General features: G+C 40.8%; 1 protein-coding gene across 1 annotated transcript; it reads right to left on the bottom strand.

The window, feature by feature from the left end:
* Positions 1-40130: 40130 nt before the first annotated feature.
* On the bottom strand, positions 40131-133673 carry ppp2r5eb (protein phosphatase 2, regulatory subunit B', epsilon isoform b). The gene is made up of 13 exons (XM_048537752.2): positions 133292-133673; positions 81044-81240; positions 76940-77041; positions 68821-68913; positions 65802-65932; positions 63171-63230; positions 59792-59900; positions 53532-53585; positions 53390-53440; positions 48879-48998; positions 45982-46109; positions 43007-43108; positions 40131-42297 (listed from the first exon to the last, which is right to left on the bottom strand). The coding sequence occupies exons 1-13, from the start codon at positions 133443-133445 to the stop codon at positions 42201-42203; spliced, it is 1398 nt and encodes a 465-aa protein (XP_048393709.1). The 5' UTR covers positions 133446-133673; the 3' UTR covers positions 40131-42200.
* Between the last annotated feature and the right edge of the window lie 10506 nt (positions 133674-144179).

Genomic DNA, 144179 nt, shown 5'->3' with positions numbered 1-144179 from the left:
CCTGGAGATCGGAAGATGAATGTCCTTGACCACTGAAGCATTCATCGACTGGGAGGGTACATCCCTGTCTGGCAATTATTTCGCGGTGTTCATTCATCCGTTGTCATAGCATTTGCATGGTCTTGCCAATATACTGTACCTTGGGGCATCCTTGCCTGCAGCGTATGAGATAGACAACATGAATATCTGCCGTGCACGTGGTGGGTGGTGTTCCCATGTGTGATGGTAGTATCCCTGTTAATGAACCGGAATGTCTTGCAGTGGTTGCTGTGATAGGGTTGTGTGGTGTAGTGGTTGATGTTATCCTGAAGGCTGAGGTGTTTGCTGCAGTTTAAGGTTTAGCAGTTGTTTGAAGCTGAGAAATGGAGGCATAGTGATGATCTTGGCAAGATATTCATCGTCATTGATGACATGTTGAAGGCTGAATGGAGTAGTTTCTCTGCTCCGGGGAGGTACGGGACGATGAAGGGTAATCTATCAGTCATACCCTGTGTCTATCTTCTGAAGTGGTTGTTGTGGTTTTTTGCTGTGGCATGTCAGAACTGCCAACTAATGAGTTGAGCATCATATCCCGCTCTCATGAGGGCACTTTCCAGTGTCTATAGGTGTCTGACATGTTCCTCCTCGGCCAAGCTGATCCTGTGCGTGTGCAGGGTCGGCCCATAGGGGATGGCTTCTTTAATACGTTTCGGGTGGAAGCTAGAGAAGTGCGGCATTGCGAGGTTATCCATGAGCTTGTGGTAGAGTGAAGTATTGAGGTGCCCATCCCTGATGGAGATGTGTGTATCCAAGGATGAAATTGATTCTGAAGAGTAGTCCATGGTAAGTCTGATGGTGGGATGAAACGTGTTGATATCAAACTTTGAGGATCAAAATTTAGGTGTAAATTATACTGTAAATGGCAGAACATTTAGGAACATTAACATAGAGGTGGATCCGGACGTGCAGGTCCACAGTTCCCTAAAGGTGGCAACACAAGTGGTCAAAGTGATTAAGAAGGCATTCGGCATGCTTGCCTTCATCAGGCATGGCATGGAGTGCAAGAGTTGGCAAGCATGCTGCAGCCATATAAAACCCTTGTTAGGCTGCATTTGGAGTATTATGTGTAGTCTGGTCACCACATTACATGAAAGATGTGGAAGTTTTGGAGAGAATGCAGAGAAGGTTCAGCAAGATGTTTCCTGGTCCCGAGGACACTGGCTATGAGGAAAGGTTAAAAAGACTCGATTGTTTTCACTGGAAAGATGGCAGCTGAGACGAGACCTGATTGAGGTCTGCAAAATTATTAGAGGCATAGATAGGCTGGATAGTCAGAGGCTTTTTTTTCCTCAGGGTTGAAGTTTCAATTACAAGGGGGCACAGGTTCAAGATGTGAGGGGAAAATTTAAGGGAGACTTGCAAGAGACCTTTTTCATACATTCAGTGGTAGGAGCCTGGAATACATTGCCAGAGGAGATGGTGGACGCAGGCACATTGATGACACTTAAGAGGCATCTGAATGGTTACATGCCTAGGTAGTGAATAGAGGGATACTGACCTAATAAGGGCAGAAGGCTTTTATTTTAGTTTAGTCAGGGCATGATGTTTGGCACAGGCTTGGAGGGCTGAAGGGCCTGCTCCTGTACCATACTTCTCTTTTGTTCTTTTTGTTCTTTGTTGTGTAGTCATTTCAGTGATTCCTTGCCATGATTCCAGAAGAAGAAACTGTCATTGATGTATCTGGTGTATAGCATTGGTTGGAGGAGCTGTGCAGCCAAGAAGTCTTGCTCAAATGCTGGCATATTAGAGTGTAAATTTGGTCCCCATGGCTGTTTCATATGTCTGGATGAAGAGATATTGTGGTTGAGGATGAAGTGGATGAGTTATAGAATGACACCCGGAAATTGACGGTTGTTGGTGTTGAGCACTAAGGCTGTTGCAGAAATGCCATGGTCATGGGGTATGCTGGTGTAGAGTGCTGAAACATCCAATATAACTCCAAGTCACGATGGTGAATGGCTTTGAGGGGAATTTGCAGGCAGTGGTGTTCCCATGTTTTTGCTGCCCTTGGCCTTCTAGGTGGAAGTGGTCTTTGAGGTTGGAAGGTGCTGTTTAAGGATCTTTAGTAAATTTCTGCAGTGCATTGTGTAGGTAGTATGCACTGCTGCTACTGAGCTTCAGTGAGGGAGGGAATGGATGCTTCAGGATGTGGTGCCAATCAAGTAGGCTGATTTGTCCTGGGCTGTGTCTACTTTCTTGAATTTGTTTGGAGCTGCTCCGACTCAGGCAAGTCAGAATATTCCATCAAACTTCCAGCCTTGTGCCTTGTAGATGGTAGAAAGGTTTTAGAGAATCAAAAGGTGAATTACTCACTGAGGTACTCCTAGCCTCTGAACTGCTCTTGTAGCCACAATATTTATGTGGCTGATCCAGTTCAGTTTCTGGCCAATGATAACCCCTAGGATGTTGATAGCAGGGGATTTAGTGATGATAATACCATTGAATGTCAAGAGGCAGTGGTTAGATTGTCTCTTGTTGATGATGGTCATTGCTAGGTATTCGTGGAGCATGAATGTTACTTGCCATATTTTAAAGATCTTCCATTGATGCTCTAGTTACTTTGCTTAAGATTTTCACTGCTACTAGGCACAATTTGTGTTAAGATAGCTAAGTAGTGGTTTGCAGAAGTAATTGTACCCAGGTAGAAAATAAAGGAGCTACAAAGGAAGGAAAAGATGTTGAATATAAAATTGAAGATACGAAAGAGTAAGGGATAACAAGGTGTGGAGCTAGATGAACACAGCAGGCCAAGCAGCATCAGAGGAGCAGGAAAGCCGACGTTTTGGGCCCAGACCCTTCCGGGCCCAAAACGTCAGCTTTTGTGCTCCTAAGATGCTGCCTGGCCTGCTGTGTTCATCCAGCTCCACACTTTGTCATCTTGGATTGTCCAGCATCTGCAGTTCCTATTATCTCTGATACAAAAGAGTAAAATTGTTTTGTAAAAGATTTCAAAGATTAGGATTTAAATATCTAAAGGAGCAGTGCAAATCATTTCTTGTGCTCCACCCACATACTGACAGTGTCTGAGATGAAGTGGTAGTGACATTTCAATCAGAATTCTAGCCAAATTACACACCACTTAAAGTGATCCTTCGGTAAAGTAGGAAAACAGTTTCCTTTCAAACTTTAACAAGTATTCAGGAATAATCTGTAAGAAGCAAAATTAAGAGTCACTTAAAATGTTCCATTTCTACAAAGGATAACAATGCCTTTGGGAAACTAAATACAATTTGTCTTACAGATAAAATGTCAAGTGTTCATGTGGTACCTTGTATTGCTACTTAATATTTCAGTTTAACTGTATACACTTATTTGGCATTCAAAATGTATGTATCCACTGAGTTATTCTGCAGCAACCAACAAAATGATTTAAGTAGCATATGTGAACTGAACAGATAGAATTACACAGTGTAGTATGAAGTCATACACTGTACTGGGTGACTTGGGACTGGCTAACTGCATAATGGGAAAAACCATAGATTAAGTCGTTCAACTGACAGGCTTCCCAACACAGTACACACCCCGACAGGTCATTTGCCATTTGATCATACCTTCAAAATATTAAATAAGATGAGCCATATTCTTAACAAAACCTAATGCTTTTTTTTGTTTTATAAGTCTGGATGGGAACAATACACAAACAGCTTTAGATATTCCCTATCTCTTCAGAGGACCCTCCATTTTATCAGGGCATCCATAATTCAATATTAATAAAAAACAATTTGAAATCTGTTAAAATGAGGCATCTTCAATGGGTACAACTGAATGTTTCATGAATGTCTTTGAAAAAGTAGAGAAACATGACCACATATGTGTTAGTACAATGCATTTCTCTGAAAAGTACTTAGGAATTATCACATTTCACTAAAAACACACTAAAAGACTAAAATATAATAATAACACACATAAACCTAATGTATACAGAAATAATCTCTGCAATCAATTAGTAGTAGTTCGAGTCCATCCAACCGATATTCATGTAAATTACACATTCAATATAACATCTCCTGTGTTATTTGGCAAGCGGTTTGCAATTTTCTTTTTGTCCGATTTTCCAGTTTTCTGTAAGTTGCTATACAAAACAGAGAAGAGATTTTTGCACTGTACTTAAGATCCTTAAAATAAACAAGTGATGTAAAACATGTTGTTTTGCTTCTCCCTGGAGACCACATGGCTGCAGATATGGGGGAGGAGGAGCGTGTATGCGTGTGAATATGCACATATAAACCATAAATATTAACAATATTGCAAATGTGAATAATGATTTGAATAGAAAAGGTTTTGCCATTTGCTTATTTGTATTTCTCCAACTGTGTTTAGATAAACTAATGCCCCATGACCCACAAGCAAAGGATTCCATTGAGTGGGTTTTGACAGATTGGCATTTTGGCATAAGTAGCACGGATTTGCTCTTGCAAGGGAATCCAGAACAAGGAAACATGATCTTAAAATTAGAGCCAAGCTATCTTGGTGGGGAAGGAATTAGAATGCACTGTTTCACAAAGAAATTAATGGAAATCTTGAAGTTTCTCTCCTAAAATACATGGATGCTAGGTCAATTGAATGGTTTAAGACAGAGATGGATGAATTTTTTTTGAATAGGGATGTCAAGGGATGTACAGCAAAGGCAAACAAATGGAGTTTATATACAAATTTGTAGTGACCCAGCTGAAAGTTTGAATTGTCTTGAGGAGCCAAATGGACTATGTGGAGCTGGAGGACCACAGCAGGTCAGGCAACATCAGAGAAGCAGAAAAGCTGATGTTTCCCTTCTAAAGAAGTTCCCGACTCAAAACGTCAGCTTTCCACACTGTGTTATCTCTGACTCCATCATCGACAGTTCTTACTATCCCTATTCCTGTGCCTTTGTTTCTATTGTTCCTACCAGCAGAAATAATGAATTTTGGCTGCATTGCTAATCTTGTTGGAAACTTATAGAAAGAGCATCAGAACATGACTACATGTAACAAATTCTAGATGCTGTAGTACAACAGATATATATTCAACATTGGCTTCAGAATAACAAGATAACTATATTTGACAATATTTGACAACAATGGTGACTATTCATTCATCAATAAATATTGCTTGCTTTTCTAAATTTTATATTTCCACCCTCTTCCCAAATTGTATTGTGGTTGCTTCAATACAGACTAATTTGTTTTGACATGGGCTTTACAATTTCATAGCCAACCTCTTTTGCCAAAATTGCTAAAGACAATATTGTACCATTGAAGGATGTTCAAGAAAAGCTTATAAAGGAATCAATAGGTATGAAGCTTAAATGATCTCTTTATCCTAGTGATATTATTGATGATGTTCAACTATTAGAATTGAATGATTTTAATAATAAAACTAACCGTATTGAACCATCTGTATCAAACAAAGCATATGATATTCATTTGACTATTTTCATGTAGGTGAGGGATATGCTGTGTGAGCCTTAGCTCACATTTTTCAGAGTTCACCACACTATGTGATGGTCCCCATTGATCAGAACAAGGCTCGTCCAGGGTCTCAATCTTCATGAAAGTTGGCAAGACAGATTGAAATAGCCAAAGACCCAGGAGGTCAACATCAGTAGCAGAAATGATACATCACAGCACCATTAGGGTTGCAGCACAGAAAGTCATAGAGTCATCGAGCATGGAAACAGACCATTCGGCCCAACGAGTCCATGCTGACCTTGTTCCCAAACTGAACAGGTTCCACCTGCCTGCGCTCGGCCCATATCCCTCCAAACCTTTCTTATTGACGTGCTTATCCAAATATCTTTTAAATGTTGTAACTATACTTGCATCCACCACTTTGCAAGCAGTTATTTCCAAATTTGAACCACTCTCTGCATAAAAACGTTGCCCCATGTCCTTTTTAAATCATTCTCGTCTCACCTTAAAAATATGCTCCTTAGTTTGAGCTCCCCCACCCTAGGGGAAAACACCCTTGTCCATGCCCTTATGATTTTATAAACCTCAACCTCCTACACTCCAGTGGAAAAAGTCTCAGACTTTCCAGTCTATTTTTATGTCCCAAATCTTCCATTCTTGACAACATCCTTGTAAATCTGAATCCTCTCCAAGTTTAATAACATCGTTCAAACAGCAGGGCAACCAGAACTGCACAAAGTACCCCACACAAGAGGCCTCACTAACATGATTGCTTGGATAGAAAGGGATGTGAAGGAAAATCAACTGTGGCTTTGTCACAACATTATTCCTATTGTATGAATCCAATTGTACTTTTTGATGTATTCTGATGAAGAGTCTAGGCCCGAAACGTCAGCTTTTGTGCTCCTGAGATGCTGCTTGGCCTGCTGTGTTCATGCAGCTCCACACTTTGTTACCTTGGATTCTCCAGCATCTGCAGTTCCCATTATCACTGTACTTTTTGATTATTAAGTTACAAAGTTGTGCACAGGAAATCATGTCTCACTAATTTAATTGAGTTTTTTGAAGAAGTAATGAAGAGGATTGATGAAGGCAGAGCAGTAGACATGATCCATACTGGCATCAGTCAGGCATTCGATAAGGTTCTGCACAGTAGGCTGATTAGCAAGGTTAGATCACATGGAATACACAGAGAACTAGCGATTTGGATACAGAACTGGCTTGAAGGTAGGAGACAGAAGGTGGTGGTGGAGGGTTGCTTTTCAGACTGGAGGCCTACGACCAGCAGTGTGCCACTAGGATCAGTACTGGGTCCAATGCTTTTTGTCATTTATATAAATGATTTGGATGTGAACATAGGAGGTGTGGTTAGTAAGTTTGCAGATGACACCAAAGTTGGTGGTGTAGTGAACAGCGAAGAAGTTTACCTCAACAGGATCTTAATCAGATTGGCCGATGAGCCAAAGAGTGGCAGATGGAGTTTAATTTAGATAAATGTGAGGTACTGCATTTTGGAAAGACAAATCAGGGCAGGACTTATCCACTTATTGGTAAAGTTCTGGGGAAAGTTGCTGAACACAGGAACCTTGGAGTGCAGGTTCATATTTCCTTGACAGTAGAGTCGCAGGCAGACAGGATAGTGAAGAAGGCATTTGGTATGCTTGCCTTCATTGGTCAGTGCATTGAGTATAGGAGTTGGGAGGTCATGTTGTGGCTGTACAGGACATTGGTTAGGCCACTATTAGAATACTGCGTGCAATTCTGGTCTCCCTGCTCTAGGAAGAATGTTGTGAAACTTGAGAGGGTTCAGAAAAGATTTACCAGAATTTTGTCAGAGTTAGAGGGTTTGAAATATAGGGAGAGGCTGAGTAGACTGGAGTTTTTTTTCTCTGGAGCATTCATGGCTGAGGGGTGACCTTATGGAGATTTACAAAATGATAACAAGCAAGAATAGGGTGAATAGACAAGGTCTTTTCCCAAGGGTGGGGGAATCCAAAACTAGAGGTCATAGGTTTAAGCGAGAGGGCAAAGATTTTAAAAAGTTCAAACAGGCAACATTTTCATGCAGAGACTGGTGCATGAATGGAATGAGCTGCCAGAGGAAGTGGTGAGGCTGGTAAAATTACAACATGTAAAAGGCATCTGGATAGGTATATCATATTGAGGGTTTGGAAAAGGTGAAGAGTCATTGATTAATCCCAGAATAACACATTATTGGTTGAAAGACAGGTTGAACTGTTGAGATTTTTTACTTGAGATAAGTTCAGAGTAGTTGATAGGGTTGTCATCCAAATTATAAGATAATGAGTGGAATGTTAGGGCCATTCCACTTAGGGACGTTCACAATTTTAATTACGCAAGGCGAGACTTAAGCTGGATGTCATCAAATGATTCTTCACTGAATAAATTCTGGACCTGAGGAACAGGATAGCATCTGGTGTATTGAACGTAAATTCATTAAAATCCTTCAATCAAGAGCTAGATTTGCTTTTAGTTGGTGTGGCTGTATTGTCTTAGAAAGGGTAGGTACTTCAGGGATTTCAGGAGTAAAGAGTAATATCCTGGATTAATTTTGAATAACTAGATGGATCAAAACACAATCTGTTAGATGATTTCCTCTGAAATAGACGCTTCATTTTTTTCAGGAGGTCACATGATTTTATGTGATGCAAAGAGTCATTTTGAGTGGGCTAGACTGATTGGGGCATAGGTTTTTTACCCAGCCAATGTTGTATGTTGTATGGTCTATGTACTGTGAATAAAATCTTCAGCTTGGCTATTGCAGAATTCAAGATTCCTGAGGGTAACTGAGCACACATTTGAAACTTCACTGAGTTAGGATACTGAATCAGAAGCTTGGTGAGTTGAAGACGAAATCCAGAGACCTGAATAGGTTATTTATGAATGGCTAAGGATGCGTTGATTGTTGTGCTGCAATGACAATGGTTTACATTTGTACAGCACCTTAGACATTGTTAAATCTCTCAGGTTGCATGACAGAAGTATCAACAAGTAAAACTCAACTGAAAGGCAGATAATAGGGAAAATAAAAGCTTGATGAAAGATGGGTTTCAACGAGCTCTTTCAAAGAAGAGAAAACGATAACAATGTGGGGAGGTTTCAGGAAGGTATTCCATAACTGACACTGTCAGAGCTACTGTCTTTCAAATAAGGTGTTAAAAGCAATTTGATGAAGGGTCTAGGCCCGAAGCGTCAGCTTTTGCGCTCCTGAGATGCTGCTGGGCCTGCTGTGTTCATCCAGCCTCACATTTTATTATCTTGGATTCTCCAGCATCTGCAGTTCCCATTATCACTGAAAACCTTTGTCACTCAGCTTGATGTGGGATATCCCATGGAACCACTTGATAAGAACAAAGGAGCGCTGGAGTCCTGCTCATTATCTATTTTACAAGAACAAGCAAAAACTGATCATACTTGTGAAACACTGCTGTGTGCAAATTATTGTTAATCTGAAGTAAAAAATGCTTCTTTAGCTTTGACTCCTGAGATTATGAAAGATGTAATAAATACAAGTTCACATTTTTCTTGCAAATCTTTTGAATTCTTTTCCATATTGTTCATTGGCTCTTTCATTACTTTCCATACTGCTCACTGGCTCTTTCACTATTTAAAGTTACATAAATATCTGCTACAAGCTAGTGAAAAAAATACAAGCACTGCTACTAGTACTGTCCAACATTTCTTTAATTAAAGGAAAATGTAATGTTATTTTGATCTGATTTCACCAATTTGTGTACCCCAAATGTCGAAATATGCCCCAGGTACTTCAATTCTACATGTCATGACTGAAGTTTTGGAGGTTGTAAGTTAATCCTGATACTTTAAACTTTTCTGCGGCTTCATTTATACCTGAAAGCTGTTGTAACTAGTTGTGTGACAAGATAATGACATAATCCATTAATCATTAATAACATAATCCATTAATCACATGGTTCAAGTGCCTTTGAAACATTTCCATTAGTCTTTCAAAGGTCACCAAGACAAATTTTGATTACCCAGAAGGAACCATTTTAATTTATGCCATTTATATTTGGTCCCTTTAGTTTCTCTCTTAACCTGTTGAAAACTGGCATTGAAATTATTCTATGAAGAATAGCCAGGTAACCTCTAATATCACAAAAGCAAAATGCTGCAGTTGCTCAAAATCTCAAATAAAACTAGAAAACATTGGAAATACTCTTCAAGTTGAACTGCATCAGAGGAGAGTGAAACAGAATCGACATTTCTGGTCAAGAGGAGTGAAGTCAGGAAGAAGCAAAAACAGAATGGCTTTTGTTGCAAAATAAAACAGACACAGGTAAAGAAACAAAAGATGGCTCTAGAGGCATTTTAAATAAGAATCGCACAATTGTTTGCCACTGTCTGAAATATTGAAGGCAGTGGCTATGACCTGAACTTGTTGAATCCAGAGGAGGAGGTATTTAGTTTCATTGGAAAAAGATACAAGTTTAAAGATGGAATAGTCAAATTTGGAGAGGAAAAGGAAGTTAAAATGACAGGTGGCCAAAATCTCAAGGTCATGTTTGTCAACTGATTTGATTTGATTTATTGTTGTCGCATGCACTTGGGTACAGTGAAAAGTTTTGTTTTATTTGTAGTACAGGCAGATCATACTATACAAAGTACATTAGAGTAATAGAACAGAGTGAAGAATACAATGTTAGAGCTGCTTGTCTCCTTACTATAGGAAAGATGTTGTGAAGCTTGAAAAGGTTCAGAAAAGATTTACAAGGATGTTGCCAGGGCTGGAGGGGTTGAGCTTTAGGGAGAGGCTGAACAGGCTGGGGCTATTTTCCCTGGACCGTCAGAGACTGAGGGGTTACCTTTATAGAGATTTATAAAATCATGAAGAGCTTGGATAGGATGAATAGACAAGGTCTTTTCCCCAGGTTATGCGAGTCCAAAACTAGAGGGCATAGGGTTAAGTTGAGAGGGGAAAGATTTAAAAGGGACCTAAGGAACTACTTTTTCACACAGAGAGTGGTGTGTATGTGGAATGAGCTGCCAGAGGAAGTAGTGGAGGCTGGTACAATTACAGTATTTAAAAGGCATCTGATTGTGTGTATGAATAGGAAAGGTTTAGAGGAATATGGGCCAAATGCTGGAAAATGGGATTAAATTTATGTAGGATATCTAGTCAGCATGGGTGAGTTGGATAGACACATCTGTTTTCATGCTATATATCTCTAAGGCTCTATGCAAAAAAGGAACACAAAGAATGAGGTCAACAGTAAATTTAAGATTTGAGATGTCCATTCAGAAGTCTAATAACAGTGGGGAAGAAGCTGTTCTTGAATCTGTGTATGTACAGTTAAGCTTTTGTATCTTCTGCCTGCTGGAAGAGGTTGGAAGAGATTATAACTGCATTGGAGGGTTCTTTGATTATGTTGGCTGCCTTCCTGAGGCAGTGAGAAATATAGTTGGAGTCAGTGGGAGCAAGTCTGGCTTGTGTGATGGACTGGGCTGTGTTCATAACTCCCTTTAGTTTCTTACAGTCCTGGACAAAGCAGCTGCCATACAGCTGCTGTGATGCATCTGGATAGATTGCTGTATAAAATGTTGTATAAAAGCACTCATTAAACCTTTATTTAATCTCCCCAGTTATAGGCAGCATCACGATAGAAAATCTTCAGTTTAATGAAGTAGAAGTAAATTGTTTTTTTCCCTTGAAAGATGCATTTGGGGTTTTAGAACATAGAACATAGAACAATACAACGCAGAACAGGCCCTTCGGCCCTGGATGTTGCGCCGACCTGTGAACTAATCTAAGCCGCTCCCCCTACACTATCCCATCATCATCCATATGCTTATCCAAGGACTGTTGAAATGCCCCTAATGTGGCTGAGTTAACTACATTGGCAGGCAGGGTGTTCCACGCCCTTACCACTCTCTGAGTAAAGAACCTGCCTCTGACATCTGTCTTAAATCTATCACCCCTCAATTTGCAGCTATGCCCCTCGTACAAGCTGATGTCATCATCCAAGGAAAAAGACTCTCACTGTCCACCCTATCTAATCCTCTGATCATCTTGTATGTCTCTATTAAATCCCCTCTTAGCCTTCTTCTCTCCAATGAGAACAGACCCAAGTCCCTCAGCCTTTCCTCATAAGACCTTCGCTCCAGACCAGACAACATCCTCTCCGCTACACCTTTTCCAATGCTTCCACATCCTTCCTGTAATGGGGTGACCAGAACTGTACGCAATATTGCAAATGAGGCCACACTAGCGTTTTGTACAGTTGCAGCATGACATCATGGCTCCGGAACTCAATCCCTCTACCAATAAAACCCAAAACACCATAAGCCTTCTTAACAGCATTACCAACCTGGGTGGCAACTTTCAGGGATCTATGTACATGGTCACCAAGATCCCTCGGCACATCCACGCTACCAAGAATCTTTCCATTGACCCAGTATTCTGCCTTCCTATTATTCTTCCCAAAGGGAATCACCTCACATTTATCCGCATTGAACTCCATTTGCCACCTTTCAGACTAATTCTGCAGTTTATCCAAGTCTCCCTGCAACCTGCAACATTCTACCATATTGTCCACCAATCCACCAACTTTAATGTCATCTGCAAACTTACTTACCCATCCATCTATGCCTGCATCCAAGTCATTTATAAAAATGACCAACACCAGTAATCCTAAAACACATCTTTGTGGCACACCACTAGTAACTGGACTCCAAGCTGAATATTTTCCATCAACCACCACTCGTTGCCTCCTTATAGAAAGCCAGTTTCTAATCCAAACTCCTAAATCTCCCTCAATCCCGTGTCTCTGTATTTTCTCCAATAGCCTACCATGTGGAACCTTATCAAAGGCTTTACTGAAGTCCATGTACACCACATCAACTGCCCTACCCTCATCCAAATACTTGGTCACCTTCTCAAAAACCTCAATGAGGTTTGTGAGACACGACCTGCTCTTGACGAATCCATGTTGACTATCTCCAATCAAATTGTTGCTTGCTAGATGATTATAAATCCTATCTCTTATAATCCTTTCCAAAACTTTTCCTACTATAGACATAAGGCTCACTAGTCTATAATTACCCGGGTCTTCTCTACTGCCCTTCTTGAACAAGGGCACAACATTTGCAACCCTCCAGTCCTCTGGTACTAAACCTGTAGACATTGATGACTTGAAGATCAAGGCCAAAGGCTCCGCCATCTCCTCCCAAGCTTCCCAGAGAATCCTCAGAAAAATCCCATCTGGCCCAGGGGATTTATCTACCTTCACACCTTCTAGAATTGACAACACCTCCTCCTTACTAACCTCAATCTTTTCAATTCTAATAGCCCGTGACTCAGTCTTCTCCTCTACAATATTCTCCTTTTCCTGAGTGAAAACAGACAAGAAATATTCATTTAGCACCTCTCTGATCTCCACAGGGTCCGCACACAACTTCCCACTTCTGTCTTTGACTGGCCCTATTCCTACTCTAGTTATCCTCTTATTCATCACATACCTATAGAAAGCTTTAGGGTTCTCCTTTATTCTACCTGCTAATGTCTGCTCATGTCCCCTCCTTGCTCTTCTTAACTCTCTCTTTAAATCCTTCCTAGCTAATCTGTAACTCTCCATCACCTCATCTGAACCATCTCGTCTCAACGTCACATAAGCCTCCTCTTCCGCTTAACAAGAGATACAATTTCTTTAGTAAACCACGGTTCCCTTACCTTATCACTTCCTCCCTGCCTGACAGGGGCATAGCTATCAAGGACACGCAATATCTGAGATAATGGGAACTGCAGATGCTGGAGATTCCAAGATAATAAAATGTGAGGCTGGATGAACACAGCAGGCCAAGCAGCATCCCAGGAGCACAAAAGCTGACGTTTCGGGCCTAGACCCTTCATCAGAGAGGGGGATGGGGGGAGGGAACTGGAATAAATAGGGAGAGAGGGGGAGGCAGACCGAAGATGGAGAGTAAAGAAGATAGGTGGAGAGGGTGTAGGTGGGGAGGTAGGGAGGGGATAGGTCAGTCCAGGGAAGACGGACAGGTCAAGGAGGTGGGATGAGGTTAGTAGGTAGCTGGGGGTGCGGCTTGGGGTGGGAGGAAGGGATGGGTGAGAGGAAGAACCGGTTAGGGAGGCAGAGACAGGTTGGACTGGTTTTGGGATGCAGTGGGTGGGGAGGAAGAGCTGGGCTGGTTGTGTGGTGCAGTGGGGGGAGGGGATGAACTGGGCTGGTTTAGGGATGCAGTAGGGGAAGGGGAGATTTTGAAACTGGTGAAGTCCACATTGATACCATATGGCTGCAGGGTTCCCAGGCGGAATATGAGTTGCTGTTCCTGCAACCTTCGGGTGGCATCATTGTGGCAGTGCAGGAGGCCCATAATGGACATGTCATCAAGAGAATGGGAGGGTGAGTGGAAATGGTTTGCGACTGGGAGGTGCAGTTGTTTGTTGCGAACTGAGCGGAGGTGTTCTGCAAAGCAGTCCCCAAGCCTCCACTTGGTTTCCCCAATGTAGAGGAAGCCGCACCGGGTACAGTGGACGCAGTATACCACATTGGCAGATGTGCAGGTGAACCTCTGCTTGATGTGGAATGTCATCTTGGGGCCTGGGATGGGGGTGAGGGAGGAGGTGTGGGGACAAGTGTAGCATTTCCTGCGGTTGCAGGGGAAGGTGCCGGGTGTGGTGGGGTTGGAGGGCAGTGTGGAGCGAACAAGGGAGTCACGGAGAGAGTGGTCTCTCCGGAAAGCAGACAGGGGAGGGGATGGAAAAATGTCTTGGGTGGTGGGGTCGGATTGTAAATGGCGGAAGTGTCGGAGGATAATGCGTTGTATCCGGAGGTTGGTAGGGTGGTGTGTGAGAACGAGGGGGATCCGCTTGGGGCGGTTGTGGCGGGGGCGGGGTGTGAGGGATGTGTCGCGGGAAATGCGGGAGACGCGGTCAAGGGCGTTCTCGATCACCGTGGGGGGACAGTTGCGGTCCTTAAAGAACTTGGACATCTGGGATGTGCGGGAGTGGAATGTCTTATCGTGGGAGCAGATGCGGCGGAGGCGGAGGAATTGGGAATAGGGGATGGAATTTTTGCAGGAGGGTGGGTGGGAGGAGGTGAATTCTAGGTAGCTGTGGGAGTCGGTGGGCTTGAAATGGACATCAGTTACAAGCTGGTTGCCTGAGATGGAGACTGAGAGGTCCAGGAAGGTGAGGGATGTGCTGGAGGTGGCCCAGGTGAACTGAAGGTTGGGGTGGAAGGTGTTGGTGAAGTGGATGAACTGTTCGAGCTCCTCTGGGGAGCAAGAGGCGGCGCCGATACAGTCATCAATGTACCGGAGGAAGAGGTGGGGTTTGGGGCCTGTGTAGGTGCGGAAGAGGGACTGTTCCACATAACCTACAAAGAGGCAGGCATAGCTGGGGCCCATGCGGGTGCCCATGGCCACCCCCTTAGTCTGTAGGAAGTGGGACACGCAATATCTGTTCCTTAAACCAGCTCCACATTTTGATTGTCCCCATCCCCTACATGTTGCTACACCATTCTATGCCTCCTAAGTCTTGCTTAATCGTATTACAATTGCCCTTCCCCGATCGATAACTCTTGCCCTATGGCATGTTTCTATCCCTTTCCATCGCTAAACTAAACGTAACCGAATTATGGTCACTCTCTCCAAAGTGCTCACCTCCCACTAAATCAAGCACCTGGCTTGGTTCATCCCTTCTTGATGGCCCTTTGACATACTGTGTCAGGAAACCCTCCTGCACACATTGGACAAAAACTGATCCATCCGACGTACTAGAGTTATAGCATTTCCAGTCAATGTTGGGGAACTTAAAGTCTCCCATAATGACCACCCTGTTCCTTTCATTCCTGCCCAGAATCATTTTGCCAATCCTCTCCTCCACATCCCTCAAACTTTGTGGGGGCCTATAAAAAACTCCCAGCAGTGTGACCTCTCCTCTCCTGTTTCTGACCTCAACCCATACCACCTCAGTAGACGAGTCCTCGTCAAAAATTCTTTCAGCCACCGTTATACTGTCCTTGACTAACAAAGCCACACCTTCCCCTCTTTTACCACCCTCTCTGACCTTCATGAAAGATCAAAACCCTGGAACCTGCAACATCCATTCCTGACCCTGCTCTACCCATGTCTCCGAAATGGCCACAACATCGAAGTCCCAGGCACCTATCCATGCTGCAAGCTCACCTACCTTATTCCGGATACTCCTGGCGTTGAAGTAGATACACTTCAATCCAGCTTGCTGTCTGCCAGCACACTCCTGTGACAGTAAAATCCTGTCCATGTCCTCCCTACTCTCATCCTCCTGTGTACTGGAACTACACCACAGTTTCCCATCTCCCTGCTGAGCTAGTTTAAATCCACCCGAATAGCACTCGCAAATTTCCCACCCAGGATATTTGTGCCCCTCTGGTTCAAGTGGAGATCGTCCTGTTTGTAGAGGTCCCACCTTCCCCAGAATGAGCCCCAATTATCCATATACCTGAAACCCTCCCTTCTACACCATCCCTGCAGCCATGTGTTCAGCCTATACCTCTCACTGTTCTCCACCTCGCTATCACATGGCAAGGGTAACAAACCAGAGATAACCCTTCTGTTTGTTCTAGCTCTCAGCTTCCACCCTAGCTCCCTGAAATCCTGCCTTACACCCTCTTTCTACCTATATCATTGGTACCTGTGTGGACCACTTAGTCAGTAGAAAGGGAAGATCTAAAATGGTATCTCTTGCCCATATGTGGAAATAGAAAGGAGTGTTAAGGGTGGTTGAGGATTGGACCAAGGCATTGTGGGAGAAATGTCATTTTCAGACCATTGAAATAGGAGGAAAGGGTAACATGTGTTTGGTGTTGACATCACGTTGGACCTGGCTGAAACAGCTGAGGATAATCCATTGAACTTGGCATGGAGGACCAAATGTAAAGAGCAAGGAAAAACCTGTCATGGTTCTGGGATTAAGAGTAAATGATGAGATTTGAAGTGCAGGAAATGGGACGGAGACATTAAAGTGCCTACCCTCCATGGTGAAGGGAAATCCTCATTTGTATTCAGAGACAATAGTCCACACGAAGCAATCAAGTACTGATAATTTTCGTTTAACTATTTGAATTAGCGAAATGTAAATAGTGTGCCACCCTTACCAATTTAAAGAGGCTGGTGTCAAGATCTAATTAAAAATCAGCCCAAGTAGGCAGTAAAATAAACATTGTGACAGCAAAGATAAGAAGAATTTCCTTGATAGTTCAAATGTCAAAATATGCCCCAGGTACTTTAATTCAATACTGAAGTATCGGAGGTTACAAGTTAATCTTAGTAATCTTAGTATTTTATTCAATTATATATTTCATTTATATACTATCAGCTTTCCTATATGAAGTATATGTGGTTCTAATTTACTGAGTGACTATAAATATTTCTTATTTCATTGGTGAATATCAATGAGGTTTTTACATAATTTTAACAGAAACTGATCAATCCGAGGATAGTCTTTCACCTCAACCCTCCTCTCTTCAGATTATTGTTTTGCTCCAGACATGGAGATCCTGTACCAAATTTCAGAAATGCACATTGTGTGCTAACCTAAACCAAAGGATGGTAGCAGTTCAAGAGAGGCAGCTCACCATTACCACTTGAAAGACAATTAGTGATGGACAATAAATTCCCACATTCCTTGAATGGTTACTTTTTTAAAAACTGCACTATATATCATGGTTAGGAGTTGCAAAATACTTTAGCATTGGACATCCTTGATTTGGGAGTTGGGGGAGTCCGGGAAAAGATTGTTCAAACTCCAATGCACAAAAGAATCCTGAATAGATTTACCACTAGTTTGGGTGAAAGTGCAGCAGAGGGGCCTGGAATAGACTGGAACCCAAATAAAACAACTCCTGATCTCTGTCAGACAGAACCTCCACCCATCACATATGCCTGGATTATACTAGAGAGCAGATGCCCAGACTGGGGTAGAAGCAGGTTAGTGGGGGGAGAGACCTCAGGCTTGGGATGAGCCTGATATACTGGGCATAAATAAAAACTCCAGGCCTTGGTTGTGGTGTGGGATCTGAATGGATTGCAGCCAAAAATGTATTTTTTAAATTTTCTTCCATAAGACAAGGTGTCACAGGAAAGGCCAATATTTATTGCCCGTCCCTAACTGTCCTTGAGTAGATTCTTTCTGGCTAATTTTCAAGACAGCCATTGGAGTTTGAGCAATCTTTTCCCTGACTCCCTCATCTCCCAAATCAAGGATATCCAATGCTAAAGTATTTTGCAACTCCTAACCATGACATGTAGTGCAGTTTTTTAAAAAAAAACATTCAAGGAATGTGGGAATTTATTGCCCATCGCTAATTGTCTTTCAAGTGGTAATGGTGAACTGCCTCTCTTGAACTGCTACCATCCTTTGGTTTAGGTTAGCACACAATGCTGTGAGGGAGGGAGTTCCAGGGCATGTACAAGGTAATGAGAGGCATGGATAGAGTCGATAGCCAGAGACTTTTTCCCAGGGCAGGATTGACTGCCATGAGGGGTCATAGTTTTAAGGTGTTAGGAGGAAGGTATAGAGGAGACGTCAGAGGGAGGTTCTTCACCCAGAGAGTTGTGAGCGCATGGAATAGTTTACCAGTGGTAGTCGTGGAAGCGGAGTCATTAGTGACATTTAAGTGACTGCTGGGCATGCACATGGGCAGCAGTGAATTGAGGGGAATGTAGGTTAGGTTATTTTAATTTTGGATTAGGATTAATCCACGGCACAACATCATGGGCTGAAGGGCCTGTACTGTGCTGCACTTTTCTATGTTCTATGTTCTATGACGTTGACCTAGTGATACTGAGGGAACAGTGATATATTCCAAGCCAGGATGGTGACGGGGATAATGTTTCCATGCATCTTCTGTCCTTGAATTTCTAGATCACAGATTTAGAAGGTGCTGGCTAAATAGCCATGGTTACATTGATAATTAAGGGATAATTAAGAGCTGATTCTGAGGGAGTTGGACCAGTGTCAAGGGCTTTCCATGTATAAGTAAAGGGTGACTGGTGATGGGATATTCATCTCTGTGAAGTTATTTCAGGCATCTGTTTCAGTATTCAGTAGTCTCCACACATTTCTTTTATCATTAAGACTTGTGCATCTCTCAATAATATTGCGTTCAGTAAATATTACAGATACTGTGTGGCCCCATAAGGAAGTATGTGCAGATTCTTTCCACATTAGAAGTGCAAGGCTGACCATACTGGCTACAGTTCCTTCAGAGTCATTCATGCTTTGGAAGTGCATTAGGGGTACGCAATCACCTTAACACCTATTTGAGCCTTTTATTTAAAATTGAACAGTAAATTGTTACAATCTATTCAATGTGTATTGACCCATTTCTTTAGGGGAGCAGCTGCTGAATGAAGATTCCTCAAATAGTTTGAAGGAGCCTGACCACCAAAAGATTAAGTTTCTACATTTATTTTTACTTACCATTTTGCATGGTTGTTAGAAACATGATTATTTCTCCCAGCTCAACATTAGAATCATACACCTCAACATCAGCAATGCACTTTGGTTCTAATTCGAGGGCCTTAGGATGTTTAAATATTGAAACAAGTGACACTCGTATTTTGTCAAAAATGTAAAAAATGGAAGTTATTCATGCGATCATTGGCTACCAAATTTAAACTGCTTTTCTAAGTGTTCTATTAGTATTCATTGATAGGATAAATGTAGTTGTTGTTCTTTCATTTAAATCTCTGAATGAGTGATTACCTCTAGACCCTTCCATTTTCAGAGCAGTGTATCCATAACATGGAACAGAAGTACTAAAATCTATGTACCTATGTAAAATAACTAATATACTATCATGAGCACCCTCATTCTGGTTGACTTTTTTGGAATTCAGAACACCTTTGCTATGCAATAGAGTACCAGCCAGCTTTGGATTTCAGTCACAAGACATTTGTCACAAATCAACATGTAACATATTATTGGAAAACATACTTTAAGTATAAGCTCAAGTAAATTGCTGCATAACAGCAGAACTGTACCAATTTCAAAATCATGACATTCCCAGTTTAAGTGGCCTCACTTTGAAGACATGAAAGACATACCAGACTTCAGTACTTTGTTCATTTATTTTATTCTGCTCCTTAATTTATTTTTGTTTAATTGAGAAAAATTGCTTTTTAGCTCTTCATGAATTAGCAACAAAGTTCAGATACACTTTTCCTTTAGCCATAATTTCAGCTTGACTGATTCTTAAGTTGCTCAAAAAATTAAATGTACTATTTTATCTCAGAAACAAATGGAGCAAAAGTATAACATGATATAAATCTTCAAAATGGTCAATGAAGTCTCCAGCATTTGGTAAATACATTACAAAATCGGGTAATGGTATAAGTTAAGATTTTTTTCTAAGATCTCTACTGCCCTCAGATGGTTTCAATGTGAAGACCATCAAGTACTTTTGCATGACATCAATTTAAGCAAGAAAATACGATCAGCTTCATGTGCCTCTGTTAAATTTTGTGAATCTTAACTGTTATGAGGACCTTTATACCCATCCCCAAAAATTTAAAACAATAAAGCAATGGAAAATGTCAAAGAATTTCAATCCAGTCTGAGATAAGGCTTTTGCTGAGGACAAACATTGAAACAAACAAAACACATAATAGATGGTCAGTGATAGAACTATGTAGAGGACCAAACGCCTGAAAAGTGTCAATCTTCTTAGATAGAACACAGAACATAGAACAGTACAGCACAGTACAGGCCCTTCGGCCCACAATGTTCTGCCGAACTTTTACCCTAAGCCTAAATTCTATCTAACCTCCACCCCTACCTTATACTATCATCCATATGCCTATCTAATAGCCGCTTAAATGCCCCTAGTGAGGCCGACTCCACTACCCTCTTCAGCAATGCATTCCATGCCCCTACCACTCTCTGAGTAAAGAACATACCTCTGTCATCTCCCCTATATCTACCCCCACTCACTTTAAGACAATATCCGCTCGGAATAGCTACCTCCAGCCTAGGAAAAAGTCTCTGGTGGTCCATTCTATCTATACCTCTGATCATTTTGTACACCTCTATCAAGTCACCTCTCATCCATCATCGTTCTAAAGAGAAAAGCCCTCCCTCGCTCAACCTTTCCTTGTAAGACCTTCCCTTCAATCCAGGCAACGTCCTGGTAAATCTCCTCTGGAGATCTTAGAAGGGAGCAGAATAGATAGAAAAGGTGATTAGACAGGCATGTGGCATGCACTCCATTACTAGTTGAGGAAGAGAGTATATGCCAGAACTGTACAAAACATCATTTGATCTCCAGCTACAATCTTACATGTAATATGGCCATTGCATTAAGGAAGGATGTGATCTAACTCGGAGATTTAGAAGGATGCCACTTTGTAATTTTACGTTAAGAGGATGGATTGCATACAGTAAGGTTGTTTGTTTTGGAACAGATACAAACAAGGAGAGACTGAATTTGGTGCTAAGTTACCACAGACCTACTTCGAGTGAATAGGAAAACTTCTGTGCTAGATGTCTTCCATGTGAAGATTTATCATCTAAAGGAGTATTTATGTAGGGAGTACCCTAGCCAAATTGTATTGACAAAAGTCTCCCTGTTCTTTGGGTTAAAAGAAATCAATTAGTTGACTGTGGAATTCACAAATAAAATTTCCATGTCCTAAGTAGCAGAGGAATTTTAAGTGATAGAGTTACATTGTAGTATGTTTGTTTTAAATTATCTTTCAGACAGGTCAGAAGTAAGCATGTACTCTGATAACTGCACAATGGTCCAGTACCATTTACATCTTCTCAGATACTGAAGCAGTTCCTGTTCAAACGTAGCAAGATCTGCACAACAAATAGGAGTGGGATAGCAGGTAACAACACTGCAAGCACAAGGCAAAGGCCAGTCATAACAAGAGAGAACCTAACCACCTCCCACTGACCTTCAATGATTGCTAAATGTCCCACTATCAACACCTTAGGCTTGCATTTGACCATATTCTTAACTGGGCCAGCCTGACAAAAACTGTGGCTACAAGAGCTGGTCAGAGGCTGAGAATTTTGCAGTGAGTTTACTCACCTCCTGACTCCCTGAAATTGTCTACAAGGTACGAAACAGGAATGTGAAAATACCTATGTGCTTCCTTGGATGAGGGGAGTTCCAAAATGCTGGTCATCCAGAGCAAACAGCATACTATCTATTGCTTTAAGAGCACAGAATCCCTACAGTATAGGAACAGGCCATTTGGCCCAACTGGTCCACACTAACCCTCCAAAGAGCATCCCACCCAGACCCATTCCTCTACGCTTCCCATGTCTAACACACCTAGGCACTCTAGCATAGCCAATCCACCTGCCCTGCAAATCTTTGGACTGTGGGAGGAAACTGGAGCACCCAGAGGAAACCCATGCTTGCACGGGGAGAATGTGCAAACTCCACACACACAGTCACTTGAGGGTGGAATTGAACCCAGGTCCCTGGCATTGCAAAGCAGCAGTGCTAACCACTGAGCCACCATGTCACCTCATGAAATACTCATTTGCTCCACCAGCAAAGCATAATGGCAGTACCGTTTACAATATGCACTTGATCAGTTTGTGATGAAAATCCATAATTTGTTACTACTGTTTGAGAGCTTGTGCCCTAAAATGGAGGAATGATGTATAGCTTCAAGTGTGTGTGTGTCTGTGTGTGTTAAAAAGCCAGACAATAAGATCATAAGGCGTAAGATCAAAAGGAGTTTATTCAGTTGTTTTGTCTGTTCTGCCATTCAAAGAGATTGTAGCTGATCTGATAACCCTCCTACCTCTATTATCTATCTCAGATTTGAATATACAATGATGCAGCCTTGACAGCCCCCTGTAATCAAGAATTCTGCAGATTCATTGTCCTCTGAAAGAAGGAATTCTACTTATCTCTGTTCTAACTGGGCAACCCTTTACTCTAAGTTTATGCCCTCTGGTCCTAAACTCTCCCAACAAGGGGAAATATCCTCACTGCATGACACTGTCAACCTTGCTAAGAATCTTACATGTTTCAATAAGATCGCCTCTCATCTGCCGATGAATACAGTCCCAACCTATCCAGCCTCTCCTCATAACGAAATCCTTCCGTACCTGGGATCAACTTAGTGAACTATCTCTGGAATGTTTCCAATGTCAATATGTCTTTCAGTAGATATGGGACCCAAAAACTGTTCACAGTACTCTGGTGTGATTTAACTAGTGCCTTCTATAGTTTTAGCAAGTCTTCCCTCTATTTATACCCTAATACCTTTGAAATAGAGGCCAAAATTTTTCTTTTCTATTATCTGCAGAGCATTTTGCATCTTGAGCATGAGGGCTCCCATATCCTTCTATGTTACAGTTTTGGGTAACTCTTCTCCATTTAAATTATGTTCACCTCCTCTATTCTTCTTACCAAGGTGCATAATGTCACATCTTCTCACGTTTTATTCAATCAGCCAAGTTTTGGCCCACTTATTTACATCTACATTTGTATCATTTGCAAGCTTGGCAATAATACATTCACTTTCATCATCCAAGTCATTTGCATATAATAGAATAGGTGTGGCCCTAACACTGATACCTGTGGCACTCCACTAGTGTTTTTTTGTTCACTTATGAGTGCAAGCATCGCTGGCTGGGCCGGCATTTATTGCCCATACTTGGTTACCCTTTAGAAGGCAGTGGTAAGCTGCCACCTTGAACTGCTTCAGGCCACATGCTGTAGCTTGAACCTCAATGCCCTTATGGAAGGAATTCCAGGATTTTGACCTAGGGACAGTGATGCATTTCTAAAAACTGAAAACAGTGAGGATGCTGTAAATCAGAGACAAAAAACAGAAATTGCTGGGATAGCTCAGCAGGTCTGGCAGCATCTTTGGAGAGAAATCAGAGTTAACGTTCCTCAGAACTGATGGCAGCCAGGAAAATAGGATGGGAGAAAAGGGTAAGGAGTAAACCATAGGTGGGGACAGAGACCAAAGAGAGAGTAGAGTTGCTGGACAGTCAAAGCATAATAATCTGGCTAGGAAGTGTATAAGTAATAATGGGGACTATTAGTGGCCAACACTGAGTGGCGTATAATAGCAGACGATGTGATAGGTTCTGAGGGAGAGTCACTGGACCCGAAACGTTAACTCTGTTTTTTCTTCACAGATGCTGCCAGACCTGCTGAGCTTTTCCAGCAACTTTGTTTTTGTTCCTGATTTACTGCATCCGCAGTTCTTTCAGTTTTTGTGTGATACCAAGGCCTCGTGTATGGGGGTTGGAGTAAGGGCATAGGAGAGCACAAGCCCTAAAGTTAATGAACTCGATATTGATTCCAGAAGGCTGCAGGGTCCCCAAGTGAAAAATGAGTTGCTGTTCTTCAGCTAGTGCTGAGCTTCACTAGAACATTGCAGCAAGCCTGAGATTGGGATGTTGGCCAGGAAACAGGGTGGTATGTTAAAGTGGCAGGCAATAGGTAATTCAGGGTCATTTTTGCAAATAGAACACAAGTGTTCTGTGAAGTGATCATCCAGTGTCCACTTTATTTCCTCAATGCAGAGGAGACCACATTGAAAAAAGAACAAAGAACTAAAGAAAAAATACAGCACAGGAAAAAGGCCCTTCAGCCCTCCAAGCCTGTGCTGATCCAGATTCTCTATCTAAACCTGTCGCCTATTTTCCAAGGATCTGTATCCCTCAGCTCCCTGCCCATTCATGTACCTGTCTAGATACACCTTAAATGACATTATCGTGCCCACCTCTACCACCTCCACTGGCAAAGCATTTCAGGTACCCACCACCCTCTGTGTAAAGAACTTTCCATGCATATCTCCCTTAAATTTTTCTGTTGTTGGGAGTGAAGGAATAGTGGACCGGGGTTTCCTGGAAGGAACGATCCCTGCAGAAGGCTGACAAGGGGAATATATGGAGGTGGCAGAAACGGTGGCTAATAAAATTGGAATAAAAATTGGAAGCAATTCTGAGAAACAAAATAAATCTGCAATTGGAGAGGCAGGGATTGATCAAGAACAGTCAGCTTAGTTTTGTTAAGGTAAGTTCATGTCTGACTAGAACTTAATTGAACATTTTTGTACAGGTGATCACGTCTGTAGGTAAGGACTTTTGACGTCGTCTACTTGGACTTCAGCAAAGTTTTGACAAGGTCCCACATAAGAGACTGATAGTAAAGATAATAGCCCATAGGTCTGAAGGAAATTTGACAAATTCGATTTGAAATTAGCTGAGTGGCAGGAAACGGAAGGTGACGATTGAGGGGTGTTTCTCTAGCTGGAAGTCTGTGTCCGGTGGGGTTCCTTATGGATCACTGCTGGCGCCTTTGCTGATTCTACTTTATAGAAATGATTTCAACTTGAATGTAGGAGGACTGATCAGTAAGTTCACAGACAACACAAAAACTGGTGGAGTGGTTAATAGCGATGGGGTTAGCCTTAGATCATAGATGGGTGGTCAGCTGGGCTAATCAGTGGCAAAGGGAATTCAATCTGGATAAACGTGAGGCACTGTACTTTGGCAAAACAAACAAGCAATACATCATGAATGGTGGGGCCCTGGGAAGGACCATTGATTAGCGAGACCTTGGCATATAAGCCACCAGTCCCTTAACGTATCAGAACAGGAGGATGATTAAGGAGATTTGAAAAAAGAACAAAGAACTAAAGAAAAAATACAGCACAGGAAAAAGGCCCTTCAGCCCTCCAAGCCTGTGCTGATCCAGATTCTCTATCTAAACCTGTCGCCTATTTTCCAAGGATCTGTATCCCTCAGCTCCCTGCCCATTCATGTACCTGTCTAGATACACCTTAAATGACATTATCGTGCCCACCTCTACCACCTCCACTGGCAAAGCATTTCAGGTACCCACCACCCTCTGTGTAAAGAACTTTCCATGCATATCTCCCTTAAATTTTTCTGTTGTTGGGAGTGAAGGAATAGTGGACCGGGGTTTCCTGGAAGGAACGATCCCTGCAGAAGGCTGACAAGGGGAATATATGGAGGTGGCAGAAACGGTGGCTAATAATCTTCTGGATGTAGATGCTGGTGGGATAGTAGCTAAGTACAAAGGGACCCTGTCACCGATGCAGGAGGGAAGAGAGGGGTGAGGCACAATGTGCAGGAGGTGTAGCATACCAACTGAAGGCCCAGTCAACAACAGTGTTCGGGAATCCTCGGTTGAGGAAGAATTTGGATATTTCGGATTCTCCCTTGTTGAAGTTGGCATCATTGTAATGAATACGAAGGAGACGTTGGAACTGGGAGAATGGAATAGAGTCTTTACAGGAAGCGGGGTGCGAGGTTGTTTAGTCCAGGCAATTGTGGGAGTCAGTGGGTTTATAGTAGATATTGGTGGCCAGTCTATCTCCAGAAATGGAAGCAGGGATGTCAAGGAAGGGAAGGGAAGAGTAGGAGATGGGCGAGATGAAAGTCAGAGCAGATTGGAAATTGAAAGTGAAATCAACAAACATTTCCAATTCAGGATGAGAGAAGAAGGCAGCACTAACGATATCATTGATGTAGTGGAGAAAGAGTTGTGGGTGGGAGCCAGAAAGGGTCTGGACAAGGAATGTTCCATGTATCCCATGAAGAGACAGGCATAACTGGGGCCTATGCGTATACGTGTGACCACTTCTCTGACCTGAACAAAATGAGAGGAGTTAAAAGTAAAGTTGTTTAAGGTAAGGATGAGCTCAGCTAGGCAGTGGAGGTTGGTGGCAGTTTGTCTGGATGATGTTTGGCTTGAGGGAGCTTGCAGGTGATGGTATTCTCATGTATCTCATGTCTCTGTCCTTGTGTACGGACGTATTTGAGGTTCAGAAGGGGTTATCTGAGAATCATTGATAAATTTTTGCAGTGTATCTCGTAAAAAGTACACACTACTGCTATTGAGCATTGGCAGCAGAGGGAATTGTAGATGTGGAACAAATGAAGGGGACTGCTTTGTCCTGGATGGCAAGCTTCTTGAGTGTTGATGAATCTGCAGTCATCCAGGCAAGTGGGGAGTACTCCATCAGACTCCTGACTTGTGTCTTGTCAATGGTGGACATGGTTTGGAGAGTCAGGAGGTGAGTTACTCACAATATTCCTGGCCTCTGTCCTGCTCTTATAGCCATTGCATTTATATGGTTGTGTATCTGCTTGATGGTAACCCCCATCATTTTGATAGTGGGGTTTCAATTATTATAATAGCTTTGAATGTGTTTAAATTGTATAGAAAGAAGAGACACTCTCAGGAATCTACAGGCCAGTTGTACTCAGTGGTGGTTAAAAAATTGGAAGCAATTCTGAGAAACAAAATAAATCTGCAATTGGAGAGGCAGGGATTGATCAAGAACAGTCAGCTTAGTTTTGTTAAGGTAAGTTCATGTCTGACTAGAACTTAATTGAACATTTTTGTACAGGTGATCACGTCTGTAGGTAAGGACTTTTGACGTCGTCTACTTGGACTTCAGCAAAGTTTTGACAAGGTCCCACATAAGAGACTGATAGTAAAGATAATAGCCCATAGGTCTGAAGGAAATTTGACAAATTCGATTTGAAATTAGCTGAGTGGCAGGAAACGGAAGGTGACGATTGAGGGGTGTTTCTCTAGCTGGAAGTCTGTGTCCGGTGGGGTTCCTTATGGATCACTGCTGGCGCCTTTGCTGATTCTACTTTATAGAAATGATTTCAACTTGAATGTAGGAGGACTGATCAGTAAGTTCACAGACAACACAAAAACTGGTGGAGTGGTTAATAGCGATGGGGTTAGCCTTAGATCATAGATGGGTAGTCAGCTGGGCTAATCAGTGGCAAAGGGAATTCAATCTGGATAAACGTGAGGCACTGTACTTTGGCAAAACAAACAAGCAATACATCATGAATGGTGGGGCCCTGGGAAGGACCATTGATTAGCGAGACCTTGGCATATAAGCCACCAGTCCCTTAACGTATCAGAACAGGAGGATGATTAAGGAGGAATATGGCATTTTGTTAAGAGAGATGTACAGTTTAAGAGCATGAAGCGATGCTTCGAATGCAGAAAGTAGTTGGACCACAGCTACAGTATTGTGAGATAACAAGGTCTAGAGCTGGATGAACACAGCAGGTCAAGCAGCATCAGAGGAGCAGGAAAGCTGACGTTTCGGGTCTACTATCTCAGCTACAGTATTGTGTGCAGTTTGGGAATCCACATTATAAGAGAGATGTAATAGCACTGGAGAGGATGCAGAGATTTACTTGAATTGGAGAGTTTCAGTTACAAAGAGAGACTGGACAGACTTGGACTGTTTTCCTTAGAGGAGATTGACATGTATAAAATTCTTAGGGGCCTACAGAGGGTGGAGAGGAAGAAACATTTCCTTAGTTGTTGGAAGGAATTAATGACCAGAGGCACAGATTTAAAATAAGTGGCAAAAAGTTTAGAAGTGATGTGGGCAAAAATGTTTTCACCCAGAGGGTGGTGGGAACTCACTGCCTCTAAGGGGGTAGAGGGAGAAGCCCTCATAATACTTAAATATTTAGATGTACATAGAGTCATACAGCCCACAGAAACAGACCCTGGTCCAACTCATCCATGCCAACCAGGTTTCCCAAACCAAGCTAATCCTTTTGCCTGCATTTCGCCCATTTCCTTCTAAATCTTTTCGATTCATCTACCCGTCCAAATGTCTTTCAAATGTTGTGACTCTACCTGCATCTGCCACCTCCTCTGGCAGTTCATTCCACATGTTACCCATCTTCTGTGTGAGGTGGCCCCCAAGTGCTGGAAAATAGAAAGATCTTCTCCTCTCACCTTAAAATTATGCCCTCTAGTTTTGAACTTCCATCCCCTGCAGAAAAGATCTTTGCTATTCACCTTAGCAATGCCTCTCATGATATTGAAAAACCTCTGTAAGGTCACCTCTCAACCTCCTGTGCACCTGTGAAAGTCCCAGTCTATCCAGCCTCTCCTTACAACTCAAACCCTCCAGTCCCAGCAACATCCTAGCAAGTCTTTGCTGCACCGTCTCCAATTTAATAATATCCTTCTTAGAACAAGGTGGCCAGAACTGTATACAGTATGCCAAGAGCCAAGGCATACAAGGCTATAGGCCAAATGCTGGAATAGGAATAGAATAGTTGTGGTTGTTTTTAAATGGCACAGACATTTTGAGCTGAAGGGCCTTTTTCTATGGTTTAGATCTCGGTTACTCTATTGAACCTGAGTTGAACCCCTGGTTTGACGATAATGGTTGAGTGGGAGATATGCCAGGCCAAAAAGAATGATTCTTCTACTGTTGGTGTCCCACAGCATCACACAAATGGCTGGGTGGGAGTTGCTAGATCTGTTAGAAGTCTATCCCATTTAGGAGTGATGGTGCCACATAACATGATGGAGGGTATTCTCAAAGTGAAGGTGCGATTTCATCGCCCCTAGGACGGCGCAGTGGTGTCTCTCACTGATACTGTCATGGACAGATACACCTGAAGCATGCAGATTGGTCAGGATTATGTCAAGTTTATTTTCATCTTGGTTCCCTCACCAACTACTGCAGACCCAGTCAAGCAGCTCAGTTGTGAAGTTCCTGACCAGCTCAATCAGTAGTACTACTGCCGAGCCGCTCTTGGTAATAGACATTGAAGTTTCCCATCCAGAGTTTAGCCTGCACCTTTGGCAGCCTCAATGCTTCCTCCAAATGTTGTTCAACATGGAGAAGTACTGATTCATCAGCCAAGAGGGGGCAGTAAGTGGCAATTATGATCCAAGATAACAAAGTGTGGAACTGGATGAACACAGCAGGCCAAGCAGCATTTTAGGAGCTGCTTGGCCTGCTGTGTTCATCCAGCTCCACACTTTGTTATCTCTGGTAAGTGGCAATTAGCAGGTTTCCTTGCCCATGCTTGAACTGATACCATGAGACTTCATGCAGTCCAGAGTCAATATTGAAAACTCTCAAGGCAACAACCTCCTGAGTGTATACCAGATACCATCACCTCTGCTGGGATAGGACATATCCAGGAATGGTGATGGTGTGTCTGGGATATTATAAAGGTTTGATTCCACAAGTATGACTATGTCTGACTGCTGTTTGACTAGTCTGTGAGACAGCTCTTCCTTTTCATGGATCCATACTGACTCAGCTTGACCATATGTATTTCTAACGCTCTGCTATTACATCCTATGGAATAGAGTACAACATCTGTTTTGTAACATTTCTATTTGAACAAAGGTCCAATCCTCTGGGACCTTTCCAGAGTCTAGTGATTTCTAGAAAACTACTGCTCTCACTGCAGCTACTTTCTTTAATAGCCTAAGATGCATCCTATCAGGTCCAAGGGATTCATCACACTTTAGCCTGATTAGCTCCATTCATCTGCCACAATGCTATTCTGATTTTCCTCACATCCAGACATATGGGTAGCCAGCCAGGGGTGTTTTCCTAAGGTGGTGGTAGCTATTACGAAGGGGCATAGTGAATAGAGGTGGATAATCAGGGAGATATCAGAGGTAGGTTCTTTACTCAGAGTGGTAGGGGCGTGGAATGCATTGCTGGGGAGGGTAGTGGAGTCAGCCTCATTAGGGGCATTTAAGTGGCTATTAGAGACATAAGGATGATAGTAAAAGGTAGGGGTAGAGTTAGATAGACCTTAGATTTAGGGTAAAAGTTTGGCACAACATTGTGGGCCGAAGGGCCTGTACTTTGCTGTACTGTTCCATGTTCTATCCACTTTACTGCACCTGCCCCATAACTCGACTCCCTGACTGATCAAAAATCTATCTCAGCCTTAAAATACACACAATTCTCTGCCTCCAGAGAGTTCTGTGGTAAGAAACTCCAAAGGACTCAACCCTCAAGAAATTCCTCCTCTCCTCAGTCTTAAACTAACAGTTCTTTATTCTGAGATTATAGCTATTCCTCCTAGCCCATCCCCAGGAGGGGAAACATCCTATCAGTCTTTACCCTGTCAATCCCCTTAAGAATCCTATACAGCTCAATGAAATCATCTCTCATGCTCCTGAACTCCAGAGAGCAGAGTCCCAAACTGTTTAAGCTTCACTCATAAGACAATCCCTCCACATCAGGGATCATCCTCATGAGCCTTCACTGAACGGTCTCCAATAAAACATCTTTTCTTAAATAAGGAGGCCAAAACTGTTCACAGATGTGTTCTCACTAGCACCTGCGCAGTTGTAAAGCCACACGACACCAGGTTACAGCACAACAGGTTTATTTGAAATCACAAGCTTTCAAAGCACTGCTCCTTCATCCAACACTGGCGCTGCCACATCACTTGTACAGTTGCAATAAGACTTCCCTACTCTTACTTCAAGGGCCAAAATCCCATTAGCCTTCATGATTACTTTCTGAATTTGTGCTAACTTTGTATTTCATGCACTAATACCCCAAGTCCCTTTGTATTGCAACTTCCTGCAGTTTTTCTCCATATAAAACAATATTCTGTTCCTTCCTTCTCCCTTCCAAATGAGCTTCACATTTTCCCCCACATTAGATTATTTTCTAATTTGTTGCCCACTTACTAACCTATCAATATCTCTCTATAAAAGCGGTTTGCATTCAAAAGAAAGAACAAAGAAAATTACAGCACAGGAACAGGCCCTGTGGCTCTCCATGCCTGCACCAACATGCTATTCATCACAACTAAAACCCCCTATCCTTCCAGGAACCATATCCCTCTATTCCCATGCTGTTCATGTACTTGTCAAGGCCCGCTTTAACAGTCACCATTGTATATGCTTCTACTATGTTCCCCAACAGAGAGTTCCAGGCACCCACCACCCTTTGTGTAAAGGCTTGCCTTGTACATCACCTTTAAGCTTTACCGCTCGCACTTTAAACCTATGGTCTTCGGTAACTGACTCTTCCACCCTTGGAAGAAGTTTCTGACTGTCCAGACCCTTCATAATCTTGCAGACCTCTATCAGTTCACCCTCAACCTCCATCATTTCAGTGAGAACAACCCAAGTTTCCCCAACCTCTCCTCATAGCTAATGGCCGCCATACCAGGCAACGTCCTGGTAAATCTTTTCTGTACCCTCTCCAAAGCCACCACATCCTTCTTTAAGTGTGGCGACCAGAATCGAGCACAGTATTCCAAATGTGACATAAGATTCTATAAAGCTGCAACATTACCTGCCAATTTTTAAACACAATGCCCTGGGTCGATGAAGGCAAGCATGCCATATGCCTTGTTGATGACCTTCTCCACCTGCGTTGCCACTTTCAATTACCTGTGTACCTGTACACACCAATCCCTCTGCCTATCAGTACTCTTAAGGGTTCTGCCATTTACTGCATATTTTCCATCTGGATTTGACCTGCTGAAATGTATTACCTCACATTTTTCCAGATTAAACTCCATCTGCTATCTCTCTGCCCAAGTCACCAAACAATCTATATCCAGCTGTATCTTTTGATGGCCCTCATTGCTACGTCCAATTCCACCAACCTTTTTGTCATCAGCAAACTTACTGATCAGACCAATTACATTTTCCTCCAAATCAGTTATATCTATTACAAATAGCAAAAGGTCCAAATGGTGATTTGGAGGAACAACACTAGTCACAGCCCTCAATTCAGAAACTCACGCTTCCACTGCTACCCTCTATATTCTCTGACCGAGCCAGTTTTATAATCCATCTTGCAAGCTCAGCTCTGACTCCACGTGGCTTTACCTTCTGCATCAGCCCGCCACGAGGGATCTTAACAAAGGCCTTGTTATCCATGTAGACAACATCCACTGCCCTACCCTCAAATCGATCATCATCCCTTCTTCAACCTAGTGAGTCACAACCTCCCTTTCACAAAACCATGCTGCCTCTTTCTAATATGCCCACTTATTTCCAAGTGAGAGTAATCCTGTCTCAAAAAAATCCTTTCAAATAATTTCTCTACCCCTGATGTAAGGCTCACTGGCAATTATTAGCTGCATTATCTTAAACAAAGGAACAATATTGTCTATGCTCCAAACCTCTGGGATCTCCCTTGCAGGTAGTAAACCTCCCATGTAGCCTCTCACAACCTGGCTTTCCACATATTTTTGTGCTGTCTGCAAATTTGGCCACAGTCCCTTCACTTTCTTGCTCAAAGTTGTTATCCTCTCATGATAGCAATTGCATTCATTTTCTCTCCTTCTTTGCCCCTTAAATATTTAATAATTTCAATCGCTTTAGTGTCTTCTACTGTGTAGTCTGATGCAAAATAATTATTCAAATTCCCTACTGTTCCTAGCTCCCTATCATTACTTGCTCATCCTCATTCTCTAAGGCTCCTACGGTCAATTCGGTCTCTATCTTCCTCATACTTAAAAGAAGTTCTTGCTGTCTGTTTTGATATTACTTGCAAGTTTACCCTCAAAAGTTTATTTTCTCCCTTTTTCTACTTTAAACATATTACAGAAACACAAATTATTACTGGCAAGTCAATAATGGGAATGTTGAACTGTTTTGTTTTCTATCCCAGTTCCTCTGTCCACTCACTGAAATTCACAAAAACATTTGTGCCTGAAATTGAAACAGTTTAAGACAATGGCTTTAACATGCAGTTACATCCCAATTCAGTGAATGGGCATCACCCATTTACAGCATTATCCGCTAATACGCTTTTAAGCTGTTTTAACACTAACTTTCTTGAATAAGGCTATCAACCATGACCTGAATGTTTGGTTGAGCTCATTCAATTGAATTTTAATATCCATTGGTTTCAATGGTAATCCAATGGCATCAACACAAAGTGTGGAGGTAGAGGAACACTGCAAACCAAGCAGCAGAGGAACAGGAAAGTTGATGTTTTGGGTCAGGATCTCGCATCAACGTATGGGACTTTTTGGTTTTATTTTACCCTTGTTAACAAGCTCTGATGTTTATCTTGGGTGAAGGTAGGGTATTCAAGAGCCCATATACACCATGCATTTTGCAGGTTCAACCAATTCTCTATTTTAAAAACCCATTTACAATTTGGTACTTATCGGAAGTCCCTCCAATGAATGGGGGGGCGGGGATGGAGAAATCAGGTAACACAACTAACTGGCCAACTAGTTTGTGATGTGGAGTGGCACTAAGAGGTTGGGTTTAATTCCAGCACAAATTCAGGTTACCATGGAGGACTTTCCTTCTCAACCTCTCCCCTCACCCGAGGTGTGGTGATCTCAGGTTAAATCACCACCAGCCACCCGTCTCCAATGACAGAGTAGCCCTAAGGTCTGATAATGTCTATGGCGACTTTATTCTTAATGAACAGGGGGGAAACCACTGCTCTGTCTGGCTCAAAAGCAGAATCCAACCTTATTATATGGCTAAACAAATTTTGTTCAATGCAATATTTTTCAGGAACTCAGTAAAGGATGTTAGGATTTAGCATGTCTACCAAAGGTAGACAGAATAGGGGATGAGCCACGATTTGACCTATATAATTCAGGAGGGATATGTAATACACAAAGTAGTAGCTTGGTACTTTATCACACTGCATCCCAGAAAACAACACAAACGTGAACCAAAAAGTTTCATTCAAGCAGTATCATTTGATATTTATTCACATTTTAGATTTTTTTTTCCTTGCAGCATCACTATATTAGGATACAGCACCTATGGAATAACAGAAAGGTTTGAAACATTTATTTGAAGTTAATACTTACGACAAGTCTATCTTTATCATTTTTACTTTGAACCTTTATTTCAAAACCAATTGGGAGCAATACCCAGGAGAACAAGGAGAAAACATTATGGCATTATTTCAGCTACACCGGAGTTTAGGGGGTGGTGGTAATGATGGTGGGGGCGTGGGAGAGGGAAAGAGAACCAAAAGTTGTGTGTCTGAAAGCGACAGGTCAAGAAAGATCAAATCCTCTCAACACACATGAAAGAAACAAGTAGAAGTCTCAAGTCTACAAGTTTGACACGTGGACTATCCTTTCTCTCCAGTGATGATGCTGTATTTTTCCAATAATTTTAACATTTGCTATTTGCTTCTCAGAACCTGGATTGCCAATGACTCAGGCTTGTTTTGAAAAATACAGATATTGTGCTTTATTAAAAGTTACATGAAATATAGTCATTTGACCAACTGTCGCATTTTGCTACAGATCACAGATCAAAAGCCATTAAGTGAAAAGTGAAATGCATATCCCCTACAGAAATCTCAATGTATCTAATCTCTACGTTAAAAGCACATATCAAAAGGAGTCTAGAATGCTCTTAGATATGCAATGTTTCTCAAACTTCACTTAAAACTTATCTTAGGCCCGTGAACTACATCTCACTTAGTGGTATACAAAATTTGTCACAAGATCATACAGGAGTATCAAAACTTCACAAATATCCTCTTGTAATCTCAGTGGTAAGTAGGCCCTGCAGCTATTATCAGTTTAAATTCACTGCACATTATATGGCATGCATTATGACTGTTAAACTTTTTATGTAGAATGATCATTCTCAAGCCACCCCATCCCACTTGCTTCCACTGGTTTCACTTGGTCAGTATAAAGGTTTCAAAGCCTCGTCTACTTTGGCGTTTGGTCTCCTTTTTTTAATTACAAAAAATAAAATATATTCAGTTCTGCTTACAAATTATGACTTACAATTTATTTCTCCTCAAAGCTACCCTATTATCATTTGTGTATAATGCCTCCAAGTTAAGTGTGCTTCTAATTAAAGAAGCAACTAACAAGCACTGTGCACTGGCTACAAAAGGGACAGGTAAAGACAAAAGCAAGGGCTGAAATTTAAAAAAAGGAATAGGGGAGAAGATAATGCACAAGTCCTGCAGTGCCCAACTCTCTAAAGGATGAAAAACCCATTATCATTTACCTCTAGAAAAGCAGCACTCCTATTCAAAAAAAACTGAACTACATGGGACAACACTTAAGTATAATAGTTTTCTCTCTAATACCTACATAATAGGCAATGGGAAAGGAAAGTCACGGAATCAAATTCAAAGCATAACATCCCTCAAGTTAAATTCAAAACCAATAATAAATGGGTAAAGCACCACACTTTGAGAGAGATAATGGGAACTACAGATGCTGGAGAATCCAAGATAACAAAGTGTGAAGCTGGATGAACACAGCAGGCCAAGCAACATCTCAGGAGCACAAAAGCTGACGTTTCAGGCCTAGACCCTTCATCAGAGAGGGGGATGGGGAGAGGGTTCTGGAATAAATAAGGAGGGGGAGGCGGATTGAAGATGGAGGCGGATCGAAGATGGATAGAGGAGAAGACAAAAGAGAGTTGCAGTGGGAGAGAGATTCCCTGAGGTTGGTCCAGAGGGAGGAGGTAATTTCTTCAGGTTAGGTATCCCTGGAAGAGGCTATTGGGTCATTTCTAAGTTTCATACCTCCAAGTTCTAACCTTTTTTTTTAAATCTTTGTTCATGGGATGAAGGCATCACTGGCTAGGCAGCATTTGTTGCCCATCCCCAGTTGCCCAGAAGGCAGTAAAGAGTCAACCACATTGCTGTAGGGGTGGAGTCACATGTAGACCAGACCAGGTAAGGTCCCTAAAAAGGACATTAGTGAACCAGATGGATTTTTCCAACAATTAGATTAGATTCCCTACAGCGTGGAAACAAGCCCTTCGGCCCAACAAGTCCACACTGCCCTTTTGAAGCATCCCATCCAGGCCCATCCCCCCCATAACCCTGAACACTACGGGCAATTTAGCATGTCCAATCCACCTAGCCTGCACATCTTTGGACTGTGGGAGGAAACCGGAGCACCCGGAGGAAACCCATGCAGACACGGGGAGAATGTGCAAACTCCACACAGACAGTCGCCTGAGGCGGGAATCGAACCCGGATCCTTGGCACTGTGAGGCTGCAGTGCTAACCACTGCGCCACCCCGCCGCCCCAACAATGGATTCATGGTCATCAGACTCTTAATTCCATATATTTATTGAATTCAAATTCAACCATCTGCCATGGAAGGATTCAAACCCAGGTCCCTAGAAGTCATCTGGGTCTCCAACAGTCCAGCAATAATACCATGAGGCTATTTGCGGGGTAAGGATCTGTTGAAAGGAGACAGATATTGCCTAAAGAGCCAAATATTTCTAGCATTACCTATTTTGAAATACTATATTTGCTTGGGGTTCTAGTCAGCAGGTTGAAGAGAAACTCCACCCTACGAGATAGGCACTTTAAAAAAAGTATTTGCTTACAAATGGGAAAACTAGCAATAAATTACTTAAGATACAACAGCATGGAACTGAAGGAACACAGCAGGCCAGACAGTATCAGAGAAGCAGGAAAGCTGAGGTTTTGGGTAAGGACCCTTCTTCAGCAATGGAGGTGAGCGAAGGGAACTCAAATAAAGAGAGAGAGGAGGGTGGGGCTGGGGAAGGTAGTTGAGATGGTGATAGGTTGAGTGCAGGTAGGCAGTGGTGGGGATTGGTCATTGAGGTGGGAGGAGCAGATAGGTGGGAGAGAAGACAGACAGGTTGTGTCAGTTCAAGGAGGCGGTGATGAGAGGGAGGGTTGGACATGGGATGAGGTGGGGGTGGAAGATTTTAAAACTGGTAAAGTCCACATCTAAACCATGGGGTTGTGGGCTCCCAAGGCAAATTCTTTTAAAATTACTTCAGATAATTTTTTGGGGAGGGTGTTAATATTATACAGATCTGATTGAGTCCTTCAAAAGTTATCCTGATTGTCAAAATGTGAACACGCTCGTAAGAACAATTTCAAGCAAGGCCAGCATAACGTTCACTGCCACAAACCAACATTTTAAAAATTCCATATATTATTTAAACAGGAAGTTAATAGCTTCGAAGGATCGATAATTAAAGAGATTTCAGAGCATACAGGAAAGTAAGTTTAAGTATGTAGGACACAGAATACCAGCAGAGATGTGATGGGTTAAACAAACGGCTGTTATTGTGCAGTCTGGTTTAATTCAAGTGCAGTTTTGCATTTACCAGAATTTGTACCACTGCTGTTAGGTTTTATTATAGGATGGGTGAAATTCTTTCGAATATTTCGACTTGCATAAAAATAATCTTTACTTTTATAGGCGATCATTTTGAAGAGTGAAATTACCTGAACTTCTTAAAATAGAGTCAGAGTTTAACTGTTAACCATTATCTTTACATTTTTGAATAATTGAGTGTTATACAGCAAGTCCCTATTTAAAGTTGCCTCATTTGGCAGCATTTCTCTTTAGCATTGTGGATATAATAAGGCCAGTATGCTCACTGTGTTAAGACTTAATGTTTATGTTGTTTCAAGCTAGAGTCAATGAGGTGCACATGATTTAGTTGGTACTCTCTCAGAGACCTTTCCTGATCCTCAAGACACACACTGTCTTTGCTTCCCTTTCTGAAGCTGGAACTCTTCCCATCCATCCGTTCACTTCCTCTTCCTTACTTTCCCTCTCCTGAGCCCTCCCTTGCAACAAGTTATTTGAGGGGGAGTCAGGAGTGACACATTAGCATCAGAGATAATAGGAACTGCAAATGCTGGAGAATCCAAGATAACAAAGTGTGGAGCTGAATGAACACAGCAGGCCAAGCAGCATCTTAGGAGCACAAAAGCTGATGTTTTGGGACTAGACCCTTCATCAGAAAAGGGGGATGGGGACAGGGTTCTGAAATAAATAGGGAGAGAGGGGGAGGTGGATTGAAGGTGAATAGAGGAAAAGATAGGTGGAGAGGAGACAGACAAATTAAAGGGGTGGGGATGGAGCCTATAGAGGTGAGTGTAGGTGGAGGTGTAGGGAGGGGGGATAGGTCAGTCCGGGGATGACGGACAGGTCAAGGGGGCGGGATGAGGTTAGGAGGTAGGGAATGGGGGTGCAGCTTGAGGTGGGAGGGGGGGTTAGGAGAGAGGAAGAACAATTCGGGGAGGAGCTGGGTAGGTTTTGGGATGCAGTGGGGGGGGGGGGGGGATTTTGAAGCTTGTGAAATCCACGATCCTATTGGGGTGCAGGGTTCCTTAGCAGAATGAGTTGCTGTTCCTGCAACCTTCGGGTGGCATCATTGTGGCACTGCAGGAGGCCCAGGATGGACACGTCATCTAAGGAATGTGAGGGGGAGTTGAAGTCGTTCGCGACTGGGAGGTGCAGTTGTTTGTTGTGAACCGAGCGTAGGTGCTTTGCAAAGCGGTCCCCAAGCCTCCGCTTGGTTTCCCCAATGTAGAGGAAGGCACACCATGTACAGCGGATGCAATATATCACATTGGCAGGATGTGCAGGTGAACATCTGCTTGATGTGGAAAGTCACTTTAGGAAAGCCTGCTGTGTTCATCCAGCTCCACACTTTGCAGCACATTCGCATAACTCTTTCATATTATAAAACTATTTTGGAATTTTTTTCATTTACAATCATACTAAATATGTAGTACAGAAATATACAGTAATTCAGAGTATATAAAATATAACTTTAATGTTTTTTTCTCAATAATAAAAGATCCTACATAATCTATCTGATCCTTTTACAATGATTGCTTAATTCTGTTTAAAGTTGTACTTTTCTGGAAAATAACTACAACTTTATCATATTAAAGTTTAATTAAAATTAGTTTTACTTTTAAAAATATTAAAAATGATAAATTAGTATTTACAGTTTAATAGTACCATTACAAAATGGTCTTCCTACTACAGCTTTGCAGCTACACATTAAAACATTTTGATTTTAATACCATACCTGAAAATTGAATTTATAGAATACCCATCCTCACATCTCTAAACTGCCTTATTAACAGCCTCTACCACAACTTGTTGGATCATATCGAATAGCAATTTAAGGCAGTCTTTAAAAAGGGTACTTTTTAACAATTTGTTTCTCATCACAAATATTTAGTGGAAGAAAGACTGCTTTAAAACTATATCCATTTTGCCAACAGATTTAAGTTTGATAGTAAATGTTGGTCTAAAGCTCAATACTCATTTTCTAGTGAACTTACTGCTCTTTCAAAAATACAACATCAGATTCAAGTAATATCAAGCCTCAATTGCAAAATATTTTGCAGTCATGAACAAAGTTGACCCATTTAGAAAATGTCATTAAAAAGGAAAAACTGCCATTTAGCTTATGATTTTATCCATGTAAGTTACATAAAATATTACCAGCTCAGAGTACCAAAGATTCCTCAGCATCCTGTATTTCTTGACATTTAGTTTCTTACACACTTGTCAACTATTTAACACAGTTATAACCAGAGAGTAAAGTCACAACCAACCACACTTTGTTCAGTTATCTCCATATATAAATATTTCTTGTGCACCGAAGCAATTCATTGTTAACTAATCCTTTAAAGGAGCAAAAGGAATGTAGGTGTACATAAGTACTTGCAAATGATTACAGACAAAAAAAAAGTCACTGATAATTGATTTTATAAAGACTCAAGTCTGTCATTGATGAGTGGCACACTAAAATTAATTCTAGTGTTTGTGTAGAGTGCCTTAGAGGTAATCTTGGATGAGAACAGCAGTTTAACATAAAATGATACAGGTGTTAATATTTTATGTTTAATTCAATGCCACTTTGTTGAAAATATTTTTGAATCAATGGTTTTGACAAAGTAATCTCAGTTTTAAGACCATAATTTACAGAATGTATTTGATTCATTACTGTACAATTATGCAATATACATAACTTACACACTGCCAGGATTTTAGTAATACTGCTGACAGATAAAGAGACATGAAAAATTTCAAGTGCACTTTCCATACAAAGAATACTAAGTGGGTAGCATTGTCTTTCCATGTATGATAAAGAAGGTAACACAAGAAATTCATTTGATATTTTATATTTAAGATTTATATTTTAAAACTCCTCAGTCAATACATGAGCATCTGATTACAGCCTATTTACAGTATGTGGTCAAAAATGAACTGAAGGTGTTCACAGTAATCTGTCATGAAATACAGCAACTGCTTTGCATTGGTGCAAAACCCACCATATATACTATCAATGTGCTCAGTCAGCAACACTTAGGTTGTTTAAACAAAGGAGGTTACTGACTGGAATGCATCATTGCATTCAACACTTGGTACTTATGAAAAGTACAGTGGAGTCTTTAAGACAGTCTTAACTTGTTTTACTGGTCAACCTTTATAAAAAGGTTGTAATACATTTCTTTCAAGCCCTGCTCATCTGAAATATCTCATTTCTGCTTATCATATTTTATTTTAGCTTATTCCCCCCCACAAAAAAAAACAAACATTTCCATGGAGCATACACACATCAATTTTTGTGTTATTTAACACCTTCACTGGTGCATATCTAAGGTACAGCATCCATTGTATAGTAACCAATTCTAGTTAAGTGCAAATATCTTGTATCTGTACTTGAACCAAGTGGTGATTATTCAATATCACATGTTTCTTAATGAGGCAGTATTTTGTTTGGCCCACTTAGCCCTTTCTTCAAACTGAAAGAAATCAAATTTTGCTGTGTTTACTATCTAATTTGAAAGAAACAGCATTTGGTTAGATTCCATTCTGATATCCCAACACTTTTGCAGTAATGAACAAAAGGATCAAGGACAACCTGTGAAACTTAATGATCATTTAATGGCTATATGAAGTCTGGCGCGAGTTTTCTTTTTTAAAAAAGGTTAAGAACAGTGCAGGATGATGAGCATGTCTGAGCTGCAGTAAAATTAAAAACTACAAAAAAAGTTTTTTTGAAAAGAAGTTACATCCTCCCACACCTGGTGGGATAAAGACTGCTTTATCAATAGAGTGATGTAACATGGGGCAATATAACACTGGTAGTGAACAATCCAACTGGATCAATACAGTGCATTTTATGCCACAAAATATTATGGCTTATTTCCCTACTGGTTTATTAAGAATGCTGCAGTATGCATGGCATGGATGACCCCACGTATTAAATATACAGAATCCTAGCAATATTAGCCTTAAGTCGTGCCACACGACATGCACGAATTTCGTGCTCTCAATGTCTGATGCACTTTTAATTAAATTCTGTGCATGGTGTTAAGAAGGGTCCTCATTTCTATAGGAACCTTCAAGTTAAGTTTTCTATATGAAATATTTGCATGGTGTAAATGTGAAAACAATAAAAAGGTTATGTAGCTTATATTGCAAACAAACATCTTGTACAACCAACTTAGACATGGTTAGTTATTGGAGATTTCCTGCTTACTCAGGTTTGTATCCCATTAAAACAATTTATGTATCTTGAACAGATACTTTCTCTAATATACACTACTGCTGGTGCATATGCCAGGCATGCACTTTAATACAGTTCCATCAGTATAAAAAGGTATCAATTGCATCTTGATGCATATGGACACTAACCCTTACACAACCAGTGTGCTGTGTATAAGAGGTATTGTAACACCAAATAGGTTTCAAACCAAAGTAAAAATAAAACTTCCGCAGCTTGTAAGAAATAACTTCACCTTAAGTATAAATTAAAATGCAAAAGTCGTCTCAGGTTCAAGCAGGAGCACAGCCTTCGGTCTAAAATATATTTGCTTGTAGTCTGCCACCAATAAGTAGGGAACACTCGAATCAGGTATCCTGATATAGCTATCTTCTTTGGAGTTTCTGTACCACGCACATGGATGCTAGACTTTTTTTCTCTTTTTGAAGAGAGTTAGAACAATGAGCTCTCAAAACATCCAATAATTGTACATGTTTCGTGCGGACGCCCTTCTTTTTGACAAACCATTTCAACGTGAAGAGAAAAGTTATATACAATACTGTTACAGAACTGACTGTCGTTGATATGAAACAGATGCAAAATCTAGTAAGTAGCACAATACAGAAAACTGTTGCTCCACCTCTTACTACATAAATTATATCATGGGAACACTAGCACCAAACTTCTTCATTGAGGTGATGTCTCAGTTATCGCACCTTTCTTTATTTCAAGTGCCCTCAACTTTTTCCAAAGTTCTTCCCGCTCCTTTTCCTTTTTCTTTTCTCTGAAAAATATTTTAAAGAAAGTAGGACTATGTCATGAATCACAGTCTCCTCCTATAAGTTCTTACTTTTGACTGAAGCAAGTATTAGGAAAAAAAACATCATTGGAACACAACCTCTTAAAAGCACAGATTGCTTTTTGATCGTTCCTAGGTGTAATCCCTATTCGAATGCGGCAGTCATCATGGATGAAAATTGAGAGTTTTGATTTGTACAGCAGTGACGCTGCCACCATTCAGGAGATGCAATCAACAGACTGCCTCATCCCTTTAAACTGATCGTGATATCAGCAGCCAAAATTTATGAGCGAGAAATTAAAGGGTACCAAACCTCTTCATTTTCTCACTAATCTTTATAGTTCATGAGGTGGGTGGGGCGATATTGGGAGGAGAAAAAGGAAGTCATTTACATTAACTTACAATTGAAGAAAATTGCATTTTAATTCTTATTTTCAAGTTATTTTCTTAAGCAAGCATCCAATCATAAAAGTAAGAATATATTATAAATCCTATTATTCTGTGCATGTGCTTGCATGCGTCAATGGAAAACCGATATTTTCGAGCAAATCATTTTTGGTACATCTCAAGGTAAGCATTAAGGCGCAAAATCTATATAGGGACAGACTTTTGAAATATAGCAGTTGTAAGGAAAATCCCATGTTTGATATTTTTTAATTGATTAATGCCATATTAGAGACTGTTAAGATCTTACTTTTGGCGATCCGACTTGTAGGTTGCTGTGAGCTCATCAAATAATGGGCCGTTCATTTCCATAAAAGCCTTCAGTACATTGTAGACCAAAGCTACAATTGCCCTGCGAAAACAGACCAATGCTTAGAATGTGTGTTTTGACCAAGTTATCATGTACCAGAAACAAACATGCTGCAACTAAAAAGAGTCAGAAAAAAAACAATTTATGGTTACTTGAGCATTGAGAAAAAAAGGTGATAAACAAGTGATTTCTAAGAAAATAATATAACTAGCATGGAACCACAGAATCCCTACAGTGTGGGAGTGGGCCATTTGGCCCATCAAGTCCACACTGAGCCAAAGAGCATCCCCTCCCCCTAACCTACCCCTGAAACCCTCCATTTCCAATGATTAGTCCATCTAACCTGCACATCCCTGGAAATTTAGCATGGCCAATCAAACCTGCACATCTTTGGACCATGGGAGGAAACTCATGCAGACGCAGGGACAATGTGCAAACTTTCACACAAATAGTCGCCAAAGCCTGATCCCTGGCACTACAGTAGTATTCAGATTCTCTTCAGTGCAATTTGATCCACTATAAACAAAACCAAAAATACAATATCTAAGAAAACAACCTTAGGGTATGCATCAGCTCATTAGAGTAAATGTATTGTTGAAGATTATTAATACCAAATTTATTTATTACTAGATAAAAATGCTTGAAATGAAATGAAGGCAGGGAGGAAGTCAGCAAACTGATTTCTGAAATTACAAATGTCTACATATCATTCAACCAGAAGAGTCTTGAACACAGAAGGTTTACATTAAATGAAACATGTGCCATGATTATTCAAATGAGAACAGAAGTCAAAAATACTGGGCTTAATATTCCCAAATGGTGGGTGCCAATTTAGGAGACTTTTACGGAAGGCTTCTTTCCAGGAGCTCCAGTGCATTCTCACGCAATGTTAAGCTGTTCACCTAAACAAACACATACCATGTCCCTAAGGTGTTGCTCTTGCTTTATGCTGCATTCAGCAGTAACCAGGGCACTAACCACTGTTGGGACTTGCATATTTCCTGCTGCTGGTGTCAAAATTATGACCATAAAATACAGGAACAGAATTAGGCCATTCAGCCCACTGAGTCTGTCCTACCATTCAATTACGGCTGATAAGTTTCTCAACCTCACTGCCCTGCCTTTTCCCCATAAAACCTTACTATCTCAGTCTTAACTGCACTCAATGACTTGGCCTCCGCAGCACAATGAGATCCACAGATTCAACACCCTCTGGTTGAAGAAATTCCTCCTTATCTCAGCTCTAAAGAATTGTCCCTTCACTCCGAGGCTCTGCTCTCAGGTCCTTCTCCCTCCCCCTCCCACGCAAACAACTTTTCCAAGTCAACTCTATCCATGTCCCTCAGCATTCTGTAATTTTCAGTGAGACCCCCCTCATCTTTCAAAACTCCACTGAGTAAAGACCCAGAGTCTTCACCCACTCCTCAAAAGCAAGCTCTTCATCCCCAGGATCAGTCTTGTAAACCTTCTCCAGGCCTCTTCCATCCTTAGCTACAGGGCCCAAATCCCAGCTTTGCAGCAGTTCAAATACTGTAAGTCAGGAATAGCCCTTTACAGTTGTAGTACAAGGAAGGACTTTTGCAGAGATGGTTGACACAGGTACATGGACATCCTGATTTGCTGACAAAGATCGAGAGATTCTCACGGACAGGAAAGGCAAACTCCATCTTCGGGGTCTCCAAAGTTCATGGTACCAGACCCTGCAAGCATGTGTGAAATTGCTACTCTGTTCAGTGCTGTGTTCATGCTTCAAAGGCCATGCGCAGCAGTGCAAGAAAAATACTAATGGTCGGCTGCACTCTGCACAGGTAACCAATTTTTTTCTGCTACTCTCTCACTCAAACGCTGCTTCTGCACACATGCCCGCCAAGATTCATGGCCCATCACTTCTACCATTGTATGCATCTTCTTTCATCCATCCCATTCTCCTGGACTGCTAACTTCTCCTGTCATATACACTTTCTACTCACTGACCTGGACAGCTTTCATCCAACCATACCAATACTCAAAATCTGAGTTGGCCATTTTTATTTCACTTGATTCCCCCTGTGTCATCCCAAGAGAAAACAACCTATCATAGGGCTGAAAGCCAAAGGGCGTCCATCATTCATTGTTTCACGCCATAGGATGGCAGGATCCTTGAGCTCATAAGAGGGGATAGAAACTGCTCATGTCCTAGCAAGATTCACTGTAACTACACAGCTGCTCTTTACTGCCACTGTAACGACTGCAAAAATACACCCACATTTCTACTTCTTTTGTTACTCATTCTCTCGCTTCTGCATGCACCAGCAGCATCTGTATGGTCTCCACTCAGTACAGCAGATCCCACCCAGCTAACGCCAACTCCTCCAATTCAGGAAGAAATCACAGATCTCTGAGGAATCACCAGTAAGTTGTTTCCTGTATCCTCCATCAGCTCAGATACTGATACTTCAAATGGATGCTCTGCCTAGATTTAGGAATGAAAGCATATTTTATTGAGCATATCAGAGGCACGTCTCTATAGCTAGACAAGGGGGAAACAATGTAGTTTCCTGGAACTCAGAACTGGACACCTGGTATCTGTTCAGTCTCAAGCAGAAAAGTTTCCCATGGTGTCAGCCATTAATAACTGAAAATTCAAGCTGACACAGGAGCTGCAGGCACGTTTGTCAGAGACACTCGGGAAGTTAAATTGAAGCTTGGATGAATCATCCAATGAAAATCCGTACTAAGCTCACAACCAAGTACAAGCTTGAGCACTACTTGTCAAAATGAGCAATTGGAAACTTGAAATGTAGTTAGAAGGGAAGGTCCAAGCCAAGAAGGAAATAATATCAGCAGAGCCATTACTGAACTAGAGAAAATACACAGAAAAATGAAACTCCCCAAGTAAACCAAAATATCTTCATTTACAATGGGAAAATACATACGGATTCCAATGCTCTTTAGAGATTCTGTAAAGGCTGGGAAACATGATGGGCAAAATGACTGCAGAGTTCTCTTCTATGAGACTCATAATGTATTCATTGTTCCAGTAATAAAGCGCCCTTTCAGCAACCTTTAGGGAAGAAAACAATTAGATTTACAGCAATATTTAAAAATCATTGTACAGCTCTGAAGCAGAGAAAGCACTAGGATGATAAACATCTCTAGTACAGAGAGACGCCATCATTTGCTGCCAGCATGATGTGCTTTATGGTTTTCTATGTTATTAGCTCAACTAACATGCCACAAAGAGTCAGGGTCCTAATTAGGCAGATACCTGGAAGTTTATTAAGAACGAAGTATGCACACTAACAGGATACCTCATGTTTACATATACAATCTAGATTATGTGTTTACTTAATTACTGTTACATTGTGTACATGGTTGACTTCTTGACTGCTTGCTAATAGACCAACCAGCAACTGAGAATGCAGACAAACCAAGATGGAGATCTCTTATTCTTAAATGTCATATGTGGTGATATCAGCCAGCTGATCTAAAAAGGTATAGGAGATTGTGCAATAATACAACAAAGCACACTTTAAAACATTTGGTATTCATTCTAGTTACTGGGTGATCTCCTACACTTCAAATCAGCAAGTAGAACTTGCCCAAACAGATGAATGTTTTTTAAAAAAACTAATGAGACCAGTATTGTCTTGACTATAGACATTTATTAGCACACACTACCTACAGAGCTGACTCATGACCTCATCAAGCTGGCATTAGGTATATTTCAGCTCAATCTAATCTACTGAATATGGACGTGGGGAAGTGGCGGGCTGGCTGGCTGGCTGGCTGATCAGCTTTTCAAGCATGGGTTCATCAGTGCTAAGCTTTTAGAGTTATGTTCCCAACTTGGAATTTCAGTTTATAAGCATCTAATAAAGCCAGTAGTTCAAATAAATGCTGTAATTTGTTGGGAAATCAAATCGAGTCAAAACAAAAAAAACTTTAGTCAAACTAACACCTTTCATTTATGCTGATAGGCCATGGTGGATATCACAGACTAGAAATAATGGGATGTAAATATGCCATGCCCAAACATCTGTTGGATTTTTTTTGTAAAGAAGATTGAAACTTTAGAGTCAGTTTGGCATATCTAGGTATGGGTACTCAGGGGCACAGTTCATTTTTTTTTAAAAAGTGTCAATCTCTTCTCAAGAATGCCAACATCCTAATAAAACATGAAAATTAGTTCAACCATGCCAAGCCAGAAGTATCGTTAACCAACATTTAGATTTTATTCTAATCTACTTAACAAGTGAATTATTCAATATTTTTAAATTTAATACATACATAGGAATTTAATCCACTAATTAAAATAATTCCACTAATTTATTAATCTTGTATAATTTCATAAATTAAATAAATTAATGAATTCAATCATGTTGCATTATTTAACACGATTGAATTAGCATCACTACTAAAATACTCATTGTTAAGTAACTCAATTGCTCATTATAATGTAGACAACACACCAACTATTTCTATTCAGTTTTCTGTACCCTTTAAATTTAAAGTGAGAACTGTAGTTAATTAATAGTTAGTTAGCTATTTATGGGCTGACTTCTGGGATGATTTGACAAAACACTTCTCTTCATTGACTCAACAGTTCGCAAGTAACACCAACGAGAATTGGTGCACACAAGTTAAATTTCAACCTGGGCTAGGGATGTTAAATCAGTTTTGCAAGCCAATTTAAATTTGATTGATACCCAGACCTAAAATGCAGATTATTTCTTTAGGGAAGTGTCGAGGTGCAGGGCTTAAGGATTTATCTGATTCTATGTCAAGGTGCTAAACTCAATGTTCTTGCACCAGGGAAGGGACCCAAGTTCAGACAAAAAGGAAAATCTGCCTTGTGCTAACCCAAAATTCTATTGCAGTATGAAGACAAGAATATGATGTTGAGATTAATGTAGACATCATTTCTTATTAAAGTTCATTTTTGAAAAAAATTAATTTTATACAGATATTTAACAAGCTCTTCATTTTCCTGCAGCTCATGTGCTGCAGAATAGCCAAATTAAATGACAGGTGGAGAGGAAGGCTGCAGAGTTGAGCAGGTACATGGTGATAGAGGGAATAATTTAATTAAACAGAGAGAATGCTAATATCTCAATTTAATCTGTCAGCTGATCATCCAACTCAGTACCCTGCTCCCAATGTACAAACATAGCATATAGTTAAATGGTTGTATGTTGGTATTGAAGAGTCTAGTTCACAGTACTGATCTGTTTTACAAGGTTACTAGAGGCAGTTCAAGAAGACTTAGCAAAAACTCCAGAGGCTAATTTTGGGAATAAGTGTTTCTAGTGTTGGGCTTCTCTTGGCAGTGATCAGAAATTTAGTGGCATGATATTGCTGTTCTTTCTCTCAATTATGATTTTTATTTAAAACTTTATCTAAAAAGAATGCTGACAAATTTTCAATAAACAATGCCACATTTTAGTAGGAAAGGAGGTCAAGCTACAGGCTACAATTTGTTTTAAACAACTTAAACATCAGGGCAGGAAAAAAAAATCAAAGTTTCTTACGATACAATTTTGAAGGGGTAAATACTATTTTAAAAAGATGTAGCAGATTTAACCCACTAATGCTCAACTTTTCTTCCAAAAATTTGAGAAATGTTAAATATCTAATATGTACGGAAAGAAAGCAAAAAAGGTATTTATGTTCATTTATTGCCAAACACCCCTACTCAACAAATTAATAGGTTACACTAGAAGACTGAATGTATTTTTGTATCTACAGAAAATAATTGATGTTAAAATCCCAGAACTGTGTTGTGCTAACAGCAATACTGCTTCCAGCTATGGCACAAGTAGTAACTTCTAACCTGGAAATGAGGGCTGGAAACACATCTGGAGATTTGTTTGAAGAGTGGGTCCTGGATTTTTACAAATTGGGCAGGTTCAATAACATCCAAGATTTCTTCCAACTCTCCAAGGAACATAACCTAGTATGAAATAAAGCAACATCAATAAGTCATTCATTTTCAGAACAAAATATTTTTACTCACTATGATTTTCTCAATGCAAGTCACTTAACTTTGTGGATTTATAATTCAACATAACAATACTTCCGTAAATTCTGTATACTTGAATCCATTTCTTAAGTTTATCTTTCCTATGCATCTCTGCTGAAAATATCCACTAATCAAAAGGTAGCACTCTACAAATCCCATTAACACTCCGCTACCCCACCCAGGTGGCTTAACTTCCAGTGTGTGATGTTGACAAATTGTTTAATTATGTGGGGCCTAAACATCCCCTTATTGAACATTCACTTCTCTCAGTTCTAGCAGTGGTTGACATTTCCCCAGTTGGACCCAGGAGTAAAGCAATGCAATGAAGTACCATGGTACCCTTACTATTATAGACAGACAATGATCTACTAGTTCAGCACAAGCCAGAAGTGAAACTCAATTTGATCTGAAAAGCTCCATTCCATGCTTAAAAAAAACTGAGATGTTGGGGACTACAGCACATCATTTTATTTAGCACCTCTTTGAATTACTCCAAAATATCACTATTTCTTTTAAAATGCCAATAATGCTGACACACACTGTTTCTAATTTCAGGAATAACATTCTAAACAGACTACCAAAACAAAGATTTTTGTTTGCTAATCCAGAATCATAAATTTTACTAAGCTCTCAACACTAAAGTGTCTCTTTAGTCAATCTTCACTTTGTCACATTGGTGACAATGTGACGAGTTTTATTAATGTAAAAGGCTAGGTATTAACAAAAATATGTACAAAATTAAAAAACAATCCCATCCTAATATATTTATTGCCATTTAAAGGCTATTCCTTAATAAAACTTTGGATTTTATTGAAAGAAATCATACTAATCTACAAACTGCATTTCATTCTATGGTGGAAGCAATTAGGATCATTTTTTAATGATGTGTCATAGAACATAGAATATAGAATATACAGCAGAGTACAGGCCTTTCGACTCACAATGTTGTGCCGACTCTATTATCCCAGTGTCATTGAGCTCTCTAATGAACTCTTAAAATATCACATTTTAAAATTATTGCATTGTTTGGAAACCTGTGATAAAAGAAGTGCAACTCAAGAAAACTGGGGGTAAAAATTAAGGACATAGCACCCTATGATGTGTCTTGGCATCTTTAAAATATTGCTTCTACTAAATTTAAATTGAAACTGCTTTTCAAAATAATGAATGGAATTTTCAACTTTGACAGAAGCAGGAAATGAGTAGTAGTGAATTAGCCACCCAACTCAAAAGAAGTCAATGGAAAGAGAATTGCACAGGGTTATTACAGGTGGTCGAATCCATATTACCCATCTTGACATTGGAGTTGTGAGTTCCAAAATAAATCTTCATCAAGTCAGTGCCAATTATAAATTGGGTCTTAAAGAATAATTTATGCCCAAGTAAAAGTTGAGTGTATGCATTTTATTTGCCGGCACTGTATTCACACAGATTATCAATAGACCAAGAGTTTAAATACAGTCACTCAAAAACCTACGTTCTCAAACACAAACTTGGTCAAGCAAATAAGGATTTGATAGGTTTACAGATGATTTCTTCAATAGTCCTATATGGTTAAATTTAGAAAATTCTACTGCTCATGATGCAGAAAAGAAGAGTAATAAGCAGTCTTACTACTTCACCAGGATCACTATTTTGTCAAAGTCTTGGGGTGCTGCTGTGACCCGAATAAGCAGGAATGCCTGTCCCCATATTCTGACTTGGAAACCTGGAATATGATTGGTTCAGTGTCAGAGATGACTGGCTGTCAATCATACCTGACACACAGAACATAGATGATCTCACCGTGCAATGGGGAAGTGGGAACAGATGGAAATTGTGACACCAGGACATGTTTTTATTTCAGAAAAACAATTTTAAAAGGCACAAGCCTGTGAAATGGAATGAAGTTTGAAACAAAAGTGAAAGTTTCTTTGAAGCAAAGCTTATAGTTCACTGAAAATGAAACTTGACAATCAAAAAATTTGCAAACAAAAATGAACATTTTACACATTAAAGATGAAAATTGGTCATAGCATACCAGAGTCTGTCGGGCTGCACATTTAAATTATTACATTGAAATCTGAATTTCTCATGCTAGCTATTCTCCCACTTCCAGTTGAAATTTCATGTCATATCAGTTAACATACTAACTAATGTCCAACTGCTAAACAAATGTGGTCAATACTTATTCACCTGTATGAACCAATCATATGCTGCAGCCTGCTCTAAGACATGCATTTCAATTAATCAATCATGGAATAATGGAAATCATAGCCACATTATTGGTTGCTTTGATCAGTTAAACTATTCTGAGTGTACTTCAACAATGGTGGTTGCCAAGAGGAAAGAACAGAAGTCAGAGTTACAATCCCCCAACAATGGTATTAGGAAGAAATTGGAAAGGGTATTACTGGTGAGATAATATTTAACAAGAGGACCATCTGAAGAGTTGTAGAATATGATGGGGGGAGTACTGGGTAGGAGGTTTGTGCTCAAAGTTGATAAGGCACCAGGTTCAGTTGAGATGCATCCAGGGATACTGATATGAGAGAGCGTGGAAATTGTGGAGGCATTGGCCATAATTTTCCAGTCCTCTTCAGACTTCAGCCTGTGTCAAAAGACTGGAGAATTTCAACATGGGTGCCACATTTACAAAAGGGTGAAAAGGTAAATCCACCATCTACAGCTTGGTCAGTTTAACCTCAGTGCTATGTAAAAGTTTTGGAATTGAGAATCTGGGACAAAGGTAATAGCTAAATGGAGATTAATTAAGGAAAGGCAGTACAGACATGTTACTGCAAAATAGCAAGGCTAACTTCCAATTTTTTTTTTAAACAGAATATGCTGGTGAGAGCATCACAAGTGATGTGATTCTATATGGGAGTTCCGAGTGAGTGAAGTTTGAGCTCATGGATTAAAAAAGACACAGTGGCAATATAAAAATTGGCTGAGTAACAGGAAACAAATTAGCATGATGAACAGCTTTTTACAACTGGAGGAGAATGTATAGTGGAGCACTCCAGGGGCTGATTATTAGGACCCTGCTCCGCTTTATGAAGATGTATACACAAATTTAAAGTGATCTAAATCTTAAACATAAAATATTAAAATTTGCTGATGATATCAAACTTGGAAGCATGGCAAATTGAGGATGGGATAGTGTAGAGCTTTAAAAGGCCAAGGGTTGATGGAGTGCATGTACACATGGCAAAGATATTTAACATGATACTTAAGATGTATGAAGTAATTTATTGTGGGAGAAATGACATTGGGAGATAAAATAAAAGAAAGGTTACATTTCAAAAAAAGAGGATGTAAGAACAGAGGGACCTGGATGTTGCCGTGCTAAATTCACTGAAGATGGCAGGACAGGCTGAGAAAACTGTTAATAAAGAACAAGGTATCCTTGGTTTAGAAAGAGTGGCAGGTAGAAAAACAAAGAAATTGTTTTATATAGGCTAAGTACACTAGTTTGTTATCAACTAGAACATTTCATCCATTTATGGATTTGACACTTCAGTAAGGATGCAGAGGTATTATAGCGAATGGTGAAGACTAGCTCAATCAATGGGATTAGTTGAAAAGAAACAGTGTAGTGCTTGGGGTGTGGGGACGAGCAAGAGGAAGGAGGAAGGCGGGGTGGGAAAGAAGAGAGGCGAGAAAATGATACTTGATGATTTGTTTCTTAACATTATCTGCATTGGCAATGGGTTAAATAACTTCTGTGTTGCAACCATTCCAAGATTTCTTGCTTCCAACTGATTCTTTCATTCTTATAGAAGCCAGTTAACTATTTTCACAATTTTAAAATAATTCTACAAAATTCAGTATTATGTCAAATAGCAGCATTCAATCTACTTAGGAAGCCTGCATCTTAGTATGCTCACAACAGATCTGCACAGAATGTACAAGAAATTAATTGTTTCAGGGTATTTCAGATCTTTAATTTTCTTTTGTAATTATGGAATTGTAAGTACTTCCTTGTGACATCATAACAAATATTTAGGAATGCTTTTATATTAGATCTTTCAGTCAATATGCTAATCAACGTAAAACAAAAAAGCAGATTTTTAAAACTTTCCAATAAATTATTTCAAAGTGAGAACTTAAATTTTTTTGAATGATAGTAGCTTCAGCAGCAGGGAAAATGTCTAATAGAAACATAATTCTGACGATAATCAGTGCAGTCAAGTGCTCATGAGTGCTATGGAAGCAACTGGAGTGATTTAACAGTGAACTGCTTTTAGTTTTGTCATTAAAATTTTCCATCATTTATCATATCAGCGCACACCTTCCTTTCCACATATTTAGAGAAGTGTAGGTTCCAACTGTTTGCTTACCTCTTTTTGACTGCAGGTTTTTGGCCAAAACTTTAGTAAACCCCTGACGACCTGAAGCACACAGGACAAATATTTTAAGATCGACCAGATTTAGCATTGTTTTAAAACAGAGTATTCATTGGGAATTACTGGTGAAACATACCGATTCAGTTAATGTTGGATCTTTTTCTAGAAACTGTACTATGCAATACGCCAACTGTTGAAAAAAGTAAACTGACTGTTAGTGAGTTAAAAGAACAGTTTCCTTCAAAACAAAAGTGACTATCATATCCACACCAAAAAGGTTCAACAACTTTGTACAATATGCATAGAAATATACAAAAATCAATCAAGACAGCAGAAATTGCCGTAGATTACAATGAGGTTTACCCCGAAATATCTACCCATCCTTGAGATTACAAAGGTGGAAGACTGGATATCAAAAAGAAATATTAAATTTAATTCTGTGATAATGGGAACTGCAGATGCTGGAGAATCCGAGATAATAAAATGTGAGGCTGGATGAACACAGCAGGCCCAGCAGCATCTCAGGAGCACAAAAGTTGACGTTTCGGGCCTAGACCCTTCATCACAGAGGGGGATGGGGTAAGGGTTCTGGAATAAATAGGGAGAGGGGGGAAGGCGGACCGAAGATGGAGAGAAAAGAAGATAGGTGGAGAGGAGAGTATAGTGGGGAGGTTGGGAGAGGATAGGTCAGTCCAGGGAAGATGGACAGATCAAGGAGGTGGGATGGGGTTAGTAGGTAGGATGATGGAGGTGTGGCTTGGGGTGGGAGGAAGGGATGGGAGAGAGGAAGAACAGGTTAGGGAGGCAGAGACAGGCTGGACTGGTTTTGGGATGCAGTGGGGGAAGGGGAGATTTTGAAGCTGCTGAAGTCCACATTGATACCATTGGGCTGCAGGGTTCCCAAGCGGAATATGAGTTGCTGTTCCTGCAACCTTCGGGTGGCATCATTGTGGCACTGCAGGAGGCCCAGGATGGACATGTCATCTAAAGAATGGGAGGGGAAGTGGAAATGGTTCGCAACTGGGAGGTGCAGTTGTTTATTGCAAACCGAGCAGAGGTGTTCTGCAAAGCGGTCCCCAAGCCTCCGCTTGGTTTCCTCAATGTAGAGGAAGGCATGCGAACCGAGCGGAGGAGTGGCTTCCTCTACATTGGGGAAACCAAGCGGAGGCTTGGGGACCGCTTTGCAGAACACCTCTGCTCGGTTCGCAATAAACAACTGCACCTCCCACTCGCAAACCATTTTAATTCCCCCGCCCATTCTTTAGATGACATATCCATCCTGGGCCTCCTGCAGTGCCACAATGATGCCACCTGAAGATTGCAGGAACAGCAACTCATATTCCGCTTGGGAACCCTGCAGCTCAATGGTATCAATGTGGACTTCACCAGCTTCAAAATCTCCCCTTCCCCCACCGCATCCCAAAACCAGCCCAGTTTGTCCCCTCCCCCCACTGCACCACACAACCAGCCCAGCTCATCCCCTCCATCCACTGCATCCCAAAACCAGTCCAGCCTGTCTGCCTCCCTAACCTGTTCTTCCTCTCACCCATCCCTTCCTCCCACCCCAAGCCGTACCTCCATTTCCTATCTACTAACCTCATCCCACCTCCTTGACCTGTCAGTCTTCCCTGGACTGACCTATCCCCTCCCCACCTATACTCTCCTCTCCACCTATCTTCTTTTCTCTCCATCTTCGGTCCACCTCCCCCTCTCTCCCTATTTATTCCAGAACCCTTACCCCATCCCCCTCTCTGATAAAGGGTATAGGCCCGAAACGTCAGCTTTTGCGCTCCTGAGATGCTGCTGGGCCTGCTGTGTTCATCCAGCCTCTCATTTTATTATATTAAATTTAATTCTGATAGTTCTTCTGCAAGTTGTTGTCCTCGAGTACTGCAGTGTTGTTTCTTACGACCTTCTTACAGTTCAACCACCTACAGCTGTTATAATGGCAACAATGCAATTTTCCCATTACAACAAATAGAATACTTTCCAAGAACAACCTCGGGAAAATTCCTCAACAACAAAAAATATGCTTCATTTCCTTCCATCTGGTCTCGCCAACTGAGAGATTCTAATCATAACTATGCTTGTAAATGGCAATATTGTAGCAGCTAAAATCCAAAATTTATATCATTTTCGTAACTTTAATTAACCAAGTGAAACAAAATGCAAAAAAAACCAGAGATCATTAATATTTTATCTTCTTTCTTTGCAGCCAGTACAATATACACATTTGAGATATGCTGGAGCACAAAACTTTGAAAACTTCCGTCAAAATTGTCAGTATGAGTTGTGATTTCAGCAATGCTTTTGTAATTAAACAGTGACAATACATAAAAACTAAATTGGATTAAGCTGAATTAGTGACAAGTCTCAATACACTAATACTTCCTTATAATTAGCTAACAAAAGGACTAACAAAATCATATCACATTGGAAATCTTTATGAATGCAACTATTGGCATAACACTTATTGAGAAATGGTCACCAGCCACACCATTAGGCAGACATCTTCAGCCCACACATAACAGCCAGTCATGGACTCTTCACATTTACTTCTAATGTCCCAAAGAAAAGTACTAGATCAATAGAAAGCACGGAAGAATTGTTTCAACCACAAGACGAGCTTTCTTGTCTGTGATCTCCTTCTCTATTTCTTAGGCTTCTTTTTTTAAAAAAGGCATTCATTGTGGATATCAAGTATCCTCAAACATCTTCAAAAATGAGAGGGTGAATCATTCCATTTGGTGGCTTGATATGCAATTACAGCATACCGTGAAGAGTTAAGCTCACAGTTGTGAATTTAGATTCACAAAAGCTAGTACATTTCTTTTCCAAAGGAACAGTAGATAACAAAATGGATTTTTAGGACATACCTTGAATTAAGACGATGGGGCGTGAATGAGCTGCCAGAAGAAGTGGAGGCGGCTAGTAAAATTACAACATTCAGAAGGTGTCTGGATGGGTACATGAATAGTAAGGGATGACAGGGATATGGGCTAAATGCTGGCAAATGGGACGAGATTCATTCAGGATATCTGTTCAGCACTGAAAAGTTGGACCGAAAGATCTGTTTCCGTGCTGTACACCTCTATGACTGCATTTAATTTCCCAAGCTAAACAGACAAGAATCATTACAGAAGTTTTGAATTGTTTTTTATGTTGTGTTTTTGGAATTTGATATAAAGACCATTAGCCACTGAATTACTTATTCAGTAAAACAACTACTATTGTAGTTTCCTTTCTCCTCCAAAGATTTTGAATGCATCATCAATTCTCAAATCTGTACCCATCTTCCTGTAAATTAAAGTTTGAATCCAAACAATCAGGTTTTTGTCCCTGGCATAGCACTGAAACAGCCCTCACTGAATTCACAAATAAACAAACAGTGAGAGAAGCCATGGTTATCTAACACACTCACTTTCTGAAAGTACTAACTTTCAACACAGTTGAACACAAAATACAGTCATGGAACATATGGGGATCCTATTCTTTCTTTTTAATTATTAAACAAATCTGTTTTGAAGCCATTAAATCCAATAACAGACCTCATGATAGAGTCAGAACACCTGACTGTTCTTCCCTACCGTGTTTGTTTAATCGAATAATGCACCTCCTAGTTCTGACAAACACTTCATTTCAGAACAGTAGATTTGTTGTACTTCATAATCTCAAACTATTTCAGTCACATGCTTGAAAAACTTAAATAATCATTGAAATTGCTGCTCTTAAATATTATTTACATTTATATTTCATTGCCTTTTTTGTGCTGTACTAGATTATTTTTTCCTTACAAGGATGTAAGTTCACCAATTGCTGGAACCATTTTGAATAATATTGTCGTCAAAAATGATAACTCATATGCATTCCTAGGTATTAAATAACGCACAAATGCAATTACACAGAATTCGCCTTTAATAGAGGTTTCTTTAATTACAATAAATTAACTCATTTCTCTAATCATTTTACCCCTGCATCCTCATTCCAATATCCCAGCCAAAGTTAATCCTTCTGGAATGAATTGAAGATCTAGTTTCACCAGTTTCTAGGTTCATTTCTCTTTCCATTTTATCGATGACTACTAGCAAATTTAAGTCATGTACTTTAACATGTATCAAATGCTGTCAGATATAGTGTTGTGTTTGTTTTTGGCTTCTTTACATCGACTGAATACTTAACTGCCCATCATACCTCAACTTTTTGACTGGATTACCATTCTACCTAAGTTTATACTGTATGTGAAAAGTAAACATCATTGAAAATATTTCAGTGCTCAAGAGTAGCATACTGCATTATGAACAAATATGCGTGACATTCAAAACGTTATACAAGTAACACTGGTAGTGAAGATGAAGGTAGTGAGAATAATTCCAAAATGTCATGAATTACCCTGAATTTTTTTTAAGAAAGCAGTCCAGGATTGGATCAAAGTTGCACAGTTTTCAAATTTAATTAATTTGAGCCAAACAATATAAATCAACTTTTAAAAAAATAACTTTGCCACCACAGACTGACGATCACACAAGCCATTGTAAGATGAAACTTAAGTAAATTAAAAAGACGCCTATCGTGCTTTTTTAAAAACTTAAAGCAAAGGTTATGGCTTCTGAATCAGAACTCCATACAAGTTTTTTTAATCTTGCATTAAATATCAGGCTCTTTCAGTATTAACCCTAATCCACAAGTGTTGCAAATGTTTACTTTTATAAGACAGCCACTTGTTTTTAAGCAGTAAAAAAACCCAAGATTCACAATTATGTACAAAAGAAAAATAGATCTTTTTCTCTCATCATATGCTTACAACTTCCAAACTAGCGCCACACAAAGTGTAAAATCCTGAAAATTGCCCAGAAATAATGCTGTCTCACAACCCTTATACTGATCCGGCCAGATGAATGCCAACTCCATACAATACACAACAATAGTCACTCTTCATGAAGCCAGACCAACATTAAACAGGTGCTTTGGTTGCTTTTTTCTGCTAGCATTAATGCAAATATGAAATATTAACATGTCCTGTTCCTTAAAACAGAACACAAATTGCAACCAGATCTGACATTATGTTTCAATAACTTGCACTCTCCACTGAAAAGACAACAAAGGTCACTATGGCATAGCTTAACCAATCATACAAATACAGCAATATACCAAAAAAATGTTGATATTTTTAGAAAGTATTTCTCAATGTGATTTCTGCTTCATTACTAAAGCAGATCACCTTTGTCAATCACTGTTTGAGAGAGCTTGCAGTGCACAAATTACCTATGTTTCCTAGATTAAATCAAATTTTACTCAACAGTATTCATAGCAACTTCTCAGAATGCTTGAAAGAGCCCTGTTTCTCTAACTTCATAAGAAAATAGTTAATTTGAAAACTGAGCAAAGCATACCAGAATAGTGTTTAAAAACACTTGCCATATCCAAAATTGAAGCTGCTCAAGAGAGTTATGTGGGTCAGCTTTTTGAAATTGCACCACCAACCACAAGTGAAGATTAACTCCGTACAGAAATATTGTCAACCAACACCCCAACTTGCCTTTTATATGAAACAGGCAAGACACAATGGAAAAACTGATCAGTCATGTTCTCAGTTTACATTCAAGATGAGTACACCAAATAAATTTAAACAGAGTGTTGGAGAAATCAACAAATAACACGAGTGCTAGCCAAAAACATAACCGGATCAGAGTTTAAGTATTACAAATTTGCAAGGAAGGACTCAGCTTTGTCATTGAATAAAAAGGTTGTGTGGAACTCAAGAATCATGGCACCATTTCCCATAGCAGCATCTATTCTGGGGTGCTATAAACTTTTTCCATGGCATTTTGTTGTCAAAAAGAATACTATTTGACTTCACAAATTATTTTTCGAAATAAATTCCAGGCCACATATTTTTAAAAAACCATTTGACCACGGAATACAAAAGATAAGTGTTGAGCATGTTTGTGACTGGAAAATTCACAATAGAACTTGTTTAGTTGCAAATGACCAGAGGATAAGTTGGAGTCGAATAGGACTGGATGAATTTAAAGTACAATGCTACTGAAGATTGCACAAGTAATTTAGTTTTGCTGCAAGAGAACACTGACAAACTATGCAAACAGCTACAAAATGTGTTGCATACCAAAAGGCTACAAAACAAAATATAAATAGCAATAATTCATACCCTTCTCTCCTCTGCTTGGGAGAATGTTAGATATATAGCCTTTAAAAGGGAGAAAATAAACTGTCACAAAATAGAGAGAAAAGTGAAATGGGAATGATCATGTCTGCCCTCTGTTGCACAATTTCACAAATGGACGAAATCAATGGTCATTTTCACTTCTGAACATGAGCAATCTCAATCTGAGCAACCGAGTACTAGAAAATTAGAAGCAGATCAAGTAACATTCCTACCTGTGCATGGAAAAGTGATAAACTCCTCACAGTATGCAAAGGAAGCAGAACCTTAACCAGAAATTGTTTGTGTTCAGCTTTCAGGGGCAATGCAAACCCATTTATTATACTGTCAACAAAATAACAAGTAATGGTTATCCACCTACAGCCTTATAAACGTATACAATGCTCTACAATTTCTCTAGGAACTCTACATAAAGGATTTTTATCAAAATAAATAGAAACAATTGAAAGAGTAACACGGAGCTCAATGCTCACATTTTTAAACACTTCAGGCATTTGTTCACCAAATTGAAGATCCCTATATGCTGGCCTTGTCTGACAAATCCAGTAAGCCAACCTCCCATTTCACATCTAAGTTATAGCAAAATTATAGATAGGCGTTGCAGTACATGTAACTCTGTGCCAAGTAAGTGTAGCAGAACATAAGCACTGGATTAGAAAACCACAATGGCATCAATCCATCAACATTTTCAAGGACATTTTAGTAAGCAAATATGTAAAGTAGTCCTAACTATCAATATCGTTAGAATGATGAAATATTGTGGACAGCTCTTCAACCATACAGCTCATTCTCTTCCCCTGCTTCTACTTCCTTCCTAGTCCCACACTGTGTTTTTTGAAGTTTTGTTTGAAGTTTTTGAACAAAGAGAAAAGAAACGAAGGCCAGCATATGACTTAAAAAAAACTGAATCAATGGGCTGTGAGAGACATGTTATGCAAGTATTTTATTAAATAATGCATGCCTATTTTTGGCATACTTGCTGGAGTACAGTTAGCCGAGGATGCCTGTGTGCAACATCACCCAATATTTTCAGGCCACTGCCCTAAAAGCCACGCAAAGAAGTGTTTTTATACAGCCAGCAGCAGCTGCTTGTAAATGCCTGAAGCTATATGGATTTTGTAAATATCTGGCTGCAGTTCAGAACTCAATTGAACTATCTGCAACCAACCAGTTTCTTTTATTTTACATCTGTGATAAAGTGGAACATCAGGAATGAGGGATACATTGTGCGTAATCCCATGTGCAAATTTGAGAGAAAGAATTTCCTCCATACAGTTGGGCAAGGAAAGGCAAAAAGCAGTATTGAGCTCTTCTGAGGCAGAGTTTCATAGAAATGTAAAAAGTAGCAGTAGGCCATTTGGCCCTTTGTGCTAATTATCCAACTCAATACTCTGATCCCACTTTCTCCCCATACTATTTTATCCCTTTAGCCCCAAGAACTACACAACTCCTCCTGGAGAACAATGTTTCATTGTCAATCACTTTCTATGGTAAAATTTCAGTGTCACCACTGTCTGGGTGAAGAAATTTCCTAATTCAGCCCTAAACGACTCTCCTGTATCCTTAGAATTTGATCCCTGCTCTGGACTTCATGGTTATCGGAAACATCCTTCCTGCATTTAATCCATCTGGTTCGGTTAGAATGTAGGCTACTCAAGGATGTTGACAGTGACGGATTTAGCGATGGCAACACCACTGAACGTTAAGGAGTTGTGTTTAGATTGTCTCTTGTTGGAGACGGGCATTGCTTGACATTCATGTGGGATGAATGTTGCTTTCCTTTTCTAAGTCTAAACCTAGATATCGTACAGGACTTTATGTATTTGGGCATGAGTACTTCAGTATCTGAGGAGTCACAAATTGTGCTAAATATTGTGCAAACATCCCCACTTCTGACCTTATGATGAAGAGAAGGTCATTGATGAAAGCAGCTGAAGATGGTTGGACAAGGACACTACCCTGAGGAACTCCTGCAGAGTTGTCCTGGAGCTGAGATGACTGACCTCCAACAACTATGATCATCTTCCTACATTCTAGGTATTACTCCAACCAGCAGAGAATTTCACCCCTGCCTCAATGTCCCACAGAGCCCTCACACAGCCGGAGTCATTGTTGACAGATTCAATCGCACGCAGTCCTGATGTCAAGGACTGTCAAGCTCACCACACCTCTGGAATTCAGCTCTTTTGACAATGTTTGAACCAAGGCTGTAATGAGGTCAGGAGCCAAGCGATCCTGGCAGAGCCCAAACTGGGCATCACTGAGCATGTTATTTCTGAGCAGATGCTGCTTGATAGCACTGTCAATGATACCTTCCATCACTTTACTGATGAGGCAGTAAATAGCCGGGTTGGATTTGTCCTGCTTTTTATGTACATGACATAACTGGGCAAATTTTCCAAATAATTGATAGATGGCAATATTGCTTTTGATACAGAAACAATTAGGTTAGGGATGCAGCAAGTCCAGGAACACAAGTCTTCAATACTATTGCAGGGTTGTAACTGGGGCTATAACTTAGCAGGATTTCAATGCCTCCAACCACTTCTTGATATCACGTGGAGCGAACTGAATTGGCTGAAGACTGGCATTTCTGATGCTGGGGATCTCTAGAGGAAGCCAAGATGGATCAATGACTCAGTACTTCTAGATGAAGATTGTTGACAATGCATCAGCCTCGTCTTTAGAACAGATGTGCAGGGCTCCCTCGGTATTGAAAATGGGGATATTTGTGCAACGTCCTTTTGTAGCGAGTTGTTTAACTGTCCACAGCCATTCATGACAGATTAGACCTGATCTGATCTGATCTGTTCATTCTCAGATTGCTTAGCTCTGTCCACCACTTGCTCATTATGCAGTTTGGCACACAAGTAGTCCTGTTTTGTAGCTTCACCAGGTTGACCTCATTTTTAGATATGTCTGTTGGTCCTGGCATGCCCTCCAGCACTCTTCATTAAACTACTATCTACTATTAATTCCCCAATCTCACTCTCTAGAGCAACACAATTTACTTATACTCCTTTTTAAAAAGTTCTTGCTCTCCAATTTTAGTTTCCTAGCTAACTTCCTTCTAAGTAACCTTGTTGCTATTCTTTGACATTCTTAATATTCTGACCAAGTATCCAACCTGTCAGTCAGTCATGCTGGTGCAGTTATATACTTTTTCATTGTTAGATTCTTTCCCAAACATCTTTATTTAACCACAGATGGTGGCTCCTTTCTTGAGAAGTTTTCTTTACAATAGAAACATATTTAACAGTATTTCAAACTATCCTCATTAATGGCATCTCCATACATACATCCACTAGTCCGAATGCCAGGTCACTTCAGCTAGCTCAATTCTCAAGCTCATGTAGCTATATTTAACAGAGTTCGAAGTATTACTCCGAGACCCAAACATCTCCCTTTCAAATCGGATGTAAAATGGAGTTATATTTCGGTCACTACTACCCAAGGGAGTCTTCATTTTGAGGTTATGAATTATTAAAGACAGCCATTTCATACAAGTATCAGAATTCTATGAATTCATAACCAAGCTTAATTCAACAACTTCGAGAAAAGAAAAATGAAAAATCCTAGGAGGAAGTTGCTTACCTTCCTAATATTTCCAGAAGTTCTGCTACACCATTAAAACGTTCTGTTTCATAAATAAATCTGCAAAGAAAACTGATGTTGAAAGTGCGCACTTAAACAGCAAGCAACACTTTTTACTGGAAAGAAAAATAAAAACAATACAAAAACAGTGAAACTTGTAATAACAATGCCCAGATAGTTGCAAAAACATTCAAAAACTTAAAATACATTATTTTAGTATACTGAAGTACAGAGTCCAAACCTGAAATTACACGCAGGATGTTGACATAGTCAATGTACAGCTAGCTAGCTAAGAAATGCCGCAGATGTAATTTTCAACATTTGTGACCAGCGTACCATATTTTATTACTTACCTCACTTGCATTTCAGAAAATTATAAATTAGAAGATCTCATCTGTTACTTATTCAGAAAGGAGAGAAATAGTGGATGCACTGGTTACAATTTACCAATGGTCACCAGATTCCAGAGAGGTTTCAGATTGGAAATTAGCAAGTGTAACTCCTATTCAAGAAAGGTTGGGGAGAACACAAAAAACAGGAGCAAGAATAGGACATTCAGCTAAGAGTCTGCTCTACAATTGAGAAAGATCATAGCTGTTCCAAATGTGGCCTTAACCATTTTCCCATAAAACACCCATTCTTAAATAAATATAGATTCTATTGTCAAGGAGAGAGAACAAGAAATTACAGGCCAATTGGTTTGACATCAGCTGTCGGGTTATATTAAGGAGCACTTAACTTACAACACCATATAATAAATGGCTTACGTTCACATGATTTTATAAACGGAAAATACGTTCACATGATTTTATAAACGGAAAATAACAACATTTGACTAAAGCTTTAAGTTTTTGGGGACATACCTACAAAGACAGATAAAGGGTATCTACTACATGTAGTATGCTTGGATGTCCAAAAGGTATTTAACAAGATCAAATCAATGAAAATGGGGTAACATATTAACATGGATTTGTTAATAAACTGGAAGCAAAGGGCAACAACATGTTTTCAGGTTCACTAGCTGTGACTCGTCATGAAAATCGGTGCTGAGGCCACAGTCATTAATAATCAACATTAAGGACTTCGAAAAAGAGTTATGCATCTCAGTTTGCTGAGATACAAAGTTACACAGGAATGCAAGCTGCGAGAAGAACAGAGAAAAAGGAAAGCTAAGTGAGTGGATAAGGTGGCAGACTGTATAATGTGAGTAGGAGTGAGGATATTAACATATTTATTAAAAGAGCAAATTATTTGAAAATGTGCTGAAAAATCTGTTCCAGGCAATCTAGATAATACTTCATAACATGCTAAAAATTACAATTTATAAAAATTCCAACTGATTCTAGCAAACCAAGTATGATACTGAAGTGGATGATCAGCCATGATTGCACTGAATGACAGTGAAGGCTCAAAGGGCTGATGACCTTTTTTTTAATGTTCCTAATTTATCAAAATTTCATGTCATACACTTAAAAAAGGGTTCTTTGGCCATCAAGTCTATACTACCAAGAAACGTGCTATGGCCTACACTAGTTCCAATTTCTTGCACTAGGTCTATAGCCCTCAATATTATGACATTTCAAGTGCTCATCCAAGTAGTTTCTCAAAGATTGTAAGATTTCCCATCTCAACTACCCTCCCAGGCAGTGCATTCCAGACCCACACCACCCTCTGGGTGAAAAGGTTTTTCCTCAAACTCTTTTAAACCTGCTGCCTTCCATTTTAATATCATGCCACCTCCCCCCGCCGATCCTTCAACTAAGCAGAACATCTGCTTTCTGTTCACCCTGTCCACGCACCTTATAAGTTTCCATCAGTTCCCCCGCCCCCAAAACCTTCTCTGCCCCAAGGAAAATAACCCAAGCTCATGCAGTTTCTCTTCATAGCTGAAAAGCTCCATCCCAGGCATCATTCTGGTAAATTTCCTGTGTACGCCTCCAATGCAATCACATCCTTCTCACAACGCAGACGCCAGGAGTGCACACAGCACCTCTATCTGTGGCCTAACCAAAGTTCTGTACAGCATCAAAGTGACCTCCTTGCTCTTGTAATCTACACCAGGATCAATAAAGACAGGTGTCCTGCATGACCTTATTAACCTGATCTGCCAGCTTCAGGGATCTGTGGACAAGATCCCAGAATCAAAGCACTTAGAAAGGACTTGCATCAACATTGCATTGAATCAAGAATTCATCATTAGAATTCAATTTGACTAAATTATCACACGAGATTGGAAAGAGCTTTGATGCAAATCCAGGAAGATGCCAATTGCTTGCTCAATTATCGCACCGAGAGCAGTGATTTGGTTAAGACAAGGGGTGAAGCTAAACAGATTCCATTCTCTTGGTGTTAATGGCCTGCTAAGTAGTGGAAGCTTCAGTAAGCATGTCGCAGTTCCCTTATGGCAAAGCACCTGCATTCACTACGGTAACCACTATGAACTATGCACAAGGCAGAAAACTTTGAGGTACAAGTTTGACACAGATCTTAAATTAGTGCTGAATACTACTCAGCATCCTCATATTGAATCACTTAACTCCCTTCATTTACCCCCAACAAAATACGCTTGAACATAATTCTTCATTATTCTCAAGTCAAATATTCGACACAATAGGTAATAACAACACTTACTGTAGAAAAATATTGTTAATTTGCTTCCGGATAAACGCTCTAAGTCCAAGAAACTTCCCATAAATTCTGTGTAAAACAGTCTTCAGGTAGTCTCGCTCTCGGGGATCTTCACTGTTGAATAATTCTAAAAGCTGAAAATTACCAAAAATATAACTTCACCTTTCCTGTAAAGCTCTTGCCCAGTTTACAGATAAGTTTGATTTGGTTTTTTTGTAGTCACCATACCTTCATCTTCATTTCAATAGGTCAATTGTAATAAAATGCAATCTTACTTTGTTCTCTAGAAGCATTTGATAATTCTACTTTTGTTCAGAAATCTAACATATGTTTAATCAAGTCAAAATTATAAGTCACAACAGGAACTAATCCTAGCATTTTGCTAATGGATTATTGTAGCGATTGAAAGATCGCAATATTCTAGTCAACTTTCAACTCAATAGTCTGCCCTCTGACACGTTTTCACACACACACAGAATTCACTGCTGTTCAAATGTTTCATAACTTTTCTCATCATACAATTAAATTGTGGAAATAATATTTTATATCATTGGTTGCTAAGTTCAATATCACAAGGTTCTGGGCAGTGTGCTAACACACTGAGTGTGATCAGCGACAGAGCAGGAATTATTGAAACCGAAAACGTGGTAGTGTGTGTCAACGCATGGAAATCTAATTTTAAAGCAATGATCCAATTGACACCTGCCCCTAGAATGACGGAATCTGAAACTGAGATTAAAGCAAAATGCATAAAGGGGGAAGTAGCGAATCAAGTTCTCCCATAGGAGCATGAATGTCACCACTTTGGGGTAAAGGCCTTCATAATTGCCTGGTAAATGTTCTACATTGACTATTTTTGGTATACAAAGGCACATAAGTCAATGAACCTCAGTCTCCGCTAAATGATTGTCGTGATCAAGAGTAAGTTTGTAACTACCTTATTCACTCCACTACACGTTAGAAGATCCTCATTTATACTGGAAGGTTTCTTCTGGGATTTTCTCTGCAGCTTTACCAAATTACAACTTCACAGATAGATGGAGGTGTATAGAATCCCTACAGTGCGCCTGCATTCTCTCATGGATAATCCATGCGCACTATGGGCAGTTTAGCATAGCCAATCCACATAACCTGCACATTTGGACTGTGGGAGAAAGCCCACACAGATAGTCGCCCAAAGGTAGAATTGAGCCCGGGTCCCTAACGCTGTGAGGCAGCAGTACTAACCACTGACCCAGAGAATACAGAAGAATTTTTGTGGGCGCTAGGAAGCTACAATAAGTTTTGAATCCAAAATAATCAAATTGGAACAGATCAGATACATTTTAGGGAAGACATGTACAAAACTATTAATGCAAAACCAAGGAACCACAACTTCATGAAGCTTTAAAGGGAAATGAATAGTAAATCACTGAACATTTTTTAAAACAATGTTGCAAAAGGATATTCAAAGTATCACCTATACTCAAACTTAAATATACACACAATGCCAGTATATTTTGCTACCTTATAGAATAAAAAGGTAGATCAATTTCCGAGGCCTGATCTAATGTATCCCAGAACACGGTGGGAAATAAGGGAGGAAATCATAAGGCCCCTTGCAGAAATATGTGTATCATCTATAATCGGGCGAGGTGCTTGATGACTGGAGTGTAGCTAATTTGTACCTTTGTTTAAGAGAGGTTGTAACAAAAAGCCAGGGAACTACGGACCTGAGAGTCTGACTTCAATTGTGGGTATGTTGATGGAGGTGATTAAAAAAGATAGGATTTACAGATATATTAGAGAGGCAAAAATTGGTCAGAGATAGTCAGTATGAGAGTAAAAATTGTGTCTCAAAGACTTAATTGAGTCTTTGGAGGAACTTACCAAAAAAATTAATAGCAGAGTAGTGATGTTGTTGATTTGTATTTGAGTAAAGCCCTTGACAAAGTTCTGCATGGTACACTAATTAGTAAAGTTAGGTCAAAAGGGATTTCGGGTGGTTTGCCAATTGGATACATAATTGGTTTAACAGCAGGAGACAGGGGAAGTGGAGTGCTGCTTTTCAAACTGGAGTCCTGTCACCAGCAGCATTCCATAAGAATCAGTTCTAGGTACTCTTTTTGCTTTTCATTTGTGAATAATTTAGATGAGAGTATAACAGGCATTGTTCGTATGCTTGCAGGCAACACTAAAAATTGGTGACATAGTCGTCAGTGAAGAAGGATCTCTAAGATTACAAAGCAATCTTGATCAAATGGTCAATGGACTGAAAAGTGGCAATTGGAGTACAATCCAGATAAATGCGAGACATCGCATTTTGGTACAACAAACAAGGGTAGGACTTATCCAATTAATGGTAGGGCTTTGGCTAGTGCTGTAGGACAGTGGGGCCTAGGGGCATAGGTACATAACTCTTTCAAGTTTGCATCACATATAGACAGGGTGGTTAAAAAGGTGTCTGGTATGATTGCCTAGGAGTTGGGAAGTCACGTTCAGGTTGCACAGGACATTGGTGAACAGTTTGGAAAGACAGGATAGGCTGAGACTTTTTCCATTGGAGCGTAGGAAGTTGAAAGGCGATGTGATACAAGTTTATAAAATAATGAGACATTATAGATAAAGTTAACATTGATTGTCTTTTCCTTAGGAGAAGGGTTTTCAAGACTAGAGTGTGTATTTGTAAGATGAGAGGAGAGAGATTTTAAAAAAGATAGGAGTGGCTTTTTTTTACACCATGGGGCTGTTCGCATGTGGAACGACTCGTGAGCAAGTGTTAGATGCTGGTAAAATTACAATGTTTAAAAGACATTTGGAAAGATACATGAATAGTAAAGGTTTTGAGGGATATGGGACAGAAGCAGGCAGGTGGCAATAGTTTAGTTTGGGATAATGCTCGTCATGGGCTTGTTGGGCTGATGGGCCTGTTTGATTGACTCTATACTATTCCATACCTTATCTTCAAGAACAACTGGTTGGTAGAAAGTATAAGCAATGAACAATTATTTATCTAGTCAAAAAAAAAACAGTTCACACGCACCTGCAATACAAATTTCTGATCTACATATTTTTTGGCAATACTCGGTTGGAATTCTTGACTCTCCAAAAACCGAATGAAGAACTCATATACAAGCTGAAATAGATAAGTTAATTACAAAAGAGTAAAAACTCATTCATTTCTAAATGTAAAGCTACCAGAAAGCAGATCAGGTTTGAAAGGGGCAGATTTTAACCATCATTTCTCGCTGATTTCACAAATTTCTCCCCACTCTCAAAAAGAGTAACGAGTAGTGAAAGCACATGCAAAAGAATATTTCAGTGGTTTAGCAAAAATTTCTTTAGCTCTTGGTGTTAATGTTATTTACCAGAAAGGAATAAAACACTGCCAACTCTAATTGAGAAGTACGGTAAGAATTGGTTTTTGCTACTGCATTTACTTCTTTGTAGTATATGCAGAATTCAGTCGACCCATTCAGTTTAGACACTTACATCACTGATGAATTCCAGCTGCCTGGCTAGGTTCACTCAGGTGATTCTCAAGCATATACAGATTCTTCCTTTCCAGAACATTATCAATAAGAGGTGTCATTTTATTGGTACTGATTCTGATAAATCTACGTCATGATTAGCTTATATTGTACATTCTGGTGTATCTCTACAGATTACCTTGAATTTCCTCAGTAACTTTATTAGATCCAAATACATAAATACGAGTGCTTAACTGCCCCAATGTTTCAGTATAATTGAGGACTGGGAGATTTACTTTGTGACCTACCTACCTCTCCTACCTCACTCACCGTTTTAGTCTTCCTGTACTACTCTGACCACTTGACACATTTGCTTTTCATCATCTTCCTCTCTAATTCTTTCTGCAATCAGGAGCATCTGCCAGATAATTCACTTAGCTGACCCACCCAACTACCTCATGTGGACTACTAAAACTTAGTTTCAGAGGTTCACCTTGCAAACGTAATATCGTTAATACTTGATTTCCTTTTTGAAATGTTCCAGTTGTAGCATTTTTGCCAGTTAGTATTTTTAAAAATACTCCCACGGTATTTTGCACACTCCTATCTCTAAAAAAAAGGGACAATATTTTGAGGATTCACCTCCTTGCCTTAAAAACAATGCAGACCCCATCAGAGGAGATTTCTTGTTATCGCTCATGAACATCACCAAGAACTGTTCTCATGACCAGTTTTAGTGGGCCTCTTATCTCAGAACCATAGATCAATTTGAACGGACTGAACCCAGTAGATTCAATTGGACAATCTCTTGCAGCAAATTGCAAGGAATCTAAAACCCTTTTTCCTAATTCTGTAAGCATGCAAAACAATTTCCTTTAATGACTGTTTTGAAAGTCCAACGGTTTCTCTCCAAAGCCAGTGTTTGTGACTGGACTTCATCTTGCTTATTATGTTGAGGTGTCCCCACTGCCTGATACATTGGGTGTGACTTTATAAAACTGCATTATGCCGTTATGAAGTCCTGACCAGGGTAAAATTTCTGCTTGTTGATGCTCACATTTTTCATATTCGTGTCTTACCATATAAACCTCATGTGCTACTCGCAGCATCGCATTATTAAACGTGACAGTACCACTATCAGATGAACAACTGTCCATTCATGATCCAGAGAATGTCCCCACTTTCTCATCAGATGCCCATTTTTATGTAATCCCACTCTAGATCTTTGTCTGCCTATGCTGCAGTGTAAACTGTGTCAACTTGCTTATCTCTGAATCAGCTACTCAAACATTTGTTTGTGTTATTACTTCGTCTGGTGATGAAATTTGTTCCGCCATTGTTCTCATTACCACTCAATATTTTAAAATCCTGAATAAAGACAATACATTGCAGATGTTGAAAAATCTGAAATAAACAAAAGGCTGGAGAATTTCAGCAGATTTGACAGTGTCTGTGGAGACAGTCTAGTTCTTAACACTCATACCAGACTCTAAACATTAACTGCTTCTCTCTCCAGATGCTGCGTAACTGTCGAAATGTTTTGAAACTGGTTGCTCGAACACTGCTGGGTCTTCCTCACTTGGATTTTGAGATTATGGGCAACATTACAAACTTCACTCCAACCAAATCACTATCTAGAAGTCAATCAATTCTGCCCAGAAGTATTTTTTTAAAGCGACTCCTACTTCTACTTTTCCTGAGAAAAAGTATCACTAACTGCATGTTGAGCAAGAGAACCAGGATTCACTGCATTCTCCAGATGGAAAGGCATGCCCTTTTCCAGCCTAAACATTTTTAGCTTGTACCCTTTAAAATAGCTATGGTTCAGTGGAATAATTTCAAAGAACAGAAGTTCTTGTTCCTTTTGACATTAAAAAAGTATTTTAAGTCACCCCTGCTGCAACAACCGCAGTGTTTACCTCCAGTTTCACCACTGTAGTTCAGCTACATTTTGTCTGCAGTATTTTCTGTTTGAATTCCTGATCAGCATCACTCCAACGAATCATTAATCCTTAAAAACCTCCTTCAAGAGCAATGCATACATTTTCTACGCTTCATCTGCCAACTTGCTTGGCATGGGTAATGTCCTGTTTCCCTCTTCAGTTGTTTCACTATTTTCTCAAATAGAAAATGACAAAGAATGCCTCCATGTTTTTACCTCCTCATTGTTGAAGGGCCATACAAAGTTAAAAACATTCCGTACTCAATTTTAGATGTGACTAGGATTCTTCAGCATATAAAATCTGTCAACTGCATGACAGTAGGTTCTGCTAAAACGTGATAATGTCATTTCAGTGCAACATCACGTTATAGAAAAACGTGCTATAGAAATATCAGGGCCTATGGGAAAAGCTGGATCAGGAACAGACCACCGAAAGAGCATGACGCAAAGGGCAACACTACTGTCAGCTATTCAGACAGGTTGGTCCAGCTGTGACAGCAGCTTCGCCACACCTTATCAGGTTTACACAACTATCCTCACAATTTCCAAGAAGTGCAGAATAGTTACCCAGGTGTCCTGGTCAATACTTATCCCTTAGTCAACAACACAATGACAGATCGTCTGGTCATTATCACATTGTTGCTTGTGGGAGAGTGTGGTGTGAACATTAGCTGCTGTATTTTCTGCAATGACTGCACTTCAAAAATATTTCACTGGCTGTCAAGCTCTTTATAACATCCTGAGTCTGTGAAAGATACAAGCCTCTGTAAGAAAGATCTAGGTTCAAGTCCTTCCTCAAATCTCAAATGGCCAGGGAAGGTGTGTTCACAACGTGACTAAAATGACTGAGTATCAATCAGCAAATTCTTCCAACATTGCCAGTAGCAGACTGTAAGATTGAGATATTTTCCTGGTCAGCCGTGTGACTAAAAGAACATTGGGTACTCTACCACCACTATCCATAGTTCCAGACTGTGACATACATATGTGTATGATGCCATTGCAACTAAGACTCCTTCAGTGATCTTATCATCACACCATAAGAGTATCGAAGGATATGGAGCAAAGATGGGGAAATCAAGTTGAAACGCAAGTCAACCATGATCTGATTAATTACTTAAATAGGCTGGAGCCTCTTGTTGCACCTGGGTCTGACGCCTTGCAGTGTTTCCCTTCAAGTTAGATATATTGTTTTTCACTCTCCCCTACGGCTTACTTTCCCCGATAACAAATCTGCTGCCTTCTTTCTTTTCAGTTTTGATGAGAATTTCTACATTACAGCTGTCAAAGAGCTCTTGACAACTAGATATAAATGAGAACTGCAGATGCTGGAGAATCCGAGATAACAAAGTGTGGAGCTGGATGAACACAGCAGGCCAAGTAGCATCTTAGGAGCACAAAAGCTGACGTTTCAGTGCTAGACCCTTGAACAGAAGAAGGGTCGTGGCTCAAAACGTCAGCTTTTGTGCTCCTCAGATGCTGCTTTGCCTGCTGTGTTCATCCAGCTCCACACGTTGACAACCAAATACCTACTTGACGGAACTGTATTATAGCCAATGCAAGTTAGTGTTTTAGAAATAGCACTCCTTATTTGTCAATCACGTTATAGCCAATTCTCGTTGCTGGAACACACGTCACAGCAGAACTGAAGGAGGGCATTATGGAGGACTCGAGCAGGTAGACTATAATGGGCAGAGCTCAGAAATAGGAAGGGTGCGGTAACAATGTTGTGGCTGTACAACAGGCCTCCCAACAGCAAGAGTGAGATAGAAGCACAAATATGTAGACAGATTATGGAAAGATGTAGGAGCAACAGGGTGGTGGTGGTAATGGGAGATTTTTTAACTTTCCCAACATTGACTGGGATTCACTTAGTGTTAAGGGTTTAAATGGAGCAGAATTTGTAAGGAGCATCCAGAAGGGTTTTCTAGAGTAGTATGTAAATAGTCCAACTTGGGAAGGAGCCATACTGGACCTGGTGTTGGGGAATGACCCCGGCCAGGTGATTAAAGTTTCAGTAGGCAATTACTTTGGGAATAGTGATCACAATCTATAAGTTTTAGAATACTGATGGGCAAAGACGACAGTGGTCCTAAAGGAAGTGCACTGAATTGGGGGAAGGCCAATTATAGCCAAATCTGGCAGGAGCTGGGGAATGTGGATTGGGAGCAACCATTTGAGGGTATATCCACATTTGAAATGTGGAAGGCTTTTAATGAGAAGTTGATTAGAGTGCAGGACAGACATGTCCCTGTGAAAATGAGGGATAGAAAGGACAAGATTAGGGAACCAGGATGACAGGTGAAATTGTGGGACTATCAAATAGGAAAAAGGAAGCATACATTAGGGCTAGGCAACTGAAAACAGACAAAGCTTTTGAAGAATATCGGGAAAGTAAGATCAATCTGAAATGAGGAATTAAGAGGGCTAAAAGGGGTCATGAAATATCTTTAGCAAACAGGGCTTAGGAAAATCCCAAAGCCTTTTATTCACACATAAAGGAGCAACAGGGTAACTAGAGAAAGGGTTGGCCCACTCAAGGACAAAGGAGGCAAGTTATGCGAGGAGTCAGAAAATGAGTGAGATTCTTAATGAGTACTTTGCATCAGTATTCACGGAGGAGAGAGACATGACAGATGTTGAGGTTAGGGACAGATGTTTGATTACTCTAGGTCAAGTCAGCATGGAGAGGGTGGGGGAGGGAGAGTGTGTTGGGTATTCTAAAAGGCATTAGGTGGACAAGTGCCCAGGTCCAATGGGTTTTATCCCAGGTTATTGAAGGAAGCGAGACCGGAAATAGCTGGGGCCTTAACAGATGTCTTTGCAGCATCCTTGAGCACGGGTGAGGTCCCTTTAGACTGGAGAATTGCTAATGTTGTACCCCATTTAAGAAGGGTAGCAAGGATAATCCAGGTAATTATAGACCAGTGAGTCTGACGTCAGTGGTAGGGAAGCTGGAGGAGATACTGAAGGATAGGATCTATTTACATTTGGAAGGAAATGGGCTTATTAGTGATAGGCAGCACGGTTTTGTGCAGGGAAGGTCATATCTTACCAACTTGGTAGAATTCTTTGAGGAAGTGACAAAATTGATTGATGAGGGAAGGGCTGTACATGTACATGAGCTCCAGTAAGGCATTTAATAAGGTTCCCCATGGTTGGCTGATGGAGAAAGTGAAGTCACATGGGGTCCAGAATGTACTAGCTAGATGGACAGAGACCTGGCTGGGCAACAGGTGACAAAAGGTTGTAGTGGAAGGGAGTTTCTCAAAGCGGATAACTGTGACCAGTGGTGTTCCACAGGGATCTGTGCTGGGACCACTGTTGTTTGTGAGACATATAAATGATCTGGAGGAAGGTGTAGGTGGTCTGATTAGCAAGTTTGCAGATGACACTAAGATTCGTGGAGTAGCAGATAGTGAAGGAGACTGTCGAAGAATGCAGCAGAACGTAGATAAATCGGAGAGTTGGGTGGGGAAATGGCAGATGGAGTTCAATCCAGGCAAATAAGAAGTGATGCATTTTGGAAGATCCAATTCAAGAACGAACTCTACAGAAAGTGGGAAAGCCCTGGGAAAAACTGATGCTCAGAGAGATCTGGGTGCTCAGGTCCATTGTACCCTGAAGGTGGCAATGTAGGTCGATAGGGTGGTCAAGGCAGCATATGGCATGCTTTCATTCATCGGACAGGGTACTGACTACAAGAGTTCGCAGGTCATGTTACAGTTGTTTATGACTTTGGTTCGACCGCATTTGGAATATAGCGTATAGTTCTGGTCGCCACATTACCAAAAGGATGTGGATGCTTTGGAGGATGCAGAGGAGGTTCACCAGGACGTTGCCTGGCATGGAGGGCACTAGCTATGAAGAAAGGTTGAGTAGACTGGGATTATTTACATTAGAAAGACGGAGGTTGAGGGGGATCCGATTGAGGTCTACAAAATCACGAGGTATAGATAGGACGGATAGCAAGAAACTTTCTTCACCGCCCCACAGCACCTCCCAACCCCAAGAGTGGGGGACTCAATTACTAGGGGTCGCGATTTCAAGGTGAGACGGGAAAAATTTAAGGGAGATGTGAGTGGAAAGTTCCTTGCGCAGAGAGTGGTGGGTGCCTGGAACACGTTGCTAGTGGAGGTGGTAGAGGCAAGCACAATAGCGTCATTTAAGATAATAAAATGTGAGGCTGGATGAACACAGCAGGCCAAGCAGCATCTCAGGAGCACAAAAGCTGACGTTTCGGGCCTAGACCCTTCATCAGAGCGTCATTTAAGATCTATCTGTCTAGATACATGAATGGGCAGGGAGCAGAGGGATACAGATCCTTGGAAAATAGGCGACAGATTAAAGATAGAGTATCTGGATTGGCGCAGTCTTGGAGGGCTGAAGGTCCTGTTCCTGTGCTGTAATTGTGTTTGTTCTTTGTTTTAACTCCCTGTATTTTATATCATGATTCTCTATCTCCCTATCTTTCTCCTTCTCTCTCTCTCTCTCTCTCGAGTGTCTCGCTTGGGCTTTTTCTTCTGAATTGCTCAGGCTTATTCTCCTCTCTCTGAAGATCAAGCTCAAGCGTATTCATTTCCATGTCCTGCTTTTTCATTTCAACCAAATCACCATATATCTACTCCCTCATGTATTTCCACCAGTCCAGATCATTTGCCAAAATTTCACTAACCTGTGCCTTCTTGGCACCGGCTGGCAATTTGATTTGAGATTTAAGCACCAATTTTATCTATCTGGCTTTTGTTACCTCCTTTAAATCTATCGCAGATACCTCTTTACATACAAGGCAAAATCTCAATTAGACCAAGGTGTTCATTTTTCCTGTCTGACTGCTATGCAGGACAACAGCAATTCACACCAGATTTCATCACCGATACAAAATAGTGTAATGCTTTCTCTGCCATTGTTAAAATTATGTAAGTATTTCTAATCTACTGCTATGTGATCGAAACCAACTCCTTCAAAAGGCCCAAAATACACAGACACAGTCATGATTAAGACAGACAATTTGATTCACATTACAAGACAATGACTAAAAACAGGGTAAAGCAAAAAAGATTTTTTAAAAAGTCCAGATTTCATGAGCAAATTAAATGCTCCTACACAGTTCCTCTCAATCTGTGAGGTTGATTACATACTGCTATCTGTAAGGCAATGGTCATTCTTCACTTTATGAAGGAGGGTCTAGGCCCGAAACATCAGTTTTTCTGCTCCTCTGCCTGCTGTGTTCATCCAGCTCTACACCTTGTTATCTCGGTCATTCTTCACTAATGGTTTATATGCCAGACAGAGGTCGTTTGTTAGAATTTTTTTGTTTTAATCTTTCTTGGTTGTTTTTTTGGTCAGTACCCTCACACTGATTGAAGGGGAAGTGAGAGATTTTTAGTTTACTGGGTCTAGAGGTGTCCAGCTACTCTGCAGGTCAGATTTGCAGCAAAACTGCAGCTCAAATCAATCTGGGGGCAATTGTCAGGTTGTTTTTCCTTAATGCAAAATCTAGATGCCGCTCTCAGAGAAACACTTTCACCACTTCACAATGTAATTTTACCATAGCTAAAAATATACACCACTTGATGTTTCCAAGTTGCAAAATTTTCAGTTTCTCAGCCAAATACAAAGCCAACTTCCAATTCAGTTTACAGCCCAAATGGAAAAAACAAATGTGGCCCGTTACAGATTGTCAAAATACCTTAGTAATAAAGAAAGCATATTAACCAGCTATTTTACTATGAGCTTGCAGTGTTCACCTGTAAATGAGGCCAGGATGCTTCAAGCATTGGTTCATCTTCTTCTGGATCAAACTCTGAAGATTCTGAAGGTGGAAGCGTCCTAAATATATTGAAAGAAACCTATAACAAGATAGAGTACTAAATTAAATGCTGAATTCTTTCCTTTCAACCCCATCCAATGCATTCTGACTAAGAGTTATGTACTGACAATATGCCATTTCAATAGTTCATTGTGTTTCTCCAAATTCCAAGTAATACAGGAAAACTGAATGGTGTATTCAAAAATCACAGCCAAATGGAAAATTATGGAAAGAATTCAGACAGTTCATGTGTCAAGAATAAAGTACGTGGAAAACTCTGAATACCAAGCATTAACTAATATTTAGATAATTAAAAAGTTTTCTGAAGGTTTAATGCCAGGTTTTCTGATCAAACACGCCAGATCAAATACATATGATTTATTCACAGTGCTTAGAAAGTAAGTACCTGCATGCAGGTAGATGTATTAACATATAAAATGGATGTAATATAATAAAGTGCATTGCCATCCTTCTCCCTCAACAGCAAGCGATTTGAGATCAACAGTATACGTCTCTCAAAGAGAAGATAATGAAAAAGAATGTAAATCGTCTGAAGAAAATTTTAGACAAAAGCAAAAAGAGAACTAGAGATGCCCAAATGAAGGATACTATCAACTGGATGCACTACACCAATTTTCTTAGGTTTCTTTGGGAGTCTCTCTCAAACCTATGGTTTCTATCTCCTAGAAAAACAGGTCAGTAGGTGCATGATGCACCATCACTTTCAAGTGACGCAACTTCCCAACTGGGGACATCTATTACATTCCTTCACACGCACATGTTCAAAATTCTGGAACTCAATCCCAGTTTTATGGAAGCACCCTCACTCAGATGAATTGCAGTGGTTCAATAAAAGGAGTTTACAACCATCTTCTCAAATGCAATTTGGAATGGTCTTTAAAAGCTTGTCTTGCTAGCAATGCCAAATTTTAAGTATAAATAATTTTAAAGTATTGCAGCCATCCAACAAAATTCACTGCTGCACGTGGGAGTAACACAAGTGAAATACTGCAGCTCATTTGGTTTGGAATCAGGTACTGAAAATGTAGAGAGGGAAAAATGTGTAATAGGATTGGAAATGCACAATGATGTTTATCAAAACATCATGATAGACAGAAGACAAATTTTAGACTCCTTATTTAAGTGAAAGCTATACCAGCTGAAGGAATACTGGCAAGTGGGACTAGATTAATTTAGGATGTCAGGTCAGTTGGACAAATTTCTGTGCTGTACATCTCTATGACTGAGTTCACTACTTCACTTCTAATGCATTCCAGAAGTAAACTGCTTAGTTTTGTACGCATTAGCAGTAAACACTAGCTGGAATTTAAGACAATCAAAAAGTTCCACATAAAATAAACAATTAAGTATTAGAACACTGTTAAAGATCCACTTCAAAAGACTTCAATCTAATTTAAAATTACCTTGTGCTGAAATGGGTTGAGCAACTTAAAACAGCACAGGATGTGTTCTTCACCACAATTTGAATTAACAGATAAAGTAAGAGCAGGAAGCATTTCTGTCATTTGGTTTGTTTTCCCACTGTAGATCAAACCATGTAAATATTTAGCCAGATAGGTGGTGGGCAGGCTGCATCTCCCAATGCAAATAAACAAAAGTAAATGTGTCAATGCTCTTGAATTTTGCACATGAGATTTTAAAGGTCAAAAGTACACACGTACTTTAAACAGGTACACTCTTCTAGTTCACTATTACTTATTTACTATCAAGTAAATTTATGCATTTAAGTATTTAAAAGAAATTAACTCATGCTCAGACTGGCGTTGCGAAAAAAAACTTTGTACTTCAAAACCATTGAGAATGACTTCACCCAGGAATTATAAAGCATTACAAAAAGTTTTTTTAAAAAATCATTTTTAAAAACTTGACTGCTTTGTCTACATAAAAGCATCACTAGCGTGGTTCTATCATAAATGGAGTGTGAGCAATTGGAACAAATTGCTGATATATTCAATTAACTAATATGATACTCAAACACCTGGATTGGACAGAAGAATCAAAATTGTCATTCCTATTAACATCTAATGAAAACGTAAATATGAAGACGTAAATATGAAGACTAGATAATCAATTGAAACACCTGCCATGGAAATCGATGATCAACAGCTACTGTTTGAGTGTATTCCTGGAGAACCACCACTTGGGACAGGTTACCAGAGCACTGCAGGCATTCTTGCAGTCATGCCATAGCATTTTCAGGAAAAGTGGAAAAAAAGCAACTCTATTCTTCAGTAACATATTGTACAATAGAGTAATATGCAAACTGACTAAACAACTCATTCTTATATTGTACTTTCAACATTGAAAAAGATACAGAATTTTACCGGCTGTTAAACCTGACAAACTTCGTCACCGAGCCAAAGGAAACACTGGGGCAAGATACTAAAAGCTTCACGCAAGATTTTAAAGGAGGGTCTTAAAACAGAAAAAAATGTGAGTGCAGGAAAGAGATACAGGAAGTGTTATCCAGTGACAACAGTGTATAAAAAGTTGCAGGTATGGGCATCAGTGGTGGGACAAAGTCCTGGAGTTAGAGTCTGTGATACAGAAGAACAGGAGTTTTAATTTCATGGAAAATTGGCAGCATTGAAGGAGAAAAGAATAGACGGGTATATGGTAATGCAGGGCTTTGAACAAGAGAATGGTGGCTAAAAACTGAATCATTTGTGCATGTTAGTACATGCCAGATTGATGGATCAGGGAAACTGTCCGTTTCAGAATAATGACAGCACAGCAACAAACTCGCTTATAAAGGGTAAGTGAATGACTGGCTGGGTAAAACAGCAATTAAATAACAGAGTCTGGATGCAACAAAAGCATGGTTTAGGGTTCCAACAGCAGGTATGCTGAGGTGGGAACATGACACCTCAAGTGATTCAGACAAGTGATCTTATGGAGACAGAAGTAGGTGGTCTTCACAAAGGACTAAGAGCTTGTGACAGAGGGTGTAGCTCAAGGTCCAAAGTTTAATTGTAGAAAATTGCAGCTCATACAGGATTCTCAGGTAAACAAGCTGACAATACGAAGACAGCGGAGTCAAGAAAATAGTTGCAAGGTAGAGTCAGGTGCCATTGGCACACCTGTGGAATTGGACATCAATTTTAATGACACCAACAAACAACTTTTATATAAGAAATGAAGGGTCTTATCAATCGATGGTCACTTGTCCTGATCTACTTTACCATTCTAAACTTTTCATATCTTTCATTAATGAGGAGTATGATCAAAGGTGTATAATGCATTATCATTTTTAGAAAGTCTTTTTTTGATAAAGTGTCCGAAAGTCAATTTGAAGTGGCCAAAATACATTTGTTCCAAGAAATCTTGTGATTCTACTACAATACCTGGGAGAACATTTGTAGCATTGATGGGTAAAATACTGTTGGGGTGATGAATGGTGGAGCATTAAGCACATTAAGGCAGTTATTTTCATCTCAACTTCAGAACAGAAAGTTCAAAGTTTTAGTTCAGAAGAATCTAGATTTCAATTCAGAAGACAGAAGTTTCTCCTGGAGGAGTGGGTAGGGGAGGCTCCTTGGGTTTAAAAGGAGCCAGAACTGTGGGTAGGTCTAAGAACTTTACTGGAGACAAAGTCATCAAACACAGAATTGATAGAGAGATTGAACTGACTTGACAAGTTGTAGATATATTGTAACAAATGAAGGGTAGTTAGAAATTTTAAAACTCCCAACTAAGTCATTAACAAGAATATCTTTAAAGAAATAGTATGTAGAAAAACATCCCACTGGACATCACAGCACGGTAATAAAGGCAAAAATTGCATCACGATACAAAAGGCAAGATCCAGAGGGCTAACCAAAAACTTGGTTAAAGAAAACTTGTAAGGGTGACCTCCAAGGAAGGAGAAGCACCAGACCGATTAGGAAGGGTATTTCAGAGTTGGGCCTTGATGGCATGTGCCATCCCAACAATGGTAAGGACAATAGAGGACAAGAGGCAGAAAAGGCTAAACGCAAAAGAAAATAGATAGGTGATGAGGGTTTGTAGGGTAAGCATTTACCATTTTAACTACTTCAGGGTATGTCTGTTCTGTCAAGACTCCTCGACCCACCGCAACAAAGTCCACCAGTTCATTAAGGGTAGAACGCTTGTACTCCTTCATTTTAAGATCTGATAGTGAATCCATGAAGTCAAATACAACGCAACACTGTTGCAATTTCTTCTGGAAGAGCAATGCCTTTTCAGTCGTGGAAACGTCTGGAAGAGGGGTGAGAAACAGACTAAGTTTAGAATAAAAGTGATTAATAGCAATTTGCCCAGTTGAGAGCACTAATATTTTCATTTTTGAACACAGCCTGAATTTCAAAACTTTTTTTTTTAATAAGTGCAAGCATAATGTTAGCATCCTAATCAAACAAATCAGCAGAAAAGAAATTCAGTAGGATAATTCTAGGTTGATATACCAGTTAGCTCAGTAAAATACAGAAAGTATCTGAATCTTACACCTACACAGCAAGGAAAAGATTATAAAGACATCCAGTTTACTCCAACTGTTCAAAATTAACACACTCTTCAAAATCCCTTTCCTACTAAAAAGTGGGCTTAAATTCTATGTTAAACTTGACAAGCTTTACTCAAAAACGCTCAACAGTGGTACCCGAGGGAACACTCTATAGTAATGTTCGCAAAGACACCACTACCCCGTGAGATAAATGGAACCCAGGAAACAAATTTATACAAATATGTTATTCCAAACTACAGCCATAAGAGGGCATTCACGACAATTTAAAAAAAGTTGATTAGTAACGCTCTTTCACGTCAATGTTGTCAAATCCAAATTGCTTTGAATCAAAAAGAAAATAGCAAGTAACCCAGTATGGCTTCTGTCATAAACCTAGAACTATTTTTGTATTCTGACTCCTTTACTTTCTACATTATTTCATCCAGCTTCAAGAATTTGATTTCAATGAAACACCATAGTAATCAAGATTTTATTTGAAAGTCTCTATCCCAATTGGAACAGGAGAAAATTTCCCGCTCTACAATTTAACACGTTCTCTCTCCAAATCATATTGGCATCTGTGGATCACGCATTTGCCAACATCAGGAACTAAAATATACTTACTTTTACAAGGTAGGCACCACCTGGGCTGCTACCTGTTCACATTGTCCATTGATAGAATTGAAGAATTCTATGAGGGAGTCAATGTAGCAGTTGTCAGGTGTTGCCTATTCCAGTGAATTGAGAAGTGGACAAGGAGTGACAAGCAGACTTATTCCACAACAATGTTCAGACGTTACGGTATCCTATCCTGTACCTGATTTTAGTAGAAAGCCTGGCAACACATTTTGCCATAATCTTAACCATTGTTTATGAAATACTAATATACTGATTAAAATCCTTTGTTTACCCTTCCAATTATCTTACAACTGAATTCAGTCTGGCAGCAAAAGAAGCCCTTATGGTTTTGGCATGGGGTCAGCAGCACTCTTGCTCTTGCCAGCTCTGCATAAGAATAACAAAAATTTACTTTGACGACTGCAGCCTTCAACAGTTTCTTGAAGGACACGTGCATATGGTTCAGTACTGGCTTAGGTCACAGCAACCCAATATTGTAGAGGGCCTTCACATAGATGCTAGCTCCTTAGCATGTGCAATAAATCTAAAAGCCTTTTTACTCTTTATTATACATTGACCTTGAGTAATAAGTATACCGTTTTGGATACTGCTGGGGGGGGGGGAGGGGGGGGGGGGGGTGTGAGAGAGGAGGAGGGAATGACCTACCAGAGGAAAGCCATAGTAGTCAGTTCTCTGGCACTGAGCCTGACACTGTATAGAATAGAAAAGTACTCGTGGCAGGGGACTCGATAGTTAGGGGAATCGACAGGAGATTTTGTGATCAGGATCGGGATTCCCGGAAGGTACGTTGCCTCCCTGGTGCCAGGGTCCGGGACGTCTCTGATCGGATGTATAAGGTTCTAAAAAGGGGAGGGCGAACAGCCAGAAATCATATTACATATTGGCACTAATGAGATAGCCAGAAAAAGGATTGAGGATATAAAAAGTGATTTCAGGGAGTTAGGATGGAAGCTGCAAAGCAGGACGAACAGAGTAGTGTTCTCTAGTTTACTACCGGTGCCACGAGATAGCGAGGAGAGGAACAGGGAGCGGGCGCAGCTTAACACGTGGCTGCGCAGCTGGTGTAGGAGGGAGGGCTTCAGATATGTAGACAATTGGGACGCTTTCTCGGGAAGGTGGGGCCCGTACAAGAAGGATGGGTTGCATCTGAACTGGAAGGGGACCAATGTCCTGGGTGGAAGGTTTGCTCGAGTAGTTCGAGAGGGTTTAAACTAGTATGGCAGGGGGGTGGGAACCTGAGCTGTATACCGGAGGTGAGAGTTGATGCACGTGAGGCAGTAGCAAGAGGTAGACCAGCTAGTGGGAAGGATTTTCCTGGGAAGGAACCAAGGGATCAGTTAAAGTGTGTTTGCTTTAACGCAAGGAGTATCAGGAATAAAAGTGATGAACTTAGAGCATGGATCAGTACCAGGTGCTATGATGTTGTGGCCATAACAGACATGGGTTTCTCAGGGGCAGGAATGGTGCTGGATGTTCCAGGGTTTAGAGCATTTAAAAAAAGAATGGGGGGGGGGGGGGGAAGAGGAGGGGGTGTAGCACTACTAATCAGAGAGGGTATCACAGTTACAGAAGCTTCCATTGTCGAGGAAGATCTGCCTACTGAGTCAGTATGGGTGGAAATTAGGAACAGCAAGGGAGTAGTCACCTCGTTAGGGGTTTACTACAGGCCCCCCAATAGCAGCAGGGAGATTGAAGAAAGCATAGGTCGGCAGATTTTGGAAACATGCGGACGTAGTAGGGTTGCTGTAATGGGTGACTTTAACTTTCCCAATATTGATTGGAACCTCCTTCAAGCAGAAGATTTGAATGGAGCTGTTTTTGTAAGGTGTGTTCAGGAGGGTTTCCTAACTCAGTACGTTGACAGGCCGACGAGGGGAGAGGCCATTCTACACTTGGTGCTCGGAAACGAGCCGGGGCAGGTATCAGATCTTGTGGTGGGAGAGCATTTTGGTGATAGTGACCATAACTGCCTCACATTCTACATAGCTATGGAGAAGGAGAGGATTAGGCAAAATGGGAAGATATTTAATTGGGGAAGAGGAAACTATGATGCGATTAGACATGAGTTAGGAAGCATGGACTGGGAGCAGTTGTTCCATGGTAAGGGAACTATAGACATGTGGAGACGGTTTAAGGAACAGTTGTTGGGAGTGATGAGTAAATATGTCCCTCTGAGACAGGCAAGAAGGGGTAAGATTAAGGAACCTTGGATGACGAGAGTGGTAGAGCTTCTCGTCAAAAGGAAGAAGGTAGCTTACATAAGGTGGAGGAAGCTAGGGTCAAGCTCAGCTCTAGAGGATTACAGGCAGGTGAGGAAGGAGCTCAAAAATGGTCTGAGGAGAGCCAGGAGAGGGCACAAGAAAGGCCTGGCAGAACAGATTAGGGAGAACACAAAAGCATTTTACACTTATGTGAGGAATAAGAGAACGGTCAAAGAGAGAGTAGCGCCGATCAGGGATAGCATAGGGAACTTGTGTGTGGAGTCTGAGGAGGTAGGGGAAGCCCTAAATGAGTTTTTTGCTTCTGTCTTTACAAAAGAAACGAACTTTGTAGTGAATGAAACCTTTGAAGAGCAAGTGTGCATGCTAGAATGGATAGAGGTAGAGGAAGCTGATGTGCTGAAAATTTTGTCAAACATTAAGATTGACAAGTCGCCAGGCCCAGACCAGATTTGTCCTCGGCTGCTTTGGGAAATGAGAAATGCAATTGCTTCGCCACTCGCAAAGATCTTTGCATCCTCGCTCTCCACTGGAGTCATACCTGAGGACTGGAGAGGTGCAAATGTATTTTGTCTCTTCAAGAGATGAAATAGGGAAATCCCCGGCAATTACAGACCACTAAGTCTCATGTCTGTCGTCTGCAAGGTGTTAGAAAGGATGCTGAGGGATAGGATTTATGACCATCTGGAAGAGCATGGCTTGATTAAATGCAGTCAACACGGCTTTGAGGGGGGCAGGTCATGCCTCACAAACCCTAGAGTTCTTTGAGGACGTGACTAGGAAAATTGATGAGGGTCGAGCTGTGGATGTGGTGTATATGGACTTCAGCAAGGCATTTGATAAGGTTCCCCATGGTAGGCTCATTCAGAAGGTCAGGAGGAATGGGATACAGGGGAATTTAGCTGTCTGGATACAGAATTGGCTGGCCAATAGAAGACAGCGAGTGGTAGTAGAAGGAAAATATTCTGCCTGGAAGTCAGAGGTGAGTGGTGTTCCACAGGGCTCCGTCCTTGGGCCTCTAACGTTTGTAATTTTTATTAATGACTTGGATGAGTAGATTGAAGGATGGGTCAGCAAGTTTGCAGACAACATGAAGGTTGGAGGTGTCGTTGACAGTATAGAGGGCTGTTGTAGGCTGCAGCGGGACATTGACAGGATGCAGAGATGGGCTGAGAGGTGGCAAATCGAGTTCAACCTGGATAAACGCGAGGTGATACATTTTGGAAGGTCGAATTTGAAAGCTGAGTACAGGATTAAGGATAGGATTTTTGGCAGTGTGGAGGAACAGAGGGATCTTGGTGTGCAGATACAAAGATCCCCTAAAATGGCCACCCAAGTGGACAGGGCAGTTAAGAAAGCATATGGTGTTTTGGCTTTCATTAACGGGGGATTGAGTTTAAGAGTCATGAGATCTTGTTGCAGCTCTATAAAATTTTGGTTAGACTGCACTTGGAATACTGCGTCCAGTTCTGGTCGCCTTATTATAGGAAAGATGTGGATGCTTTGGAGAGGGTTCAGAGGAGGTTTACCAGGATGCTGCCTGGACTGGAGGGCTTATCTTATGAAGAGAGGTTGACTGAGCTCGGACTTTTTTCATTGGAGAAAAGGAGGAGAGGGGACCTAATGAGGTGTACAAGAAAATGAGAGGCATAGATAGAGTTGATAGCCAGAGACTATTTCCCAGGGGTCATAGTTTTAAGCTGGTTGGAGGAAAGTATAGAAGGGATGTCAGAGGTGGGTTCTTTAGAGAGTTGAGAGAGCATGGAATGCGTTGCCAGCAGCAGTTGTGGAAGCAAGGTCATTGGGGACATTTAAGAGACTCCTAGACATGCATATGGTCACAGAAATTTGAGGGTGCATACATGAGGATCAATGGTCGGCACAACATAGTGGGCTGAAGGGCCTGTTCTGTGCTGTACTGTTATGAGTGCCTACATCAATATGATAAGTGCTGCAATTTCATTTCAAGGGGCATTTCTTGCCATAAACAACTTGGACTGGAATGGGTGCCAAGCCATAAATGCAGACATTTTGAAAATGGGATTAGCAGTGATTTCCAAATCATCTTGGTCAGCAGAGCCCAAACTTATTGTACCTGTAAATTATTTAAACATTGATGCTCATTATTCCAAAACATACAGAGAAATAGGCAGGCATTGAAATTTAAATTTGACACAAATTCCACTGCTATCTAACATACACAATAACACTCCACAATTACCTGTTGTGTGAAAGATTATCCCACTGTGCACTTGATCAATAAGCCACCACGGATACATAAACAATATTGTAAACCATTCTTTTCACATTTATCATACGAGATTAACCAATACCAACATTTGTTTGCAATTCAACGGTATGTATTGTACACAAATTTCAGTAACATTTCTGAACCTTTAATTATATGCAATGGAACTACAACTTAATTCCATGTTGTTTAAAATCACTAAGTGCCTCTTGTCATCATACTAAGAGGACTATAAAAGCTTTTTTAAACAGAGGTAAAACCCAACCTTCCCTTGTTAGTCAAAGTTAATAACTAGATATTTAATCTGAGATCACTAACAAGGAGGGGCCAGGAACATGAAAAGATAGGCTGGAGTATTAAATAGAATTTTCACAATCACTGATCGCGATCGAGTTGGTTATTTCAGCCAAAACAATCAGCATTTTACATTTGTTACTTTCTCGTTTGAATGAGCCAAAGCAACTTTTATTCTGCCTCCTGTAGAACTTGCTTTTATTAAAAGGAATCTCTTTTGATATAAACAGACAGTAAGCAGATCATTCCTTCATACTCAAGGAATGCAATTTGACATATTCATAAAAGTGATCAGATGTTGGTGAAAGAGCAATGGAATGAAGGTCAAAATAAGAAATTGCTGGAAAATCTCAGGTCTGGCAGCTTCTGTGGACAGTGACTCTCCTTCAGAAGGTTCTGCAAGTGCACAGTAAGGTCCAGTCAGCATAGTTTTGTCAAGGGAAGAGATGCCTGAAAAACCTGTTAGAATTCTTTGAGGTGGTAACAAGCAAGTTAGACAAAGGGGAGCCAATAGACATGATTCATTTGGATTTCCAGAAGGCCTCTGACAAAGTGCTGCACGGGACGCTTCTAAAATAAAACAACACCCCATAGTATCAGGGGTAAGGATAGAGGGCTGGGGTGACTGGCAGAAGCAGGGGCAGGTTGGGGCAGCATAGTAGCTCAGTGGTTAAAAACCACTGCCTCTCAGCACCAGGGACCCGGATTCAATTCCAGCCTCAGGTGACTGCCCGTGTGCAGTCTCATGGATTTCCTCCCGATGCTCCAGTTTCCTCCCACATTTCAAAGATGTGCAGATTAGGTGACTAGCCACGCTAAATTGCCCATACAATCCAGGGATGTGTAGGTGAGGTGGATTAGCCAAGGGAAATGCAGGATTAGGGTGGGTAGGGGGAGGTGGTGGTTGTGATGGTGGGCGAGATGCTCTTCAGAGCGTTGGTGTGGACTTGTTGGACTGAATGGCCTATTTCGATTCTGCAAAGAATTCTTCAAGGAGATAAAAAGGGTTTTAGGATGGTAGCTAATGACTAGTTGAGTTCTAAAGAGGTCCACGTTGGGTCTACAGATATTAATGTTATGCATTAATGGTGTGGATGAAGGAATTGAAGGCATTGTTGCTAAGTTTGCAGATGACACAAAGATAGGTTGAGGGACAGGGACTGTGGAGGAAGTGGGGAGGCTGCAGAAGGACTTGGACAAGCTAGACAAGTTGGCAAAGTGGCAGATGACATACAAGTGTGGCAAAGTGACAGCTTATACATTTTCATAAGAATAGGTATGTAGACTATTTTCTAAATGGGGAAAGGTTTTATAAATCTGAAGGGCAAAGGGACTTGGGAGTATTAGTTCAGAATTCTCTTAAGGTTAACATGCAAGTTTAGTTGGCGGTTGAAGGCAAATGCAATGTGTATTCATTTCAAGGCAGCTAGAAAATAAGAGCAAAGATTTACTGCTGAGACTGTAGAAGGCTCTGGTCAGACACTATTTAGAATACTGTGAGCAGTTTTAGGCCGTGATCCAAGGGAAAATGTTCTGGCATTGGAGGGGTTCCACATGAAGTTTCCAAGAATAAGCCTGGAATGAACAGCTTGTCATGAGAAGCGGTTGAGGACTCTAGGTCTGTACTCAGTTTAGAAGGATGTTGGGTTGGGAGGTGGGGACAAGTGGTTCTGGTTCTAATTGAAACTGAGAATACAGAGATCTGGATGGAGAGAACATGAAGGTGCTTCCACTAGCAGGAGACACTAGGACCCAGGACATAGTCTCAGGCAAAGGAATGATCCTTTAGAACCGAGATGAGGAATTTCTTCAGAGACTGGTGACACAGTGGAACTCATTGCCACAGAGGGCAGTGGAGTCTCGGCTGCTGCATGTATTCAAGGCAGAGATAGATTGATTCTTGGTTAGTAAGAGGATTAAGTGTTACAGGAAGAAGGCAGGAGAATGGCATTGAGAAACATCAACCATGATCAAATGGCTAAGTGACTTGATGGGCTGAATGGTCTATTTCTGCCTCTTTATCCAATTGTCTCATGATTTAGTGGCAAAATATCTGACACACTGACTGGTATTGGCTTCCTATGCATTAGTGCTGGAGAGTTGCTAGCCAAGGAACTTGTAGCACTAGCAGACAAAAGAGAAAATTCCTCAAATAAATTTGATCAGTGATCATTAAATTCTGCATCACCTTAACAGCCCAAGTTTTATCCAGGTTCTTTACTGCTAATTAACTCCAGCCTTGCATTTGAATATGGATGGGTTCATTCAGCCCTCAAACCCTGTCATTTAATTTGAAGACAGTACTCTGCAAAGTAGCTACTTTATTCCTAAAATAGGGAGTGAAGAGAAAAGCTTGCCCCACTGACTTCTGTTGAAGCGCAAATGCACAGATGGTAGATGACAAATGAGAAGAAAAACTAGACTCTGTCATGGCAGGCCATCTGATTAAACAGACAGGCAAGATTCACAGTCAAAAGTACTGGATAGTAAACAGCACACATGGACTACTGAGAAAGAGAACAAACTGGGGAGGAAATTGAAAATTGGTTAAAATATCTTCAGAAATTGAGTTAACCTCAAAGATTTCTGTATTCAACTCTGCCATCAACTATCCAATATATGCTTAGTTACCTAAAATTCTAATATGCAATTTGAGCATTTATAAATCATTATTTGTTCTGCTGTGAATGAAGCTAAAAGTGAAACATTGGGCAAATGAATAAACTCTGTTTTACTGATTTCAATACACAAAAAAGTTGAAGTAACAGCTGCCATCAAACAATTATGGAGCACAGTTCAGCCATACCTCATTACATATGGTAACAGATTCACAGCTGATAACTACAGCTGCTCAGTTTATCCAGAGACTTTTCTCAGAGGTAATTATGTCAGTAAATGTACCTTTCTAATCTTTCGACTGGATGGAGGCTAACCAAACATGTGACTTAACTACAAGAAATCCAGATTTTTTTTTCAGAAGTCAGAAATAAAATCTAAGTTCAAATACTTTATTCCAGGCTGAAGAATCAGAAACATATATAAACTGTGCATTTTTGAAATGGTTCATGCATATAAATTATCCCAAATTTACACATGAAAACACACGTGGACTACCAAAATAATAGAGCCAGCAAATGCATCCTGACAAATGCCAACAAATCTGCACATGACCATCATTACATTGAACTGACGTACTTCTTAACTTATAAATTATCACAATGTATTTAGGCATTTTCCACATTTAAAATCATATTCTCTTCAAAAACGTAACAAAGTAACTTGCATTAAGCAATTAAACATTTCTAAAAGTGAATCTGTAATGGTTTATTTCTGCACAGCAAAAGTGGAAGTGACTGATGCATCAAAACTGGAACATAGTTAACTGTGGACATGCCTGATCACAACCTGTCATTACCACAGTAGGCTACCATTAGCCACTTAAGAGACTCATTTTATAATTGAACTGTTTACTCAGGAACAACAGCTGGTAGGAAGAAATGTTTGAGGATTAATTGTGCAAGCTTCCATCTCATTTGTTTGGTTAATGGATTTGAAAAACAAATCTGCAGGCTATTTAAACTCATATGAAGATGAAATGAAAAATCAAATTTGATTAAGTTAGGATCAATGTTTCTTTATTCACTTTCTCAAAAACTAAAGAGCTTGTCTGTAATACGTAGAATCAAGCCACAATTTTGCTCTCAATTATTGACAGTTAACATCAGTCCAATCAGTTTTACTCAAATTTGATTCAAGGTTTAATAAAACAGCAAATGGAAACTGCTGATCCAAACTACTGATGTGATTTCTTCCTACGCTGTTAACGTTCTCGGCTCCAATCTCAGACTCTACAGCAGCACCAAGTAGAATGTAGCAGTATTAAAGCTATTCAAAACAAACAGGATGTCAATGCAGAAAACAAAAACACAAATATTGCAACAATGAAAACAAACAGAAAATAGTGAAGGAGAGTAGAGGCAACCCTGGTAATTACAGACCAGTGAGCCTTACTTTGGTTGTGGGTAAAGTGTTGGAAAAGATTGTAAGAGATAGGATTTATAATCATCTAGAATGGAATAATTTGATTAGGGATGGTCAATACAGTTTTGTGAAGGGTAGGTTGTGCCTCACAAACCTTATTGAGTTCATTGAGAAGGTGACCAAACAGGTGGATGAGGGTAAAGCGGTTGATGTGGTATATATGGATTTCAGTAAAGTGTTTGATAAGGTTCCCCACGGTAGGCTATTGCAGAAAATACAGAGGCATGGGATTGATTTAGCAGTTTGGATCAGAAATTGGCTAGCTGTAAGACGACAAAAGGTGGTAGCTGGACGTGAAATGTTCATCCTGGAGTTCAGTTACTAGTGGTGCACCGCAAGGACCTGTTTTGGGGCCACTGCTGCTTATGTTTATAAATGACGTGGATGAGGGCGTGGAAGGATGGGTTAGTAAGTTTATGGATGACACTAAAGTCAGTGGATTTGTGGATTTGTCATGGATAGTGCGGAAGGATGCTGCAGGTTACAGATGGGCATAGATAAGCTGCAGAGCTGGGCTGAGAAGTGGCAAATGGAATTTAATGTGGAGAAGTGCAAAGTGATTCACTTTGGAAGGAGTAACAAGACTACAGAGTACTGGACTAATGGTAAGATTCTTGGTAGTGTGGATGAGCAGAGATATCTCGGTGTCCATGTGCATAGATCCCTGAAAGTTGCCACCCAGTTTGATAGGGTTGTTAAGGCGGCATATGGTATGTTAGATTTTATTGGTAGAGGGACTGAGTTTCGGAGCCATGAGGTCATGTTGCAGCTGTACAAAACTCTGGTGCAGGTGCACTTGGAGCATTGCGCGTACAGTTCTGGTCACCACATTATAGGAAGGATGTGGAAGCATTGGAAAGGGTGCAGAGGAAATTTGTCAGGATGCTGCCTGGTATGGAGGGAAGGTCTTATGAGGAAAGGCTGAGGAACTTGAGGCTGTTTTCGTTAGAGATAAGAAGATTAAGAGGTGACCTAAAGGGACATACAAAGATGATCAGAGCATTAGATAGGGTGAACAGTGAGAGCCTTTTTCCTCGGATGGAGATGGCTAACACGAGGGGACATAGCTTTAAACTGAGGGGTGATAGACATAGGACAGATGTCAGAGGTAGGTTCTTTACTCAGAGTAGTAAGGGCATGGAATGCCCTGCCTGCAACAGTAATAGACTCACCAACTTTAAGGGCATTTAAATGATCACTGGACAAACATGTAGATGGCAATGGAATAGTGTAGGTTAGATGGGCTTCAGATCGTTGCACCAACCTGTGAAACCATCGAGGGCCTGTACTGCACAGTAATGTTCTATGTACAACAGTTCATTCAACATCTGTATTGCTAATCTCCCTCACAATCTAACCAACTGGCTGAACTTTTCACCTGTTGTAATCTTACCTTTTACTAAGTGAAAATGTCATCGGGTTAACAAATTACACTTATTTCAGTATGTAGTGGCAGTGCAAACATGATTTAGTTTAACTTTTTGCATTGACCCATTACCCCCCATCCAATGTGGTTTAGGAGTGACTCCAATCCTAGACAATGTGGATGAACAAAGAGTGTGTTCTCAGGACAACATGAGACAGACAAGTAGCACGGATTTTACACACCACCTACACATTAAAACAACAATTAAGAAAAAAATTGCAACGTACTTCTAGGTCAGATAGCAGAAGCATAAACTGTAATATTTGTGAAAGGTTGGATGCTGTGATTGGAACAGATCCTTAACAAATTGACTTCTAGAAGTCAAACAGTCTTCTGTCACATACAGATTAACTAAAGGATGGTGAACAGCACCAAAAACTCAATTGCAAGAAGTTAAAACAGAGCTGTACGTTGTTGCATCAAACATGGAAACATACAAGCCTTAACTTGGGGGAAAAAAAATGGATTGATACAAAAATCCAAAACATACAAAAACTGGCCTCTCATTGTCGTCACAAATGTACATGTCAAACAAATCTTTCCAGGAGAGTTTCGGTTGAAGCGAACACTGCACAAGCCACTATGGAAACAAAGTCTTTTGTTCAAATTAAAGACAGACTCAATTATATTTGAAGAGTCTCAGGAGTCAAAATGTTAACTCTGCTTTCTTCACACAAATGCAGCCAGACCTGCTGAGTTTCTCCAGCAGATAACAGTGTGCAGCTGGGCAGTACAGGAGCAGGCAAGTTGACATTTCAGGTCAGGACCCTTCTTCAGAAAAAATTCCATTCTGAAGAAGGGTCCTGATCTGAATCATCAACTTGCCTGCTCCTCTGATGCTGCCAGACCTGCTGTGTTCCTCCAGCTCCACACTTATCTGACTCCAACTTTGGCAGTTCTTACTATGTCTGAGTGAGTTTCTTCAGCAATGTGTTTTTGTTTCAGATCTCCACCACCTGCAGTTCTTTTGTTTATTATACTCGATTATTTTATGCGGTACTACTACTATTGGCAAACGGAATGGCTTCTGATCAGATCAAGTAGCCATAAATTGAGCATTAATGAGGAGCTGAGTGCAGCAATGGATTCCATAGCCTCATGGCCTGGCATACTCATCTATCATTGAATATGGCTAGATGGCATTCAATTGTATACGACAACATGCTATGAAACTCTCTGATGAACTGAGGTGCCAATCTAGTGAAGCTGCAACACCAAACTACATGCTGAACAGTAAAACCAGCATGCTGAGGACAGAGCCAGCTAGGAGTTGGAGCAGGCCATCGAGCCCCCTGAAACTACTATATCGTGGCTCAAGTTATTGTAACCTCGAATCACATTCCCAGTTACCCATGAACCCATAGCCCCTGCTAAACAGTAATCTTTCAATACCTAAAAATATTTATAGACTGCAGGTCCACTAACTTTTTCAGGAAGAGATGTTCCAAAGTTTCATGAGTGTCAGGGAGAAATAAAAACAAAATTGGTTAATCTATTTTACACGTGGTGACCCCAGATTTTTTAAACAGTAACCCTGGTGTAGGTTCTCCCACAAGAGGAAACATCCTCTTTCAATTTACCCTGTCAAGGCCCCCCAAGGATCTTGTCGGTTTAAAAGCTGGGTTGCCTCTTGCTCTAAACTCCAGCAGATCCACGTCTAGCTTGTCAAACCTTCCCTCAAAAGATGCCCTCCTTAACTTTTTTTTTGGTGGTTCAAACTACTCAATTGCAAGTATAACGATGGCATAAAATATGATTGAATACTTCCACACATCTTTAATGCTTTTATTGACTAACGACACACGGCCAACATGGAGGTATCAATTACATAATGATACTGAAGGTCTTCAAAACTTCGCAGGCTGAATGCCTGCAACAAGCCTGCAATGTTTAAATTCATTAAAGCCTGCCTCCAGATAATTTATTTGTTTAAAATTCTGGCATTACTAAGCAACATTAGTTCCTCCATATTAAAAAAAATTGCAGATGCTGGACGTTTTGCACAACATTCACACGATTTTTTACAATGGACGAAAGTTAAAAATGATAGAAACTGATGAGAAGTTTCAATTTTCCAACCATAAGTCCATGCACACAACCAAGATTAATCCATCCACAAGACCAAGCACTGTTGAGCAGTTCTTTCATGGTCACATGAATTTTCTGATTGTTTAAATGTCAAGGAACAAACACATCAGGGTAAAAATGACTGAGCTTCCAGTAGCTTGCTACTTCAGTGCAGCATCGTTTCTTAGCCAATATGTTTGTCTCAGCTCTGTTACAGTGCTCTTGGAAGGCTCAGGACAAGCTGGAAAAGCAGCAAAACCAAACAGTGGATGCTGAAAATCAAAACAAAATCAGAAATTTCTGGAAAAACTCAGATCTGGCAGCACCTGTGGAGAAAAAGCAGAGTCAATGTTTCAAACCCAGTGACACTTCTTCCGAAGAGATTTTAAATAGAAAAATTTTGGTACATCAATTCTGAAAATCAGTTCTTAAGCAGCGGCGTCATTGGAATGTTAACTCCGCTTTCTCTCCACAGACTTGTCAAACATGCTGCTTTCCCCCTCCCCCCCCCACCCGAGTAATTTCTGAAATTGTTTCTAGAAGAACAGCATCTCATTTTCCACTTGGGGACCCTACAGCCTTTAGGATCTGACATCCAGTTCAACAATTTTAGAACCTGAACCCCTTCCATGTATTTACCCACGCCCTATGCCCTGTCATGATATGGGCTGCTTTCAGCGCAGCCAACTTATTTTTCACCTACTTATGGTCCCTATTATCAGCTTTTCCTTCTCCGTGGCAGATCATCATCTATCGCTTCGCCTCCCTAACCATCATTCTTGATCTCGTCTCCATCACTCCTTTCCCCACAGCCAATGCCTCTACCATATTTACCGAGCTGCTATCAGTTCCAAAGAAGAATCATTGGACTCAAAATGGTAATTCTGGTTTTTCCCCTCACAGGTGCTCCAGGTTCGAGTTTCTCCAGCAATTCCTTTTGTAACAAAAGGAATACAAAAGGAATAGCATCTCTCCATGCTGTAACCATTCCATGCTTATGTTACTTCCCACTCATCAGGTGGTCAAGATTATGTTGTGGACAAGATAGACAGACAGGCAGACAGACAGACAGACAGGGGCACAGAGCAATCCCAAGATTACGGAGACATTAAGACGATAAGCTGAGAAGTAAGCGCTCCATCGATGCCTTATTCTTACCAAAAATGTTGATACAAGAATGTGAACAGTCAATACGTAGCAACAAAAGAATAGATAGAAAACAACTAACTTAGTTTATCAAGTGTAGGGCTCAGGGCATCAGCTAACCTTTGAGTGATTCATTTTAGGATTGAAATTAGAAAACACATCTAAGCTTGGAACTCTCTTCCATAAACAATTAATGCTTGATCAATGAGCAATTTTGAACCAGGAACTGGTTTTTGTTAAGCAAACAAAAAAAATTAAGCCATATGGGTGACATTCCCACAAAATTAGCATTGACTTCTGTTTACCGGCCATGGGTTCCACGTAGCAGAAAAACCATTTGGGGAAATCATAAGACATGGAACAAAGGCACATACATAAAAGGTTAAATCACGAATCAGCTGTAATTTCAATGGTTGGAAGGACTAACTCCAGGGCTCTTCCTGTTTTTTCAAACTCAAGATGGTGATGCAAAAATATCTAATTGCAAATCCAACAACACCAATGGCTTTCACTGAACTTCAGTGCTTGACGTCTGGAACTGGATCACAGTATAGGACATGACTCTCCAACACAGAAGTCAATTCCAAGAACACACATTACCAATAATTGGTGTTAAGCAGTAAGTCTTAAAAAATGCTTTCCTCAATCCAATTTTTTTGTATTCTTTCATGGGAAAAATGGTGTTATTGGCTAGGCCAGAACTTATTACTGCCCATTCCCAACTGCCTAGAGGGCAGTTAAGAGCTAGTTATATGCTCTGGGTCTGAAGTCACGTGTAGGCAAGAACAAGGATGATTATGTCCTTTTGGGGGGAAAATAGTGAACCAGATAGGTTTCTGAGAATTAACAATGGTCATCAATGGACAATGATTTCATGGTTATTATATTGCTAATTCCAGAATTTCATTGTCCATTATGAATTCATCTGAATCTAACTGTAAATCATAGAGATGGTAGACTAGTTGAGCAAATACTTTGGATCTGTCTCCATTGAGGGGGATACACATGACCTCCTGGAAATGCTAACGGACAGAGGGTCAAGCATTAAGGGAGAACGGAAGGAAATCTATATTAGTCAAAAAAAATGTTAATCGGGAAAATTGATGGGGTTAAAACCTGACAAGTCCCCAGGGCTTGATGCTCTGCATCCCACAGTACTTAAGGAAGTAGCCCTAGAATGCAACAGTGATCATGTTCCAGCATTCTAAAAACTCTGGAAGAGTTCCAATGGATTGGAGGGTAGCTAACGTAACCCCACTTAAAAAAATTGAAGGAAGAGAGAAAACAGGGAATTATAGTCCGGTTAGTCTGACATCGATAGTGGGAAAACAATGAAGTCAATTATTAAGGATGTAATAACTGAGCATTTCGAAAGCAGTGACAGGATCAGTCCAAGTCAGCCTAGATTCACTAAAGGGAAATCATGCTTGACAAATCTTCTGGAATCTTTTGAGGATGTGATCAGAAGAGTGGACAAGGGTGAATCAGTGAAATGTTGTGTATCTGAACTTTCGAAAGGCTTTGACAAGGTCCCATACAAGATTAGTAAGCGAAACTAAAGCTCACGGCATCAGAGATGTTTTCACGTCGAGAGAGAACTGATTGGCAGACAGGAAGCAGAGAGTTTGAATAAATGGTATCAGAGATAATGGGAACTGCAGATGCTGGAGAATCCAAGATAATAAAATGTGAGGCTGGATGAACACAGCAGGCCAAGCAGCATCTCAGGAGCACATAAGCTGACGTTTCGGGCCTAGACCCTTCATCAGCTCTGATGAAGGGTCTAGGCCCGAAACGTCAGCTTTTGTGCTCCTGAGATGCTGCTTGGCCTGCTGTGTTCATCCAGCCTCACATTTTATTATCTTAGTTTGAATAAATGTGTCCTTTTCAGGAGTAGCAGACAGTAATGAGTGGAGTGCCACAGGGATCAGTGCTGGGACACCAACTGTTCGCAATAAACATTAATAATTTGGTCAAAAACTGATTGCAAAACTGATCTCCAAATCTGCAGACAACACTAAGCTGGGCAGCAGTGTGTGCTGTGAGGAGGATGCTAAAAAGGTTCGGGGTGACTTGGACAGACTGGCTAAGTGGGCAAATAATTAGCAAATGCAACATAATGTTGATAAATGTGAGGTTATCCACTTTGGTGGCAAAAAAACAGGAAGGGTGATTTTTATTGAAATGGTGGAAGTTTAGGATAAGGTCAGGCAAAACCGTTACTGAAGTTTGGCACGTAGGTGCGACATATAGGTGCAGCACGCAGTGAGGAAAACCAATTGCATGCTGGCCTTCATAGCGAGAATATTTGAGTTTAAGAATAGGAATGTCTTGCTGTGGTTATACAGGGCCTTCGTGATGCCACACATTGAGTACTGTGTGCAGTTGTAGTCTCCTAGTTGGAGGAAGGATATTCTTGCTATTGAGGGAGTCGAGTGAAGATCCACCAGACAGATTCCCTGGATGGCAGGACTGACATATGAGGAAAGAGTGATCAACTGGGCTTGTACTCCAGAGAAGAATGAAGACGGGGGGTTTCATAGAAACATAAAATCCCAATGGGACTGGGCAGGCCAGGTGCACAAAGAGTATTCCTTTCTTGGGGAAGTCCAGAACTAGGTGTCACAGTCTAAAAATGAGGGGTGAGCTGTTCAGGGCTGAGAGGAAGAATTTCTTCACTCCAACAGTTGCGAACCTGTGGAACTCTCTCCAACAGAAAGCTGTTGGGGACTGTTTATTAAAGATATATTCAAGAGGGACGTGGCCCTTGCAGCCAAATGGAGAGAAACCAGAAGTGCTGGAGAGTGTCAGAGGCTGAGGTTTATAAAATCATGAGAGGCATGGATAGGGTAAATAGACTTGGTCTTTTCCTCAGAATGGGGGAGTTCAAAACTAAAGGGCATAGGTTTAAGGTGAGAGGGGCAAGATTTAAAAAAGGGGCTAAAGGGGCAATTTTTTCACACAGACGGTGGTGTTTGTATGGAATGAACTACCAGAAGTAGTAGTGGAGGCTAGTACAATCATAACATTTAAAATGGCACCTGGATAGGTATATGGATGGAGGGGGGTGTGGGGGGGCTTCAATAGATATGGGCCAAATGCTGGTAAATTGGACCAAATTTAAGGTATCTGGTCAGCATCGACAAGTTGGATCGATAGGTCTGCCTGCGTGCTGTATATCTCTACGACTCAAAGTGGGATACTGAAATTGCACGATTATGCTGAATAGTGGTGCAGGCTCAAAGGACCAAATGGCCTACTCCTGCATCTATTCTCCGTGTTTCTATGAATTCAAATCCCATCTTCTGCCATGGTGAGATTCAGAGTGTGAAGATAGATAAGTCCCCTGGGGCAGATGGGATTTATCTTAGGATCATCTGGAAAGCCAAGGATGAGATTGCCGAGCCTCTGGCATTGATCTTTAACTCATCATTGTCTACAGGAATAGTGCCAGATGACTGGAGGATAGCAAATGTGGTTCCCCTGTTCAAGAAGGGGAGTAGAGACAACCCTGGTAATTATAGACCAGTGAGCCTTACCTCAGTTGTTGGTAAAGTGTTGGAAAAGGTTATAAGGGATAGGATTTATAATCATCCAGTAAAGAATAAATTGATTAGAAATAGTCAGCACGGTTTTGTGAAGGGAAGGTCGTGACACACTGCCGCCCACCCCGATCCTCCAACGGCCGACGGAACCCCGCCCACGGCCGACGGAACCCCGCCCACGGCCGACGGAACCCCGCCCACGGCCGCCGACCTCATCGCTCCGCCCACAACCTCCACAGCCTGCAACCCCAGAGGAGACAGCCACACTGAGCCCTGCCGCATCTTCTCCATCCCCCCAGACCTCCCACTGACTGAGGACGAACGGTCAGTCCTTAGCAAGGGGCTCACCTTTGTCCCCCTACAACCACACATCAACGAATACCAGTCACGGTCGGACATAGAGCAGTTTTTCCGCCGTCTTCGCCTCCATGCCTACTTCTTCCACCGGGAACCCAACCCTCCTTCCACTGACCCCTTCACCCGCTTCCAACACAAGTCCTCCTCCTGGACACCACCCCCAGGCCTCCAACCCTCCCTCGACCTCTTCATCTCCAACTGCCGTCGAGACATCAACCGCCTCAACCTCTCCACCCCTCTCACCCACTCCAACCTCTCCCCTGCAGAACGGGCAGCCCTCCGCTCCCACCCCAACCTCACCATCAAACCCGCAGACAAGGGTGGCGCAGTGGTAGTATGGCGCACTGACCTCTACATCGCCGAGGCCAGACGCCAACTCTCCGACACCACCTCCTACCGCCTCCTCGATCATGACCCCACACCCGAGCACCAAACCATCATCTCCAACACCATTCACGACCTCATCACCTCAGGGGACCTCCCACCCACAGCCTCCAACCTCATTGTTCCTCAACCCCGCACGGCCCGTTTCTATCTCCTTCCCAAAATCCACAAACCTGCCTGCCCTGGTCGACCCATCGTCTCAGCCTGCTCCTGCCCCACCGAACTCATCTCCACCTATCTGGACTCCATTTTCTCCCCTTTGGTCCAGGAACTCCCCACCTACGTCCGTGACACCACCCACGCCCTCCACCTCCTCCAGGACTTCCAATTCCCTGGCCCCCAACACCTCATATTCACCATGGACGTCCAGTCCCTGTACACCTGCATTCCGCATGGAGATGGCCTCAAGGCCCTCCGCTTCTTCCTGTCCCGCAGGCCCGACCAGTCCCCCTCCACCGACACTCTCATCCGCCTAGCTGAACTCGTCCTCACACTCAACAACTTCTCTTTTGACTCCTCCCACTTCCTACAGACTAAAGGGGTGGCCATGGGCACCTGCATGGGCCCCAGCTCTGCCTGCCTCTTTGTAGGTTACGTGGAACAGTCCCTCTTCCGCACCTACACAGGCCCCAAACCCCACCTCTTCCTCCGGTACATTGATGACTGTATCGGCGCCGCCTCTTGCTCCCGAGAGGAGCTCGAACAGTTCATCCACTTCACCAACACCTTCCACCCCAACCTTCAGTTCACCTGGGCCATCTCCAGCACATCCCTCACCTTCCTGGACCTCTCAGTCTCCATCTCAGGCAACCAGCTTGTAACTGATGTCCATTTCAAGCCCACCGACTCCCACAGCTACCTAGAATACACCTCCTCCCACCCACCCTCCTGCAAAAATTCCATCCCCTATTCCTCCGCCTCCGCCGCATCTGCTCCCACGACAAGACATTCCACTCCCGCACATCCCAGATGTCCAAGTTCTTTAAGGACCGCAACTTTCCCCCCACGGTGATAGAGAACGCCCTTGACCGCGTCTCCCGCATTTCCCGCGACACATCCCTCACACCCCGCCCCCGCCACAACCGCCCCAAGAGGATCCCCCTCGTTCTCACACACCACCCTACCAACCTCCGGATACAACGCATTATCCTCCGACACTTCCGCCATTTACAATCCAACCCCACCACCCAAGACATTTTTCCATCCCCTCCCCTGTCTGCTTTCCAGAGAGACCACTCTCTCCGTGACTCCCTTGTTCGCTCCACACTGCCCTCCAACCCCACCACACCCGGCACCTTCCCCTGCAACCGCAGGAAATGCTACACTTGTCCCCACACCTCCTCCCTCACCCCCATCCCAGGCCCCAAGATGACATTCCACATCAAGCAGAGGTTCACCTGCACATCTGCCAATGTGGTATACTGCATCCACTGTACCCGGTGCGGCTTCCTCTACATTGGGGAAACCAAGCGGAGGCTTGGGGACCGCTTTGCAGAACACCTCCGCTCAGTTCGCAAAAAACAACTGCACCTCCCAGTCGCAAACCATTTCCACTCCCCCTCCCATTCTCTAGAGGACATGTCCATCATGGGCCTCCTGCACTGCCACAATGATGCCACCCGAAGGTTGCAGGAACAGCAACTCATATTCCGCCTGGGAACCCTGCAGCCATATGGTATCAATGTGGACTTCACCAGTTTCAAAATCTCCCCTTCCCCTACTGCATCCCTCAACCAGCCCAGTTCGTCCCCTCCCCCCACTGCACCACACAACCAGCCCAGCTCTTCCCCCCCACCCACTGCATCCCAAAACCAGTCCAACCTGTCTCTGCCTCCCTAACCGGTTCTTCCTCTCACCCATCCCTTCCTCCCACCCCAAGCCGCACCCCCCGCTACCTACTAACCTCATCCCACCTCCTTGACCTGTCCGTCTTCCCTGGACTGACCTATCCCCTCCCTACCTCCCCACCTATCTTCTTTACTCTCCATCTTCGGTCCGCCTCCCCCTCTCTCCCTATTTATTCCAGTTCCCTCCCCCCATCCCCCTCTCTGATGAAGGGTCTAGGCCCGAAACGTCAGCTTTTGTGCTCCTGAGATGCTGCTTGGCCTGCTGTGTTCATCCAGCCTCACATTTTATTATCTTGGAATCTCCAGCATCTGCAGTTCCCATTATCTCTGATACTATTTTAGCCTCACAAACCTTATTGAGTTCTTTGAGAAGGTGACCAAACAGGTAGATGAGAGTAAACCGGTTGATGTGGTGTATATGGATTTCAGCAAGGCGTTCGATAAGGTTCCACACAGTAGGCTATTGTACAAAATGCGGCGGAATGGGATTGTGGGAGATATAGCAGTTTGGATTGGAAATTGGCTTGCTGAAAGAAGACAGAGGGTGGTAGTTGATGGGAAATGTTCATCCTGGAGACCAGTTAATAGTGGTGTACCACAGGGTCAGTGTTGGGTCCACTGCTGTTTGTCATTTTCATAAATGACCTGGATGAGGGCGTAGAAGGATGGGTTAGTAAATTTGCAGATGATACTAAGGTCAGTGGAGTTGTGGATAGTGACAAAGGATGCGGTAGGTTGCAGAGAGACATAGAGAAGCTGCAGAACTGGGCTGAGAGGTAGCAAATGGAGTTTAATGCAGACAGGTGTGAGGTGATGCACTTTGGTAGGAGTAACCAGAAGGCAAAGTACTGGGCTAATGAGCAGAGAGATCTCGGTGTCCATGTACACAGATCCTTGAAGGTTGCCACCCAGGTTGCACAGGGCTGTTAAGAAGGCATACAGTGTTTTAGCTTTTATTAATAGAGGGATTGAGTTCCGGAACCAAGAGGTTATGGTGAAGCTGTACAAAACTCTGGTGCGGCCACACTTGGAGTATTGCATACAGTTCTGGTCAGCGCATTATAAGGAGGATGTGGAAGCTTTGGAAAGGGTGCAGAGGAGATTTACTAGGATGTTGCCTGGTATGGAGGGAAGGTCTTACGACGAAAGGCTGAGGGACTTGAGGCTGTTTTCGTTAGAGAGAAGAAGGTTGAGAGGTGACCTAATTGAGACATATAAAATAAATCAGAGGGTTAGATAGGGTGGATAGGGAGAGCCTTTTTCCTAGGATGGCGACAGCGAGCACGAGGGGGCATAGTTTTAAAATGAGGGGTGATAGATATAGGACAGATGTCAGAGGTAGTTTCTTTACTCAGTAAGAAGGGAATGGAACGTTTTGCCTGCAAACGGTAGTAGATTCACCAACTTTAAGTACATTTAAGTCATCATTGGACAAGCATATGCACGTACATGGAATAGTGTAGGTTAGATGGGCTTCAGATCAGTATGACAGGTTGGCACAACATCGAGGGCCGAAGGACCTGTACTGTGCTGTTATGTTCTATGCTCTGGTCCCCAGACTAACAGTTTAGCGACACCACCACCATGCTCTTGTCTACCCAATATGCAATGTGCAGGAGTGGGCAAAAGTAAAGTAAAATTAAAGCAAATTGAGTTAGACATTTTTAAAAACGGAAGAAGTTTATCATCCCAAGCTGCAGCATGAACAACCCTTCATCTTCTTTCAGAAAATGGGTGCTAATTCATGTTACCCTCTCATTTGCAAATTTCCAAAATCCACAATGCTTCAATCACCAAACTTCAATGTTTATTTCGTTAAAATCCTGGTTTACAGTCGAGAGACTAACTACCCAGAATTGGACAGAATCTTACAAACTAATCCTTTCTCCCACCTGACAAAAATCTCCATTCTTCATGAACTTCACATCTATGCAGTACAGCATTCTTCTGAAGCTTCCAATTTTAATTCCAGGTCTTCTACATTTGATGATTCAACATCAAATCCAAAAACTGTTTACTTTGATTACTACTTCATGCATTAGCTTCAGCCAAGCATTCATGTCCTCCATTACCCTGGAGGGCAGCAAGGAGGGTCCAGATCCTAAACATCAGCTTTCCTGCTCCTCTGATGCTGCCTGGCCCACTGTGCTCATCCAGCTCTACACCTTGTTATCTCAGATTCTCCGCATTGGCAATCTCTTATCTCTTTTAAATGTTACATCTCTTTCACTGTACACCAATACTGTAAGGGCAATATTGCAAATGCTCAATAAATAGCTAAATATGGTTTAATAAGTATATTAACATAGCAGGTTTTAGTTCAACCAACTTCACAAGTTGTCACACACATTTCCGATTATGCACGGTAATTGGAAGATTTGATCCAAAAGTCACATTAGCTGGAATAGTAATGTTCTGATTCCACTTGATTTTATGTTCCAGTTAACTTCAATCTTCAGCACTAAATAAAAGTGACACCTTTTCAGATTTCACAGCTTTACATGAATACAAAAGTCCGTCAGAATTCAGTAATTATTAGGCTGACTGGTAGCCCAAACATATCTTGTTCATTGGAATTTGACAGATTGCACAGCTTAGCTAGAATGTTACCTAATCATAAGTGAGGAAAATGCAAAGTTGCAGGTGTTCGTTTTAGTCACATGCTTATTAGGAAACTGGTGGTAAACTGATAGCATCCCTGCTGCTAGACTAATAGTTCACTGGCTCCAGAGGCGTATAAAAGTATTTCTGAACAGGCAGATTAGAAAATTCCTAGGAAACTGGTGGTAAACCTGGCATGCTTCTAAATGACTGAGTTGGAATCAAAGACTGGAAAAGTGGCGCTCTGGAGGGGATTCCTCAGAACAGGAGAAAGCTGTTTGTCCCCGAGACTGCCCAGCATTCAGCACCATCATGGATGGTCTGACATTTCCCACATCAATTTTTCCACGCTTTCATCATAACCTTTTATTCCCCTGGTATCCAAGAATATCTCTCAGCCTTGAACATACACAAGGACACAAACTCCTTGCCACAGAAGGCTGTGGGGCAAAGACAACTCTCAGGCAAGAAATTTTGATTTCCATCTTGAATTGGCACTCCTTACACATTCTTCTCACAGACTGGTGGGCACAGGGAATGCACTGCCAGCAGTGGCAGTGGAGTCAGATACTTGAGACTTTTGGATATGAACATGGATGAAAGTAAAACGTAGGGTATGCAGGGTAGATTGAAGTCAGTAGGATAATAGGTCGGCACAACATGGTGGGCTGAAGGGCCTATACTGTACTATGTTCCTTTATTCTGAGACGTCATCCTCTGATTCTAGACTCTTCCACAGGGGAAACCTCTCAGCATTTACCCTATCAAACCCTTTTAGAATCCTATGTTTCAACAAGATCATCTCTCATTCTAAGTTCCAACTTTTAACTTTTGCTCATAAGGAGATCATTCCACATCAGGGATCATCCTAGTGGATCTTCTCTCGACCGTCTCCATCAAAATAATATCTTTCCTTAAATAAGGAGAATAAAACTGCTCAAATACTCCAGATGTGGTCTCACCAACAACTTTTATACTTTGGTAAGACTTCCCTGTTCTTCTACTCGAATCTCATCAAAATAAAGTGCCAACAGTCCATTAGCCCTGCTGATTACTTGCTATATCTGTATGCTAGCTTTCTTTATTTTGTATACAAGTACCCCCAAGTGTCTTTGGGTTGCAGCTTTGAGATTTTGTCTCCACTTAAGAAATACTGTTCTCGTTCTCCCTTCCAAAGTGAACAACTTCACATTTTCCCACATTAGACTCCATTCAGAAAAGTTTTGCCACTTACTTAACCTACCAATATCTCTGTAAATTGTTTGTATTCCCCTCACAACTTGTCTTTCCAGCTAGTTTTGTGTTATCTGCAAACTTGGCTACCATGCATTCATTTCCTTTCACCAAGAAATGAATATATAAAATCAACAGCTGTAGTCCCAGCACCCATGGAGTGCCACTATTACAAGTCACCATTCTTAAAAAGAATCCCCTTATCCACACTCGCTGTTTCCTACCCATGAACCAATTCTCTACATATGCCAATATACGACCTCCGACACCATGGGCTCTTATCTTACAACTTAATCTTCTGTGAAGTACCTTGTGAACACCTTCTAAAAGCCCAATTACAACACATCTACTAGCTCCCTTCTATTCAGTCTGGCTGAGGCTCTCAAAACATTAATAAAATTTGTCAGATGTCATTTCCCTTGTATTAAATTGTGCTGATTCTGCTAGATTAGATTATAATTTTCCTGAATGTTCTGCAACTACTTCCTTAATAAATGCTTCCAAACTTTTCCAACAACAGATGTTAGGCTAATCAGCCTAAAGTTGCCCACTATTTGCCTCTTTCCTTTTTTAAATACAAATTTAAGGCAGGAAACAATACACACAAGATAAAATTGACAACATGATATTGAGGCAAGACAAAACCTTAGAACAAACAGGCACAGACTAATACTGGTGAACGGCAATGTAAGGGAAAAAAGTACAAATTACATCATGTAACAAGATATAACACTAAGACCTAAAATGATGTTTTGGATAAAGGAGTTTTTTTTGGGGAAGCCAATGTTAATTCAGTCAAAATGAAATGAAATGGAATAGAGTCAGGTGACAAAATAGGAAATGCAACTTATTTTCAGTGGATGAGCTAAAATTACAAAATAGCATTCTTTGCTGAAGGTACAATATCAAGATAAATATCAAATACCCAGGAGTCAAAGTGCAATACAACTGTCAACAATTCAACACAGTAATGTTGTGTCAGCAGAATGGCTAAAAAAAAGTGCACTAATATCCCTTTTTCTCCTCTCTGACTGGGCAGCCTTCAGCATCTTTCCACTTTCTTCACAACATGGTAATAATGTCAGACTGGGTATTTAATTTGCTCCAATACGCAAATTGCATTTTCTGCTCTATACTCAGTAACTAACAATTTATGCATGAGAACGTTGTTTGCATGCACATATCAACAATATCACACTTAATATCCTACTCTCACCTCTTGAAAGTGACTCAGCAATGTTTGCCATTCAGTTTTGTCCATGACAAACACTACTCGCCTTGAATAGTAGTTTGATTTCTAGAAAATTCATTTCATCCACAAATATTTCCTAATTAAATGTTGCACCATAAAAGATGCCCTTTCGCAAAGTAAAGTGAACGCTATTTCTAGCGCATTCTCTTTTTCAATGTGCAAAAGCTGTTATTTTGATTTAAAAACTTTGGATTTTAATGAACCAAAGCAAACTGGAAATATTTCTACTTGCTGTTCAGATGTGAACACAACAGCAGCAGAAGTTACTAATTGTGTTAATAATTGTCAATCATAAAACACACAAAAGAACAGGTAAAAGAAATGAGGAGTTTCACCTGCAAGAATTTTCACCAATTCAAAAAAATTCTGATTGTTAGTGAAACCAAACAGAGGCTTAGGGACCACTTTGCGGAACACATACGCTCTGTTCGCAACAAACAACTACACCTCCCAGTTGCGAACCATTTCAATTCCACACCCCCTCCCGACTCCTCGGACAATATGTCCATCCTGGGCCTCCTGCATTGCCACAATGACACCACCCAAAAGATGCAGGAACAGCAGCTCATATTTCGCTTGGGAACTCTGCAGCCCAAGGGTATCAATGTGGAATTCACAAGCTTCAAAATCGCTCCTCCCCCGACCACATCCCAAAACCAGCCCAGCGAGTCCCCACCTCCCTAACCATTCCTCCCGCCTCAACACCCACACCCATTTCCTACCCACTAACCTCATCCCGCCCTCCCCCGACCTGTCCATCCTCCCTGGACTGACCTATACCCGCTAACTCCCCACCTACATTCACCTTCACTGGTTCTAACCCCGCCTCTTTGACATGTCTCCTCTCACCCCATCTTCTCCTTTATCCATCTTCTACCCACCTCCGTCTCTCTATTTATTTCAGAATCCCCTTCCCCTCCTCCATTTCTGAAGAAGGGTCTTGACCAGAAACATCAAGCTTTTCTGCTCCTCAGATGCCGCTTGGTCTGTTGTGTTCATCCAGCTTCACACAGTGTTATCTCAGATTGTCCAGCATCGGCAGTTCATACTGATTGTTAGTGAACCAAACGGCAATGTAGCCAACATTCTGTGACATGATTCACAAATGATCAGAAGAATATGGCAAAAATTTGTAAATATAAAGCACGGTAACATTGACAAGTAGTTAACTGGCTAAGATTTTCCAGCAACTCATCAAAAATTCATTTATTTGGCTGCTACAGAAGGGTTTACAATATGGCCTATTACAAGTAACAAATGCTGTTTTAACATATTATAATATGGTCTTGCAAGAAATTAAATAAAAATCAAAGCAGCGAAGCATGAATTGGTCAACAGTTTGCATTTCTATTCTGGAATTTTCAACAGTAATAGTATAGTCTCAAAGTCCAATTTCAAATCAATTCAGGACCCTGATATGCTGCAGCATAAATTGTCGCTCTCTTGGTGACATGGCATTCTGAGTTTCAATTAACAAAAGGGAACAGAAGCAGCTTTCAGGAATAAGAGTTGAAACAATCTTGAAAATATTTGGGAAAAAAAGTGGGTTGGACTGCCCGAAAGCACTTGATTTATTATAAAAGCTTTTCTTTCACAGCAGCCATTACCCAGAAATAGTACTGATAATCTAGACGAGTCTGATGATCAGAATATTTACCAGGAATAAAAATAAACTTCAATGTCACTTGTGGCATTCTAACAAACTGCATTTTCACGTGGATTACGGTGAAACATAAAAAACAGGAGCAAGAATAGACCATTCAGCCATTTCAGCCTGCTCCGTCGCTCAATATGATCAATATATCTCATTCCCACTTTCCCCAAAAGTGCTCATAACAGGGAATAGCACTGCGTTTTTTTTTCCAAAAATTACTTGTGGGACTTGGCAGAAGAAACAGATAGTATTTGCTGCAGCAGTATCCCAAAGGCCGTGGTGCCTACCCAGTGCCAAAGTTCTGGACATTTCTTCTGGGCTGGGACTTTGAGTAGGATGAGAAGGAACTTGTTGTCATAGATACCAATGACAAGAATAGGCAAGAGGGATTATGAGCAACTTGGAGCCAAAGTCAAAGGCAGACCATGAAAAAGGTAGTAAATCGGCAGATTACTACCCAAACCAGGTACAACTGGCTTAGGTAATAAAACATTAGAGAGAGAAATGCTTGACTCAGACTGGTGTGGAAGAAATGAGTTCAGATTCATGGGGCACTTGCACAGGGCTGAGGAAATCTCGGATTTCATTTGCACCATCCTGGGATTAGTGTCCAGGTGAACTAATGACTAAAGTTAAGGAAATGACTTTAAACTACTTCAATTAATCCCTCCCTAAATGAATTAAAGTTTAACAGAGCAAAAAAGAGAGAGCGCCGAAGGGCAGGGTAGTGAACAAACAAATGTAACAAGGGCAGTAAATAAAGCAGAAGAGAGTGCAACAAATTATAAAGAAAATAAAAAAGTGTTAATGGCAGAAAGTCAAACCCATGCTCTTTATCTGAATGTATACAATATTTATAAAGATAGTGTGCGGTTAGCACAAGGAAATAAATATGACTAGTCAGTTATAACGAAAACATGTTTGCAAGATGGTCAGGATCTCAAACTGAAATATTCAAGGATATCTAAAGTTCTGGGAAGATAAGCAAAAGTAAAAATGGAGAGGACATAGATTGTTAATAAAGAATAGCATTAATGTAGTGATGAATAGTGACATAGATGCAATAAATCACGCTCTGTAATCAGTTTGAGTCGAAATAAGAAGCAACAAGGGAAATAATGCCAGTCAACATAGCATTGTTAAAGGCAATTCATGCTTGGCAACTTTGCTAGATGAATGCTGGATTAATTACTGGATTATGTATTAGTATGGATCAGGGATTTGTTTTTCGTGTGTTAACAGAATCAGGATTAAAATCAGTCTTTTTGAAGTTGTAACAAGTAAAATGCCACAGGGACACGGGCAATTATTTACATTCGAGATTAGTTAATTGGAGGGGGGTGCACTTTTCAGATGGTATAATATGGGTGCGCTAGAACAGTTAGTTTCAGAGGTAAAAAAGGTTGTGAATCACGGTATCAGCAGAGGAGCTGAGGTAGCAGGTTGGTGAGGGGGAAGTCATCTTACAGATGTTGAAGATGTTCATGACTTCATTGGTACACAGTTGAAAACTCATCTCAGGGTCAAATTGAACATTGGGTTTCAATCAATCAGTTTGATACAGCTTTAGCCAAGGAGAGAAATGGAGTCAAATGTGAGGTCAGAAATGAAGACAGTTTTAACCATCATAATTAGTAATTCATAAGAAATTTTGCAACAGTGACAAATCAGAGCAGGAAGGCATTTATGGTGCAGTCATGCAATGCTGGGACAGGAAATTCAGGAGGAATTAAAGTTTTTTTAAAATACTTCACATTTACACCAACATCTTTAGCAGCTAGCAGTAAAAACACACCAGGATGCAGCATAAGCCTGGATGGTTGTGAAGCCTGCAAATAAAATTATCGACATTTAAATATTGCTTTTAAAAATTTGCTTCACAATAAATGCAAGAGCTTTCAAAATGAGTCAGGAAAGAGAAAAAGATACATGTTTTTTTTTAAATGACAAACATCATGATGTTTGCTTGTTAAATGGAAAGTATTAATTTAGGTAATTGGGAATATGCAACTTTTATGCAGAGTACTACAAAACCAAGCTGCACAAAATGAACTCGAGATATAAGCAAGAGCTGCGAATGCTGGAGTCAGAAATAACAGGGTGGAGCTTGAGAAACACAGTAAGCCAAGCAGCATCAGTGAAGCAGGCAAGTTGACTTTTCAGGTCAGGATCCTTCTTCAGAAAAAGGGTCCTAACCTTAAAACGTCAACTTTCTTGCTCCTCTGATGCTGCCTGGCCTGTTGTGCTCCTTCAGCTCCACAATGTGTTATTTCTGCACAAATGAACTATTTGGACAATTATTTACTAATTTAAATCAATAAATAATCCATTCAAAAAGGAACAAAGCCAACATAATATGCTGCTATACCAGTTTAGTTTTAGCATTCTATCTACACTCAGAAAAATGAATTAAACAGATGTTTTAATGTTCCATTTACCAAACCACAGGAAAACATATAGATACTTTTAGTCTGAACCTCCAGAATAGGTGAGACTTGAACCCAAGCCTTTGAGCTCAAAGGCATGGACACTACCACTGTGCCACAAGAACACAGAATGGAGGGTTACCTTGAGGCAATTAAAATCACCGTGCTCAACATTTACTTGGTCTAGGCCCGACATATCACGACCTCCAACAGCTTCAGCTGTCAGCTGAAATTTTTGTCAAAGGAACTGTAATATGACAAATTAGGATCTCCTAAAATCTTTATGATGGAAAGAAAAGTTTACAATGTTTTAACTCTTTGTTATTACTCGGCTGTAGAAACAGGTCTCAAAAAAGGTGTACAACACCTAAGTAGTTGCCAAGTTTTTAGTTTCTCAGCCTAATTGTGTATTTAACAGCCATGTTACTAGATTATTTTCACCATACTACCTTTTCAAAGTCAAAACAAGAAAGTTTTGATTTGAAATACAACTGAAGAGATGATTTTTCTTTTAATTTCCATACCACAGTAATATACTAGCAGAATATGTATTTTAAGCAAATTAAAGTGGTGCTACTGCAATTTAGTTTTAAAAAGGAGAAAAAACACTTATTCAACTAAGGCAATTCAAAACATGGTTGCTAATTGTCATTTGACCTGTGATGCACAACCATGCCATCCATTACCGACTTATCTGATTTTCCTGATGTATCAGGAAACAACTAATTAACAGGAATCTATCCTCTGGTTCATTCAGAATTCCATTCCAAAATCACTTCACAGGTTGCTGTTCCTCAGTAAGCTCTTCGACCTCTCAAACTATGACAACACTTAACATCTCTTATCCTAACTTTGCAACTAGTTTGTTTTTAAACATTTCCTCGAGCAAATTCTCGCAAATACCAATAGCTAATTCAAAATATCATTCACGAGAGAAAATTGATATTACAAGATCAGTCTTAGGACTTTAAAAAACCATCTTATACATAACCAGTATTAAAGAAAAAATAAATTAGATTTATCCCTACTTAGGATTACAGAAATAGGCACTCTTCAGGGGGAAAAAAAAAAGCAATCTGTATCTATGAACAATGACGACCTTCTGGCAAAATATTCTTCTGGCCAAGTGATTAATATAAACGCATCACAACATTTGCGGTTTTCTTATCCTGCCCAATCAGAAGTAAATTCTACACATAATGGACAATTCTTGAAAGGAATGAAAGCTCAGGTTTAGGAACCCCAGTTTTTAATTGCTTTAAATCTAACATATCATTTTATCACATTTTCTTTCTCCAGAAAAATGTACAGTTGGTTTTATTTTTCAACCAGTTACTGGGATTCATAAGAAGAATCTCGAAGGAAGACCTTACAAAGACATATTCCACACATCTGTTACCTTTTGCAAATATAATTCTATATGAGCCTCCTATTTACTTCAAAAATCAGAGGAGCCCTCCTTTGTGGCTTGTGATTAGTTACTTTATCAAACTTCAGTCTGAAAATTTGTGTCGTTACTTCCAGGTTTTCTTTTGCATAACAGGCTTCTAGGTTTTGTCCAACTAGATTCTGGAGATACATGCTACCCCACATTTTCTCAGCATTGAAAATTTATCCTTATGTTCCTTCAAGGCCTCACAATGCAAAACACAAAGTCTTCTAAAGTCATCTTGGACTTGAAACTGTTTTCCTCCCCACAGATGCTAGATTTTGCCAAAACTTTCTATTCTAGTTTGATTTCCAGCATCTGTGGTATTTTGCTTCAATTAGAAGTATTTATGAAGCATGGTTGTAATCTATTAAAATGCAATAGTCAAAACTGCACAAAGTTACATTAAAAGACCATCAGTTTCAAAAGGATGACTGAGTGATAAGTGACTCAGAATGCAGAGCTCCTTGCTCGACTTGGAATAGGGCCACTGGAGTCCTATGTCCACCAGAGGCGAGTAGGGTGGAATGTCAGAAAAACGGTAACTTCATCAGCACAGCACTTCTTCCCTGAAGCATCAGCTTCAAATTGTGCACTTAAAACTTTGGATGGATTGGTGATGGAAATGATTATGCCTCTTTTGAACCAGAATGTATTTAAAATCCCTTATAATATGGTGATTAGTCTTGCACACGTCACCGCAGTGAGCATCAAATCAGTAGCTTAAATAATATTTTTCCTTTGGTTTATTTCTTGTGTATACTTGTAGAACCTGTTAACACTCATTATCTTGCGCTGTAGTTTGTCCACAACAACCCAAAATCCTTTTCCCATGCTTCACTTAGTATAAGACCCCAATCTGATTGCTCACTTAAATCTAACTAAACTGTTGATGCATGCAAAATAATTTCTATTCGCCCTATTTCCTTAGAAGGTCCAGAAGCTCGTGAATCAAGATATATTATTTTTCAATGTTACTGTCTGGTTAATCCCATTAAGTCTGTCAATATTTTTTTCAGATTAAGACAGACAAAGTTGGGACTATTAATTGTCTGAGCACATAAATAGGGAGCATGTATGTCACCATGGGATAAGGAGGAAACTGAGGGAGCCCTCATGGTACAGTGGCAGTGTTCCTACCCATGGACTGGAAGGCCTGTGCTCAAGATTCACGTGCTCCAGAGGTACAGTCATACAGTCAAACAGCATGGAAACAAAGCCTTCAAGCCAACCAGTCCATGCCGAACATAATCCCAAACTAAACTAGTCCCACCTGCCTGATCCTGAACCATGTCTCTCCAAACTTGTCCTATTCATGCATCTATCCTAATGTCTTAAATGCTGTAATTGTACCTACATCCACCATCTCGTCACAAAATTCATTCCACACGTGAACCACCCAGTGCCTCTCGCCTTTTTTAATCTGACTTCTCTCGCCATAAGAATGTGCGGCCTAGACTTATTAGTAGTTCCAAGGCTATCATTTTATTAAGTTCTATCAACACACCTCAACCTCCTACACTCCAATGAATAAAGTCCCAGCCTATCCAGCTTTTCCTTATAACTCAAACCTTCCATACCCGACATCATCCTGGTAAATCTCTTAACCCTCTCCAGCTTCATAATATCCTTTCTACAATTGGGCAACCAGAACTGGATACAGTGTTCCAGAAGAGGCCTCACCAATGTCCTGTACAATTTCAATAATGGCATCCCAACTCATATACTCAAAAGGACTAAGCAATGAAGACAAGCACGCCAAACACCTTTTTAACCACCCCTGTCTAAACGTGACACAGAAACTTCAAATTAAGTACCTGCACCCCCAAGTACCTCTGTTCTACAACACTACCCAAGGCTCTACCGTTAATTGTATAAAGCCTAGACCTGCTTCCTGTATCAAATTGCAAAACCTCACATTTAACCAGATTGAACTCCATCTGCCATTTTACAGCTCATTGACCTATTTGATCAAGATCCCATTATAATCTTAGGAAACCTCCTTCCATATCTATTATGCTACCAATTTTGCTCTTAATATGCTACCCATATTCTCATCCAAATCATTTAAATAAATGGCCAAAGACGACCCATAACCGATCCCTGTGAAACACTGCTGGTCACAGGCTTCCAGTCCGAAAAGCAACCCTCCATTATTACTCTATCTCCTGCCATCGAGCTATTTAGGTATCCAATTAGCAAGCTCACCCTGAATCCCAAGTGACCAATCTTACTAATTAGTCTACCATGCAGAACCTTGTCAAAGGCTTTACTAAAATCGAAAACATCTACTGCACTGCCAATCTGAGTATTTTGAAGAGGTTACAAATCAAGTTTGAGACACTATTTTCCTTGCACAAAACCATGCTATCTCCATTCAATTTTTGCCTCTCTAAATGTCCATAAATCCTATTACCTCTAACAATTTACCCACAACCAAAATCAGACTCAGATGTATCATCCCCCAGTTTCTCTTTACAATCTTCTGTAAAACAAAGGTACAACATTAACCACCCTCCAGTCATCAGGCAACTCAACCATAGTTATAGATGATGCAAATATTTCTGCAAGGGGTCTCAATTTCATCCCTTACTTGCCAAAATATTTTGGGATACATTAGGTCAGGCCCCGGAGATCTTTCCACCTTTATATTCTTTAAAAACTCCCAAACTTCCTCTTCTGTAATGTGAAATGGTTTTAAAACTATTAATGTTTATTGCTCTGCATTCTCTAGACTCCATTTCTTTCTGATACAAAATATTCATTTAGTATCGCTCCCATCTCCTGGGGTTCAACACAAAGACAACCTCCTTCATCTTGAAGAGGCTCTACCCTTTCTCTAGTTACCCTCTTACCTTTGATATATTTGTAGAATCTCTTTGGATTATCCTTAACCTTATCTGCCAATGCAGATTTTTCTGATGAAGGGTCTAGGCCTGAAACATCAGCTTTCCTGCTCCTAAGATGCTGCTTGGCCGGCTGTGTTCATCCAGCTCCACATTGGTTATGGAAAAGGATAACCTTTTCAAACTAACAGAATTCTGATTGCTAGATCCAAATGTGTAACAACATCTCTGAACAGACTGATTCGGAAAAACAAGTTAAACTAGAACATTAAGGGCAGCACAGTGGTTAGCACTGCAGCCTCACAGCGCCAGGGACCCAGATTCGATTCCAGCTTTGGGTAACATTCTCCCGGTGTCTGCATGGGTTTCCTCCCACAGTCCAAAGATGTGCAGGCTAGGTGGATCAGCCATGCTAAATTGCCTGCAGTGTTCAGGGGTGTGCGGGTTATAGGGGGATGGGTCTAGGTGGGATGCTCCAAGGGGCGGTGTGGACTTGTTGGGCCAAAGGACCTGTTTCCACACTGTAGGGAATCTAATGTAATTAAGGAGGAAATTGAGGAGTTCAATAAACTCTCCCTTAAAAGTAAAAGATCTACATTTTGATTACAATTTTGAAACTGCCTTGGAATCAATTAATAACCAATATTTTTTACCTTGACCACCTTTGTAAGTAGAATGTTAAGTTGCCACAGTGCAAGTGAACCAAGTGACTGCTCTCTCACGAGAGGGAGGCAACTGGTGGGGAGTTTAAAGTGAGCATTAGCACACCTCAGGTGAGGGGCTAGATTGAGGGGGCAGGACCTTCATGTGAACCTCAGGTGGTGTGAAAATTGATCCTGTGCTGTTGGCAGTCTGCAGTGCAAGCAAGCCATCTAGTCAACTGAGCTAACTGACCCACCCTAATAGGAGGAAGATTATAATTGACCATTTAAAGTAACTTTTGGGAAAAAAAACGGCTGAGGAACAAAAGCTCATTGTATACTACAAAAGTAGCAGTAAGATACAAATCACCCAGTTTAAATATGAATTGCAAAGCTCAATAACCAAATGGTTAGAATGTTTACTGTCAATTAAATTGGGTTGGGAACACGTTCAACACAAGTCTAGATTACTGACTAGAAATTGCTCATATTCCATTTTAAGCCAAGGTCTTTTTGTTAGGGTGGGGTGGGGGCAGAAAAGTCCAAAACTAGAGGGAGGTGGTTTAAAATGAGAGGGGAAAAGATTTAAGGAGGACCTGTGGGGTAACATTTTCACGCAGAGAGTGGTCCGTGTATGGAATAAGCTGCCAGAGTATTGGATGAATACGTGTATATTTACAACATTTAAAAGGCATCTAGATGGGTACATGAATAGGAAGGGTTAACAGGGATATGGGCCAAATGCTGGCAAATGGAATTAGGTCAGATTGGGTGGTCTGGACAAGTTGGACCGAAAGGTCTGTTTCCATGCTGTATGACTCTATAAGTCTTATTTTTTTTTCCAGAAACAGTGAGATCATTTTTGTTCTGTAAAATGATTACAAATAGTCATTTGGTAGTACAGAACAGCATGGCTAAAAAGAGACATTTTATCAAAACTTTTCAAGTTGCACTCAAATCAGGTTTTTTTTACAAGAATACAAATTCAATAGGGTAAATCAACACATACTGCATAAGAGACTGGTGCTGATTGGTTGGCAAGTGGACTGATTGGTAGAGCTGTTCTCACTAATTTTCTTACTGGCTGTACGGTGTGGGGCATAGAACATCGGAGCAGCTGCGCATGTACACAACTTACAGGGAAAGTTGTTACAGGCACTGACATGAAGAATACACCAGTTAATGCTGACTGGCAGTTAACTGCCAGAGATAGTAGGAACTGCAGATGCTGGAACATCTGAGATAACAAGGTGCTGAGCTGGAGGAACACGTCAAGTCAAGCAGCATCACAGGAGCAGGAATTTCTGAAGAAGGGTCTAGGCCCAAAACATCAGCTTTCCTGCTCGGCCTGCTGTGTTCATCTAGCTCCCCGTGCTGTTATCTCAGTTAACAGCCAGGCTGTGTTTAAATTTTAAAACACACAGGTTGATTTTGATCAGAGATAATGGGAACTGCAAATGCTGGAGAATCCAAGATAACGAAAGTGTGAAGGTGGATGAACACAGCAGGCCAAGCAGCATCCCAGGAGCACAACCAGCTCTTTTAATAAGCTCAAACTCAACACAAGAGATAACTATTCACAGGTCAGCGCACTGATTCAGAAATAATTCATTTCTCAAGGCAATCTGGTTTAAAATTTAACAAGACTTTGCTGTTAACTATCAATCATCTTCTGCCACCTTCATATGAAATTCAATTGAGAACATTTTTAACAGACCTTTTATTTCCTCATTTCAAAAGCAGGCAGTTGAGTCCAGAACTGATTTGAAGATAAACTGTTCAGAGGAATATGACCAACACTGGACTCTCTGATTCAGAGAGGTATACAGCATGGAAACAGACCCTGCAGCCCAATTTGCCCATGACGCCCAGTTTGCACAATTAATCTAGTCCCATTTGCCTGCCATTGGTCCATATCCCTTCACACTTATCCCATTCATGTGCATGCCTAAATGTTTCTTAAATGACAAGACTGTACTCTCCTCCACCACGACTTCTGGCAGCCTATTCCAGAAATTCACCACCCTCTGTGCAGAAAAAAAATTACCCCTCTGAAGCTTTTTGTATCTCTCCCTTCTCCCCTTAAACCTACATTCTCTAGTTTTAGAATCTCGCCCAGAGAAAAGCTGTTGGCTGTCTACCTTAACTATGCTCCTCATGATTTTATATACCTCTAAAAGGTCACCACTGAATCCTAAATTTCAGGGGAAAAAAATCCCAGCCTATCCAGCTTCTCCTTATAACTGATGCCTTCCAGTCCACATAGCATCCTAGGAAGTCTTTTCTGCACTCTAATTTAATAATATCCTTTCTATGGTAGAGTGACCAGAACTGCATACAGCACTCCAAATGTGGCCTCACCAGTGTCTTGTATAGCCGCAACAAGACATCCCAACTCCTGCACTTAGTGCTCTAACCAATGAAAGCAAGCATGCCGATAGCCTTCTTTACCACCCTGTACACCTGTGACTCCACTTTCAATGAACTGTGAACCTGTACCCCTAGATCTCTGCTCTATAACACTGCCCAAAGCCCTACCAAACTCCCGCCCTGGTTTGATCCATCAAAATACAACTAAGGTTCTTGAGTAGATCTGTAGCTCAGGTTGGGTTCACTTGCCGAGCTGGTTCATTTTTTGCCAACATTGTTACCCAGCTGGGTAACATCATCAGAAGTGCTGTTGTGTTTTCTCGCCTGGTATTTAAACTCTGGATTTGATTATCTTTCCTTTGCAATGGTGTATACACAGGGTCAGGTTCTACATGTTTTTTGATGGCCTTCTTGGTGGAGAAACAAGGCTACCACGTCAACCCTGTGCCAAATGCTAACTCGAACCAAAGACCCCTTGGTCTAAGGACAAAACCAACATAATATACAAAATTCCATGCAAGGACTGCGATAAACATTACGTTGGGCAGACAGAAAAAAAAACTGGCCACAAGGGTACATGAACACCAAGTAGCAACAAAAAGACACGACCAATACTCACTCATTTCCACTCACATGGATAAGAACCACCAGTTTGATTGGGACAACTCCAGGATCCTAGGACAGGCCAAACAGAGACAAGCACGGGAATTCCTAGAGGCCTGTTCTCCACTAAGAAGGCCACCAAACACATAGAACAAGACCCTATATACACTCAAAACTGCAAAGTAAACCCTGAAATGAGGTAACCCAATCCAACAGATCCCAGAGTTTAAATACCTGGCAGGGCAGGAAAACACGACAGCACTTCATCAGAGGCTGCACTGATGATGTTACCCAGCAGGGTAATAAAACGTCTGTGAACTAATGAACCAGCTCAGTGAGTGAACCAACCAACAGCAAAATTCAACACCTTGCATTTATCCAAATTAAACACCATCTGCCATTCCTCAGTGCACTAGCCCAGTTGATCAAGATCTCACTGTATTCCCAGATAACATTCTTCACTGTGTACTACACCACCAATCGTAATGTCACCCACAAACTTACTAACTATACCTTCTAAATTCTCATTTAATTCATTTTATATAAGTGATGAATAACAGTGGACCTAGCACTGATCCCTGTGGCACACCGCTGAACACAGGTCTGTGGTTTAAAAAACAACCCTCTACCACCATTCCTGTTTTCTACCTTCAAGCTGATTTTGCATCTAGTTGGCTACCTCTTCCTGGCTCCTATGAGATTTAACCTTACTTAACAACCCACCATGCAGTACCTTGTCAAAAGGTCTTGCTAAAGTCCATATAGACAATATCTACACACTATTCTCATCCACTTTCTTGCTGCAACTTTTTATTAAAAAAAAACAAATTTGAGAGATACTATTTCCTACACAAAGCTATGCTGACTATTCCAAATGAGTCCTTGCCCCTCTGCAAATGCCTGTAGATCCTGTCTTTCAAAATCAGCTCTAACAACTTATCTATGACAGACATTAGGCTCACCAGTCTGTAGTTCCCAGACAATTCCCTGCAGCCTCTCTTATATAATGGCATAACATCAGCCTCATTACAATCTTTGGGCCTTCACCCATGGCTGTGAATAATACAAATATCTCCGCTACCGAGCCCTCAATTTCCTCCCTGGCCTTCCCCAAAGTCCTGGGATACACTTCATCAGGTCCTGGGTTACGTGACTTGACATTATAAATACAAATGCCCATTTCACAACTAACTAAAATCTTACTTTATTGCTGTTTGTTAATAACAATTTGGTCAATAAAGGCATGCTATGCTATACTTTATAAACCAGTTCCATATTAATTTACCTGCTATGTTACTCCCTTATAAAAAGGTACAAATATTACACAGTTCTTTAGCATGATATCCATACATCTGGGGCTCCAAAATGAGTTCAATTAAACACATCTTCACATTGATAAAGATACAAATGTTATGTGGCAAGAAACTGCTCAAACCAGGGAGGATGTGTGTTATATTAGTTACATCTCAGCTGGAGTCCCAAGGCTTTACCAATCTCACATTATTGAATAATATCTAATAACATGAATGGAAAACTCTTTATGTAGACAATGGGCAAGTACAAGATTTGGCTCATTGTTGTACTCAAAGCTGAATATCCTGAGAGCAGGATGCAATGTCACATTACCACTTTTGACTATCAAAAGGCAAATAAGTGGAGGCAAGGAGAGATGTACACAAACTAATTCATTGTAAAACATCCATGTAGTAGAAAGGCCAATTTACCTGCTCAGAGGATTCGTACAATAATTTATCCATGTGTACAATGATGACTACATAAAATTTGCTTTAATTTCCAATCTGTGCATTAAATTAAATATCATTTAAGCTAAGATATTTGAAGATACAAGCACCACAAACTGAAATCAATCTTTAACATTGTCCACATACTTTAAAAGAGAACATAACTTCAAATGTTTATTTTAAATGATAATGGACATTCACAATAATTAACACTTTTAATTGCAATAGTAATATAGTACATTAAGTACATGTAATAGAGGAGTATGCCACACAGTCATTAACTATAAATAGTAAACAATACAAATCTAAGTACAAACAAAAAAATATAACCTTGCAAATTTTCTGGGACACAAATGTTTTCTCCAGGGTACTTCTGGAGTTTGCACTGTTTCATTCAGCCATAGTCCTATTGAATGGCAGAACAGGCCCGAGGGGCAAACAGCCTAATCCTGCTCACAATTCATGTTCATGAAGTGGGCTTCTGCATTTAAGTTCTATAATTCAGTTCAGATACAAATTTTCAAATTCCTCAGCACATATTAAAATAGATTAATAGGAATTCTGGGTAAGGAATTTAAATTGCAAGCGAAAGCCAACAATTCAACACACTCAATTAGGAAATAGCTGACTCACAAGCCAATACTCTCAGGGGTTAGTAGTAACAATTTCTCCACTGACTACATTTTTACACAAAGCTTTAAGTTGCATAATACTACACTGAGCCAGAATGCAACATGCTGTAGGGAATTTCCATTCGTTCTCTGATCCCACCCATGTTATCAGAAGAAAACATATGCACAAATCTCAAACCATCTGCAGCAGTACACAACTCTTACTGATCAGCTGAAAAATTGCAGGAGACAGAGAGACAGGCCAGATGAAAATCTAAAGACAAAATAATTTTTAAAATATGCTTTCAAATGAATAGGATCATAACAGCAAAGGAAACTTATTAGACCTATTAAATGGACACATCAGCAGCACTGCAAACAGTCAAAACTATTTTCCAGCATAATGGACAGGTGTAAAGAGTTTCCATTTCAGATCATTGCTCTAAATTGTAGAATCATATGTTGAGCCCTTCTGCTGTGCCTTGCCTTAGATGGGATTTGGACTCTATTCTTATTGACATGATCAGATGATAGAATGCCAGTTTTCCCACCCAAGTTTCAACCGTATTGCTCGAGTCCAGTCACAAAACAAACACACACACACACACACGTTGGTAACACCAACTGTGACAAATCCAAGCAAATAAGTGACTGTTAACCAGCCTGATGCAGTTTTAGAATGAACATTAACTCCTACAAAGCTAAATACATTTGTGTGCCAGTGAACAAAGAATTAATTAAGTTTATTTCTAGGGAATAGGACAGAAATCCAAAGAAGGGTTTATTGTTAAATTCATGCAGAAGGAACCTAGATTAAGTCACACGCATGCAGGATACACCTCAACATTATGAACTGAACATTAATGAACAGTATTTGAGTGTACTGAAGACAGCTATAGGGATGTTAACATCTGGATCAATTGAGCAGGATACTTCTCTGGAAAATTCTAAGGAGGTCTTTCCCCAGATAATAGAATTTGTTTGAACGAACGTGGGAAACTGTTTTTACTGGTAAGCAAGTCGAGAATGAAGGAAGGGAGCATAAATACAATCAACAGATCAAAGAGAAATAAGCAGTGATGAGAATGGCACTCATAACATGGAGTTGCTAAAGCATGCAGCAAGAAAGAGCTTAAGAAAAGACTTCACATATTCATGAGGGGGCAAGTAAAGTGGGAAGACATTCAAAAGAGGTTCTTGTGAAATATAAACACTGGCAAAAATCAGTTCGGCCAAAGAATCGAATTGTTTTATGTTGTGCAACAAACAAAAATGAGAAAAGGGTGGGTTAGATAGTTAGTCATCTTTCCATTCCACTTGAGATTCCTACTGAAATAAATCTACCGGAACACAAGTAGTATTAGGTCAACCACCTCACCCTTTCATAGAGTATGATGTCTTGCCCAGTCAGTTAGCATAATTTTAAACTGTAGAGAGATTGGAAAGGGACCAAAGCCTATCTTTTGTAAATATTTCAAAACAAAAAATTGATGCAGAATGTGAGTGTTACAAAACGCCTGCAAACAAATGTTATGAATTTCATAACAGCATTTCACCTACAGCAGCATCATTAATGCTCTATAATGGAAGCTAAAAAGCTATTTTGCGAATAGAATAGACCTGATGCTAGTATTATTAAAAAAACACAACAAATCTAACCTTCAGCAGATGGTTGATGAACATTTCCACAATATTTGGACTGAATAGTGCACAAATAGATTCAGCAAACATGTTCTGATGAGGCAAGCATTATTTTATTTCACAGAATCCCTACACAGTGTGGAAACAGGTCATTCAACCCACAAGTCCACGCCGGCCCTCTAAAGAGCATCCCACCCTGACCAATTCCCCTACCTCTACCTTTTCCTTGTCTAACCCACCTAAACACCCTTGGGCACAATGGGCAATTTAGCAAGCCCAATGCACCTACCCTGCACATCTTTGGACCGTGGGAGGAAACTGGAGCACCCAAAGGAAACCCACGCAGACACAGAGAGTATGTGCAAACTCGCCCAAGGCTGGAATTGAACCTGGGTCCCTCGCGCTGTGAGGCAGCAGTGCTAACCACTGAGTCACCATGCTAAATCTTTCAAACATTAAGCACCCTAAAAACATTTGAATTAAATTTCTGCCCCCATTGTATTTAATATTCAAAGTAAACAATTAAATTGTGACACTTAAAAACTAGGAGCCCTGTAGTGTGTTTCTACATGTTAGAAATGTTTAATTACATCAAATGTGGTCAATGCATAGAAACACATTCAAGAATATACCAAATACCTGACTAACAACTGTCAAGGTATTTTAAGCATTAAATTGGGGTACGACATTTGAAACCATAGTTAAAATATATTTAACATTGAGAAATTAAACTCAATCACTGAATGCATTGACCCCAAAATAATATAGCCTTGGCATTACCCCACTACTACTGTACTGATACTAGTAAAATGCTTGACAGTCCATTTTTATCCAAGTTGTTTTTTGTTTTAGATCTGAAAACTAATCAAGATTAAAATTACTTGCAAATCAATAACACTACCCAACATTGAAACGAAGCAGGTTAGATCAAAATCAAAGGTGGCTGTGGTTGAATTTTTGATTCCCTCACTTTCGTTAATCTGCTATTGATTTGTAGTAAACTTCTTTATGGTATCAGCCTATACCACTATACAAAATCAGCAATCTAATACATGGTGATCGTCACAACTGAATTAAGCATTCCGCAGGCTAGAGCTGAAACAGTTATAGGTATCAAACTCCAGTCAAGATACTGAAGGGAGGTACCACGTGGAAGATACCACTACAGAAATAAAACTCAGCAGACCGCTGTTCATTCTCAGCCTACACATCAGGCTTAGGTCAGTGCAGCCTCTTCAACAAAACTATTACAGTTGCTCAATGGTGATGACTGTATCATGATTACAGTTACAGTACTACAAATCTGTTCAAATCCTTCAATGGCCAGTTATGAAGTTGAATTTCAATGTACCTGATATTTCCTTGGGCTAGACAAACTATGATCATGTGAGCAATCATTTTGTTGTAAAATCCAAACTGGTTCACAAATGTTCTTCGGAGAAGTAAATGAACATTTGAAGGCATTCTGCTACCACTCTGGAATCTGCCGGATGCCTTTCTTGTCAAAATTACGACACCGCTTCCTAATGCGATTGCTTCTGGCCTTGCTTGCTTGTCAAAAGAACAGTGAGAAATAAAAATCATAATATAAATAACTACAGTTTGGATGATAATGGAATAGTGTAGGTCAGATTGGTTTCACAGGTCGGCGCAACATCGAGGACTGAGGGGCCAGTACTGCGCTGTAATGTTCTATGTACAGTTGGATAACAGAATCAACCTTGCCTGTATCATCCAAATCAAGGCCTCAATGAAGTGAGGCAAAAATAACGCCAACTTCCCACGGCATAGTGCCATTGATTCCAGCTAGGAAGAATGCACGAAAAAAACAGGACTATTGATACTCCATGCCTTATACATCAGTGAGGTTGCTGGCTACGAACAGTTATTTGGTACTTGGAAGAAAAGCGGAAGGCAGAAAGTCCGAGAGTTGAGAGAAAGGTATTACTTGCAGGCACATGGTGGCTGGAAGATAACTCAACTAGTGTTGGAATGGGGAACACAAGAATTTACTGAGAGAGTTGTTTTGCTGGTACAAAGTCGCATTGTGAAGGGGTGCATGGTTGGATGATTTAAGACTTGCTGTGCCTATGAGAAAGATGAACTACTTGCAAATTTTAAGCTAAGAGAAATTTCATCTCAAAAATTTCTACTGTATTTAAGGGCTATTATCAAATCCGAAGGCAGACAGGTTTAATGACCCACTTGGTCAATTAAGTAACGTCTGACTGCAAATCAAATACTTATCAGTATTTCTGCAGGAGGAAAGAAAAAGCATCCTCATCAACCATTATCAGCATAGTTGACAACAAGAAAACTCAGGCATCCTCTCAGATCAAACAGATTTCATTTGGTACCGCAGAAACAAATTTCCTGAAATATCAAAAGGGTATCCAGTTAACAATGTTTAAATCAATGTCTTTCCGCATATATTTTATTACCCTGATAAATAACATCAATGCAGCCTCCAATGAAGCACCATTGTGTTTTCCCACCTGTAACTTAAACTCTGGAGTCTGTTGAGCTGGATTACCTCACTTCAGTTTTCCATCGCAGTGGAGCGTATATGGGTCAAGCTCTGTGTGTTTCTTCAATGAGTACCAGTAATATTGCATGAACAACACCAGGAAGATAGCACACAACACGCTCATTCCTTCCTAGCCCAAGGAAATATCAGGTAAATTGAAATTCAACTTCATAACTGGCCATTGAAGGATTTGAACAGATTTGTAGTACTGTAACTGTAATCATGATACAGTCATCACCATTGAGCAACTGTAATAGTTTTGTTGAAGAGGCTGCACTGACCTAAGCCTGATGTGTAGGCTGAGAATGAACAGCGGTCTGCTGAGTTTTATTTCTGTAGTGGTATCTTCCACGTGGTACCTCCCTTCAGTATCTTGCCAGAAGCAAGTTACATCAGGAACACATCTGAACCAGCACCAAGACTCCTACGACCACTAGGCATCAGAGTAGCACACAAACCCAAATCAACCCTACAACCGCTCATCCAAACCAAATACCCACTACCCACTATGGACAGGACCAATGTAATATTCAACAGTCCTTGCAGAGACCGTGACAAACACTACATCAGACAAATAGGAAGGAAGTTAGCAAGTAACATGAACATCAACTGGCTACAAAAAGACATGACCAATACTCACTCATCTCTATCCACATGGATAAGGAGAACCATCAATTCGACTGGGATAACACCAAGATCCTGGGACAAGCAAAGCAGAGACAAGCACGGGAATTCCTAGAAGCCTGGTACTCCACGAAAAAAGCCATCAAGAAACACAGAGCTCAACCCCATATACACTCCAATGCAAAGAAAAACTGGAAAAAAAGAGATAATCCAGCTCAACAGACTCCAGAGTTTTAAACAGGCGGGAAAACACAACGGCGCTTCATCGGAGGCTGCACTGATGAGATTACCCAGCAGGGTAATGAAACGTTTGTGGGAAAACAATGAACCAGCTCGGGGAGCCAACCAACCATCCACAACCCAAGCTTCAAATCTTCTCTAAAACCTTAATGTTTAATATCAGTTTAAACGGCTTTCACCATTACCTAGAAATCTGGCAGACCATAAGCAAAAACGCATCAGTTCTGAAAACTCTTAGTATCTAACTGCGCGAGTTGGAGAGATTAAAAATAAAGAAACAAAGTTCAGGAGGCCATTCAAGCCCCAAATTTACTGAAATTAATTACATCCTGTCTGATCTGCACAACAACTTACCTTTACACCATATCACTTGATGCATTTTACTTTGTTTCTCCCATTAGCCACAAGTGTTGCTCCTTTTTTTTAAAAAAGGTCTCATGGGATGATGCTGCTACTGGCAGGGCCAATATTTGAAGCCCAACCCTAACTACCATGAAACTGAGCGGCTAGTGAACCCATTTCAGAGGTGGGTTAAGAGCTGTGGGCCTGGAATTTCATGGTGAAACCTGTCCTTGCACAGTTTGACCTAAGAGGTCACTCGCAAATCACATGGTTTTGTGACAATAGATGGTAGCTTTAGGCACCTTACTTATACTAGTTTTAATTAAAAAAAATTAAATTCAAATTCCCACACCTGCCTTGGTGGGATTTGAACCCATGTCCAGATGCAATCTGAGCTTCTGGATCCCTAGGCCAGTGACAAGTTGCTCGTTATCCTCTCTTTCCATCTGGTCTTAAGCCTTCCACTTGTTATTTCTGGCTGTCCCATTTCCATCACTGACCTCATCACGTTTCCTCTCTCTTCACACTTGTCTCAGCATTGACACCTTAGTGTCCAGTTACTGCTCCATACGTCAAGATTATTGCACTTACTCATGAACCCGGTCTCTCAAATGCTTACAAGATTCCTCCCTCCTGTTTCAGCAAAACTTTTCTATCACAAAACTATACTGCATTTCTTCCAATTACTCTAACGTGAACTAATCTACTGCTTTGTTTCTATTTCCATATATTATTCATCTGCCATCACTAATCCCACATTGGGCTTGCTCATTTTCTCTAATTCCTTGCTTAAAGATTTTCTTCTCAAAACGCTCCTTCTCATCTTCTTGCCTCTGCTCAAACTGATGTCTGTAAAGCCAGGTCTTGGTCGACTTACTTTCATACCCTTGTCTTTCAATACCTTTCTTTCTTCCAGGTCTCCAGTTATGTTTGCATTATTCCCACCAGGGATATTGTTTTTTCTCTACTACAATAATTGACAACAGCACTTCCCATCTCACTTGTTCAATTAGAATACCCATGACAATAAGGTAGAGGCAAAGGTTCAGTGTCAAGCTTGTTGCATTCTGACTTAGTATGCCTCCCATTCGTCCGAGCAGCCACAGTATTTCTGGAGTGAACAGTGCAGTTTTTTACTAGCTTTAAGAATGTTTTTGAGGCTATAACCAATAAAGGTAAAAGGGAATAAGCAGATACAGGATACATGAATTTCCACAGCACATGCAATAAGGTGTTAGATAAAAAGGTTCATGGGCAGTTGACACTACTAAAATAGCACAGAGAGAACTGAGTTACAGAAAGGATAGGAGTAATGTATTAGCACAGAAAGAATGGAGTAACAGACAGGAAGAGAAGATGATGACTAATGGCTGTTTTCAAATTAGCAAGCTGTAACTAGTGGAGTACTGCAAGGATCAGTGCTAGAATTTCAGCCATTTCCAATCTATATTAGTGAGTTAGACAAAGAGACTGAGTAATGTATCTAAGTTGACTGGCCAACGCTAGGTGCAACTGTAAAATGTGCAGTGGGCACAAAGAGACTGCAAAGAGTTACTAATAGGTTAACTGAGTGAGCAACAAAGTTGCAGATGGAGTGTGATGTGGGGAAGCATGGAGGTTTTTTAACTTTGATAGTCAGAAAAGCTGAATATTGAAAAGGCAAGGCACTTCCTAATGTTGATGAACAGAGACTTGGGAGCATTCAGACAAGGAACAAAGTTAGCATTCAGCTACAGCAAGCTATCAGAAACAAATGACTTATTAATCTTTTTGCAAGGAGCCTGAAGTACAAGAATAAGGAAGTCTTAATGCAATTCAATAGTGCCATACCTAGAATAACAGACAGAATACACATATGGATATACACGTATGGAAAACAGTACATACTCCTTGAATGAGTGGCTAAGTTGGGCTTAAACACATTGTAGAAGAAAAGAGGTGATCTCATTGAAACATACTAAAAGGGCTTAATAGTGTAGACAGAGAAATTGCTCCCATGGTTGGAGAAATCTAGAATATGAAACTCAGTCTGTTAGAAAATCATGTTAGGCAGAGGTGAGGAGGATTCTTTTACTCAGATGAATTTTTGGAATTGTCTACCTCCAAAGAATGGGATATCCCATCGGTGAGTTATTTAAAGGTGAAATGTATATATAGTTAGGCAGACCGTGTCTCTCATGGGATCAAAGGATATGGGAAGCGGACATGAAAGTGTAGTTAATGATCAACCATGATTATATTTATTAGAGGACCAGTCTACATGACAGCATTTCCTAAAGTGGCAGCTGGGACCCCAAACAGGATGTGAACTATAATTTGGGGTCACAAGCTTAAGGCAGCAATAGCCAACTCTTACCTATTCCCATTGTTCCATTACAGGTTCTCTTTCTCCTCCCAGACCTTGGACAGGTTGCAACAGTTTAAGCCCCAAAACTGGGTTCACAACAGAGAAAAAGTTTGGGAAGCATTGCTATGTGGTTTACCCGTGCTCCTATTCGAAATGTTGCAAAATCTAAAGGTTGAATATATTCCTAAATTAGCTGGGTCTAATTCTTCATTTGTAGCTGCTTGATCTTAATTACCCCATCAGAAAATATTTTTGCTGCATCTACCCCAAATAATTTTAGTATGTTACACAACTAGATGAGATTATCAAACTACATCTTCTGTAAATGCAAGATAAACCAAGGTTATGCAACTGGTCCTCAATTTAACACTCAAAACATTATTATTCTGATGAATCTGCACTGCACCATAACCATTATACCTTTCCTGAGGCATGCTGCCAGAACTCAATGCAGGAGTCAAGATATGATCAAATTAATTGGGCACTCCCATGTTAACCTATGTTCTACCCCATGCAAAACAAACTGGTGACAACAGACTCACATCAGAAACCACTGTCTGCAAAAGAGACAAGTATAGTATTAGGACTTAAATTATTTAAATGTGAACTCTGATATACCAGAGAGATTCAGAAAAAGTATTCCTTCCATGATTAATCAATGCCTCAACTTAATATCATGTTAACTAAGGCAAAGAAGCTATCAAGCATTTCCCAACAGCAGTGATGTTACAACGCATTAGAATAGTTTCACTCTGCCAAGACGACAGTTCCTGTACCAAAAAGTGAATCTTTCTGGAAGAAAAAGTTGGAAAGTTTAACAGTGGTTCTCCTGTTTCCTTTATCCATTCAGAGCTTCAGGTGTGTAAACCAAAGTTCTAGGTTTCATCTCTGATTTATCAGGAATAACTAATATGATTGATGCATACTACAGGCGATATCTAACTGCCACTACATCACTTTCCTGCAACCTGCTCTCCTCTACCTTTCTTTTTTAAAAATAACCTGCAGTGATTATGATTAGTCTAATCCTAAGTCTTGATGTACTTCATTATATGTTTGGTGATATTCATTCCTGGTATTGATCTGTACTGCAGTCTTTTGACTTCTAACTAGCATTTCCCAGCAATAAGAACATTCCTGTAAGAACACCCTTTGCCAAGAAACGTTACGGCTAGAAACAAGACCAAGAGGACACAGGGAAACCAAACAACCAAATGGGAGATCATTTGAAAAGCTGAAGACAGCAATGACCTACAAATGAAATTTAATTTATTAGATTTGCAGGAAAACTCAGCAGGCCTAGCAGCATTTGTAAAGAGAAAACAGAGTTAACATTTCAAATCCAATGATTTTTTTCAGAATCCCACAGACACTGTGCTCAAAACATAGTTAATTCTGCTTTCTCTTCACAAGTGCTGCCAGGCCTGCTGAGTTTCTGTAGTATTTTCCATTATTGCTTGGCTCCAATCTGCAGCATCCAGAGTTCCTTGCTCTAAGTTTACTTAAAAACACTTAAAGAAGTGTAAATTACATACTATGACTGTACTTATAACAAAAGGATGGCTACACCACCACACTTTTCATGTCATCCTCAAGAGGAGCAACACTGTTAGACACTAATTTTAAAAAGTCCATCTAACTGATTAGGAAAAGCCACGGTGCAGTTGTTCCACATTCGAGAAAAGCAGTAACAAAATAAGGATTTAGATATTACTCAAATTGTACTCATGACTTTGACAGTCAATTGAGGCATTCAACTGAAATATTCCAATATTACCACCTTCTCCTACCAATAACTAATTAATACCTAAAATCAGCAGTGACACAAAGATGTTCTGCTTGTGGGAATGAGAAAGATAACATGCATGTTTTCTGTTTAAGTAAAGCTTCCTAAGGACTGACTTCAAAAGGTATATCTGACAGGGGCTGTAGATTTTCAAACTCAGGCAGTATTGTACTTCTGCTTAAAAAGATACGCATGCTAGCAAGTGTGCTGCAAGAAGGACACCCAGTTTCAAATAATACAGGCACAATAAGTGTTCTTTTTAAATTTATTGTAGGGTTTTTTGGCTAAAATCTTTTGCCACTTTGAAAATCTGCTTTTAGTTATATTGAGCCAAGCGGTCTCAAATTCAGATGTCAGTCTGCACCGAGATAAGTGAACTTGAAGATGGTAGAAATCAGGCTTAAGTGGCTGGGCTCAAAGAAAACATTATGCAAACAAAAGAACTTGGCACAACCTTGATCATTATCCAGTAGCAGCTGGCAGAAACAGCGCATATAGATAGCATTTGACTTAGCATTCATAATGCTTCTTCCTTTGCTCCACCTCCCACAAATAAAATGGGTTGCAAAAAAAAATCACAACTAGGCAGAGAAGAATAGCATATTAAATAAAATGCCAAAGTATGGCCGGTATTCAACAAAAACTAGTACAGCCTTTGGTAAAGATGAGAGCAGATTCTGGGGAAAAGAAAGCAGAAACATTTTCTTTGAAATATACATTTATATATCAGATCAGGATATAATTCAAGAATATGTTCAAACCGCCTACAATGAAAATATAGTTTTCTTTCCAACCATAAAAAAGACTAATTCCATTCAAAACTGTGACAGTCAAACCTGTCTGTTTTACCGCATATATCCAAGTAGTATCCAAATTATTTGACTTAAAACTGCAAAATACCATTATACTTCATAACAATTTGTGGGAGACTATACTTCCAAACATCATTTCAACAATTACAGGTAAAATATAGCCAACTGTAGAATAGAACATGCCCAATCAGTGCAAGTAATTTACTTTAATTATCATATTTGCAAAAGGTTTCTCATTTTTGTCACAATCTTAAAGTGTGCAGCATTCATTAGTTATGTTTTAAAAACTCATTCACGAGATATGCACATTGTTGGATTGGCCAACCTTTTTTTAACCCATTCATGAACAGTGGTTTGCTAGGCCATTTCAGAGGGGGAGGCAAGAGTCAGCCACATTACTGTGAATCTGGAATGACATTTGGACCAGATCAGGTAAGGACGGCAAATTTCCTTCTCTAAAGGACATGAATAAACCAGATAGGTATTTTTACTTGAGTAAAAACAAGTTACTTGGAGACAACAAGAACTGCAGATGCTGGAAGCTAGAGTCAATAAATATGAAGCCAGAAGAGAACAGCAGGTCAGACAGTCCTGAAGAAGGGTTTCGGCCTGAAACGTTGCCTTCCCTGCTCCTCGGGTATTGTCTGACCTGCTGTTCTTTTCCAGCTCCACATTCATTGAGTAAAATTAGTAATAAAGTTGCTATCAGACTAAATTTTCACTCCAGACTTTTACTGAATCCAAAAATTTCACCATCTGCCATTGTAGGATTCAAACCCATATCCTTGTAACATTAATTTATAATTCTGGATTACTAGTCCAGTGGCATCTGATGCACAGCTGCATAAGAAAAATGCAATAGTACCTTTGGTTTACTTTACTTATTGTCATTTGCACATTTCTATCATAATCAGAAACTACAATAATTCAATCTTGCTGTAGAACCATAGCTCCCATCAGTCTAAAAGTTCTCTAGGATAAAGTATAGCTAGCTATAATAAATTTAGAAGACCATTAGACTATCTATTGTTCACTGATGCATAGAATGTAACGGAGCAACTCACCCGATCGACGTAAGTTAAGGTTACAGATTACCACAACTCATAAGTTATTAACAAATTAAAATGATATCTAAAGCATGTATTTGAAATCAGTACCCGCACAAGAAACAGTTATAAAAGTCACCTCCTCTAGAGACCTTTGTTACTTCAGCAACAGGGAATGAACTGTGAAGTCACTGTCAGCTTGGCAACCACAAAGGCTTTGGGTCAAATGGACAGCAGGGGAGTAACAATCATGTCCTTTAAAACTCACCACAACAAGCTACATAGAAAACATGTAAATAACAATCAGGCAAAGCATTTTAACCATTAAAGTATAGATAGGGAATGGGAAGAGAGTTGGGGGGGGGGGGGAGAATCCATGCAAATTCCAAGTCTCCTACAAGCCGACACTTAAGTGCCCTGAAACAAAAATAAGGTGCTGGGAAAATTCAGGACTGGTAGCATCTGTGGACAGAAAGCAGGGTTAACATTTCGAGTCCTTCTTCGGAACTTCAGAAGCGCCAGATCTACTGAGTTTTTTTCCAGCAACTTCTGTTTCTGATTTCCAGCAGCCGCAGTTTTATGTCTGTTTTCCTGAAGTGCCCAGGTTAAGCATTTTATAGACAAGTGAACTTACACAAATAGACACCCTCATTCTATTACGGAAACCTGTCCAGCAACTTAAAACAAAGTTATTTCTCCCAATTCAATCCACTGCCCTGTGTGTATCGAGTTGAAAGTTAGGCACATTAATAACAATGTCCATTTTTTTTTAAAAAGGGGTTAAAAAACACTGAAATGAGGCAGGCCTGACCGTTGCTTACCCTTCAGCAGAGGCAGGGGGGTCAAGTCGACGGCTTTGCCCTGGATCCTGTACTGCAAGGAACTGTGCGAGCGCTTCTGCTTGGACTTGCGTACGGACTTCCGAGAAAATCCGTCTACTTTCTCCACCGGCGACGTGACGGTGGGCGAGGACATGTCCCCTCTCGACCGAGCCGAGTCACCAGCTCACCTCGGGGGCGGGGGGAAACAGCAGCCGGGGAGAATGGAGAGGAGGGAGGTGTAGGGGTGGGGGGTTATGTGTGTGGAATTGACACAAGACAAACACAAGAGGCAGAGAGCCCACCCCGGGTCTCTCACACACACACACACACACACAAAGCCGGGTAAACAGGGCCTTCCCCACTCCCCTCACCCCCAACTCCCACCAATCCCTCCCTCCCTCAAAGTCCCAGGCCTGCCTCCCGGTGCCGAGCGAGTCACTGCCCCAGGGGAGCCCGGCCTTGTTCTCCAGTCCGTATCCAGAGGGGTCGGGTTTTAGGAAGGTCGGGAAGAGGTGAGGGTGTGGAAGGTGAAAGGGTTGGGACGCCGCCTCTCTTCGCTCACTTCATTAAACCGCGGATCAGCCGGACCGGCGGCAGCGCGTGTTCTGAGAGCTCCTTCCTCTGGAAGCAGATATATATATATTATATATATATGTATTTATACAATAAATAAACGGTCACATTCCTGGTCTACACCGGCTGTGCGGGTGTATAAACGTGTGTTGATTTTGTCCCCCTAACTCCTCTCTCTATCTCTCTCTCCCTCTATTGTGTTCCTCTTCCTTTTGTGTCAGTGCCGATGAGCCGCGTCCATTTCCAATATGGGGTGACGACCAAGCTCCGTGCGCGTAGGTTGGGGGAGGGGAGGGGAAGGGGGTGGGTCCAGCGCGGGGGCGTGGCCAGGACCGCAGTCCCGCCCTCCCCCGGATCCCCTTTCACCCATTGGTGGAAGGTTCACTGACGTCCACGGGAGGAAGCCCAAGCACCCATTGTCAATCTGGTTAACGTCAGGTAACCGGCGGCACTGAATGGTCAATGTCAACGTCAATCGAATATCACAGTGTGCAACATGACAGCTTATTCCGCGAGGGGAGGTGGGTGAGTGGTAGAACCCCGACAGTGTGGAAGCGTCTTGTTCGGTCCCAACGAGACGACGTTCCCACCCTTTGGCTAACCCACCTAGCCTGCACATCCATGGATATTGTGGGCGATTTAGCATAACCAATTCCCCTTTATCTTGTCACTGTGGGAGGAAACAGGAGCTCCCGGAGAAACCCACACTGACACGGGAGAATGTACAAACTCCACACAGACAGTTGGAATCAAACCCAGGTCCCTGACGCTGTGAGGCAGGAGTGCTAACCACTGAACCACGGCGCCACAACCAAAGGGTGGGGAGAGGCAGGTTGACCTGAAGGTGCAGAAAGGAATGTTGCTGGGACTGGAGGGTTTGAGCTGTAGGAAAGGCTGAACAGGCTGGGGGTTTTTTTTAATTCGCTTGGAGTGTTGGAGACTGAGGATGAAACAATCCTTACGGTTTGCGAGCAGGCCATTGGGCCCACTGAGCCCTCACTGATCCTCTGAAGAGCATCCCCCAGACCAATGTCCCCTACCCGATAAATGGGTTAACAGGAATTCAGAATTCTGGCCGCACGTCATCCAAATGGCCTTTATCCATGTGAACTTTGATCAGAAATCATTAATATACTGATGATTGTTGGAGTGGCCAGATGACTCAGATTTCTGGATTTTTATTTAATAACAATTCCTACAAAATTCCAACAGAACTAAACAGAATAAACGCAGACAGGATGTTCCCAATGACCAGGGGTTCAGAGCTAGTGGTCATTGTTTAACCATATTCGATAGGCCATTTAGATCTGAGATGAAGAGAAATTTCTTTACCTAGGTGGCCGTGTACCTGTAGAATTCTTTGCCACAGAAAATGATTGAGGCCAAAATATTGAATGCTTTCTGGGCGTTAGATATAGTCTTTAGGACTAAAGGTATCAATGGCTATGGAGATAAAGTGGTAATAGGGTACTGAGTTGGATAATCATCGATGATCATATTGAATGGTGGAGCAGGCTCAAAGAGCTGAATGGCCTACTCCATCAATTTGCCACATTTCTATGTTTACGATGTGCAGCAGGTAGATATGTATAGTAAGGGTTTAGAGGGATCTAGGCCAAATGCTGGCAAATGCGATTATGTCAGATGGATGGTGTGGATGAGTTGGACCAAAGGGTCTGTTTCTGTGCTGTATGACTCCATGACTGTTAAAGGGTTCAAAAAGGGGGCTAGGGGGAAATACCTAAATAATATACTGAGCACACAATCTCTCATACACCCTGAGTGTTGAACTGATCAAATTGACCCAGCTTTCCCTTTTGAAAATCTGTTAACCCTAATAACAGTGGATAGCATAACACTGTACAAATGACCCACTGTCTGTGTTTATTAATAATTTGGTCATACAGTAAGAACTTTTAGCTAATTAGCTCCTCCATAGCCCATGAGTGGCTGAGGCTGTTTGTCAGTCTGAGTTGAGATTCACAACTCAATATAGCTCTCTTACCTGGATAAACTCATTGAGTCATTGCTTGGGTGATTAAAATAACACAAGAATACCTTAACCACGCAAATGGTATATTTCCTCTTTTAGATTGTCAAATGCAAGATCAAAAATTTACTCTTATTCTGAAAGCATATTAGCTTTCCAGTACACAACTTTGTCTTATTGTCTGTATGTAACACTGCTTGGCTAGTATTTCAGACTATTATGTCAGGAAAACTTCTCTACAGAAGTACATGTATTACCAGCAGATATTCTGAGAAGCAGTATTTGATTGTTTGTCCAATACTTTGTGACCTCGTGGGATGTAAGGTAACTGCAAGTTCTTTCTTGCCTTTAAAACCTCTATGTATTGTCATAAAATTGTACTTTGATGGTGTGCACAGTGGTGTTGAACAAAAAAGGCATCCATCATCATGTATGAGAGATTGTGTGCTCAGTATAATGTTCAGTTATTTCTCCCTAGCCCCCTTTTTGAACCCTTTAACAGTCATGGAGTCATACAGCACAGAAATAGACCCTTTGGTCCAACTCATCCACACCATCCATCTGACATAATCCCATTTGCCAGCATTTGGCCTAGATCCCTCTAAACCCTTACAATACATATCTACCTGCTGCACATCGTAAACATAGAAACATTGATCCTTTGTTGGTGCAAAAGGGATACTGAAGTTGGACTGAGCATCCCAAGTTGTGAAAGAGAGGTGTTGATTCTATGAAGATAAAGCTCCATTAGTAAAGGGTTGGGCAGTGAAGTTAGTTGAACTTTTTTTATGATGAAGCTGGCTTGGATACAATGAGTTGAGCAGTTCCTTTTTGTTTACATACTCAGAGTTTCTGTTTCCGATCACTATCTGAAGAATTCTGCTGGAAATATATGTAACCAGGTCAAAAAGACCCAGGCTTCCAGATGATTAGTTTGTCAATTAGCTTAACAATATTCACTGTGTGGGTTTACACATAAAGAATGGAATTTCTCTAAGGCCAATAGCACTCATACATTAAAGCTAGGTGTGACTTATAGCATTTTTAAGGGATGTGTATAAATCACTGGAAACCTCTCTCAGATAAATTTATTCAGCCACCTACCGGCATTAACTTTTACTGTAATGTCTGTTCAGCAACTCTGCCTTATTCCATCTCTTAATCATTAATACAATTAAATCATCCTTACAGAAATTTATTACAGGTACAACTGTATTTGCATAACCAAGAAAATAATCAAAATAACAACCAATGTTGCTACAGTGTAGCACCAACATTGCAGCTAAAAAAAGAACAAAGTAGAATAGAGGAAGAGAAAAGAATCTTTAGTCATCATCCCCCACTCCTCCTCCATGCCCAGCACCAGTGAATCTGAAGGGTACAACTAAACTAGTGAAATTCAGTGTCTTCCAGACCATCCTCTGTTCCAGTCAATGATATTTCATTGAGAAGCATTGAGAAAGGGCAAATAAAGAGGTGTTCCTGATTCTGATATCTGGGTACTCATAGTCCATCAGCTGACACTTGGACATCCCTGACATACATCTATTTCTGCTAAGGAATCTGCCTGCTTTATCAGGCCCAGCACACCCTTTTGTAGATGTGTTTTGACCCAAAGGCGTCTGCTGTGCAACAATGACTTCAATGCATCTCTAAGTCATGCAGTCACAGCTCCCGTTGATGAGAGGGGGAAGCGGTGCAGGGAGATCACTGATGCACACGCCAGAACTGAGTTGCATTTGATACAGCCAAGCCCAAATGGACCACTCCACACTTGCCTGATCAATGTTCTGGTAATTTGATCTCCTTATCAGCCCACAGCCTTCTTTTCAACCACCTCAATTTTGGAATCTTAGTCGGAGCAATTCTGAAATTTATTTACTCCTAGAAACATGACAAAGTTAGGTGCCAGAGACAACATGGTGTAGAGCTACGTGAACACAGCAGGCCAAGCAGCATCAGAGGAGCAGGAAAGCTGACGTTTCGGGCCTAGACTTGAAACATCAGCTTTCCTGCTCCTCTGATGCTGCTTGGCCTGCTGTGTTAGCTTTCGGCAGTTCCTACTATCTCTGTAACATGTTTAGGTGCCAGTCATATTTATTAATGCAGAGATAGGAATGATCTTCCAGATAAAAGGGTAATGCAAAGTCTCATCTTTCTTTTTAGATGAACAATTCCAAGGCAATATTTATAAGAAGCATAGTGGAATTTTCCTCAGCGTCCTGAGCTAAATACCTGAAACATAGTTCATAGAATGTATGGTGCATTCTGATATCCTATGTCATGAAAGGTGCTCTAGAAATATAAGCCTTTCTTTTATATTTCTTATTTGAAACTTTCAAAACTCAGATTAGTGAGGAAAGATTAGTATTAGCTATATCCTGTTTAACTGCCTGATGTGTTCCTGATAAACAGTGTGATAAAAATGCACTGTGTGAAAATAATTATAAGGACACATGTAATAAGAGTGAATTAACCTTCCTAACCTGTCCAGAACACTGCCCATTAGCATTATCAGATTTGCGATTCTCACCCACAACCCAAAGTAAGGATTGAAGCCTGATGTTAAGTGTTAAAAAGTTAAATGATACCAAAATATGCCAGGCTTTCAACACTGTTGCCCACTACGGTGCAATATGTCTCCAGTCTCGTCCGCAGTTCCCTCAGACTACAGTAAAGCAGCAATGACATTACTCGGCAGGGTCTTGAACTACAGCTGCAGGATTCCAGAAACAACTCCGGCTTCTACTATAAGAAGAAAAAACAAAACAGCTGCCTTATTTTCATCGGGAGGTGGGAGATGAATGCACCACTGGACAATGACTTGAAGGACCATTCTAATGCTCTCGGGACATGGGTTCAAATATAACCACAACAACAGACAATTTCAACTCAATTAATAAATCTGAAAGGTAAAACTAGTCTCTATGATGAAGCTGTGAAATGCCCACGGATTGTTGTAAAAATCAGTCTGGGCCACTTGTGATGCTAATGGAAAGAAATCTGAAGTCTATATAACCCAGCCTATATCTACTCTTGACCCATGATATTGTAGTTGAGTCTTCACAGTCTAAACAGCCCCTTTTTTCGCGGAGGGCTGAGCAACCATTGCTCGCAATCTCAGAGACATCCACATTCTATGAAAGAATAAAGTAGAAAGAATAAACAAAGCTCTTTGATTGCAAATTGGAAACCGCGAGGTTTGCTCAATAATGTCCAACTACACTGGGCTAAATTTTCCTGGAAATTGACTAAGTGTCAATTTTGGGGAGTTTCATGGAGACCTTCTCTCCATAAGCCCTTGCACATTCTTGCATGCTAATCTCCATCTTGCCTCATTTGCTATATACAATGCCTCTATGGTGCCTCAGTCATGCTAGCTTCACTCAACAATGGCAGAAATACTCATCACTGACAGGGCCCCTAGCCCTAGTGCTATTTTTAAAGCTCAGCTGTGCCCCAGGTCAAGTGCTTCCAGCCAGGAGTTGCCTTTCATGGTGCATATAGTGGGAGGGAAACAGAGAAGAAATGCTTCCAAGAACACATGGGTGGGATGGCTGACACTTCTTAACAAATACATGTTCACATTCATAAATAGATTGCTATTTAAGAACCAACCTTCACAGGTTACCTGTCCTTAACGTCATCCCATTTTAGAATTCTGTATAAGGGTGTGCTACAGTTTCTCCAATGCCTAGTGTAGCCTTAATACCTTCTCAACGTTCAGTCTGGAAACATCATACACCGGAAAGTCTTAATTCAGTTGAAAAAATCAATTTCATTCAGCAACACAAAAACAAACAATTAAACGGACAGGGACTGCATCCGGTTCACATCTATTTGAAATGAATGTCAGTTAAGTTCTGTTTGGCTCAATGCTGCAGCACTCATTCGTACTGAAGGTCCTGCTGGTCCTATCCAATGTCCTCCTTGGAAGACCACTGTCACTTTCCTAGCACAGGCATGCTAAGATTTATGCATCACATTCTGCCTAGGTTTAACCACAAAGATCCCAAGACATCCAAGCTGCAGAACCTCATTTTCAGCAGGCGCGATTATCTGCTCCACTATGGCCTTTGTTGAAGAACGGGCTGCATTATATTTATGCTTGGACCTGAGTTAGATTAGATTAGATTAGATTCCCTACAGTGTGAGAGTTAGAGGTTGCATTTTGGAGTCAACAGCCATGGTTGCAGAGGATAACTCTTTTCTCCCAGTAGCTATCCTTTTAAAGTATTTGGTCTTGGAAATGAAGCAGCAACATGGGACTTGTCAAAAATATAGACATCATGGCAAGCTCCCAGGATATCTGGTGCAAACTTCTAAGGTGAGCTACCAATGATTACAGATGACTTGTATTGGATGAAATGGGACCCTTTCTGTTGATGTGTTATGATGTAGGACTGTCAGTTCATCAAGTGCATTGTTGACTGTGCCCTGCACTTGGAGGAAGCCAAGTTGGCAAAACCCACTGCCCAGAATGCAGAATTGACCTGGTCATGGGAAAATGAGGTGAAGCAGAGTGAATTGGCATAAACTGCATCGGTAACAGTCTTGATACATTTGTGGGTTGAGGATTGAGAGATTCCACACAGGCTCCCAATGATCCCTGGAAGTAGACATGTGCAGAAAGGTTGGACATAGCTACCACCTTGAGAGCCAAAGGGGCAGCCACCCACTCCTTTATGTCCCAGGTCCAACTACAGCAGTGGACACAGTCCTGTGACAGTGCCACAGAGCATCATCAATTTGCATTGACAGTGTCCCTCGCTCAGCCATAGAAAACGGCATCATAGACAATGGACTCTAGGCCTCCTACACATCCAGAGGGGTCTATCAGCTGTTCCTTCTTCATGTGCAGTCTCTCCAGCATCCGCTGGTCCTAGACTTGTTGGATCATATTTTCCTCTTCAATTCCTCGATTCCTTCATAACACCATGGCCACAATAATGATGAGCCCTGCTGTGAATGGATCCATTGGTCATGCTTCCAATTAACCTGTGTAGGGAGCATCAGAAAGAGTAAAGGTCCTTAATAATGTCAGTATTCGTATTACAAACAAAGGAGAGATTAACATAATCCTTTATACAGTGGGACATGAAGAACTCCAAAAAGGAGGGCCATGGACTACTTTTGTATGGACCTCTGGCATGGGCACTTTATTTCAATGGATGCAGCACAAACCATGTTATGCAAATAAAGCAGGAGATTGTAAGTATAAATCTGCAAGAGATTACTAATACATAACCCAAGAAAGGCAGCATAACATACATGGGCATGTTGGCAAATGCGTACAGTTCAAAGTGAAAGAACGTCAGTTTCTATGTCCTTGTGTAGCCAATCAGATCTTAATTGTCATTGTGAAATGACCTCTTAAGGTTGCCTATAGCTATTTCTGCTTCACAGAGATGATCATGATCAATCTGCAATGACCCAGGATCTGTATCCTACACTGTGCGACATTATATGCCTTTCACAAGGATGGGGCTCAGCTGGTGATGCTCACATCCCATGATGAATAACAAAAAGTACTGCTAGTCATACAGTAGAACCTTGATCACAATAAAGCTTTGAAAGTTGGGAGCTTTCCCTCCTAACTAAGAACCAGTGAGGCTAATTGTAGCTACCACTGACTGAGACTAGAAACCTAAACCCTAATTGGGAATACGAACTGGGATTAGCTTGATCTGTTGGCTCAGTGCCATCTCATGTGATACAGTTTGTACTGAGATTTTAATGGTGTGAAACCTAAATCTTTTTTAAAAAGAAATTAAATAGTTTTGCATTTGGTCATTTTTTTAAAGCCTAAAAAAGCCTCTTGCGTTCAAACTCTAATTTTTCTGTTATTAGACAAGGCATCAAGCAATGCAGTTTCTCTAATGCTATATCCCTGGTCTTCACTGCACAAACAAGCAGAGAAAATTAATGGGTGAGTGATCCATGTCTCACACTCTTGTGGCCAGATCTAAAATACATGCAGAAATGTGCGAGCAATCGTTGACTTTTCTCCTTCATTGAGAATGGAAGATGATGCAAGGGGAAACTACGGAGGCAGAAGAAAGTTATATTACGGAATAAAAATTCCAGAAGGGTTGAAATGAATTTGGAGGTTTGCAAGTACAGGAAATGGGGATTTCTGGGCGTTCAATATATTGAAGCAAGTAGTTGTAGAACCTACCTCAACAATATCTGCTCATCAGGTCTTGTACCAGCATATATTTTCTGCTATTGTTTGTGCTGTCTAAGATTAAACAGTGTATTCTCACACAATCAAGGGAACTAAAGTTGAAAAGGGCATCAACACAGCTCACACCACAAGAATTTAAATTCTAATTAACTCTGGCATGAAGCATGACTCTTACACAACTTGCCATCCACATTCTACTTTGCTCAGGTAGAAGATATGGCTTTCAAGCACATACTATGCATACCCGACTTAGGCGTGCCTATACTGCAAATGGGTAGAGTTGTAACATTCATCAAGACCAGGAGACCTCAGTACCCTAAAGGCGAAATGGCTTTATGTTTCTCCAAAAGTGAGTTCAATTTGTAAAGCTTAAAGTCACTTTAAATTGTTTGAGTGTGTAATTTTCATTACCTGTAAAATTACTCAACATTATTCAAAATTATAATGCAAAATAAAGTCAGCTGGGGTTGGAGTTGGAGTGAGAAATGTTGCTTGAAGTCAAATTTCACAAGTTTTATCTGTTTTATCTTTTCATTCACTTCTGAAATGTGTTTAGTGGGTGGTATGTTCAGAATGTGATGGGGTGGAGTGGAAGCAATTCATCACGTGGATCTTGCCTTTTCACAGATAAACCTGTTCTAATTATCACCACGCTGATGATAACTGGTTTGGTATTGCAAGCGACACAAGCTGTGAAACAAGATTAACAAGCAAGTTTGAATTTCCTGTTCAGGAACTTCATGCTCAAGTGCAACACACTCCAAAACAATACACCGAACCAGAATATAAAACTGTTCAGCAATGATGGGTGTAGAAATTGATTTGCCTGGAGACAGTAAGGACTGGAGATGCTGGAAGCCAGAGTCTACAGGTGCAAAGCTGGAAAAGCACAGCAGGTCAGATAGCATCTGAGGAGCAGGAAAGACAACATTTCGAGCTAAAATGCTTCATCAGGACTGGGGAGGGAGGAGGGAGCCCAGAAATAAATAGAGGGAGGGAGGGTGGGGAAGGGTAGGAGAGATGGTGATAAGTGGAAGCAGGTAGGGGCTTATTATGATTGTTCCATGGGAAGGGTGGAGCGGATAGGTGAGCAGGAAGATGGACAGGTTAGGTCAGGTCGGAGGTGAGGAGGAGGGGGAGGTCAGGACATGGGTTAAGGCTGGGTGTGGAGGGATTTTGAAGCTGGTGAAGTCAAAGTTGAGGCCATTGGGCTGTAAGCTCCCAAGGCAAAATATCAGGTGTAGTTTCTCCAGTTTACATTTGGCCTTCCTCTGAGAGTGGAGGAGGCCAAGGATGGGCATGTCACCAGGGTAGTGGGAGGGGGAATTAAAATGGATGGCAACTGGAAGGTCAGGTTTGTTAATGTGTAGAGCGCAGATGCTCCACGAACCAGTCTGCGTTTGAGTTCCTCGATATAGAGGAGACCACTATGGGAGCAACAGATACAATAAATCAGGTTGGATGAGGGGCCATAAATCTCTCCCAGATCCAGATGGTTTGTCTGGGGTCTTGGATGGAGGTGGGAAGAGAGATATGGGGGCAAGTATCGCACTTCTTGCAGATACAGGGAAAAGTACTGGGTGTGGTGCAGGAATTGGTGGGGAGTGTAGTAGGCAGTCACAGAATAAATGGTCCCTGCAGAATGTGGACAGGGGTGGGGAGGGAAATATCTTTTTGGTGATGGAGTCTGATTGCAGGTGGCAGAAATGTCAGAGGATGATGCATTGGATTCAAAAGTTAATGGGGTGGTACATAAGGATTTGCCTGAATTTGGGCACAACTCAAGAAGTAACAATTACTGAGGTAAGCAAACATTCATGCACCATGAGAACATAGTTGCTTGCTGGATTCAATATTGTAAGAGTAAATGAGTGAAAGGAAATCCAGTTGACAGTGAGAACAATACTAGGACAACGCACTGTCAGTCCTTGAGGGTTGGGAAGGAGATTTCAAGGAGGATGAGCAATACTCATCCATAAGTGTAATGTCATCCAGTTTGGATGTAAGAAAAACAAACTGGAATGGTTTCTCAATGAGAGAATAAGACGGGTGAAGACATACTTGGAGATACTCCACTTCATCGCTACATCCAAAACACTGATGTTGATTTTGACGACCTGGGGCCCGTAACCGATCCT

The sequence above is a fragment of the Stegostoma tigrinum genome, chromosome 10 (assembly GCF_030684315.1).
Source record: "Stegostoma tigrinum isolate sSteTig4 chromosome 10, sSteTig4.hap1, whole genome shotgun sequence".
In the NCBI taxonomy this organism is placed as follows: Eukaryota; Metazoa; Chordata; class Chondrichthyes; order Orectolobiformes; family Stegostomatidae; genus Stegostoma; species Stegostoma tigrinum.
Note: the sequence above shows the minus strand (reverse complement) of the source record. Positions and strands in the feature narration are given on the sequence as shown.

Excerpts from the sequence above, each read along its gene's own strand:
- ppp2r5eb (XM_048537752.2), bottom strand. The coding sequence starts at position 133,445 with ATGTCCTCGCCCACCGTCACGTCGCCGGTGGAGAAAGTAGACGGATTT. Across the intron at positions 81,241-133,291 it reads CCCCCTGCCTCTGCTGAAGG|ACGTTTCCACGACTGAAAAG; the intron begins GTAAGCAACGGT and ends CCCCTCTTCCAG. Across the intron at positions 46,110-48,878 it reads TTTCCAGCCCTCATTTCCAG|GTTGCTGAAAGGGCGCTTTA; the intron begins GTTAGAAGTTAC and ends TCTTCCCTAAAG.